Source organism: Silurus meridionalis, chromosome 18, assembly GCF_014805685.1.
Source record: "Silurus meridionalis isolate SWU-2019-XX chromosome 18, ASM1480568v1, whole genome shotgun sequence".
In the NCBI taxonomy this organism is placed as follows: domain Eukaryota; kingdom Metazoa; phylum Chordata; class Actinopteri; order Siluriformes; family Siluridae; genus Silurus; species Silurus meridionalis.
This window is the reverse complement of record NC_060901.1, coordinates 11,398,673-11,542,851: the sequence shown is the minus strand read 5'-3', so window position 1 is coordinate 11,542,851 and position 144,179 is coordinate 11,398,673. Positions and strand designations below refer to the sequence as shown.

At 37.7% G+C, this 144,179-nt stretch overlaps 3 protein-coding genes and 1 non-coding gene across 5 annotated transcripts in view; 3 read left to right on the top strand and 1 right to left on the bottom strand.

Annotated features, from left to right (window-relative positions):
* The first annotated feature begins 3,429 nt into the window (after positions 1-3,429).
* trnae-uuc lies at positions 3,430-3,501 on the top strand. Its single transcript has one exon. It is a non-coding gene; the product is annotated as a tRNA-Glu (tRNA).
* A 42,261-nt stretch (positions 3,502-45,762) lies between these two features.
* LOC124400789 (rho GTPase-activating protein 8-like) lies at positions 45,763-62,450 on the top strand. Its single transcript, XM_046872552.1, has 13 exons — positions 45,763-45,910; positions 49,706-49,780; positions 51,971-52,096; positions 52,992-53,079; positions 53,164-53,295; positions 53,536-53,622; positions 53,717-53,815; positions 54,768-54,878; positions 55,136-55,209; positions 55,426-55,503; positions 56,781-56,909; positions 57,394-57,497; positions 61,177-62,450. The coding sequence occupies exons 2-13, from the start codon at positions 49,741-49,743 to the stop codon at positions 61,372-61,374; spliced, it is 1,266 nt and encodes a 421-aa protein (XP_046728508.1). The 5' UTR covers positions 45,763-45,910; positions 49,706-49,740; the 3' UTR covers positions 61,375-62,450.
* A 753-nt stretch (positions 62,451-63,203) lies between these two features.
* On the bottom strand, positions 63,204-128,165 carry phf21b (PHD finger protein 21B). Its single transcript, XM_046872544.1, has 14 exons — positions 127,717-128,165; positions 126,772-126,837; positions 82,683-82,916; positions 74,280-74,372; positions 71,685-72,005; positions 70,737-70,871; positions 70,373-70,424; positions 70,203-70,276; positions 69,745-69,799; positions 69,033-69,055; positions 67,205-67,363; positions 67,026-67,092; positions 66,826-66,929; positions 63,204-65,612 (listed from the first exon to the last, which is right to left on the bottom strand). Exons 1-14 carry the CDS (start codon positions 127,768-127,770, stop codon positions 65,337-65,339), a joined length of 1,713 nt encoding a protein of 570 aa, XP_046728500.1. The 5' UTR covers positions 127,771-128,165; the 3' UTR covers positions 63,204-65,336.
* A 14,891-nt stretch (positions 128,166-143,056) lies between these two features.
* The window catches only part of nup50 (nucleoporin 50), an 8,209-nt gene continuing 7,086 nt past the window's right edge, over positions 143,057-144,179 (top strand). For both annotated transcript variants that reach the window (XM_046874233.1, XM_046874232.1), the window contains exons 1-2: positions 143,057-143,204; positions 143,661-143,736. In XM_046874233.1, coding sequence (XP_046730189.1) covers positions 143,668-143,736 — 69 coding nt within the window. In that variant the 5' untranslated portion in view covers positions 143,057-143,204; positions 143,661-143,667. The remainder of the gene's footprint in view (positions 143,205-143,660; positions 143,737-144,179) is intronic.

The window sequence follows — 144,179 nt, the reverse complement described above, 5'->3', positions numbered from 1 at the left end:
ATATTTATTTAAGGCATTTATCATGCCTTCTTTTCTCATTATAAAGGATGATCATTATCCTGCCTTTTGCATGTTTCTCCTTTAGAAAAGGCCTTTCATTGATGAGGTGGTCTTGTCAGTTCTTTTTAGGAGCCCACACTGTATGCTGACACCAACTGACAGAGGCACTGTGCTCCCCATGCAAGGTAGCCATTAATCCCTCTCATAGTTATTTTTTGCTATGTTCTGTGTTTATTGGTTTGTTGCTGGCTTGTCTTTGGGATTTTGGTACAGTACTAGTGGTTCTTTTAATACTCTGTCCTATGTTTTACATTATAAATTATAAAAACAACATACACAAACTTAATGTTCGAAATGTTTGATCTTTCCATAATTGTCTTGTGACTGTAGTGTGTAACCTTCTATTGAAGTTAGCATGAACTGTAATAATAATTAAAATAATGGTAGGAATCCTTGTTTCTCTGTACTGTGCAAATATATATAAAAATACACTTTTTCCAGCCATAGGTGTTTTTTCCCAAAACTATTACCATCACTTGAACTATGGGTCTTAATGTACAGTATATATAAATGTATAAATGTATATGTTGTAATTATTATGTATCTTAAGTACACATTGCAGATAAAATGCAATTGACAAAGTTTTTAAACGTTTTTATTTAAAGGTAAAGTGTAGTTGTAGTGAGTAGTAGTAGGTTAACATTTAAAAGATTTTTCTAAAATATTGACATAGGTTGCTGTGAAGGACACTTTATCTTTAAATTGGAACAATAAACATATCAATGAGATTCAATTGGTACCCCAATTTTGTAATCACCCTTTTGTAGTAACAGTAAAATATTACAATTATTTTCCATAAAATTAATTTTAAAAATGCATATAACACTGAGCAAATTCATATTAAACACACTAATTTTACAATATATGTAAATATTTTACAGCATATGCAAAAAAGGGGGTCTATAGTATGTTTTGCAATGTCTATAATGACTTTTTCACAATAAGAAAAAAAGATAAAACAATCTCTTGAATGTTTATGGGATTTAGTCCCATAACCATGGTAGTGATAGAAATATAGCAAATTCATGCTGATTCATGCACTGGCAGGTCGGATAAGGAACATGTGGTTTTTTCACATTTCCTGACCGAAACTAAGAAGCATTATATAGCATATATAAAGTTATTTTTCAGATAGCATGACAGAAATAAAAACACACATCATAAAAATAAGGACAGGCCAAGAGTTTCAATCTTCAGAATAAGGGGAAAGTGTGCTTTCCATGACTTTGACTATTGCCGGGTTGCCAGATGGTCAGTATTTGAATATTTCAGAAAGTGCTGATCGCCTTTAATTTTCACACAACAGTTTATAGGGTTTATACAGAATTGTGGTAAAACAAAAAAAGATTGGTTGTTCATCTTATTGATGAGAGGGGTCAGAGGAGGATGGCCAGGCTGGTTCACACTGATGGGAAGGCTATGGAAATTCAAATAACCACCATTACAAATGTGGCGAGCAGGAATGGATCTCAGAATGTCCAACATGCTAAACCTTTAGATGGATGAGTTACAACTGCAGACAAGACAAGCACACAAATCTAAAGCTACAATGGGAACAGGTCTAATAACATTTGGCAGTTGATTAATTTAAATGCTTGTGTCAACTGAAGCCTCACATACCAACATTCCAGTTAAAATTTACAAAATGGTATAAGGAAAGACTGTGACCTTGTAGTGGCTTCTCCATCATAAAATCCAGTGTTAATTCATATCTGTTATATAATTACTTACCAATAATCCTCTTAGACTATTGATGGAGAAAATTATGAGCACAATTAAACTCTAATTACTTGAGCAAAAAATGGGAGTGTAATGGGAATTGGTTCATAGTGTCTTCTTTGCACTCTAAAAAGAGGATGGCTCGATTCACTCCATATCTTACGGAGAAGGAGGTTCTGCATGATTTGCTCTCTCATTGGATTGCTTAAACACACCTAAACTCTTCAGCATCTCCATTTCACCGTGAAGATCTACTGCAAGTGCAATCAACACATCTCAACCTCATTCATCTTATCCAGGCTGTAGAAACATGTAAATGTATAAGTAATTATTAAAAATGTAATAAGCTCTCACTGTTTTTGTTTGCAGAATGTACATTATACAGTATGAAATATATAAAAGATTATTTTTAATATTTTTAGCATTGACATATGTTCACTTCATAGCACTTAATGTACATCATTCTTTTTGCCAATTTTATTGTTTTATTGAAAACATACATTAGTTTATAGGTTAAATGTTTTTTTCATATAAGAGTCTAACGTTGGCATTTGCTAGTAACAGTCCTGAATAATATGCCAGTAATAATTGTCTCCACTTCTTTTTGAGAAAAGTCACACTACATAAAACATCGTGTCATCTCAGGATGTTTAACAAGCCCACCACTTTATAAAATAGTTACAGCAGATAATATGTGAACAGAAATTATTTATGTGTGTTGGGTGAAAGATTGGAGATTGTCTAGACACAGAGACAGTCTGGCAAAATAACTGATGTTGTGGCAAGAAAAGAAAATCACCCTCTGCGTCTGTGGCTACCTGCTAAGTATGCACCTGTTAATATAGCTGTGTGTTTCTGGCATGCAAATGTGTAAATGGGGATTTAGTCTTGTTTGCAAATTCTCACACATAGTGATAAATGTAGAACATTTGGCCATTGTGCACCAAGAGGGTGATCCAGTAACAGCCAAGGAAATTTTTTTTCTCTTATATGATAAATATCTCTCCTTGGCTCCCCATTGCTTTGCATTGTTGCTTTGTCCTTCATTCATTTTCTTATGGAATCAGCGCTCTGCATCATGCTGGCAAAGATTTAATGAGGCATGGATGACGTCTATTCCTCGCATACTTGGTTGGTTGTTTTTACACTATGCAGTGAATGCTGGTACAAGCAGCCTGCAAATGTGTGTAATAAAAGATTATATTACATTTAGGCAATTCAAACATGTTTTTAGTCAACAAAAGGACAAGGAGCCAGATCTAATCAATAAAAATATTCTAGATATTTTAATACCGGGTGTCTGTCCAATTTTCTTTTACTAGTTACTAATCTCTATGGGGGGGGTTAGAACCAATCAATCAGAGATCTTTTTAAAACGTGGTTTTGAAAGTGAATTGCTGGTCAGGTCACTTAGCACAGCCATAAAGCTGCTAGAACTATAGGCACTTTTGCAGCACCTTGTGAAATAGGTATTATTAAGACAGGATCAGTTTTTATTAATAGATTTGCCACAAAGATTGCAAAATTCTGGATTTTGATTTAGATCCCTAATAAGGCAACAGAAAAGGGGAAAAATATTTGAGAGAACATAAGGTGTATATAATGTATATAATATAATATAATATAATGTATATAATAATAATATAAGGTTTCCTGGTGGTCTAGTGGTTAGGATGCGGCGCCTTCAACGCTGCGGCCCGGGTTCGATCCCCGGTCAGGGAACCAACCCCAGCCATTAGGGTTGCACAAGCCTTAGTGCCGGTCCCAAGCCCGGATAAATGGGGAGGGTTGCGTTAGGAAGGGTATCCAGCGTAAAAACGTGCCAAATCAAACCGCTGTGGCGACCCCTAATGGGAGAAGCTGAAAGAAAGTTTAATAATAATAATATAAAAAAACATATATATATATATATATATATATATATATATATATATATATATATATATATATATATATATATGTATATGCAGTAATGATCAATAAAAAAAAATAAGAATGTAAAACTCATAACTAAAGTGCGATTCATCTCACCCTATATTTGTAGCTAAACATCACCACCACCACCAGTTGTAAAAAAAAAAGTTTTAGATTGCAGACCTATGCCGTTTATTAATGATCAATATAAGTATATAAGTGACCTTTAGTGACCATTTATGAAATCTAGTTCTTTTTCATTTAGATGATTGAGAAGGAGCACATCCTTCTGAAAATGCAATATTCAGTGTAATAAATATGAATGAAGTGGATTCCAGTCTTGAAGTTAATAATAACCAAGCCCACCCTGATTCCAAAATAATTTATTTATTCATCTTCTTTCTGCTGTCTGACATGGTGGGGGTTGCGGTGCAATTTAAATGTAAAAAGATCACACAGGAAAAAAAACTACATTTGTATTGTTTTTAATGAAAGCGCTGGTTAATATCTCATACAGCTTTTCTGTTTCCCATGATTGCTATTCTTGATTGTTGTTATTTAAAACGTATGTAATATGGACAGTGCTGTCTTTCACTGCAAATGTGTGTGTTCCTCTGTCTATGCTTATTAGATTTATACCTATATTATAAGTCAGTATCTTATAGAATGAACCCTAATGGTTTCATAAAAACTGGAAATTAGGTACTTTTTAATTCATTAATAATGTTGTGCTGTTGCAGTATGCAAATTATTATGTATAGTGTCATTTCAGTTTCATTGTTACAGGTTATTTAATAAATCTGGCTTCAGAGTGAAATGCTTTTTTTTTTGTTATTCTCTACATAACATTTGACATTTCTCCCACACTGAAAGTTATAATAGCAATTAAAATGCAGCTCTCCAACAGGGAATTTTATTGGATTTTTGCGCACATTCACCACAAGTCAAAATCCTGTTACCATAAGAAGGTTTTTCAGATACAAGTATATCACTTTTTTTTGTTTTTCAGAAGTTCTTTGAGAACCTGACCAATGGAAATTTCCATGAAACCAAAATATTGTGCATCATGATTTCATTGTAACCTACACAAATGTCACTGGAACAGAAAAAAATAGCTTAAGGTCTTTATCCCAACATGTGTATATTTGCCAAGCTTTAATATAGAATCTAACTGCACATACAATATATAAAAAATAACAAGAACAGAGCTGATTTCACTTCTTTTCTACATTCTTCTCCACTGCCAAGAGACTTGACTCTGCTCTTGAAGCTGAATCCTGAGCTTTCTTTGCTTGGCTCACATTGAGAAATGTCTGTGCCTGAATCTGGCTGGTCAGCACTGAGGGACAGACTCAGACAGTCATGCAAATATTACTGGACAGCTGAACTGGCAACATTTCAAATTGCTAAATGTCAGAGAGAAGCTCATTTTGCAGCATAGGGAAAGAAAAGCACAGAAGTGTGTGTGTGTGTGTGTGTGTGTGTGTGTGTGTGTGTGTGTGTGTGTGTGTGTGTGGGTGGGGGGGTGTTTGGAGAGGTGCAGAAGTAAAGTAGGGAAAGACAAGACCTCTTGCCTAAAATCATTTTCTATCCACTTTCGAGACACAACAGTGGCAAATAATAAAGGCTGCCAAAATCATCTCAAGAGAGCGGATAGAGAGGGAGAGAGTACTCGCCTTTGTTTTTCACTTAACCTCTGTAATTCAACAGAGATTTCCTGGTCTTTTACACATCAAGCTTACTCTTGTACAAAGCTTGAGTATGTTACAGCAACATCATCCTTAAAGACCTTGGAATTCTTTAAGTAGTGGTTCATATGTCATAAAATCAAGCTGTTGTTTTGCACAGCTGTGGGTATCACACACATCATTATTAATCCACTGGCACCTGCATGGCTCTCTGAGATGACTGAAAATGGAGGTAATGATACGCCTGTTATTTTGCGGCAGACAGTCTTTAATTGCCAGTCAGCATTCATCTATTTTTTCTCTGACAGCCACAGATGACCTCTTCTGCAGCTAAATGGACATTTTCACCCTCAAACATCACTGCTGTTATTATAATGTCCTGTATGTCTACAGCATATACTGTAGGCATGTTCTTATTACCTCAGATTCTTATCTGAGTTTAGTGGGATGACAGGCATCACTGACCTGCATTTCTAAACATTAGTTTATTGCTTGCCACATAATAGTTTATGATAGACCTCTCCTTAAGACAACAGATCTGTGACCTCTCTATCCATCTGGAGTACATTCTATGAATGTGAGTCTAGATAACCAAAAAGCCATAAAGCCATTGGCGCAAGGTTTTGCGAATTGAATGCCAGCGGTCTTAGTTCATGTTATAAGTGAACTGGTGACAGTATCTGATAAGTCATTCAAACATCTCACACATGGTTTGGACAGCAACACAACACTGATGCAGGATTAGCAGTGTTTCTTCCTGTTTATTTGTCGTCGGGGTGTCGCTGAAATTAGGCAGCACTAAACGCTTCCATTTAGCAGATCTACTGGGGAACAGTCGGTGATGCTAAACTGGACCATGTCTATAGCTTTTGTAATAATTTGGTTTTGTTCGCTTTATTGATTCTGTCGTGGTACTGATCTTGAGTCAGGGGATGGGAGTCTCCACTATCAGTGCTGGGAGTTTTATGCTCTTGTCTTTATTGGACTCCAATCAATCAGTTCATTATTTAAATTTGTTACTTTCTACTTTATGTATGCTAAACCATATATGTTAATACTTATGATATTACAAAAAAGGTCCTGCCAAGTCTGATGTTTTGGTGACAGAAACTAAATAAAGGAAAGCTAGTAAGTGCATCTTCTGGAGAAAAGGTATCTAAGGGAATCATTTTCTACAAAATGAATGTCTTTTCACTCTCAACAAAAAGTCTGAGCATTGGTGGCAAACCAAAATTAAATGTGATTTTCCATAAGTGATAGGTGTAGTGCAGAGAGGACCAAATAACATATGTGATATATTGTAATAACACAACTATTGATGTGTAAGTTTTTTCACCCTAATAGATAATCAGAAAGTCACAGAGCAAAGCTCTTACAAGCACTGTTCAGTTCAGGTTCTGTAAAGCTTAGTCGTCTTTGGTTTTGCCATGATATCAGTGTCCCTCAGTCATGCCCCAGCAGTTTTCCATTTGCCCTCGTCCCCTCCTCTCTCCCACTGCTGTCACTGTGAAATATGTGTCTGCTCCCTCCTTTAGTCCCAAAGGGGAATGGAGGTGAACAGCCAGACAAGGCCAAAGACACTCAACCAAATGCTTTGGGCTATTTTTTCTAGTCATAAATGTGAGGGATGATGTTTTAAGAACCTACATGTATAGATGCATTTGAAAAACAACAATGACTCAATTACAACACAAACAAGAACCAATAAAACACTGAGAAATATCATAATGTATATGTTTTGGGGATGAATTTGACATGTCCCTCTCAGTGTGAAACTCCTTGCTGGAGGCAATTCAAGGAACATTGATCAACTCTGTGCAAAAGTGCTATGATGGCCTGCTTCTTGTCTAGTATTATTTATTGTTTAGTATTACGATTGTTGCTTTTAGCTTGATCTCATTCAACATCCAGATCTGTGTAATGCTGCTTTGTTGCTATGTCCAGTGTAAAAAGAAAATATAATAAAACGGAACTCAGTTCAGTTAAATTGTTAACATTGTTTCATTGTACTGTATACATTTTATACAACAGAAGACAGAGATTTTTCTGCATACTCTTGCAATTTTTTATAGGAAATTCTCAACTTACCATGGATTCACAATGTACGAAGATTCTTTTTCTGTTTTTTTTTAGGCAGCTGATTAAATGACTTCTCATTTCAGCATTCAATTAAGAAAAAAAAAAGAATAATATATACATATTATTGTTGCGGTCTGTTGTTTTTCATTTGATTCAAAACAGATCAGCTTACTAACTTACATATATGTAAGTTGATCTGTTCTGATTGAAACGAAAAACAACAGATAGAATATCTAGATAGAATATCTAAATACTAGAATATACAGTGTATATATACAGTGTATATACAGTGTATATATACAGTGTATATATATATATATATATATATATATATATATATATATATATATATATATATATATATATATATATGACTATGAAAATTGTAGATTCACACTGAAGGCATCAAAACTATGAACACGTGGAATTATATATGGAATTATATACATAACAAAAAAATGTGAAACAACTGAAAAATGTAATATTCTAGGTTTTTCAAAGTAGCCACCTTTTGCTTTGATTACTGCTTTGCACACTCTTGGCATTCTCTTGATGAGCTTCAAGAGGTAGTCACCTGAAATGGTCTTCCAACAGTCTTGAAGGAGTTCCCCGAGAGATGCTTGGCACTTGTTGGCCCTTTTGCCTTCACTCTGCGGTCCAGCTCACCCCTAAACCATCTCGATTGGGTTTAGGTCTGGTGACTGTGGAGGCCAGGTCATCTGGCGCACCACCCCATCACTGTCCTTCTTGGTCAAATAGCCCAATAACAAGCAACAAAAAAACATGAATATGGAACTGTTCATGAATATGGAAATTGTTTTATGACTTTACAATAAACATAAGACAAAGGTAAAATATCTTCCTGTGTTGTCTATAATTGGAAAGAACTAAATGGTTTGTGCTTAATGGCTTTTTTGGGCAAAAATACCAGCATGCACTGGTTGTAAAAAAAATAATAATAAAAACGGTAATGTTACCCGTGCCAAAACGATTCATCTACAAGTGCTGTTATTTTCTATAAAGCCCTAATAAGACCTATAAAACCTTGTAGTATTGCCTCGCATAAGGTGCCATTAAGACCATTAACATTTGAAGCAAACAAATTCTTTAAGATATAATTTCACACAAAGCTCAAGGGCAGATCATAATAATTTAATATATCTATATTGTTTCATTAATTCACAATAAGATAAAATACTGCTAAAGCAAAACTGCAAAGTCTTTGTGAACTTTGTTTGAAGAAAGGTGCCACCTACTGATGCTGCGTATTTCTCTTTTGAGTAAGTACGTTGTGCTTGTTGCCGGGATCCTGACTAACAAGCAAGGCACTCATACTTCCCCTGACTAGACTTGTATGTAATCTTTGTATACAGTCTAGATAAATAGTATAAATGATCCTGAGCAGAAACTCAACAGAAGTAATTTTTTAATAAAAATATACCTGCAAAAAGCAAATTGTCAGACTGGCTGGAAAATAACAGAGTTGTGGTTTTATACATACAATATATGAACCCTTCAGACTTTTATATAACTTTATATAACTTTGGACATTTACATAACATGAAGTTACATACAGTATATGGTATATATCAAATTTACAGGAAGAATTCAGAAACAAGTATGTGTGTGTGTGTGTGTGTGTGTGTGTGTGTGTGTGTGTGTGTGTGTGTGTGTGTGTGTGTGTGAGGGGCAGCACAATCTTTGGCTCCCATTCAAAATTAAGCTTAGCCTATTAATAATGTGTTGTTTTTCTAGCTTCAGCAGCTCTGTTTTGGAAGATGAAACTTTTTTTGCTGTGTTTAAAGTTGATTGATATTCAGCTTGTTTTAATTAGGAAAAGTTTTGCCTCATTTAATGTTACCCGGTTTTCATCAGTTTAGTGCAACTTCACATTATAAACATGTCTGTTAATTAAAATAAATTACTGTTTCCAGCACATTCATGATTTGTCATAAACTTTTACCAAAGCTTTAAAAGAGACCGTTCAAAAATGTGCAGAGTGAGTTGAGGAGATGAGTGTTAAGGGTTTTTCTCTAGAGCCCAGGAGAAAAAGCCCTCTGTTTTATTATATAAAGCAAAATTCTATATTGGTTTATTACTAGCATTAATTATGATTTGTTCATAATAAACTAGGTAACAACTGTAAAGTGAAACATGAATGTATTTATTAGAAATACTTTTTTGTTTTTTTGTTTTCTTTTCAAGTCAAGCCTTTATTGTCATTTCAACCATATACAGTGGGGTACACAGTGAAACGAAATAACATTTCCCCTGGACCAAAGGTGCCTAATCAAACAACATAAATTAACAAAAGGAACACAGAACTACACAGGACTATAAACTAACAACACAATGTGCAACATTTTCTGTAACATTTACTAAAAAAACAAAAGACAACATGAGAAAAAAAGAGAGTAGACATAGTAATTGTAAAAACCTGTAAACACAGTGACACAGTGAACTGTAATGCTGACCAGGAGAAGGTTGTGCACGTGGAAAGTCGGTATAAAAATAAAAAATAAATACTGTACATGTAAACATTTGGTTAGATGGAAACATTAGGTTCAACAATTGTGCAAACAGCAATTTTGTGCAAACAGAGTTTTGTTTAGTTTTTTGTTGATGAGTGTGTGTGTGTGTGTGTGTGTGTGTGTGTGTCAGTCCAGTACCTTCATGCTGAGGAGTTTGGTGGCTTGTGGAAAGAAAACAATTACACAGTCTGGATATGAGGGCCCAAATGCTTCTGTACGCAGGAGAGTAAAGAGTTATATGATATATAATGAATAATATTATTACTATAAAATAAAATGATTCGTTATTATTATTATTTATTTATTTATGTAAAGCTGATTCTGTTCTACAGAAATACATTAAAATGAAAAGTGTAAATTTAAACACTCTCTAAAAGCACCACAACACACTGACCTCCATTATTTTCACCACTATATCTCTTTATTACACTACAGCTTGCATGTGGTCAGGGAGCTCTTTAAGATTTTAGGGCCATTGACTCCTCTTCTGTCTGGGTGTCTTTTTTTTCACATTGCAAATGCTCTCATTATTATGTTGCAAAGAACGAGTGAAAGGCCAAACGCAACATGTTTTACAGCCATGTGGCTCATTGATTTTAGTGGCTGAGATTGGCAAGAAAGAATGACCTTGGCAGTGTACTAAACTGTTTGCTGAAGGCAGTGGTGATGGGGAGGGAATTTTAGTTGCCGAGCTGCACATAACGAGCTCATAATGAGAAGCAGGTGCCCATGAACCTGTGGCAGGAGGAAGGCATGTCACGGCTGGTATGAGCCATGAGCTGCTTTTGTATGAGGGAATCTATTTATGCCACAGAGCCACTCACTCATGGATCAACCTGCTGTGTGCAGAAAAACACATCATATAGACCACTGTGTGCTGCTATTGTTACTGTACTTGGCCCTGGGATGTCTTTTCATTCAGAGAGCAGAAGCACAAACTTCAAGCAGGACCAGTGCAGTTTCCAGCCCTTTGATATTTCAAAATTGATATTATTTGAATGAACACTGTGAATTTAACAAATGATTACTGGCTTTCGCAAATGAAAAATGTCATATTATGTAATAATTTTGCCTTCTAGAACGTAAAATCTGTAATTGTCACTGCATTGCAATTGCAAGAATTGGTGATCATCATGTACAGAGAATATATTTATTGATAGACCAGGGGGGAAGGGGTTAAAATTGCTGCCTCACAACTCCTCTGTCCCCAGTTCAGTCATGAGCTCAGATTACTGGTGTGGTCTGATGTGTTCTCTCCATGTTATCCAATATTTCAGACCCCAGATTCTATTACCATCCATAAACATGCTAGTGGGTGGCTTGCCTCCTCTATATTGCCCCTAGGTGAAAATGAGCATGTGAATGTGTTTATAGGGTGCCTTGTAATGAGCTGCCATTCACTATGACTCTAAACAGGATAAAGCAGTTATTGAACATGAGCATACAAATAGATAAATTGTAGTTTCCATTCATGTAAAAAGATTTAAAAAATGAACAGACCTTCTTAGTTACGCTCCGGATACCACTTTTACAACCACTGACTTTTACAACAAACGATGATTTTGGTTTAACTGCAAATGTACGGAACAGGATAATGTACAAACATTAAGTACCGTTAAATAAATTGTGCTTTTATGACCAGCCTAGTTGGAAGCATCCAAATCCAGTAATTAATATCTGCTACAATAAATTATTATTATTTTTTTTTTTTTTACAAGGGAGCATATTCATGCTTTGGCATAAACTTTCCAAAATCTGTAAATAAGACAGCATCCATAACATGCACAGAAATGAGAAAATTCAAATTCAGAGTCTCTCTCTGTCCTAATAAATAACTTTTGCTAATTGTTTTATTTTTTACTATTAATTATACTTTTCTTCATACTTATCTAGTTAATAACTGAAACCCATAAATATATTTCATATAAATACTTTTTAGATTATATATAATAATATTCTACCTCTTATTATTATTATTCTACTTCCTCCTCTTCTTATTCTTGCTATTATCTCATGTAAAGTTGCATTTATTCTATTGAAATACCTGAAACTATTTGTTCTATAGAAATACATGAACAGTAAAACCTGAATAATCATTTAATTTCAAACACATGAACCAGAATAATATACAAACAGCAAGAACGGTCAAATAAACAGTGCTTTTATGACTAGCCTTGCTGAAAGCATCCAAATCCAGTAATTAACAGTGTTTAATTAGTTACTTTGTCATTACTTTGCATGCTGTTTATCTTATTATGCATTTCCTCTTCAGATGCTTTCAATGTTTCTCAATTACATAAAAAGCCACTGTATACTGTATGATATCAGGGAATGTTTTTTGACCCATCTAATTAATGATGAACTTTAGTTTGATACTATCATTACAAATCATATAGGTAAATATATCCTGTTTTATATGATAATTAGATTTCATTGCTACAGTGCTTGCCATTATATTGTCTGAAAGACCTGTGTTGGCAAAGCAAAAATTTATCAGCATCTATACATGTCCAGTCATAAATGTCATCAGCAGTACATTTTAAATACAAGGTGAAGTTTTGCAGGAGTAATACACTCTTAGCAGGTTTTTTTTATATGTCAAGTCAATTACATTTATGTAAACCTATTCTTGTGGAGCTCTTATTACTGTAAGAATAATACTTCTGAAGTGCAAGCTTTATTTTTGGACTGTAATAGTATATATTTTTCTCTGTTGGTAAGAAGATCCTGCAGTGGAGAAATCTGGATATCTCAATGAAGAGCCAGTGAACATGGCAGTGTATCTTAAGCCCACAGAGTCCTGAAAGTCTCACTTCATGCTCTTAAAATCATCCGTCAGGCCTTCCTTGTTTGTTTCTCTAAGAACTTTTGTTTTGTGCTGAGTGCAGCTGCAGACGTAAATAACCTCCAAATTGATTAACTTCATAATGTAAATTTTATTTTACATACTGTATCTGTGCACCTAAGAAACTAGCTAAATTTATTTGTTCGATATTAAAAATGCAATGATTTCACACATATGAATGTATAGTATATGGATAAATGAAATGTTCCTTGACCTCTTGCATAATTTTTATTATGTTTCAAAAGATGAAAAATTTACCAGGCCACTATATTAATAGTTCCCTTTATAAAGCGAGGATTGTGTGTGATCCTGTGTCCCATGTGAACAATAGTTTGAGCAAGATATAATAAATGCCAAGCTGTATGAGAGATTATTGAAAAAAGCAGTCTGAAGACATCTATGAGGGCAAGTAACAGCTACAGCACAATTTGCCCAGTGTATTTGCTAACAGCTGCCCCTCCCACTCCTGCTGGATATTTTTAGGGTCTTTGGTGAGCTCTGCTGTGTTCCGAAACTTATTTATCATCATCAGATTTTCCAACCAGGTCTGAACCCACCAACCTTCCCTTCCATTCACCCTCTTCCAATGTGTGTTTTGGGCACTTCCCAGTTGCAGCTGGCAGCTTGACCTACACCTGTCACATCATGCGTGTGTTAATGATTTTGTGGTGTTTCCTGTTTGCTTCTGTGCTTTTATGTTTGTTTTTGTTGTTTTGCATTTACATGTACAGAGTGCCTTCAAGAGCAATACAAACACTATTAATTTGGTTAATTCTACAATAATTTGTTAAGATGTGTTGCCACCATGGGCATAAATCCCGGGGGGGGACAGGGGGGGCATGGGTGGAGAAGCCGTCCTTTTGTTTTTGTCATATTAGAAAAAACACAGTATAGAGCATTATTTTCTCTGTTTGTTTTATTACTTTATGTAAAAAGTGTGCTATAATTCCTCTCAAAAGAGTTTTGGCTAATAATAAGTTTGCAACCCAGTGAACCAGTGTTGATTTATTCTTTGATAGAGTCTTCAAAGCACTTTTGTACATCACTCTTGGTAAAGCCATCTGCTCTGCCATAAATGTAAAATCCGGTGTGACCACAGATCTTGCTGCACCAAGTTCACATTAATCGACAGTTTAACCTAACCTTAAATAACAAATGAAAATGTCCCACTAATACAGTATCAGTTACAGTATGAGATACTTTTGTAGTCCTTGATAATCATATAAAATATCTTTTTGAGTGCACTGTTTTTTTGTGACAAAACTTAATTTGCTAAATGTATTATTATAATTTATTGTTCAAAAGTTACAATCAGGCTAATGGGGCATGTAATAATCATGTGGTAAATCCAGCTTCACATTATTTTATTATTACATTTATTATTTATTTATTATTCACATTATTTTAATTATAAAACAACGACATACTCAACTAAATGATGTATAATGTATAATACATTTCGAGATAATATTATTGTATTATTTAATAGCAATGCACCATACAGAGATATGTATTTCAGATTAAACACAGGTTATATATATGTTATAGATAACATAGGGTTGAGCTATGCCCACCATAAATGCTTTATAAAAATGCAAATCTTTTGTATTTAATAACACAGCTCATAGACAGCATGGAGTAAATATGATTGGATTACGTGATTTTGTATCTATTTTGAAGTAAAAAGGGAAAAACAATTACTTCAGTACAATGCAAAAATTATTGTATATTGTAAATTGTATATAACTGTTGAATTATACTAAACAGAAATTCTACTACAATCGTTTTAAACAATAAAATACTATTTTCAGATGTGAAATCCAGGAAACGCATTGGAATTGGATGTATAAGAATATCAGTCATCAAAAATAGTCTTTTCCAAATTTAGATAATAACTAATAACTAATTTTGTAGGCTTGAGGAAATAAATGTGAAGTACATTTAGAATTTTCTGAATCAGTAAAATAAAAAAACTGGAGTTATATAAATAGAAATATCAAGTGTTTGTTGTTTGCGAACAAACAACAAACATATTGAAAATAGAAGTAGAGATTGGTCACATAGATAAAAAAAAAAAAAGACAATATGCAATGAATCAGGAATCATTTTATAATCATTTTGTTGAATCCTCAATCGAAATCCAATCTGTTTTTGCACAAACAGCTGCAGGTCACATGTTGCTTTTCAGGGCTCAACCAAATATTGTAGGCCAGAACAAAACATATATGGTTTAGCCATGACAAGTCCTCAATATACCAAATTACAGCTACACGAGACCCAAAGGGTGTATGCAATCTGGCTAGACACTAATCCATCATGGGAATGAATGCATTATTTGTTTACAGACACAGGTATTACATCTGTGTTTGTGTGGTTTGCCGACGTGTGACAACCCGTCAGCTAACATATTCCATTTAGATCACACCCCTGTGCATCTAAAACAGGTTCCTGGAAGTGCAGTTAGCACAGTTACATTCCACACTTGGATTTACAACCATGTCACTTCTGCTTAAAGCACAGCAAAGATATATGCCCCTTCTCCCCTGCTGGTATTACAAAGTAAACCCACTTGAAAAGCTATAAATGTTAGCCACGTGGCATTACTTACCTTCTGGTTGCCAACTGGGACTCCTTGTATGGCCTCTGTCCTGCTGACCCAAATCTAAAAATCAATATTGCAACTGAAGTTCTTTGAAATTTGACAGCTTCTGCTGGAGTTAATCATTTAAGTCTGACTCACAGGGGTCCTGTTTGGCACTCTTCCATTCACTAGATTAAAGAATCCCGGTGTCATTACTGCTGTTATAACAACAATGACATGTTACAGCAGTGAGTACCAACACATTAGATGTTTGTGTGGCCTTGCAAATCAGCCTGACAGTGTGTATAGTGTATTAAAATTAATAGGCACGAAGTTCCAGTTCCGAGCTTCAGTCTGCCTACTGAGCAAATCTCAATCTGTTCTGTGATGCTGGGGTAGTGCAGTGACAGGAATCAGAGCCATGTGTTCTCTCATCTCTCATACAAAACATACACACACACACACACACACACACACACACACACACACACACACACACACACACACACCACTTTAAATCAATTATCAGGACTCCCTGCTCTGACACAGTCTGTTGTCTGTATGCTATATCATTAGCTGCTAGGATCACACAGGGTGAATAACTGTGCTCTTGTTTTAAACACTCCCTCCCAACCTCTCAAACATGCTGTAAATGTGGATCCTGTAGTTAGAATTGAATGGAAAATCAGAGAATTCCTTTATTCTTTAATGTGCCAAATAGACTTACATTCTTCAAAGTCTTTAGCGTACAAAAAGGAATGCAAATCTTTTTTTTTTTATTTTAGGTTTTTAACAAAGCAAGTTTTCTTATAAAAGAATTAGTCCTGTTGAATGCTAAACACATAAAATATGCAATATGCAAATAAATTAAACAGCAGCAGGTGTTCGGTTAGCAGTTAATTACTAGGAGCAGTGCTACAGCAGGCTTACGACTATACAGAAGCTACACAGACAAGAATTGCATGGTCCCAATTATTGTCTGTTTGTATGGGTTGTCATGCTCTAACAGACAATTCTGCCCACAGGTTTGCTCTGATTTGCAGCTGTAAAGCAGAGAGTGAACAAGCGAGAAGGTCACAGTATACTTTGGGAGATTATCTGAACATGGTGACTGATCCAAAAGTAAGAAACATTTAGTCACAGTAGTACAGTACAGTACAGAACCCAGCCATTAGGGATGCACAAGCCAGTGCACTCTTAGTGCTGGTCCCAAGTCTAGATAAATGGGGAGAAATACAAAGAGACATAGTGGTGGAATGAGTAGGTGGAGAAAAGCATAAGGAATATATAAAGTGAAGTTGGACACTAAGGAAGGAGAAAAGGATTTATGCTGATTGGCCAGGCAGAGGGACCGAGCTGGGAAGGATGTGCTGCAAGTTAAAGCAATAAAGGATGGAGATGGAAATGTGTTAACTAGTGAGGAGAATGTGTTGAAAATAGATGAAGGGAGTATTTTGAGCAGCTGATGAACAAGGAAAATTAGAGATAGAGAAGGTTGAATGGTGTAGAGATGGTGAAGCAGGAAGTGGATAGGGTTAGTAAGGAGGAAGTGGGAGCAGTGATTAAAAGGATGAAGAGTGGAAAGTCAGTTGGACCAGATGACATACCGGTAGAAGCGTGGAGATGTTTAGGAGAGATGGCAGTGGATTTTTTAACAAGATTGTTTAACAGGATTTTGGAAGGTGAGAGGATGCCTGAGGAATGGAGAAGGAGTGTGCTGGTACCGATCTTTAAGAATAAGGGAGATGTGCAAACCTGCAGTAACTACAGGGGAATTAAGTTGATCAGTCACACCATGAAGTTATGGGAGAGAGTAGTGGAAGCCAGGCTAAGAGAAGAGGTCACATCTGGTTACATCTGTGAGCAACAGTATGGTTTTATGCTGAGAAAGAGCACTACGGACACATTATTTGCTTTGAGAATGTTGATGGAGAAGTATAGAGAAGGTCAAAAGGAGTTGCATTGTGTGTTTGTGGATTTAGAGAAAGTGTATGACAGGGTGCCAAGAGAGGAGTTGTGGTATTGTATGGGGAAGTCAAGTGTGTTAGAGAAGTATGTGAGGGTGGTGCAGGACATGTAATGGGACAGTGTGACAGCAGTGAAGTGTACAGTAGGAACGACAGACTGGTTCAAGGTGGAGGTTGGACTGCATCAAGGTTAGAGGACGTTGCTCGGCTTCTGACCTCCGCCGAGGGCGTCGCTCCGCTCCTGATCTCCACCGAGGGTGTTGCTCAGTCTCTGCACTCTGCCGAGGACGAGGATTTTTTTTTGTGAATTATTTTTTTCCTGGGGATTTAAAAATTAAGTAAAAATGTTGTGTTTTTGTGCAAATTCTACAGAAAAAAAGCTAAAGTTATGTTCTTCATTTAAAACTTAACAACAATTTTTTATATTTTTATCTCGATGTCCAGCATTTTTTTGTGAATGTAAATTTATGTCTATATTTTAACTTGTGTGTTTCATATGCTGCTTCTTTTTTACTTTTTGCATGTCTTATAATTATTTGCACAAGTCTTTTCACGCTGGTTTTTTTTTCTGACAGCAGAAAGAATACACATTATTAAAACAATCGGTATTTATTACTAATTAATATGAAAATAATTAAGTATTCATATTTATTTAGTTAAATGCTGTTCAAATGCTGGTTTAATGTTAATATTAATTTCTAGGTGAGAATTTAGTGTAACTACCATTACTGCACTGATGTATTATACATTTTGCTAATCAAAACTTCACAAGGAAACTAAATCAGACAGCTGTAGGAGAAATGAATAGGAAATCCTGTTTACTGCCATCACTTACGAAACATGTAGTTTCTATGACAACATCAGTAACTAGCTTGTCATCAGATTGGTGTGGGTGGGGGGTAATAGTCTAGTGGGGTCATTGGATGTCTGGCAGCCATCAGGATGATCTCCTTTCTGTCAAATACACTGCCAGAAATTATTTTAAATTTCAGTTTCTAACCTCTGAAGACATGCTACCATGTTCTTTTCCAGAACACAAAACTCTTTCAAACTGTTCTGTGTGTGTGTGTGTGTGTGTGTGTGTGTGTGTGTGTGTGTGTGTGTGTGTGTGTGTGTGTGTTGAGAACTTTCCTGTGCTTTCAGTTTTTCTTCAAATCACAACACATCCTAGCTTACAGACACAGGCAGAGAGAGAGAGAGAGAGAGAGAGAGAGAGAGAGAGAGAGAGAGAGAGAGAGAGAGAGAGTCAGTATTCCTCCAGCATGCCTCAGCAGCATCTGTGAGGGCACATCGGATACATATGACTTGGTGCTACATATGGCACTCATAATCAACATAGTGCACACCTTTAAATAAGCCATCATCAGCATAACATGAAAATTGTAAATGAACAAAAATTTCCAAATGCATTGTTTTCTTGCTTAAGGCAATAATGAAAAACTCTATTTAGCTGCATATATTTTTGTACATTTTCTGTATTATATAGCTCAGGGCTTTTTACTGAGTTTGACACAAGTGTGCAATAATAGCTTAATAAAATAAAATAAAGAGAGGGAGCACAATATGGTAATCTTAGAATGTATATATCTACAATACAAGATCATTTAATCACAGTATATACAAACTTGCCACATCAAAGTCTAACAGCTGTTTATTCAGCAAATAATGTACAAAGACAATGCAATTTTAAGCATCTATGCAGTAAGCACATGTACTGAAAAAAGTGCCATTTTTTGGAATTTAGCTAACTGTGTATTGAAGCTGCTTGTTCCTTTAATGCACAAAGACAAATCGATTAAGAAATGCATGATTCATTTGGAAATGAGTCACTAGGGTGAAAACCTGGTAGCGCTTGATATGCTTAGTCATCCTGCTTCAATTTCAATTGCAATATAATCTTCATTAAATCTTCATCATGCAATATATACATAGGGGTCACCGAAGAAAGCTTTTATGAAGATTTCTGTAGAATGAAGTCTGTGAATTAAATTTTTGCTACAGCGTTTGTGCGACATCAGATCCCTTGACTCAATTAATCCATTTGGTCTTGGTAAAGATTTTGTTCTAATTCAACTAATTTACTAAGTTTCTGACTTCTGTCCAGGTTTATTTTATTCAGGCATTCATGTGAAAATAGAAAACAATAAAAAATAGAAATGAAGGTTAGTTATTTTAACTTTTTAAACTGCTTGTTGTTTGTCAAAACAGTGGCATGATTCGACAAACTTAAAGGAATCTGAAAGAATCATTTAACTAGTTTCAGATCATGTCACTAAAAAAAGAAAATGAATACAAATTACTGTTGTTGATAATCAGTCTCCTAAAAGGGAAACATTATGCTTCTGTTTTTGGTAAATTTCTTAATTTAATGCTTCTTGTAGCTTCTTCTCTAGGATTATTCAGCTATTGACTGTGGTGTACATACTTAGAATAATGTCTTAAAATGACATTATTCTAATATTTCTATATAGCAGATCTTTACAGAACACAAACCAACTAAACTAAGTATTATTAGCTGTTGTACTGGTGACATGTTTCCATTTATATTCATTCTGATATCAGCACTTCACTGGTAAACATCTATAGCTATTTATAGCAGTGAATTCAACGTTATGTAATGTGCACTGCTGACACTTTTTCCAGTGTTTCTTATCCCAGTGGATCGGGTGTAGTGCTTCAATTTAAGTACGAATGTGAAAACATAATTACTTGATGTTAACAAAGGGCAAGGGCAAAAAAATGGAGAGGGCAAGAATTACGATGGCAACTAATGAAATCTCCAAATGTTGCCAAAGGTCCTTTATGGACAAGTAAATCATTCTGTACACAGGGACAGTGTTTAATTCATTGATTGTCCTTGACAATGGTGTATTTACTTCTGACGAGATAAGGGAAAGCCTGCCAGCATAAACACACACACACACACACACACACACACACACACACACACACACACACACACACACATGATCATACATTGGAATTAAATGCCCTCCAGGGCTGTCATGTCTAACCTTCCTGACTAGCCAGTGGGATTTGTCAGAGAACACGTATTTTATTGTTCATTTTTTATCTCTATATATAATCACACTGTATCACTGAAACATGGATATATGAAATATATCCAGCATGATTTATAAAGCCTTTGTCATGATGGACATCATTCTTATAATGCGTGTCACTCACATGCGATCAATTTGTCACACACAGTTAAGCTACTACCAGAGCATCTATTAGGCAGCAGGAGGATTGTACAAAATTCAACTGTTTAATATTGATGTTTTCTCTTTTCTATGTGATTTTCTTATTAATTCATGATAGGGTTCATATGGTCTAAATCAGGGGTCACCAACGAGGGGCACCAGGTAGCCCGCAAGGACCACATGAGTAGCCAGCGGGCCTTTTCTGAAAAAAAGCTGTTTCCTACTTTGTTAAATCATTGTTGATAATTATTATGAGAAATCAATAACATGATCAGTGTCTTCACATAGAAAAATATCATTCATTATTAATAATAACATATAATAAAAGGTAAATTTAGCAAATTTGTTATTTCAGATCAAACTGAAAACTGTGTGTATCAAACTGGTAGCCCTTCACATTAATCGGTACCCAAGAAGTAGCTCTCAGTTTAAAAAAGGTTGGTGACCCCTGGGATAAATCATATGGTATTAGTTAAAAAATTATTTTGAGGAACAGCCGAGGAAATGTCTGGTTTGGCCATAATTATATTCCGTAGAATATTTTATGATGCCAGTTGTAAAGGTCTCCAAAATTTTGTGAGTATATTTATTTCTTTTAAGCTTCCAAAAATTGTTTGACCAGATTGGTTTAGTACCATGCTAGTTAGTTAAATCTTTTATCTTACCGTAGCAGCTTAATAATGGATTGCAACCTGCAAATATTTCAATAAGTATCTATCAGTAACATGTTATACAGCGTAAAGGTACTCTGCATAGAGCTGGATTAAACCCAAGCTAATTTCAAATGGCATCTGTCATTGTAAAGCCTGCTTTTAATTTTGAGCTCAAATTGGATAAGTGATATAGATTTTCTCTTCATATAATGTTGTGACAATTTCTGAGCTGAATTACATTAGAACATTAATTTAACATGAAATAGTTATTCACTATGGAATAACAGTGTAGTGTGACAGTGATGAACAGACTAATAATAATTCATAATCATAATTATTCAATTATTGTGTCCAAGAAATGTTATTGTGTACATTTAAAAAAATGAATTTTACTGTGAATAAATAAGAGAAAAATTAATCTCTGTTGTTACAGTGTTGTGACTATCAACGTTAGAAAGTTCTGATTGTAATAGTGTCATACAGCATGTTTTCATGTTTTATGTTGATGTTTCCATCAAGTACATAATAAAGTTCTTTTGGAAATTCTAAGCTTTTTTAAGTTTAAGTATTAAACACTCATGTCAAGCTATGTGCTATTATTATCATTATATGAATCCCTAATATACTGTTATCCCTAATATACTGTTATCCCTAATATACTGTAATTAAATTGGATGACGTTCTATCAAAAGCTTTTAAGTAAGTTATACAGCACACGCTTATGTGTCAAACAATATGACACAGTCTCACAGCAGTTTGTGATATAGTTTATATATAGATATCTTTTAAATAAATATCTATTAATTAATTAATTATTTTATTAATTCATGTTTATGGACACGAATTTCCCTCTTTTTTTGTGTCACTCAGCACAACTGCCTCGGAGGATCATGGGTAATGCTGACAGAAATGCTAAAGGTAATTTTTTTTTTTTTTATCAAAGAATAAGGCAGAAAATATAATGTTCAGGTTAGGGTTATACTGCATTAAATGTGTATGTCTCTAATTAATGCAGCCTTCTATGCGGATAACCGGGTGAATATATTTACTGTATTTGGACTGGAAGGAACTACTGACGATGGTTTATAATAGCGAGTAGCTTACCGAATATAAAGCGATAAAAATAAGTATAAAGTTTACATTTGCTTAAATGTTGAGTAATAGTGCTTGACCATTAATCAATAACAAATTAGAAAAAACAATACCGCATCTGTGGTATCCATTGGCAGAAAGAAAACTCTGGCGGAGTCACAAAAAAATACTTCCTAATAACTTCCTATTAACATTATATAGAAAGTCGTCCTCAGTGACATGAAAACAAGGGAAATTCGTGTCTATGAACACGAATCAACAGAATACATTTTGTGACTATCAGAAAATGTCGTGAGACTGGGCTGAACAATAAATATGTAACCTGACTCTAATTGCTGCACTTTGGGATACATTTTATGGAGCTTTAATGAGTTGGCTTGGAGTGTTTAAAGTCGATTTATCTGTGTGAATGCTACCCTTAAGTGTAACCTTTCGTGCTGACAGAACCATTCGAAAACCACTTCAACAGCATCATTTTGTGTAATATCTCATCCAATGGTCCTTTCTTTGTCAGTCTTAGTAGCAATGTTAGTCATTTATTCAGGTGCCGTGTTGGAGGTGTCTAACTGATTTAGAATCCTAAAGGGTCATTCACTTGTCACTCTGGGAGAAGCCTTAAAGCTTTAATCTCACAGAAAAGACCCCAAATAGATTCTGAAGGCCTTTAATTAACAAATACAACCATGGATTTGTTTTTTCCCTTCTATAAATGCAGCCTTGAAAGATAATGTACAGCTTCTGATTTATGAGGTTTATAACATTGTTATAAGCTAGGTTATAATTTTTTTTAATTAAATGCTTTACATTTACTCATTTGGCAGACATTTTTATGCCTCACATCTTACAATTGAGACAAGCAGATTAGGGTCTTGGTTAAGTTTCTTAATCCCAGGATTTAATTTCACAATTTTCTGATCAGTAGCCCAAGTTTTTTTTAGATACATACATACATACATACATACATACATACATACATACATATACATACATACATACATACTGATTATTTCAGCTTGAAAACAGCACAGGAGGGTCAACCTACAGAAGTAATAACAAGGTAACTGATATAACTAAAACATTGTGCAAATGAAGTATAATAACATTTTGCTGTAATAAAATACTTTACATGGATTTCTTCATGGTCACCAGTCTGCTGGTCCTGGAAGAGCTTTTATTCTACACAGCTATTTATACCCATATATGCATTCTGATACCCAGCTATCAATGTCCAAATTCTAGAATGGCAGTAAACAAGAACATAAGATCCAATGTTTGTATCATTTACTGTTTTCATTCAATGATATGCATTAGCTTTTATTGACCCAATAATGAAATGGGTGAATCTTTAATTCAAGCAGGATAAAGGTCATAGGAGAAACTGCTGATGCTTCTCATATATCAGTGTAAGAGTTGACCTTTTATTATGAAAAGGATTTTATGCCTTTTTTAAATTCTTTAAACCAAAAGACTATATTTATTAAGCTGGAGGATGTCATGGCCAAATGTCAATTATGTGACTTGAGAAAGACACATAAAGAGCAACACCTTGTCTTATATAAGCAGCACATCTATGAAATTTAATTGTTGTAATATGTATATACGTCCCAAGTGGCATTGTTATCAAGTAAATGAGGCTTCAATATGAGTCGTGATTCTGACGAGACCCCAAAATGCTCACAGATGCAGGCAGACAGATTTATATGAGTGCCTTTGTGTCTGTTGACAGCAGTGACACAATGGTAAGCCTGCCAGGGCTCTCTTTCTGCTGCTAGCTTACAGTGATAAATAAACACTGTACAGACACAAATTAAACTCCCTGTCTCTCCTCACCCAGCTAGGTGGGAAGATTTTCCTTTGATGTCCTTCAGCGAGCCTAAACTGAGGAGCACAATGGCTTAAGAGCAAACAAATGTGCTAAGTAATAATTACATGACTAGGAAATATGACCACAATTTGTGTTGAGCTTACAGTAGTCTCATGAATTCATCTGTGTGTGTGTGTGTGTGTGTGTGTGTGTGTGTGTGTGTGTGTGTGTGTGTGTGTGTGTGTGTGTGTCAGCCTAGAAGACAGCCCAGGAGCAGTCTGGTTATAGTTTTTTTTATAATTTATTTTAGTCTAGTTTAGTCTAATCTGTAAAAATCTAGCCTCAGTTCAGTTCCTCACTGTTCAGTAACAAATTATAAATTGTATTTTAATCCATCATATATTTTATATAATATGGTACTGTAATATAGTATGGTTAAGAACTAAAATTACAATTGTAATAAAGATTCTATATCTTATTATGTTCATGTATCTATGAAAAATACCTCAAGCAGAGATTATTGAGGTTGGTCTAGAATTTAGCAACAGTAGGCAGTGAGGAAACTCTTACTCCTGTAGATTTTCGCATGCTTTTAAATTATGGAAGAAGCATTTTGCATGTCACTATAAGCATTCTTCCTTGAAATCAGCATTCTGCCATGAAGTAACTGCCTGCTGTTTCATATGTAAGCATCTAAGCAAAAATATACTCATTTGTTATTAAGTGACAGGAAAACAAAAGTGGGTGCTTGTAAAACCACAAATATGTGTGTCTGTTGTCAAAACTGTACATGTGTCCCAGCTCTTATCACTCACCCTGTTGAAAAGGTGTACAGCTTACTTTGGTACAAAAGCAGATATTTTGGGTGGCCAGGTTGGAGCCAGTTACATTATTGAGTTAGTAATCTAGAGTGTAGTAAGAAATACTGCTACTGTTTCTATCTGCCTGACAATCTGTCTGTGTATGACCCGAGTCGAAATGGCATGAAGGGCACACAAACATTTGTTTGTCAATAAACAAGCTGCAAAACAGTCATAGCTAACAACATTAGGCTAAATCTTGTATAGTATGCATTTACTTTGTAATAATGAACCAAGTGAACTGCAATGATATGCCTCTAAATACACCACAATGAACATTTGGTGCAGCTGGACAAGGGTGTCTGCTAAATGCTGCAAATGTAAATGTAAATGTAAATCTATAATATAAGGTTTTAACTGTTTATTGTAAATTGTTTCCAGAAAAGTCTATCACTTTCCTTCACAATTTTTTTTTTTTTGTCACTTAACTTTAACACTTTTACTTACTACATTCCAAAAGCAAATTCTTTACACTCTCTGTAGTCAGATATCTGTCAGGGATCTTATCAAAATTATAAAGATAGAAATACAGATCTGAGGGGAATTACTATTGTGGAGGGACTGTCATGGAGGATTTCTCTTTATGCAAGCAGATCAGATATGAAACTCACTGGACAAAATAAAGGACATATTCATTAAAATAATTATGAACAATGTATTTTCATTGCTTCTTCGTTCGCCCTTAATTATTACCTGGTCAGGCCTACGGTGGTTGAGTTGTTGATTAAGCCACACACACTTCAGAATTAAATAAAAATACAGATGTGAATACAGAGCACTTAACAGACAGACAAGGATAGATAGATAGATAGATAGATAGATAGATAGATAGATAGATAGATAGATAGATAGATAGATAGATAGATAGATAGATAGATAGATAGATAGATAGATAGATAGATAGATAGATAGATAGATAGATAGATAACTTTGTCACTGCATAGTACAGGTACACAGCAATGAAATGCACTTTAGCATCCACCAGTGCAAATAGTAGCAATTGTGACAATGAACAAGTGTAGATAAATATGTAAGTATATGTACAGCATGTAATATATATACAGTATGTGTGTGTGTGTGTGTGTGTGTGTATATATATATATATATATATATATATATATATATATATATATATATACATACAGTACAGACCAAAAGTTTGGACACACCTTTTCATTCAAAGAGTTTTCTTTATTTTCATGACTATGAAAATTGTAGATTCACACTGAAGGCATCAAAACTATGAATTAACACAAGTGGAATTATATTTGGAATTATATACATAAAAAAGTGTGAAACAACTAAAAAATGCCATATTCTAGGTTCTTCAAAGTAGCCACCTTCTGCTTTGATTACTGCTTTGCACACTCTTGGCATTTTTTTGATGAGCTTTAAGAGGTAGTCACCTGAAATGGTCTTCCAACAGTCTTGAAGGAGTTCTCCGAGAGATGCTTGGCACTTGTTGGCCCTCTTGCCTTCACTCTGCGGTCCAGCTCACCCCTAAACCATCTCGATTGGGTTCAGATCCGGTGACTGTGGAGGCCAGGTCATCTGGCGCACCACCCCATCAGTCTCCTTCTTGGTGAAATAGCCCTTGATGCCTTCAGTGTCAGTGTCAGTTTTCTTTATTTTCATGACTATGAAAATTGTAGAGTCACACTGAAGGCATCAAGGGCTATTTGACCAAGAAGGAGAGTGATGGGGTGCTGCGCCAGATGACCTGGCCTCCACAGTCACCGGACCTGAACCCAATCAAGATGGTTAAATAGTAAAAAGATATAAAGGCTATAACATACACATACATATAGATAAGATATTAGTGCTGATGTAAGCCACAATATGTGTAGCGAATGAGAGGTATATAAATTTCAAATATGTAATAAGTACATTGTATGTACAACTGTACAGACGTTATACACAGTGTTATACAGTGTTCTAATGGTGTATTGTAGTGTTTAGTAGGATGATGGTGCGCAGACATCTGCTGTGGTGAAGGTGATTAACAGCAGGTAGTCTAAAGTAGATACATAAATTAGCATTGTATTACAACCCATTACAATATTAGAAAAGTCATAATAGAAGTAATTTGAAGTAACTCCTATAAATATATAAATACTTAGAAAAAATGAAATCTAACATTCTTCATTATAATCTAGCCTTTGCTACAAATCATTTCTATTTTGTATTTTTCAAAACCGGTTGTATTGTCAGAGATAGTAATTAGTGTTTAGCTAAGCTGCAACGACCGACTACTAGCAAATTATTGAGTTTATACTTTCCTACTTGAGCAATGCATTTAAAGTTGTTATTTTATATTTATTGGCGTACTTTTTTTTCATTTGCTACACTTTTACAGAAATAAAGAACTTGACCATCTCTAAAATAAGATGTATGTTGCAGTGCATAATTGTGCAGAAGATTTATAAAGATGTATTGCTCCTCATCCCTGTCTGCATTCACTGCTGTTCATGTCTAAACACAAAGCTTCAAAAACCCACATTACTATACAGTATTAATACAAATAAATCTGACTCACAGGCATTCACATGGTATAATGGCTTTTGGGTGGTCTCACTGACTCCATGAATAAATGTGAATAAATATGAGGATCACATTCAGGACTAGAGCACTATTAATGCATGAGTTCCAGCATTGTATGAGGCTGTCTGTAAAACCGTTAACGTGAGTAAAGTGTTACGTGTTTAATATTCCCCTGCATTGTCTATGACAGAGAAAAAATACCGGAACTCACGTTTATCCTCCCACATGGTGCTCCTGTCTTATTATTTTATGCTGCCAGAGGCCGAGATTTTATACTAGATAGGTCCCACTGAGAAATGTCCATGCCTTATAGCTATGAGATAAAAAGAGAAGGGTGAGATTAAGCGATGGGAAATTCAAGGCTTACTTTGATATTTGCACACTATTTCCTCTGGGAAATTATAACCATAATGTTTTGTTTGAATCACTTCTGCCAGTCTCCTGTTAGTTTACATTTGTAACCATATGTGATCATATGTTTTGCTTAAATCAGAAATCTTTTCACTCAGTATACAGTAGTCATCCTACATATGACCTTTATTGCTGTTTAGCCACACTGTTAACGTGATAATAACATTTACAGTCAAATATATTCATACATGTTGAAAAAATCATTATGAATTCCCTCTTGACAATTCTTTTTCATGGCACATGGTCATGTTTTGAATAGGTAAAGAAAAATTCAACCTTGTAATAAAACATCACCTGTGAATTTCATTGATTTGGGAAGAATGTTTTTTTTTTTTATTACCATGTAAAAATGCAGTCTTTATAAACTAAGTGAATACCCCTAACAGCTAATGACAATGCTAAAAATAAAAATCAACTTAAAACAGTATTGATTAGCTATTATATAAGGTAAAATAGATTATTTTCAGCTGTTGTTGTACACTCCGATAAATCTCCTGTTTTTGTTTGCAGATCAATACGAGAATGGTGTCAGTGAAGCAGGTTGATAAAACAAGCGAGAGAGAGAAAGAGAGACACAGAGAGAGAGAGAGAGAGAGAGAGAGAGAGAGAGAGAGAGAGAGAGAGAGAGAGAGAGAGAGAGCGATATTACATTTCTTGACCTGGCTTTTAATTTGAGTGCATGTAGACCCACAGCTTGCAGTCTTTTTCATGCTACAATAAGCCAACAGCAGAATGTTGCATCTTCTCTGTAATAAGAGATCTGAGAAGCAGTATGATATGTTAGCATGCTATGTTTATAATCTAGTTTTGTGAGTGGATAATGACCAGGTTTGGAGTGGCCACTTGTTACAAATATTCAGTTCTAAACATTTACATTTCATGTATGTGTTTTATACTGTATATTTTTTTAATACATATTTCATTCAGCAGTTCATCTGGTTTGGGCTTGAAGGTCATCACGTAGCACATGATGCCCTTCAGCTTCTCTTATTCTCTGAAAACGCAGTGTTTATTGAAACTGATGGCCAGATTGCTATCAAACCAAACAATTTATTGCACATTTTTGTAACTGTTAGAGGCAAGTGTGCAAATCACAGCACCGTTTCAATCTTCCACCTCAGAGGTTTCAGTTTGACTTCCCATCTCCCCCACTGAGCACATTACCATTCTGCACTTACTGAAAAACACAAAAAGCATCCAGCATCAGGATTATGCCAAAGCCTGTAATGCCTGAGCAGCATGAAGAGGCAAACTGTTTCAATCCAGAAGGAAACATTTTTTGCTAATCACATAGCATAGTGCCAAGATTTTTGGTATGTCCTGGGGAGCTCATAGCATTCAGATATACCAGCGCTGGACAAAGTCAAACAGTAGAATTTTAATAGACTTTTTTTTCCCGACAGAATTATGAATTCTGTCTTGTGATTGTGGCAGTGAGAGAAAGGCTGTGGCAGTCAGATAAGCAGACATTCTATCTTGTGTGTTAAGATGCACACACAGCATGCATATGCACACACACTGAGTCAAACCATTTTTTCCAGGAAGACTAAGGCTTCAGCTCACACACATCGAGCTGCTATGGAAGCCAGCTTCCTTTGACCGCAAAGACTCAAAATTGCTAATGGTGCAGAAAAAAGGAAACCCACCTGTTTGCCTCTAAGATTTACAATTTGTCTATATATAAATCTCACTAAGCCAAAACACCTAGCTGTGTATAATACTGTACATGCACACCCAAGTGTGTATGTATTACACCCAGGTGTGTAAAACATACACACTAGGTGTCACAGAAAACCTAAAATCATGCTGGGAAGTGGACTGGCCATGCCAAATAGCCCTTAGTGTGTGCATAGTACCCTGCATTAAACCGGAGTCCCAGCCATGAGATGTCCACACTTTGTTCCTGGGATAGGGTCCGGAACCACATGAGGATAGTAATCACTAAAGATAAATTAATTAAATAATGAATTAATTAATTAATTAATGAATACACACTCCTATGGAAGGTATTTAAATCAGTTGATTAGACAATAGACATCAACTCAATTCACTCAAGTAAAAGTTTTATTTTAAAAAACAATCAATTTTTTTACTCTAGTTAATACAAAAAAGTGCACATTTTTTTTAATTTGCCGAAAGGTTTGAAAGAATTACTTGTATTCAAATTAGCAGCTTCGTCATTACAATTCCTGACTTTTTAGCTAATTACCTAAATGCTTGTTGTGCTGTAGTAGTAAATATATCCCTGTAAAAGGGGTTTTATTAATGATATGGCAACTAAAATCAGAAAATCCTCACCTAGACTCTCATGCTTTAGTGAGCATGCTAATTTCTCTGATGCTACCCAAATTAGCTTACATGCTATTAGTGATCAAATCTAGATTTTTATTTTGTTCCTTTTACTTCCCATTTATGGAGTTGATTTGCACTACAGCCAGGCTTATGCTTTAAACCAAACTCTATAACCAGCTGGACTTCAAAGTGTGTTCCTCATCCAGGCTGTGTGCTCACTCATACTGATTTTGTATTTATTAGGGAATAGTTTTCAGACACACAGACTGAGAGTGAACATGTTAAAGGGCAAAGCCAGAAAAGCCAACACCCAGTAAATAGCAAATAGGAAACAAACAGAAACCCATCATTTTGAGCCACGCTCATATGGAGGGTAAAATTGGCAATAATTAGAAATAATGAAACTTAATTGTTGCTTGTGGTTATTTTCGATGTGTTTCTATTCAGCATAAACAGCAGCACCTGTGACCACGACCTTTCTGACACGGAACGTGGTTTGATGAGCATTTCCAAAAACAAACCTGACTGGAAGAGATGAGAAAGCTGTTTGTTCACGAGCCTGGTAAACATACTGCCCAAGACTGAGACTACAGTCGCTTCAGTGTCCAGCCTTCTGTTTGCTTTTACTGTTTCAACTCATTTTTATAAGTACTCTTTAGGTTATTTTAGACAAGTAATGTTCACTGCTGAGCACTGTTTTCCTCCACTTCCCAGTGTTAATGCAGGTTGTCCTCACACTGAATCAACATGTCTTTGTTTGATAGTAGAGGTACTAAAACAATATGACCTGTGTTTTATTTTGTCAGTAACGTCCAATGCCGTAATGAGATCCCATAGCCATGGAGTCAAGCCATCAGGAAGAACAAATGTCAAGCTGTTCATTTTCTGCTTGTGTGCTAGGAATTAACTCAGCCCGTCTGTTTGTGTGTGTGTGTGTGTGTGTGTGTGTGTGTGTGTGTGTGTGTGTGTGTGTGTGTGTGTGTGTGTGTGTGTGTGTGCAGGAGTTTAGTAAATGAAGTTGATGATTTTAAAAACCAAGAAACTGCTGTGGCTTTGCAATAGGAAACGGAAATGCCATCAGTCCTGTATTGTTATTGATTAACAAATATTCAGTTCAGCTTAAAACACATCCACTTTTTTTGTGTCCTCTTACTCACATGAGTTTAGGCTCAAGTTGCAAAGCAATTTCTTCATCTTTGCCTTTTGAATGCACTCCTCTGCCATCCGGCAAAATCCCAAGGGATGCATCATTATTGAAGAGGGCTTTTCAAAATGCTTTCAAAGTCAAATGGGGTTGGATTTCTCTCCATTACAAACTTCAAACATGATGCATCCTTAATGTGAAGAAACAGTCCACCTGTGGGATTTACTATCAGTAAGAAACATTTGCTGAGGAGATACAGAGGCAGAACAACTTCATGAATGAAGAACCAGAAAGTTCAACAGATTCTTGTGCATTTGTGACACTGGCACATTGCAGTTTAGGGTTTCAATAAATTCTTCATAGTGAGATGTGAACTTGATTTTTCTAAGGACATCCATTAAATATTTAGACGAGTAATGCTATTTGACTTCACTTTAAGTAATGAGTTAAGTGGCATAGTTTAACCTTGCACACCTTTCTGGTTCACCTTACTCAGGCCCAGTCTACAAGTCTTGAACTCAGACAACTCATATGTTCACCTCTTTTACATTCACGCTGATGAATTTTTCCTGCGGGTACGTATTCACCCGAAAAAAATGAGGAGAGGTGTCCTTTTTGTGATAAGAAAAACGAATTACAATTTAAATAGGTGCCGTTTATTCAACGATGAGAGGAGGGAGGTAGCAGACATGACAGCTTTGCTCAGCCTCTATTGAAACACTGCACTTTCTTTTAAATAACAGTATATAACAATGTAGAACCATTCACTGCCTCTGCACCGTGACAGCATCAGATGAGAGCAGCATGCCAATAGGCTTAGCTATTCTGAAGATCACCTTCAGAAGGTTAAACAGTTGGCACAGCATACAGTACTTAATGTTTTTTTCAAAGATTTATAGGTTTAATTGATGTAGACTTTGTCTCCTTTGTCCTTTTCAAAAGAATTCTATAAAATTAATGGCAGACTTGTTATTGCATGGCTATGGTTTGTCTGTGAAAGAATTACTGTGATTCATTTAAAGAAATAAACCAGAACTTGAAACTGATCTAAACTGAAACTTAAAAAATTTTGTCAGTGTGTGTTAAAATGTCTAAAAATGTTATGCAAAAACTCTCTGGGGGCTTAATGAATTCCTAAGTATAAAGAATTTGTAAATTACACTCTAAATATGTTTCTTTCCAATTCAGTTCAACTTTAATGTCACTGTGCCAGTACAATACAAATGTAAACAATTTTCTCGCTCTTTTTCTGTGGCAGTAGTAAATGTAAAATACTAAAGGCAGTCCAAGGCAGTGCAAACAGTGCAAGACAATAGGCACTGCAATCTGCAATTTTTAAGACAGTTATAGCTTACAGAGCAGCACATGGCTTGGGTTCAGAATACCTTTGTTCTTACGTATTGTAACAGACCTAGAGGAGAATGACTCCAGATCATTCCAAGGCTCATTGAAAAATAGCACTTAATCCCTTTTTTCATTGCCATATTTTTGTTCTGCGGGTGTTTACACAGCTTGAGCTCAGCAGAGCCAGAAACATTGAAAGTTACAAATGAATTCACACAGTGATTCTGAACCATGCAATGACCCTGAATTTACCTGAAGGCAACTCAAACAGCTGCCTGATGTTGTACAGGAAAAACTGTTTTTAAGTTCTTCTATTTCTATGCTTATAATTTTTCTAGGTTTTATCTTTAGTTTTGATTCATCTTTGGTCTTTGGTCCAGTTCTTACAAAGACCAAAGACGCTCATAGTTTGGCTGTTAGAGTGAAGGGACAATAACTAAAGCTGTACAGTAAGCAGCATTTGTTCTCGTGGAGACACAGTAGGTCAGATGAAGGGTTTATTTGGTTAAGTCCTAGAACAAAACAAACCCACATCTGGTTTTAGAGTCAAAAAGTAAAAGCTGGATATAGAAGGTAGAGGTAGAACAATAATCTTCTAAATCTAAATCAAGTGGACATGGTGGGAAAGACTGGACCATCTGAACCTCAGATGGTAAAAACTTTTGTTTCATCACTATAGCCACCTACAATATGTATTAAATTCTTCTGAACCTAAACCAGTGGTTTGGTGAAGATTCCTTATGCTCCCTCTGTTTAGCAAGAGCAACAACAAAACACATCCCTACTGGAAACAAAATGTGTTCATCTTCAGGGAATTTTATATGCAGGTATAACCAGGTCTTCTGGCAACCAGCAATCATTCAAAATGGAAGGGGAAATACCATAAATGTCCTCCCCACTGACCTCACGCTAATCATACACCAGGGCCTTTAAAACAGCAGGACAACTTTTAAAGTACCAATCTTTAAAAAGGGAATCAATCCTACAGGTCTTCCAGATTAAGCAATACAAAGAGTTTGGAACACAAGTGACTTTGACTCATTAACCACCAGGGTGTTGAAAGCAATGAAAGGACAGGCTCAAAATAATGACATCCACAGGGCTACAAGGTGAACTTCAAGCAGCAGGAAGTGTAAGCGCAGAAGACAGGGAAGAGACCTTGGATGCCAGGTATCAGTTTTTATTTATTTTTTATTTTTTTTGGTTAAATTGTGGGTCTAAAAACTGAAGAAGGATGCCAAGCTGACGATCCCAATAAAGTGAAGACCCCCACAATGAACAAGCAAGTGTTGTAACAATTGGGCGAATTTGAACCAGCCAGTCATATAAGATCAACCTGATCTTATCCTTTTTTTGATTCAAGGTACTGAATATAAAATACGGTTGGAAATACAGTACATCAAATAAATATTAAATAATTACAGCACAAAATGTGAATTACAAAAAATATATTTAATTCAGATGGTTTAAACATTTATATGGATTAAAAAACTAATCTATGTAAAAATGTATATCATGGTATAAATGCAACTGTTTAATGCTCAGGTGGCATACATTTAAATAGTTTTATTGTCGTTATTATTATTATTATTATTATTATTATTATTAATAATAATAATAATAATAATAATAATAATAATAATAATAATAGTAGTAGTCTACATATAGTTCCCTCTAGAAATGCTAGATTCTAAAGTTTGTATTTGGTTTTAATGAGAAATGAGCTGTTTGTTTGCTTGTTTTTTGTTTGTTTGTTTGTTCATGGTTTGTTGTATTTTAAAATCCCAATCACACAGTTCCTATTTTTGTTTTCTACCTGCCACTGACATTTTTTTTTTTATTTATTTCCTTGGTTTTATTTTAAACAAATTAGTAGTTAAATTTGAACCACTATGACCCTCGGCAGACCAAACTAATGAAAACTGTACATGCAATGAATTTTAATGAATGTGGTCAAGCTTCATGTTTGTGTCTTTTTATCTTAGTCCTGAAGCACACTTCTAAATTCTGCCAGATGCCTTCAAAAAATCACAATTATAAACCAAAAAGTGTGCCTCTTAATTGTATTTTTTAGAACACATTATCTGGGCTTGCTGAATCATGTTCAGTTAGATGCCTGATATGCATGAGCACAGACCTGTTAGCATAGAACTTTGTACCCAGCCTTAAACAGTCTGTGAAGTGTAATGCATGGTGGTGTGCCATTTATCATAGAAGGTATTAGTGGAAGGCAAACGCATCAGCAACATTATGTTATCACATGCCTCATAAAGGTTCTCCTTGAGGTTTTCACCACCTAGGTGCCACTGTGACCATCAATGAGCTCAGCACGATTTTTTCCATGGGCTTAATTTTATCAGTGTGCCAAGGTCACATTTGTTGTGTCACTGCGATGATGGATTGTCCCAATTTATGTGCTTACAATCTATTCCTAGTTCAGAAAACAAAACATTTATTCGATGTCAAATTCATGCAGACCAAGAAAAATAGAGTTGTTTGAGCATGTTTATTTGTGGCAGTAAGAGATAAAATGGAAATTAGTACCAGGGCAACAAGCTTCCACTGCAAGCTGTTGAATGTCATTAGGACCTTCAGAAACGCAGGAAAAATCGATTACAGGCTTCTAATGCATGAAGGCTGGAGACGCAGTGCAGGACGTGCCTCTACAGAGTGCTTCAAATTGGTTGGCTGAGGCCAAAAAGGGCACTTGTTTGAGTTTTAGCAACAATAATTGCTTCCAGCAGAGGTCAGTGCTCACTTCAGAATACAAATAGATGTGGGTGAGTTATCATTGGTGTGACCATTCAGCATGGGCAGGAGCTCATGTGACTAAAGTTGCATTCAGTCCAGGATTTGCCGTGCGCCTGATTTTCACAAAGCAACAAAGGATCAGGTGTGGCTCAGGAGGGTTTAGTCTGGATCCACAATCAAAAAAACAAATGACACATGATGTGTGTACCTCCCTAAAGTGTGTGGAAACAATAACAGAATCGTAGAACATTCTGAACATCATTATGTGACTGGCACAAGTCATTGACAGTGGCATGATCCAAGAATTCATTTTAAGGAGGGATTAAATTATGCGCTAAATAAAATCACTGTGTTGTCTGTACATTTATAAAATTAAAAACAGACTCTGCCTTTCCGGAGTCATTTCTGTAGGCCTGTGCGATATGACAACACAATATTGATAACATGAGAATATCACCAGAAAAGTGGTCGTGTCATGTCAAATAAAACGTGTCAATTAAACAAACGTTTTAGCATATATATAAGCAAAGCCATATTTATTCATTTTGCAGCCACTTGCTGAGCAAACCCCGTTATCATGTATGTATTTGCCTATTATAATAATATAGTTTTGAGATATCGCTCATCCTAACATAGTAAGACAAATAGCCAGTATAACATAGACACTCATGCACAATACCAACAGCACACTTTTTAGGAAGGACATTAACATGTGCAGCTAGCTCATGAGTCCAGCAAAGAGGTGGTCTGCTGCAATGTTGACATCTACTGGCTGCTATGATCTATTACAGGCTCTTTTTCAACACACGTACACACTAAAACACACAACCTCACTCTTTACCTCTCGCCCAAACGTGTGGAGGGGGCTCGGCTGTGTCACTAGGCAGAATGCTTTGGTAATGACTGCATCCTTTCCATTCACAAAGGACAAAAAAAACACACCTGCCATACCAGTCAAATAGCGCTGGGTAATTCAGGATGTCATTTAATAATGAAACGTGTAAATGCACACTTTGGCTTTGTCCCAATCTCCTCAACTCCCACCACCTATCCCCCTCCTCTCACTGGTAATACTCCAGATCTATTTATAGCTGCATTCTATTTATAGGAGAAATTGATACCCAATGGTGGTGTGGAAGTGTGACAATACGGAATGAACACCAAGTTGTTTCAGTGCATAAACAATATTTGGCCTATATGAATTGTTTTACTTGATACTTGGCGGTTAATTTATCTGGTATAATATTCTTCGATTGACCATGCAGTTTCTTCACCTTTCCCTAAAGCATGCTGTTTGGTGGATTGGCTACTAAATTACACTAACTGTGAGTGAGTGAGTGAGTGAGTGAGTGAGTGAGTGAGTGAGTGAGTGAGTGAGTGAGTGGTGAGTGAGTGAGTGAGTGAGTGAGTGAGTGAGTGAGTGAGTGAGTGAGTGAGTGAGTGAGTGAGTGAGTGGATGTGTGTGTGTTGTGATGGACTGGCATCTCTTTCAAGGTGTGTTCCACCTCATACTCAGTGTTCCTGGAATTGTCAGCAGATCCACCACCACTGGGACCACAATAAACTGGTTAAGATGAGTGAATAGTACAAATGAATGAATGAATGAATGAATGAATGAATGAATGTTATCACCATTTTTGTTGCTGAAAATTGGAGGATCTTCACTGTTCATATAAATCACACTTACTTTACAAATTAGTATAGGTATATAAGTATAATCTCTCAGACCCACGTCAAGACGCAAAAAACATATTATATATAATATCATAAAATTAAAAATTCAATAAAAGTAATTCAAGCAGGCCTAATATCAATACCTGTAGAAACTGACAAGCCCCTATGATAAGTTATCAGTATGTGAAATCAATGAATATACTTTTGTTCTCAGTGCATGGACTTCCCAGGTTTATCTCCTTGACTTTTTGTTTAATTTTTCCAATTTCCTCTTTTTTTTAAATATGTGGGTTATTTATAGTCAGCCATGTCACTGTGCCTGAGAGATCGGTGTCTTATTCGCACGGCAGTTCTCACGGTGTCTAGAAGCAAATGTGCCTGCTTTATGTCTATGATTAGAAACAAATTCTTCACCACTGAGATAGGTCACATGACTCTATTTGAATTAATAACCCAGATTAAAGCCCCAACAAGATCACTTCACAGAGAGTGCTGAGATAATCCATCTGAAGAGAATTCATCATAGTAAGAAAAAAATAGCTTTTTATGACTTATGGACCTTTCAATGTCTTTTTTATATATATATATAATTTATTTATTACTTTTTTTGCTTTTGCTTTAATGGAACGTACCACTTTGCTAAAGGTTTTCCTTCGACAATTATTTTTGTTGTCTTGTAAATTTGAAATAAAATTTAAATTAAATCTTTCCGATTTTGTGTATTATTTTTAATGAAATGAATTCTGTTGTAACCAGTGCTGTGTGAAAGCACTCTTTTATTGCTTGGTTGATTTAGAAATGTTTCTACTTTGACTATAGAAAAGGTGACTGTTTTTAGAATGACTACTCAGAGAAAACCTATGCCACAATTGTAATCATCCAGCAATTCGGGGAAAATCCTACAGCCTTTTCCATTATAAAGATAAGCAGAGCTTAGTATGATGATTGCAGAAGGAAAGAAACTATTGCTTAGGTGTCTGGTGCATGAAGGAGCGGGTTGGGGACAGAAATCCTTGATGATGCGTTTCACCCTCCATAGGCAACATCTGTGATGTCTGTGATGCAGAATATGTTGACATCCTACACATTATACCTGTTAATAATATATTTACGTACCACATAGTGTATATACAACTATATATATATATATATATATATATATATATATATATATATATATATATATATATATATATATATATATATATATATGTATATATATATATATATATATATATATTTGTTTATATTTGTATGTATATATATATATATATATACAGTGGTGTGAAAAAGTGATTTCTAATTTTATTTGCATGTTTATCAAACTTTAATGTTTCAGATCGTCTAATAACTAATTTAAATATTATTAAAAGATAACACAAGTGAACACAACATGCAGTTTTGAAATGAAGGTTTTTATTATTGAGGGAAAGCAAAATCTAAAACTACATATCCCTGTGTGAAAAAGTGTTTGCCCCCTGTTAAAACTGTGGTTTATCACACCTGAGTTCGATTTCTCTAGCCACACCCAGGCCTGATTACTGCCACACCTGTTCACAATCAAGAAATCTCTTAAATAGGACCTGCCTGACAAAGTGAAGTAGACCAAAATATCCTCAAAAGCTAGACATCATGCTGAGATCCAAAGAAATTTAGAAACAAATGAAAAAGAAAGTAATTGAGATCTAACAGTCTGGAAAAGGTTATAAAGCCATTTCTAAAGCTTTGGGACTCCAGCGAACCACAGCGAGAACCATTAGTCACAAATGGCAAAAACATGGAACAGTGGAGAACCTTTCCAGGAGTGACCGGCCGACCAGAATTACCCCAAGAGGTCACAAAAGACCCCACAACAACATCCAAAGAACTGCAGACCTCACTTGCCTCAGTTAAGGTCAGTGTTCATGACTCCACCATAAGAAAGAGACTGGCCAAAACTGGTCTGCATGGCAGAGTTCCAAGACAAAAACCGAGTTTTGTCAGAAAACATCTTGATGATCCCCAAGACTTTTGGGAAAATACTCTTTGGACTGACGAGACAAAAGTTGAAGTTTTGGAAGGTGTGTGTCCCATTACGTCTGGCATAAAAGTAACACCGCATTTCAGAAAAAAACATCATACCAACAGTAAAATATGGTGGTGGTAGTGTGATGGTCTGGGGCTGTTTTGATGTCTCCGGACCTGGAAGACTTGCTGTGATAAATAGAACCATGAATTCTGCTGTTTACCAAAAAATCCTGAAGGAGAATGTCTGGCCATCTGTTCGTGACCTCAAGCTGAAGCGAACTTGGGTTCTGCAGCAGGACAATGATCCAAAATACACCAGCAAGTCCACCTCTGAATGAATGGCTGAAGAAAAACAAAATGAAGACTTTGGAGTGGCCTAGTCAAAGTCCTGACCTGAATCCTATTAAGATGCCTTAAAAGGCGGTTCGTGCTCGAAAACCTTCCAATGTGACTGAATTACAACAATTCTGCATAGATAAGTGGAACAAAATTCCTCCACAGCGCTGTAACAGACTCATTGCAACTTATCGCAAACGTTTGATTACATTTGTTGGGGCAAACACTTTCACACAGGGCCGTGTAGTTTTGGATTTTGTTTTCCCCCAATAATAAAAACCTTCATTTAAAACTGCATGTTGTGTTCACTTGTGTTATCTTTTAATAATATTATATAAATTAGTTTGATGCTCTTAAAGTTAAAGTGTGACAAACATGCAAAAAAATAAGAAATCACTTTCCAACACTTTTTCACACCACTGTGAATATATAAATATTTATTTATTTATTACATTTTGTTTGTGATCCCTAATCATTCCTAATCCATATTGGTAACTCATTATTTTTTAATGCTTTTGTTTTGTTTTTTTTAACTTGCCAAACCATTTAATTTCTCCTGCATTTGTTCCAAACAAGCAATTTCACAGTGCAGTGGAGTGGCGTGAGAGTGATTGGGTGCTCACAGCAGTAAATCCCTACTCGTTATGCCTTTCCAGTTATTTGATACCCTAGATGACAAATCACTGACATGCATTTGGAACAGTCTGCTGTTTTCTCTCCAGCTTACTGTTTCAACAGATGATACTGTTACCTATGAATCAATGCAAAGCACACAACCCTATTTTTACCCCTGAAAGGAAACAACTTTCATGTTTGGATTTTGATAGTGCCACAAGTCTACCATCCTACTATTTAAAATGCTTTACGGATGAGAGCTATTTTCAGGAGTCCTGACCTCCAGGTTTTTGGCTTTGGTATATGAATCTTCAACCTTTTGCTGTTTTAAAATACATGCACTGTTAAAAGTTTATGGGAACCGATGGTGGTGTCTCACCGATATCCTCACACATGATTAGTGTGCTGTTCTCTGTTATGAAAATTAGCAAAAGGAATCAGATGTATTACTGAGGTGTGAAGGAGGTTGTTGTTCATGTATTAATAATGGATTTTAGTAATATGAAGAATAATAGCTTTGGGCACAATGCCTTTGCATATATCAGCTATTATTAATCTCAATTCCCTGATTGAGAATAATATTATGCAAATTTCATTTAAAAGTGTGCACATTTTGCTAAAAAGATCTTTTGAAATTTGCAATTTAAACTAATTCACTAACACCTTTAATGTTTTTTATAAAGCAATGACCAGAAACCATAAGCAAATGTGTTTTCTAGAGTAGACTGCTTGTGTTTTCTGTACAGGAAACAGGAAGTAGCTTCATTGTACTGATGTATGTTGGTCCACATTGGTGGTCCATTTTGTTTATTTCCATATTGTTTAAAGAGCCTGGAATGCCAGAATGTGAGGAAAACTGCCAAATATCACTGAACCCTGCTTTCAAAATAATTGGTGGAGTTGCAAAAAAAAAGAGACTCTTAGATAATGTTTCTTTGTTAATATACTTATATTCTCCTTCTGTTTATATCATGACCTGAGTAAAAACCCTGGCTTAATGTCTGATCCTTACTCTAGACCAAAAGTAGCAAGGCCTATTAGAGCAGAAGCTGCTGCACTCCCACCATGATTGTGTTGCCTCTCACAATAATTCATCTCTGGATTATTGCATTTGGAACAGGGATCACTGCGTGACTCCAGCGGCATTTTCTAGAAGGTGCGTTTCCCTTGGTACCCTTTCCAATCATTCCTTTCCCTCCCCAACCCTTTTCAGGCAGCTAACGACTGGTTAAGAGCCAGAAGTGGATTAGCAGCACCAACACTGCCAAGTTTTAGTGTGGGTGTTCTGTGAGCTCTTCTTTATTTGTGGTGGGCAGGAACATTGCTCTGTTTGTTTTATTAATGTTGCCCTTGCAGAATTAGACAATTTACTTGATCTTACTTCTTCTGTCGTTGCTGCATGTATGTTCCCTTAGTATTCATTTTACTAGAACTGAAGGTTTATACATGGCTCTCTCTTACAGAGCCTTGCAAAAGTACTGCTTTGAAACTGTTTTATTTTTGCATTTTCTTTTATACAGTGGTTACAGTAAGGTGTGTACTTGTTCATTTGATTTGCACAATGTCTAACATTTCAGGGTAAAACATTTTATTATGGTAATAAGATTACTGAATTTTTCTTAATTACGCGTTTGGCATTCACAAATTTTTCAGATTTTCACTACAAATCATATGGATTGGTGTTTTTCAGTCATATAGATTGAGGCCATTGTGACACATTTAGACTCTTAAATCTAGATTTGAATCACTCGCATAGCTTTGGCTGAATGCCTAGAGTTGTTTTAAGGAGGAATGTATCACAAAAGTGTTGTTACTTGCATGCTGAAAAGGTTTTCTTCTTATTTTGCCATGTATTTGGCTTCATGCATCTTGATCCTAACTCTGACTAGTTTCCATGTCAGTGCTTAAAAGCACCTCTATAGCATGAAACTACCACCACCATTTTTCCCTATGTTGTCATGGTGATGAGCACTGTTGGATTTCTGCCAAACATAGTACTTTGTGCCAAGGTCAAGTTTTGTTTTGGTCTCATCAGACTGGAGAATCTTTTCCCACATGTTAGCAAAGTCTCCAACATGTCTTTTGTCAAACTCTAAAAGGGATTTCTAATGGCTTTTTTTTTATAATAAAACTTCTCCCAGCTCTGTAAAGTGTCCAGGCTACAGCTATGGACCTGGGAACACTTTCTTCATCTGACTTTTTTCAGCCTCGTCAGAGTTTCCACAGAATTCTTTCTTGCTTCTATTTTTATTTGAATTGATTTTTTCTTTCACTGAATGATTTTGACCTTACATTTTCAATCACTAAACTTCTATATATATATTCTATATATCTACAACATATATTTACATTTTCATCTTATAAATTTACACTAAATAGTATATTTTATTGTAAATATTCTTTCTAAATTTGACCAGATGTAATATTAAGAATAAGACCTAATACATACCACTGTAAACTATCTACTTCTAAGTACACCAGCAGGTTACTTTGATTTTATTAGTTTTTTCTTTTTGCACTTTTACTTACCTATGAATTATTAGTAAATGCAAGACTGTGCTCTTTTCTATTTGAATCTGTTTATCAAGTTTAGAAAAAAATAGAAAAACTAGTACTTTTACCACCTCTACTAAATCAAAATGCATATTTCACAGTTATCTGGAACGTCTTTACATATGTGCACTATAATTATTATTATTGTATCAGTAGTATATTTAATTAGTTGCTATTGGACCAGCAACTGAATGTAAAACATCAACACTGAATGCAGCTTGCAATTTCACCACAAGATGTCACACTTTCCACACTTCTCAGTGATTCGCAATTTCAAATTCATCTATTTGTTTCTGGTTATTTGTTATGAGGCTTCAGTAGTTGCCTGGTGACTCAACATTAGTTTTACAAAGCTTTTTGAAAAGATTCTATTCTTTCCAATGTGAACTCACCTACCAACCTGTAAGCAACTTAGAAAGACATTTACATCCTTCACAAATGCAAAATATGTTTGTTCATATCATTAAAGTGCTCAGTGTAATATTCAGGTGTGTTCTACTACTTAATTTTATTTTATATAAAGTGCTTGCTCTGCCTTTATCATAAGCTTTCTCTCCATCTATACACATTCTTTATATCCTGCAATCATTTTCTGTCCTTCATCATTATCAGGTTTAGCTGGGCATAGGGCTGGTATTTAGGCTGAGAAAAGGTTAAAGACCACACATGAGAAACCGGATGCAAAGATTTGATTGACACTTGCAGCCAATTAGCAGCCATAGCCAAGGCAAGACTGTCTAGAAAATCAAAGCAGCATTTCTATGAGGTCAAACTCAGAGGTGGAGAAGCATAAAAACTGACAGTTCATTTATTTTCCTTCTGGATTAATGTAGTCATAGCTTATAGGAGCCTATCAAACTAGTGGTGTTAATGTTTAAAAATAACTTATTATTAATAGTTTTAATTGTTTGCTCTAGAATTAAATTTGACAAAAAAATATAATAAACATTTGCATTTATGACACCCTTAACCAGATCTTTACAACTGAGCAGTTCTTTGCTTATTGGCCCAGCAGTAGCAGCTTGGTGGTTGTGGGAATTAAACTCATGACCTTCCAATCAGAAGCAATGCCCTGTTACCACTTCCCTTAAATCAATAACAAAACAGATAATTGAAAATAATAAACAGATTGATATACTATAATAATATCATTATTATCATTGTGAGATATCAAACAATGGATTTTTGCTAGTGTAACTTCTAAGTCCGAGAAAGAAAAATGGTTTAGATCATTGGTATGTCTGTGAATGAACTTTACATAACACATACAGCATAGTGCTTCCCTTCACAATTAGGCCCATTATGTGGGCAGTAATATTGCGTTCTCTGTGATATTTGCTATTTAAAGGAGTCCAGGAGAATGCTGAGGATGGGGCCACCAGGAAGGAGGAAAAGAGGAAGACCAAGGAGGAGGTTTATGGCTGTGGTGAGGGAAGACATGCAGGTAGTTGGTGTGAAAGAGGCAGATATAGAGGACAGAGGGGTATGGAGACGGATGATCCGCTGTGGCGACCCCTAATGGGAGCAGCCGAAAGAAAAAGAAGAAGAAAGGACTCCTGCAGCTTTTATTTACTTAACTTTCCAACAGCAAAACACATTAAGTCCCTATTAGTTAATTACATAACCCTTGTTTTGTGATATTAAGGTTAAGATTTAACTAATTAAAGTTAGCAAAGTTAAATCCTGCTGAAATATTCAGCTTGTTCTGTCCAGCTACCAGCTACTTACACACATCATCTTCTTTACCCTTGCTTTTCTAAATGTACTACTGTTGTGTTGCTTCCTTTAAATGAATAATTTTCCATTAATATTGCATTAGTACGACTAATTTTGTTGCACTCTGAGAAACACTGTTTAGCTTTTCTCAAGGATCTCATAAGGTGCATCTGGTGTGTTTAGAAACAGTGATGGACAGTAAGGATAATTAGTAATTTTTTACTGTACTTAAGTTTTCACGTATCTGTACGTTTACTTTAACTTCACTACATTTCAAAGTCTAATATCTTACTTTTTACTACATTTTGTGAAATCAGTTGTTCTGTTCTTAACTTGTTTTGATTGGTGGTATAAAGTTTACATCCAGTCGAATGTTTACATGTACAGTATTTATTTTTGTTTGTATATGGACAGTCTTTTTTTGTTTTTACAAACTACTGTACTGTTACATTTTTTCCCGTCACTTTTTTGCACGAAATGTGGCACATGTGCACTTTGTGTTGTTAGTTTACATGTATGTACTTTTGTGTTCCTTGTGTTCCTTTATGTTGTTTGCTGTAACACCTTGGTCCTGGGGAAAAGTTCTTTCGTTTCACTGTGTGCTGCACTGTATATAGTTGAAATGACAATAAAAGCCCAATTGACTTGACTTTAGCACAAACATACATGTCAGCGTCAGTTCAGAAGCAAGCAAAACATTTTGAAAGTACTAAACGATGGAAGAAACTTCCAACTCTAACTTGCTTCAACACCGTGGCCTTATTCGTGCGATTTTTTTAAGTAGTTGAGTTGATTATGCAAGAGTCTTGTGACGAAAATAATAATAGGAACATTATAGCTATCAAAAATAATAGTACTTTGGATACTTACATATATATTTTTTTTACTTTGACTAAAGTGAACGTTTAAAGCGAGCACTTTTACTGGAGTAATATTTTATCTAGTGTATCTCTACTTTAACTCAACAACATGGTTTGTATACTTCGTCCACCACTGTTTAGAAAGGACACTCCCAGGGCCTGGGTGTAATCAGTGGGAGTGGGTCTTTTCCCAGTATGACCAGCTCGGCCTGTTTCAGGAGCTGGTAACTGGTCTGACCAAGTTGGATTGTGTTTATTTTTTTATCTGAGAAGTGACTGCTCAAACTAATCATCTAATGTCAAGGTTTTCATGGGACGTCTTTGGTGTCAGAAAGACCTGTGGCAGTGGGTGCTTTCCATAACACTCCTATTTCACTTCCGGGTGTGAAACAATCCATGTTTGTGTTGTGTTTTTTTTAAGCAGGCAGTTTATAGTTTCGCTGTACTACAGTGTACAGCGGGGGGAAAACTCATACTCCCTCTGCTGGCGAACAGTTTTCACACCTTCGGTCGTGAATGAGGTTTTGCACCATAACTTCCCTCCAGCATTTCGAGGAACGCGGGGAGTTAATCTGAAAGCGCTCGAGTGAGCAACAGCGCATGCGCAGTGCTAAGCTACTCTTGGGAAGTCGTGTTTCTGATACGCCACGCACCTGATACAACGCTGACGGTAGAAAAACGAAACTTTTCTTGTATTTATTTATTTTTACTTGACCTGAAACACTTTTCACACGTGTATTTTAAATGTGTTAGTGACAAAAAGTATAAAATAAAGTTAGAAAGTGGCTCGACGCCTTTCAATGCATTGTTCCTCAGGTGTTTCAGCTGAACCTCTTCACTCCATACAGTACAGGTTTCTCAGTTAAAAACTTACTCGAGCTGGATTCCCATATGTATCATTTGTTTTTCACCTTCTTGTAAATGAATTTGTCAAATTGTGTAGTTGTTTTGCTGTGTGTAAACACCGTAAACTTGTCGAATAAATACATAAATAAGTGAATGAATGGAGATGGAGTCATTACTGCTCCTTCTTACCTGTAACATTACCTGTCATTATTTTCACATTCAGCTGAAACATGTAGCTCTTACAGTTGATTATTAGTTAAATAAAGTTTAAAAAAGGAAATATCCTGCACGTGTACAGTTCATTTGCATGTAAAAAAACAACAACAATTGAATAAAGACATTTAGCTTTTCAGTGAGTCATATTTTGTAAACATTATGCTTTGTGTCAGGAAATTCAATTCATTTTTATTTTGTTTAGCGCGTTTAACAGTTTTAAGCTTTACAGTGATCTAAAAAAAGGTATAAAGTTGTTTAAAAGATTGTGGAAGTTTAGTGTGTTTAAGTTTGTCCCTTATAATTGAAAAGTTTATGCCTAATGAGAGAGCCAGCAGTTACTATAATCGAGGAAAAGCTCGAAGAGGAAGAAAGAACCCTTGAGAGAAACCAGACTCAAAACCATCCTCATCTGGGTGGCACCGAATGTCCATTCATTACATTTCCAGCGATTTTGTTGAGTTGAACTGTTCAGTAATAGGCACTGAAATGCACAACTGTTCACGCAAAATGCAGTCCTAAGCCATTAAAGTTGACTTGATATAATAACAGTCCAAATCCATTCTCAAAGTTCTTGCATTGCTCAGAATCTTCATGAATCTAAAAGAGGTTACACGTTGCCTGATTCAACACTAATTTTGTAAACAATTTTAGTTCCACTGTAACTATTTCAGCCGTCCTTATCACGTTTTACAGCCATGCTGTTATTTTGTCGCACCCTGCCCAATCGAAATTCCCCATCATACAGGAACCCGTCATCTTAAATGAATCCGTCAGGGATTTTTTTATAGCGACAGCTCATGCTTCCTGAAAGTTCTGTAAAAAGGATGATGGAAAGGACAGTGAATGTTGTTCTCATGTACATGTTTGTAGGTCTGATGAGAATATGAATGTGGAATAGGGTTTCATATCTTTAAAACAAATTCTCCCAGTAGGTGATTTATGAACAACCTGTAGGGATGTTCTGCAGAAGAACATTAGTAATTATGCTCAGCTTCTTGCTGTAGTTAGAAAGACTGATGTTTGAGTTGCTACCGCCTGAATTCATATATATTTATATTTCTGCATAGAGATTCTGAGGTTAATTTGGCAGTCACTGCTGTTTAATAGGGGAGAAAAGTGAACTATTTTATACAAATGATACAAGTCTGATTTTTCTTTGAGCAGTGACAGTGTTGGTTAGGATTATTAGCATGAAAGCTGAAACTTTGGACGCTGATCTGAGCACAATGGAGAGATGAACTCTGAATCTTCATGTAAGAAATGTGCACTGAAAACATCTAATGATTTTAATTTAACGCCCAACCAAATCTGTTTTTGCAATCACACACAGTAGTTTTTTTTTTGTTTAATTCATTCATCCATTCATTTAATTTTTTTTTTGTTTAGTGCTTGCTCCAGCAGTTTCTTTTTTTTTCTTTTTTTTACAAAAGCTAGGCAGCCAGCAGTGTGTCCTTTATATTCTGTAAAAGAGTGTCAGACACATCCCGACAGCATATACTTTTATTAGTATTACTTCTAAGGTCAAATGCAAGATTAAAATGTGCACACTGATGCAAAGTAGGCTATGAGGCTATTTGCAATTCAAAATGTGTATCACCTCCATATAGGGAAAATCTTACTGGGGCTTTCAGTTCACAAAATTTGTGACTCGAATAGCCTATCATGAACACAGCAAACATGCTGAGAGCAACATTCCAGGCATTAGGTCATGCCTAATATTTACTCATGACCTCTGCGTTTTTGTGATCTTATTACTTGATTTTTTTGTTAAAGGGAAAGAAACTAAAAAAGGGGGAAAAACAAAAAAATGTCTGCAGTTCCTCTTTCCCTGTTAATTGCATAATGTCAACTATTTTGAGCTTAGTTTCTAGTTAGTTTATAAACCCGATTCCAAAAAAGTTGGGAATTTGTGAATAAAAACAGAATGCAATGATGTGGAAGATTCAAATTTCAATAATTCATTCAGAATACAACAGATGTTTTTGTTTTCCTTTTTGGAAAAAAAAATGTAATTTTTATTGCTGAAATTGCATACAAGAATATCTGTGAAAGTTGAACCCATTTAGTGCATTCAATTGCCACATTACTTCAAAATACAAATATATAAATAAAAATATCAAAATAAAAAAACCCGCACTGTACGGTGTTTTCTTTTTTAATAATAATAATAATAATAATAATACATTTTCTGAAATAAACCTGTTTAGCGTTTGGTGTTTAGCTATAAATAATACCATGGGGGCAGTTATTGTGAAGCAGCTTTTGTTATATGGTTCTTGTGTATACAGTTCTTTCCATAAGAATTTTGGAGGTCTGGCCAATTATTTTACTTTTTTGCTAAAAAAAAAACTGCAGACATTTTGGTTTGAGATCAAAAGAAACATTTTATTTATTTATTTATTTATTTATTGTTTTATTTATATGTGCAACTTACACCACATTTGTTTTAACCAATACATTTTTGAAGTGATCAGATGACAGAAACACTGACAGGTGTTTCTTGTTGCCCCGTGGTGACGTAACAGATTGATTTTGTAAATGATAAGTAGAACATTTACTTTTAATTAGACCTAAGGGTTTTATCATTGAGGGCTGTACTTGTTATAAAACAATAGGAAGACAAAAGAGCCGCAAGAGAAAAGATAATAAATCTGAGTTATTGCACAAGCAATGTGTTCCTGAAACAGAAAGAAACACTGGTGTGCTATCAATCAGACAAAGAATAGACTGGCAAAAATAATAAAAATAAAAGAAATTGCAGTGGGAGAACTATGAAGAAAACTTATAACAGGCAGTGATGTCACCAACAACCTCCACTAGACAGAAGTGACGGTATCATAAAAATATCCCAAATGCAAATACCAATTTTGGATGATATAATATAACATTTTTGTTTAGGGAATAATACTGGAGTGTGTGTTTGGTGGCGGTTTGGGGGCAGTTGGTATATGCAGTGTAAATCCTGAAGTAATCTAAATATTAATATTAAATAAAAAATAAGTGTCCATGTTTACTTGTGTGTGTGTGCAACTGAAGTAGGCGACTCGGTCAAATACATCACAAGAACTCATTCTATTTCTCCATCTGATGAGGACTGATTAGCATCTACAAAGTGCTTTGCTTAAATGAATGCAAATTAAATAAATTCCACTCGCTGTTAATAAAGTATTATAAGAGCACTTATTTTTTCAGCCGGTGCCTGTTTTCCAGCAGAAATTATCCTTTATTTTGTGTGTTAATGTTTGAGTGCATGCATGAGCTTGAGGAGAGAAAATGAATTATTATTCTGCCATGTCTCCCAGCAGGGTTTTTAATGAGTAATTTTAGAAACTGTGTTTATTTTGTCAGATCAAAAGCAGACTTTGGGTCACTGCCAAAAAGTAAATCATTGTTCTGTTTGCAGAATGTGACTGAGTTCAGCTGAAATAGGTCTTTACCATGATCTCAGCAAACGACTTGGAACAGTTGGCCGAGATAGGTGAGTCCTTATTTATTTTTGTAGTTTTTACCAGTTACAATACAATAACAGTGACACATGAGCTGAAAATAACTAACTGTCAAATACAACCTTCTGACCTCAGGCCTTTAATTAACCAATATAGTCAAACCCCAACCTATGACCACTCGACACGGCATTTAGAAGATACGACGGTCACCTCCAACAAAATAAAATAAAAATTAGATAGATAGATAGATAGATAGATAGATAGATAGATAGATAGATAGATAGATAGATAGATAGATAGATAGATAGATATTTTTTTTCTTTATTTGTACTATGTAAAAAAAGAAAATAAATAAAAAAATACGCAATATAGCGTAGTCACTCTTCTCAACTTACGACCTGATGGACTTATGACCGTTTTTTCGGTCACTATCTACGTCATACGTTGGGGTCTACCTGTACATCACAAACAAATGGCAGAAGGAATGGGACCTGCACAAAAACAGTAAATTGTTTGAAATAAGCCCCAGTACTCAATGAAATGTTTCTTATAGTTTTAAATGGAGGTGCTGTCTTGGCCACTCGAAGGCTTACTCATAGGTTTCTACTGAGAGGTGAAGTTCCTTCCTCATGTCTCTCATGTCAAGTTCCCTTGACAATTAAGCACATCTTGTTGGACTGTAACTTTTACGATACGGCTCGGAAACAATTTTACTCATGTATACGAGGGATCTTTCACAATGTATCACCGGAATGTGTTTTACGGTTTTTGTCTCATGTGAAGCTGGAATTTCTTATATAGTAATTTAAATGTAATGAATTTGATGATTACCCATGTCTGCCATGTTTATAGCGCTGAAGCTAACATGATTTTTAAAGCAAAATAAACAAACAGTGACAATTACAATGAATAAAGATGCTTAGTTATAAAATATTAGGACACTATCTGGAATACACTGCCATCACAATTTCTCTGTGCTTTTATGAGTCTTTAGAATTGTAATCTACGAAGACATTACGATTCTGAAGTGTGTCGTTAGATAATAACCTTTAAGCTTAGAGGTATTCATTTTTCTGTCTACAAAGCATCCCTGATGTTTGGTATCGGTAAACTCTCTGTGATCTCGCTGTGATCTTACTCAGATGTTTGGAAAGGAATTAGTAATCCAAGATGATAGCAGCAACTCTCACTCCTGCCTGAGTCAGTTGTTTACTTACTGCTAAGGAAGGAAGTAGGGCCATGTGAAAGACCCAAGAGTAAGCAGGCCAATTTCTCAGAAACGACATGCTGAATTAGGAATGCACCTTCATGCTGAGTGTTATTTTTCATCTTGTTTAAGGAACAGGTCACTTCTCTGAAAATATGGTGACCTTCAAAATCTTGTGTGTATAGAGGGGACAGAGGTGAACTGATAATGAAACACATAGTGACATTGTGTACACATAGTGTTGTAGCTTTGAGTCACTATGTTCATTCAGCAAGCCGTAATGTTCCTACACATTAACACACACCGATCTTTTTAGTAAAATTTATATTCTTAAGCCTTAATAAGTGGGAATAAATAATTCTTATTTTGTTGAATGGAAAGGCTTTTTTTTCTCTCCTAAAGAGGGCGCTGTAGGAAAATGTAATGTCGTGTATGTGATATTTTTTTTTTTTTTTTTTTTTGTTGAACAAAAGAATTGTTTTTGTGGTGTCTAGCTTTAACAGGTAATGGAAGAAGTGTTACTCTATCTTCTCTCTCATACAGTAAAGTCAGAGCATAGTCAGATAATCAGAAATGTCAGTGATGTGATTCCACCTTATCTCACAAGCCACAGACCACCACTGGTCATTTCCTTTTTCTCAAAAAAACCAAAAAAAAAAAAAAACCCTGAAATTGTATTTATAGCCTGTTTCCTGCCCCTGTTTCCATCAGTAAGTAAATACTGATTCACTACACAGATAATGGCAACTGTCTAGGCTCTGAAACTTAAAACAAAACATTGGACTCTTTGTAAATAAACAAAATGTAAAAAGAGCATAAACGTTTTTACCTCATGTGCATAATCTTTTTCAGGAATGTCGTATTTTATTTATGTATATTTGTTTGTAATTTTGCCACAGATATTACGGAACATTAAGCGATAATATATCATATATATAATAATATCCGATGCTGTCTGTCACAAGCTATCCCTAATGGAGTTTTTGTTTGTTTGTTTGTTTTGTTAAAATTTTAGAGCTGCAGAAGGAAGAGGAAAATCAGGGGCAATTATGCCCTTTAACGCCATCCAGTGGAAATGCTTGTCAAGACACATCACATCCCTATTATGATGTTGCGAGGCACGGAATCCTCCAAGTTACCGGTGACTGGATTTGCTTATGCTCATTTTAATTGCACTCTCTCATCATGCACATTTCTTTCACACATCATGAGCATCTCTGCTCACGTTTCCTTTAATGATCGAGGTCAAGACTTTCCTGCCTTAGTATGCAACACTGTGTCATCTTAGTGCATAAAATGTGTCTGTGATGGATTTTTAAAGAGGTTTGACTAAACTAATTGGGTTTACTCAGCATTTAAATGCACCAGACAACACATTTCATGTTTTATTATGCATATGTTTCCCCTGTAGTTCTAGCAAATCGCTATTAACTATTTATTTTCTAACCATACAGTCTTTGTTGATTTCTCATGATTGGTTCATGAAGAATGGAATACTAGGATACTTACACATCTAAACTTGTGTTCTGTATAAATTTAATGCAGTTTACTCTTTAGGTCTTTAATGCTTGTCTTGTCTAGATTGTGTTTTACCAGGTTTTAATATTAACATTTGTTTACACTTTGGTCAAGTGCAAATTTTAATGTAGTCAGTTTTAAATTGAATTGCAAGTGTAGATGAGCGAATAAACCTTGAAATCTAATTTCTTCTTTTTCATTTGCAGTTAATTTGGATGGAAAAAGAATTTTAGCATTTTATTTTTGTTTTTAGCTTTCTAAAGATCACCAAAACCTTACTATTGATTGACCATTTGCCATATATATATATATATATATATATATAATTTTTTTTTTTTTTCTTAAATCTGATTAAGCTAAAATAATTACTGAAAATGTAATTGTATTTTAATTCAAAAGCAGAATTGCTTCGTTCCTGGTGATGGCGCTTAAACATTTCCATTTCCATTCTGTTTTATCTTAGAGTGTCATTATTAACAGGAACCTCTGGAATAATATTGTGTGCATGTGTCTTTTAGGTGATGATAATTATGGCAGAAAACTGATCATTTTCAGTAGTTGCTGCATGCCTCCGTCACATCAGCTCAATCACCATCGATTACTGGAGTGAGTATTCTCTTTATAATCTTTTCTTTCTCTATTGAAATTGATGTCATTATTTTGTAAGGTGTTAATTTGACTCTTTTTCAGGTATATGAAGTATACGTTGGACCAGTATGTTGAGAGTGACTACACTGTAGTTTACTTTCATTACGGTTTACGCAGCATCAACAAACCCTCTCTGAGCTGGCTCCGAAGCGCCTACCGGGAATTCGACAGAAAGTGAGCAACTTAAATGCTTTCACACACCCATCTGATTAACCAGTCCCTAGTGGTCTTTCGTTTTTAATGAACAGTCAACCAGCTTCACAGAACATGTTCAAGCCCCGAGTTTTGTAACTGAATTACCATAATGGGGAAAATTAGAGCAAATTTGGTGGTGTTTCTGTCTTGAGAGGTTTAAATGGTGTTTTTCCTTCTTTCTCCTTTGGTTTTCTTTATTTTCATCTGCATCTATTTCAGGTATAAGAAGAATCTTAAAGCCCTCTATGTTGTCCACCCCACAAACTTTATTCGGATCCTATGGAATGTATTTAAACCCCTTATAAGGTAGACACAGATTTTCCTATATATATCATGCTTGTATAATTCTATATATCGGTGTTATTTATTTATTTATTTTACTTTTTTTTTTTTCACCCAGCCATAAGTTTGGCAAGAAGCTAACCTATGTGAACTATCTGGCAGAACTTAAAGAACATGTCAACTATGAGCAGCTCATCATCCCACATGCTGTATTGAGGTCAGAAGCAAAATGTTAATCAGACGAAAATATAAAAACGCTGTACTTTATGTGAAAGTGCACAATGTAATACCTTTTTTAAACACCACCTTTGTTGAAACGGTGACATTTAAAGACAAAAATGTGGAATCTCTTGTGTGAACTCGGAGCACTCTGCAGATCGAACATTTTTTCCTGCTAACATTTACATTTACTCAGCCTAACAAGGAAAAGAACAAGCAGATCCCAGACCTGACTGTGAATATAATGAATATTTATCCGATCAGACTCGGAGGGTTGCTGCTGTACCTCTGGAAAAAAATACTACATTGAATTAGATCTTTTTTTACCACCTGTTTGCAGTGTTTAATGGTGAATATGGTTGAAAAATTGGGGAGATTTTTATTTGTTAGCCAGTAGTAATTAGTTTGTATCTATAAATGAATATGTAGCTTTGAAGTGGTTATGATGTTTAGCACATCATCTTGGGTTAGAATAACCCACGCTGCAGAACAAGGTTTAGTGTAGCAAGGGTAATGTGAATGTTGCATTCTGATCTTAACTTTAGCATCATCCACTGAGAATGTGTCTGCCACGTCTGATGAACCTCTGATATTCTCTAAATGACAAGCCATGCTTTTACTAACACTGAGCAAATAATTACCGAAAACATGTAAATGTTTTGCTAGTTTTGGCAGCAGAATCTTGTGCAGACTTGCTAGATTTTTAAAGGAACGTTTTTATCACCTTAAATACTGTTAATAATATCAGAAATGCAACAGAAAAGGGAGAGTGAATTTCTCTACTTGGGCAGATGTTTAGTCAATCAGGATTTTCAATACTACAGATACTTCAATAATATTCAATACTATTTGGTTTATTATAATGTAAGAAACTATTGGATTCAAAGGTTTATATCAATGCTTTGCCAAGTATCAATGTCGTGAGAATTTACTATCCATTAACTGTTCAGGCATGATGATGAGCTCTGTGCTGCTCAGAAAGGAGGACCAGCTCTACCTGCGAAGGCTCCACCCCCTAGGCCTCCTCTGCCCACCCAGCAGTTTGGTGTGAGCTTACAGTAGTGAGTAGATTTATCAGAGATTTGTGGCAAACATTAATATTTAATCGGTGATTAGTTATATTGACTCAGTGATGATAAATAAAAAGGGACTAAAAGTCTTTCTTTAAAACCAGTTATTTGCTTATTGTTATATTTCTTTATTTGCTATATCTCTGGGTTAGAGGCAAACATTTGTTTTTATATATATATATATATATATATATATATATATATATATATATATTTTTTTTTTTTTTTTTTTTTTTTTTTTTTTTTAGTATTCGAGAGAGAAACAATGGTGTAATGATTCCTCCTGTGATGTCTCAGACTGTATCCTACCTCAAACAGAAAGGTAAGATCAGAAATTAGAACAGTTAGAAGTTTGTGTACTGGATGGACATCATTTGCTATACTGCATGTTCACATCAGTATTCTGACAGCTATGTTTCCCATAGAAACCATACACAAAGAAAATTATAAAATATTTCTAATATATTAATATAGGAATATTTTAAAGTTTTCAAACATTTCAAGTTCACCCTCTGTCTCTTCTCTCCATCTCCCCCAGGACTAAAAACAGAAGGGATCTTCCGAAGGTCAGTCAGAGTGCAGCTCATCAAGGACATCCAGAAACTCTATAACCAGGGTAAGCGCTCTCTCTCTCTCTCTCTCTCTCTCTCTCTCTCTCTCTCCATTTCTCTCCCATCGCCTGGATAAGAAGATCAATAGGGCTCAGTCTCCTCTGACGATTCTTGATAGCATCACAGGCAGCACGTCGCCTGCAGAACTCTCCATTAAGATAGTGTCCGTTTCGACTTTCCACTTCATTAACTCCTCCAATTACCTGTGGAGATCCAACACAATATTCTGCTCATACCCTTTTTAGTTTTGAGGTTATGATTATACATCTTATTGAGGCAATTTATGTTTAATACTAATAGTAGGCAATTCTGAGGCTTTAACTAAATGTTTAGTTGTTACAAAGATCTAAAAATCTTTCGTTTTGTTTTTAATTTTGTAATTATTTTTCCAGAGGAGAATTTCATCAGTCAGCAGGCGTATTTCTAATGTTTACAGCTTTACTCATTTAACTATTTCATTTAAACAAATACATTTGTTAAAGCATATCTCTTTACAAAAAAGCTGACTTAGCACAATGTTACTATTCTTACTGTAATGCAGTGTTTATAAACTGTAGTCTTTGTTTAAGAAAAAAGGAAAGGAATACATTTTTTAATTTCTATATTAAAACATTTTACATATATTTAGATTCAAATATGTATAATGTGATCAGGGATGGTTTTAGTTTCTTGTTATACTGTACAGATAGCATAAGGCATATCACAAAACAGTCAGGTTTTACTTTTGGATCCTAAAGACAAAAGTGCACCCTTGTTTTTTCACTCGCCATTTTCCTGCAATATTTTCGATCAATCAAAAATTCTAATAGTGCACTCAACATTCCACAAATGCATTGCGGCTATACACTGCTTTTACACAAACTTATGGCAGAGAAGCTACTGTGTATGAGATAACAAACTCAGTGGCCCTAACAGAGTTACTGGTGAGATCCTGAAGCTTTGGAAGCTAATGTTGTTGACAGACTAAAGGACTAAAGCACTGCTTCTTCACTCTCTAGGTAGAACAATTTTACTGTATTGCTACATAGTTTAAAAGTTGGATAAATGTGTATACAGTTACAGTTAGGTTTCAAATGTTAATTAATTAAACATCTTTTTGTCAGTACATTAAAGCGATCCAAAATTGTCAGTAATATAAATGCAAATGCTTTGGAGGGGGAAATGAGGTTTAAAAATGCTGCACTTTTTTATTTTTATTTTTAAACAGGGTAAGTCCATTGTACAATACTTTATGGATTGTCTCCCTTCCTCCTCACTCTTTTCTCTTTCTGTTTTGCCCCAGGCAAGCCGGTTAGCTTTGAGCAGTACTCTGATGTTCATGTCCCTGCTGTGATCTTGAAGACGTTTCTTCGGGAGCTGCCAGAGCCTCTGTTCACCTTCACATTATATAACCAGATACAAGATCTTACCAGTAAGTTTATAAAACTAGGATTTATTCTGACTCACTGCACTACATTTATCCTCCAATTAAAAAATATAATAAAATACAGGAGAGATGTGTGATAGAGGAAATTACATCTGTGCCACATGTTACCTGTTTGATTCAGAAATAGTTCTTTTTTAAATTCTAGATAAAGGACTGACTCTGTGTTCAATCGTCAGTAAGACTCAAACTGCTTGAGTTCTTTTAAAGGCTAGTCAGTTTTTCTTTTTATTAATAATTAATTGGTCACTCATCTCACTAAATAGCAGATCTACAAGATGTGGCAAAGACAAGTAAATGGAATTCAGTGAGATAAGTAACTTTATAACTTCTGGAGGTAATGGCAATAGTCCAGGATTACTTTGCACTGCTAGAAATAAGGTCTTTGGTGTATTGTGACTTGTGAAATTATATACGGATATTTCAATGGGAATGTCTGGCTTTTTTAAAATAAGGCACTGTTTTTTCACAGAGGTGGAGAGCAGTTTGCGGGTTTCAAGGTGCAAGAAAATAATGGAGTCACTTCCTGAGTACAACTTCATCGTTGTCAAGTACCTCATCTGTTTTCTATATATGGTAAGAGGATAAACCTTTTTTCTGGTTCCACATAACCAATTATAACCAATGACCAATTATTTAGCGCTATTCATATAATTATAGTGCTTTTCACAATGGACATTGTCTTAAAGCAGCTTTACAGAAATAAGAATTAAGGTAAACGATGTGTATTTATCCCTGATGAGCAGCCATGGTGACTGTGGCAAGGAAAAACTCCCTTAGATGTTATGAGGAAGAAACACTGAGAGGAACCAGACTCAAAAGGGGAACCCATCCTCATCTGGGTGAAATCAAGAGTGTGATTATAGTCTTTAAACAGTACAGAACACTGGAGAGTGAGAACTGACATGAGCACTGAAATGTAAGATTATGATTAATGTCCTTTCTACAGTCTTATACAGTCATTTGAAATAATGGAACCAGGAGCTACTGAGCAACTCATAAAATAGCTTAATATCTGAGATTATCATAGATCCAGCACCAGCTTCTCCATGCCAGAGCCTTTAACACTCAAAGAGTTCCAATATCCAAACTCCACATGAAGTGAAATCCGATTGGCACTGGTACGTATCTAGATGGTTCGGGATGTTTGCGTGTTGGCATCTACTTCTTTAAAGGTCCACAATCTTCATGAGGTGGGACGTGACTGGAGCTGGCACAATCTCAGGATGGGTAAAGAAAGGGAAGCAGTGGAGAGAATTAGCATAGCTGCTGTTCATAATATTAGCAAGCACAAGTTGATATTGTGTATGTGATCAGATGTACTGAAGCACAAGGTTATGATATGTAATGTGTGTTATGTGTAGGCCTTGCAAAAGAGATACATTTTTTTAATCTGCACTTAAACTGGAAGAGTGTGTCTGAGCCCCGAAAACTGTCAGGAAGACTATTCCAAAGTTTAGGAGCTAAATGTGAGAGTGCTCTACTGCCTTTAGTGGACTTTGCTATTCTGGGAACTACTAAAAGTCCGGAGTTTTGAGATCTCAAGGAGCGTGACGGATTGTAGCATGTTAAAAGACTGGATAGATACATAGGAGCCAAACCATTTAGGTCTTTGTAAGTAAGTAACAAAAGTTTTTAGTCGATTTGCAACTTAACAGGTAGCCAGTGTAGGGATGATAAGATTGGAGTTATATGGTCATATTTTCTCGACCTTGTGAGAACTCTGGCTGCTGCGTTCTGGACAAACTGTAGCTTGTTTATTAATGATGCAGGACAAACACCTAGTAATGCATTACAATAGTACAGTCTGGAGGTCATGAATGCATGGACGAGATTCTTAGCATTAGATATAGACATGTTTCTTAGCTTAGCAATATTTCTAAGGTGGAAGAAGGCTGTTTTTGTAATATGGTTGATATAATTTTCAGAAGACAAGTTGCTGTCTAAAATATCTCCCAGGTCTTTTACTGTTGAACTAGTATTTACAGTACATGCTTCTAAACGCAGGTGAAAATGCTGGAGCTTTTGTGCACTGGTTTTATCAAAATGTAATAATAGAAATGTATAAGTCATCCAATCTTTTAATTCTCTAACACCCTCAGTTTAACCAGCCAGTTGAGTGGTATTGTCTGGTTTTGATTAGATATATAGCTGGATATCATCAGCATAGCAGTGGACGCTAATCCCATGCCTTTTACAATTTTCCCAAAGGAAGCATGTATATTGTGAAAAGCAGGGGTCCTAGAACTAAACCTTGTGGCACCCCATAGTTTAATTGCATTGACCTAGATAGTTCTCCATTTAAATTAGACAGGTAGGATTTAAACAAGCTTAATGCCTGTCCCTGAATACCAATGTAATTCTGTAAACAATCAAAGAGAAAGTCATGATCTATAGTGTTGAATGCAGCATTAAGATCTAGTAAAAATAACAGAGATGTAGCTTCGGTCTAAAGCTTAAAGCAGTGTAATTGTAAAGCTTTAGGTGAGATCGGATCAGCAGATGCTGTCAGAGGTTGGACCTCCAAAATTAGTTTTTCTAATACGTTAAATTTTTCCGGTGAAGAAATTCATAAAGTCCTCACTACTAAACTGTGATTGAAAACATTGTTGTTAATTTAGCCACTGAACTGAAAAGGAACCTGGGGTTGTTTTGTTGTTTTGTATGAGTTTAGTGCATGTCTATAGCTGAGCATACTGTCTTTATATGCAGACAATCAATATATTAATAGAACATGCGGATCATGAATACGGATGATCCGCTGTGGCGACCCCTAATGGGAGAAGCCGAAAGAAACGTAGAATGTCATTTAAACCTGTACTGATTATTACAAGCGGAATCAATAAAGGCATTCCGCATGATCCTTGCAATGAGATTTTTGTGTAAGAAAAGGTTAGAGGTTACGTTACAGAGTTAATCTGTTTAAATGAATTGTAAGGCTGGATAGGCGTCAAATGATTCATTTGAGGAAGGTAATAGACTGGCTGAAGTATAATGCAGCATGCAGGGTATTAATCTTCCTGTCATTTGTTTAAAAATCATACTTGATGGCATTTCGCTGAGAGAGAAATACATTAAAAAGCATATACTTTTATTTATTTATTTATTTATTTATTTTTCTATGGGGCTCATAGGTTTTATATAGACACTCTGCACACAATCCTAAACAGTACTATAAGAATCTGCAATCCGAATAAATCCATTTAGCTTTGCGAAAATATCTGCATGTAAACATAGTTTGTGTTATAGGCTTACCGAAAGTTCAGCAGAAACCTTAACTGAGGTACATGTAACACGCATTTACAGGATGTGTGGGTATTAAACAATTAATACCAGGGGAGACTGTATAAATGACTTCCTATCAGGACTAGGGTTGGGAATCTATTCCTCAGATTAATCAATCTGTGGTAAAAAAAAACAAAAAAAAAACAAAAAAAAAGTTCACACATTCCTGGTACTCCTGGTATGCACAAGTCGTCATCATCATCCTTAATTCATATGGACAGATCTGCAGTTCAGTGAGGTTGAGGAGACCTCCCCCAACCCCCACCACCTGTACAGCAAAACAGAGTAGTCTTCTTGCAGACATTCCCTGGGGAATCGTTACTCACCATGATATGCAAATGTTTAATCAGAGGGAACGGAGCATAATTACGTACGATGAATCTGTGCACATCTCTGGACCTTTAACATACAAACCACCCAAATGGTCCAGGTGCTCCAGCCGTCTGAGCTGCTATAAATAGATCGAAAAAATACATTATAAACATTGTATGGAGTAGTCTTTAACTACCAGTGTCTGTTTAAAGATGTTTTAGTGCACAATCCTAAAGCTGTATGTAATTTTCTAATCAGCTGCATGTAGTATGTAATTACTCTGCATTAAAGTTTTATATAATCAGGCACGCTAGACTTCCAGGATTATATATATATTTTTTATATTATTAATATATAAAAGTGGGTTTCAACCGGATATGACCATGTTAAAACCAAATCTGATTGTGTGCGTAGTGACACTGCTGACCTGTCTTTTTTCTTTTTTGTCTTTTTTCCCCCAGATATTATATGATTGTGATTTTTCTGCGATACAGTTACAATCTGTGTTTCTTCATCTAATATTTTCTGAGGAGGTCACGCCATGACTTATCCTCATCTCCTACCGGTCACATTTGCTCACGTGATATGAATTTGCCGATAAAGTGCCCAGTGAACTCAGTTTTGTATATATTGTTAGTCATTACTTTTCTCTCTGTAGGTGTCTCAGGAGAGCATCTTTAATAAGATGAGCTCCTCTAACCTGGCGTGCGTGTTTGGGGTGAACCTGGCGTGGCCTCGTAATGGTGGCGTGTCTCTGAGTGCCATCACACCGCTCAACATATTCACAGAGCTTCTCATCGAGCACTACAATGCCATCTTTAGCTCCCACTGCCCTCCACAGCAGGTACTGCCCTGACTGCTCCACACACTCCACAGTGCCTCACACACTTTCACTACAGCTCACAGCACGAAGCCTAACACCTGACCTAGTTGTTATTGCTTGTGCCACTGGAATGATGTATCAATTCTCAGAGACCTGTGGAGTTCTGGTGCAAAAAAAAAAAGTGTACCCTCTGTACTGTCCTGTGGACTAAACACTAAGACTGCACATTGCGTATACTGCACAACAATAACACTAAAACACACAGAAGGTGTTTTGTTATGGTGAATGGATTTACTTAGTCAGGTTTTAGCAAACACAGTTGAAGACATGCTTTTAGTGGCACTACGAATGTTATTTTAACGCCATTCACATCAATAGCTCAATAATTTAAATAGCTTTAATCATCCCATCTTAAAATGTGCCTTTTAACATGCACACACATCTGTAGGCTCAAACACAGGCACACCCACTCCGACTGTGTAAACACAAATCAAAGCGAATTTCCGCCTAAATTACAACAGCACTCGAGGTTGCCATGGCAACCGTTCACTAGAGGTGGCAGAGATCATCTCGAAGGCCTGAATCGTAACCGCATTGAGCTGTTATGGAATTCCACTAATGAGTTATATAGACCTGCTGCATGTGACCTGATGCCAGATGATCACTGTACAACAACTAGCTGCTCAGTACTGATCTTTATTCCTCATCCTTCAATGGCTAGTTCATTTCACGAACACCCTTTTGCTTATCATACATATTAAGGGTAAAAAAGCAATATGTTTGTATTGAGGTCAAAAAATTATTTAACCCAACCCCTGATGCTAGAACACCATTATCGAGGTATATAGCAGTCAGATTGTAATGTTTGTCAATAGGTTATTAAAATAATTTGTATGTAGGGTTTGTTACAGTTTAGTGCAGTTCAAAATGGACTTGCTAATCTGAATATATGTGTCTGGTTTTATACCGAATTTATACACCTGTACTGTTCTGTGAATGGTCACTGTTTCTGATAATGTGAATTTCACCTTGGTGATAATGTGTTAAAACTATTTTTAATAGATAACATTTTAAAATGAAAACTTAATAAAGTTTCTCACATCATCTTATATTGTTTTTTTTTTCTTAATGTGAAAAGGGCAGAAACATATCCGAGATCTGCTTTATAATATGTAAATGCACTATATAATCACAAGCTCGCACAACAGGCTCATACAACACACTTAACAAGACTTCAATTTTCCATGTTTATTATTGATTCAGTTTTCAATAAGAACTTGGTACAAAAAAGTGTGACTACTCTTTACCATTTACCAACTTCCATCGATCAACTTCGAATGCATCATAAAGAAGAAAAAAACTACATTGGCATATGTAAGACAAACACTTTCCTATACATACTATCCACTGGACAGTCCCCTTCCATAATGACAAAGAAAAACACACTACTCTGACAGTCCGAAGACATCCATCTAACAGTAGCCTTGTTGCCTTCTCGATATCCGTTTTATTTTTGCTACCTTTTTCCTCATAGCATACAAACACTTCACACATTGCAAGCTAAATGCATAATTGGCAAACAATAAAAAATTGTCATGTTCTTTTTGTCTCTTTTCTTTCTCACGTTCATTGATAAAAGAATATAAAAAAGTTTCATCTTGTTCAACGTAGTGTCGAGTGTATTAAAATAGATTTGTATAAGCACGGCACAGTTTGTCCCGGAGAAGATTCTGGAATATGGGGGAAGGTGGACTGCAGAGGAGGTGGGGACATGTCTCGTATGACGCATGAAGGGCAGAAGAACACACTCACTATGAGCTTTGATATGGGCATATTGACTTTTTATCCTTTTTAAAAAAAAAAAAAAAAAAAAAAAAAAACAAACAAAAAAAAACTTTCCTGTTTGCATCGTGGTTTGATTTGAATCTATACTGTAGCGTTTGCAGTTTCCTGTGAGCTAATCCCTTAAGGTCGGAGATATCTTTGTGGCGTGGGTGTTGTAATGGGCCAGTGGGTGATATGCATGGAATTTCTTACATTTGACTCTGGATGGTGCACATGGGTCCGACTCGATTTGAGAAATGTACAATAATTTACAGACCATGTGAGTAATCTATGATATGCACTTAAATAATATTTCCACATCTATAAATCCCATACCTGTGAAGCCCTTGTGTCATGATAATTCGATGATATCGGATATTTCGTGTCGAGTTGTTTGTCTTTTTAAAATCTGCTATGGTTATTTCGCAATCTTTGATCAGGGTGATTCCAGCAGAGCTGAACGCAGTTCGAGACCCAAAGTGACCTGCACTGTTTTATTTCTGGAAACAAAGTCCTCTGCTTCACTGGACCGTGATCAGGCTCAGACCCTGCTGACTTGGGTTTGAACGCTGATAAGTAGCTAAAGACATAAGAAGAAAAGGCAGATCAGCTTTTCTTCTGCAGTTGGTTGAGAAGCAGCCCTGCCTCACAGGCCAGGTCAACTGCGCACCTTGAGAAATCCTTTAGAAGAACAGGAAGACAAACTAGCAAAGGTGACGCACAAAAATTGTCCTTTCTTTAAAAAAAAAAAAGAAAAAAAAAAAAAAACATTCCAGGTAAGTTTTCTCATTTGACTGTGATGTATTTAATAAACCTTGGCGTAATCTAATCTTGTTCTTGAGGCAGTGTTCATTTAGATCATCTCACAGGTTAAATAACCAAGAAAATTAAATAACCAAAACAGACACAATACCAGCCAGATGTGTCCTTGCAATAATATGTGAAATTGTACATAATGTCAGTGTGGCGATTAGGAAATAAGGCATCATTAAAGCAAAAACTAGGAATACAAACAATACAGATAATAAATACAATGGTGAAAGATGGGAACTCTCCCAGCTTTAAAATGTAAGGTGGGTTTTTTTTGGCATATCTTATATACTGGAGAAAGAAAAGAACGGCTATGACGACATTTGCACACACTCGTTGGAACTTGAATGGCCCTTCCTAATGTCAACATTTGCTGTCAGTACAACAGAAAGACACATCATTGATGAAGCTCTGTTTGGAGTAACAATACAGAAGGGAAAAAAAAAAATCTGAAAGACCTGTTATAACAATACAACATATGTACAACAATCCCCTCTCTCCAATACTTCAATTCACAATTATGAACAGGCATCCGCATGAAAATACTAAATTCTCCACTAAAAATGCTAAATTTTGTAGTCATCTTAAATACTTTGTTCCTTTATCTCAACTCTATTAATACTGAAAAAAGTTCTCTCTTTTTTTTGTTTTGTTTTTGTTTTGTTTTTGTTTGTTTGAAGGCTCGTATGCTCTCAAGTACATACACAACGAAAACCTCTCTCCCGTCTCCTGTTCACCTGAATTATTATGGCAAATGTTGTTCTTAGGAGAATGAGAATAATTTCTTTTCCTACTCGGATAGATCACTGTACAGTTCTCTCTGTCTCTTAAGTCTTGTTTAACTACCGCTACTCTAAAGTTCTCTTTCACTATATGTTGAACAAGTATCCCCTCCCGCCCCTTTAAAAAAAGAAAATTGTAATTTAAAAAGAAAGGCTTTAGCCGCATAAAATACTTCATTTTCCGTATTCATGACGGCAAGGTTATCTGCTCATTTGTCATAAATACATTAAGGCCAAGAACATTTAGTAAATTGAAAACAAGTATAAAAACAAAAACAAAAAAAATCTCTTAAGCACTGTAGGTGTTGGGTTTAAAAAATACTCATGAATTGACTTAAGAATATACTGTAATTAGTATTGATTTTTTTTTTTTTCCTTTATATTTTTTGATATCTTTTTTCCTTAAGACAATACAGCTCTTAGGGGGAACCCACATTGGCCAGATTTCAATCTCCGGCTTCGATTGTGAGTATATTTCATTAAGCTCAGGAAGAGCTGTGTGGTAAAAAGAAAAGCACAAATGTTATGTATAAAGTGTTCTTTTTGTTGTTTTGTTTTGTTTTTTTGCCTGTGATGGACTCAGTTGTTGCCCTGGGAATGCAGCACACTCTTGTGCAGCAGTGTGGAGGGCCCTGCAGGGGGTGCTGTGGAGCTGCTCGTGCTGCTGGTGGAGCTTGGTTTGATCCAGGGCAGAGAGAGCAACGCTGCTCCTCCTGAAGTGGTGGTGGTGGCTGTCATGGTGACCTGGATCATGTGATCACGCTGGATGAGGCGGATTAGGGCTCGCAGACGCTCCAGAGACGCCTGAGTCTCTCTTTGCTGACTCAGCAGACGTTCCTTCACGTCTCTGCATTTCTATAGGGACACATTTCTGCAGGTTAGTCTTCTAGCACTTAATCACAGCGTATTCAACACTTGTCCAAATATGTGCCTGCACACATTTTATTTTATTATCTTCTGGCTGCGATGTCGAAACACCTCAGTATACAATCCCCCGTGTGGCTGCTATGACGTGTCCACAACCCCATCCAATCCCATCAATCACGCGTTTAATTACCGATTTAGTTCTAATGATGCACTGTTCACATATATACCAATAACAATACAACTTACAGTATGTACAGCAATCCTCTCTCTCTAGTATTCACAATTATGAACAGGCATTCATTCACAAAACGAGCACTACATCAAAAATGTTTTTTGTTTTTTTATTGTTTACGCCATAAATCCTCCTCCCACACACTTTAAAACACGCACAGAAAACATTTGCGAGAACATAGCCACATGAATTGTGCCTAAATTCGTAGAAATACAGTTTATAGTGAGTACATGTACATGTACAGTATGAACATTTTACTTCATTTTATAGTTAATAATGATATTTTTATTAATACATTTTATTGTTTCAACATAAAACTCTATAAAAACTATTCCCTATAAGTTTTTTTGGTCTATCGTGCTATCCGGGAGAGACCGGGAAAATCAGCAAAACAAATTACTTATGTGGCAAATGCAATTCTGGCAATAAACCGGGGGTCCGAGATTTGAACCGCGGTAAAGTGGGGGATTACTGTACTTTAAAATGTGTTATTTGTGTTCAAAGCAAGCAACACAATTTAATTAAACACTAGTAGTGATGCACTGTTCAAATTTGAACAGTTCCTTATAATACTTGCATGATGTATCTTAAGGTGGTAAGTTATAATACTTATACATATATATATATATGTGTGTGTGTGTGTGAAGCATAAAGCCAGAAATTCTCTAGTCTATGGTTATTACACATCCTATTCAAATACAGTCATATTAAATGTTGGAATGACACATGATGTTTTGTATTAAAGGAAAAATAAATCAAACAGGATCTTGGGATGCCAGTACCACCCCCAAAGTCTTTTATTCACAACTTGCCAATGCTTCAAGCTTTAATTAAAGTTGTGGTGTCTACAGTATCAGACAGTTCATTCCTTCTACTATGAATGTTATAAAAGGCAAAAACATTTTCTTTGCTTCTGTATCAGAGTAAAATATGCTCATCAGTATTTAAGTAAAACAACATGAACTGTACCAAGAGTGATTTGTTGAGTCTCTGGTCTTCTTCTTTCAGGTGTGTGCACTCTTTCTTCAGCTCATTATTCCTTCTCATCAGTCTTCTCTTCTCCTCCTCTCTCACTACAGACATGCACATACAGACACGCGTTACACGTGCTCTGCTACAAACCGATGCTGTGTATGAAGATTGTTTAATAATCGTCTAGAGGTTCCTACCTGTTTTGTGTGTAACATAAGACTGGACAAAATTGTGTGGCCAAGACAAGTTTTCTTTATTTAGAACCTTCATAAGAGGAGAAAAAAAAAAACCCTTTAAATTTATGCACAGTGCTTTTAGACATCATTAGTTGCTTTAATGATCAATGTTTATATGTTGAATATTCTGAGTGACTGACCTTCTTCTGGCACTTAGGGCACATCCACATGCCCTTGGGTGGGGATTTGACTGGAGGGTGTAAGCAGTCCAGGTGGTAAGCACGAGTGCAGCTATGGCACTGCTGAAGGTTTCCTTCCTCTTTGCACACAGCACAGTGGTCATCATGCTCCAGCTCCTCCTGCAGCAGCCATGTACAAAACACACATCACACTTCACAGCCCTGTTATCATCATCCTGCTCTGTACATCTGCATTCTCTCAGTGTACTGGCAGAAAAGTAACAGCGGTAAGGGCTGATTTTTAAGATAAGCAAGGCACAATATTATCCTGACATGCTGCTTTGATTGATTCTTTTAATCTGGGCTCTAGATGGGAACTGTTTCTGCACGTCGCATCTAACAGCTCTGTCAGATACACACTGTTCCTCATTTAAAAGCTTTACTTGGATCTGTCAAAGGCAATCAGATTGCTTATTAAACGAAATGGTGTTAGTGTAGTTTTTTTGGGCAACGGCCCATAATATACATCTGAGGACTGCATACGAATTAATTTCACCATTCCAACGATAATAATCAAAATCAATAAGTCTGTAATGGTAAATGGTTTATATACTGTGCAGCTGAAATGTGATGATATACTAGTGTCGTTTTTCAACATTTTCATTAATATTTATCTTCAACTCCATCAGCAGCACAACATCAGTACTACAAATTTTGACGATCTGAACATAATGGATTTTATATGGATCCTGGTAGTGTATGAATGTTTCCCAAATACTATTATCAAAAATGATAAGGAAATAAATACAAACTTTAAGATATTTTACAGAAAATTAAGATAATGACCAACTCCTTACGTTTCATGCTGGTATTTTATTAGGAAAAACTGCTCATTCGTGCACCAAACAACCGATTTTGTGGCAGCAGTGTAATGCATAAAAAGCATGCAGATACACTGATCAGGCATAACATTATGACCACCTGCCTAATATTGTGTTGGTCCCCGAACAGTTCTGACCTGTCAAGCATTAACTTCTTCAGCAAATTGAGCTACAGGAGCTCATCTGTTGGATCGGACCACACGGGCCAGCCTTCGCTCTTCACCTGCATCAATGAGCCTTGGCCGCCCATGACCCTGTGGCTGGTTTACCACTGTTCCTTTCTTGGAGTACTTTTGATAGATACTGACCACTGCAGATCAGGAACAGCCCACAAGAGCTGCAGTTTTGGAGATGCTCTGACCCAGTCACAATCTGGCCCTCGTCAAATACTTACGCGTGCCCATTTTCCCTGCTTCTAACACGTCAACTTTAATGACACAATGTTCACTTGCTGCCTAAAATACTTCCCCTACTAACAGGTGACATGATGAAGAGATAATCAGTGTTATGCACTCACCGGTAATAATGATATGCCTGATCGATGTACATGTTTAACGTCAGAATGGTCTGAATATTGCACTGGTTTCTACTCATTGCTGTCCACTCTTTGTTAGCCGAAAAAATAGAATTTGAGGTGACAAAGGGCTTGTTCAAATTGGACAGTTTAAGATTGGAAAAATGTTGCCTGATGAGATCACGTTCCCTCCCTATTCTGATGTTTGACTCATGTGGACAGTTGGTTTAGTTTTTTTTTTAAGGAGAAACTGTATTGTTGTTGCTATATCTATATATGTCCATATAAATACACATCCTCATTAATATTTACATACTTAACATTTGTAAATGATAAAACCTGGTAGTATTGCATCTCTCATGTATACAGTATTATTTATATGAAGCCTTTTCAGGAACAATAAACAACAGGTTACAGATCAAGACAAACTTCCACATACAGAATCTCTACATACCTTCCAACACAGATCCTCAGAGTCTGGCGTGTGAATAGGAAGCAGAGAATAAGTTAGTAGCTTGCAGAGTGAAAAGACAGGGTTATTCATGGGTTAGATTACAATTATAGCCATGCAACAAAGCTGAGCACACAGAAATCAAGCTTGAGGCGCTTCTTTTTATAGCACTGTCTCTATTGGTTTGTAACAACAGAGCATGTTTTAGAGTTTCCTGGGTACAGAAGCCTATTCTCCTGCCTGCTCAAAAGAGCTTTCAGTGGAGAACCTTCAGTGACCCTGTAATTAGGTGTGGATTTAAAGTAACGGATCTAATGTGTATAGCGATGTGTCATTATGGCGTATTCTGTTTGTGCTGGTGGCAATGCAAACACTTTCATGCTCTCCATGCAATAAGGACAGCGTACGTGTGTGAAAGAGAGAGAGAGCGCGCGAGAGATTGCATTTGGAAACACTGATCAAAAGCACGAACAACGTATTTGATACGTGACCATAATGGCACTGTAGACCTTGCACTTACATGCTTTTTGCGTCTTTGATATTCACAATGCATTGCATGAGCTTAGATCCTATTTGTATAGCTCGCTAACATGTTATTCTTGTTTTGTGTGTGCGCGCGCGTGTGGTAACACAGTGCATGATTGTGCCTCTTCAGATGTAATTTTGTGAGCTCTACCACAGCTGTTGTGTTGATGGGAAGAGAAATGAGTTTTACCTCTGGCTGATAGGAAGAGGGGGTTGTTCAGGTAATTTGATGCAAGCCTTTTGCGCTGGAAAGCAGAAATAGAGAACCGGTTTTATGGCGCTCATAAAAAAAAGAAAATGTATTTAAAATGCAGAATACATTCGAAGAAAACAGGACTCGCTTGTTTATTATTCAAATGTTCTCAAATAGAGGACATATGTGCGATCAACTGTGAACCTTAGTAAAGGACATACAGAACAACCTAATGGAGCAATAAACAGAAGAGCATGTCCTTAAATCCCTTGCTGATGTTTTTGCTAAGTGATCTGTGCCCGATTGGCTTCATTACTTGCTAGCATTTATGCTTGGTTTATTTTTCCTTGTTGCCCATTTTTAAAGCGACTAAATACTAAAACCATTTTTCCCCTCACAGACATTTTCGCCATTAAAACATAAAGGTGTGTGGTGCAGCTGATTTTGAGAGCTACCTCTGGATCAAACAGGCTGTATGCAGGGTTAGCTGTACTTCTTCTCTTCCTCTCCTGTCTTTTGGTCTGGATTTCTGCCATAAGGGAAAAAAATATACACCTGCTATTGTGGCAGCTTATAACAGGATCCAGTTCGATTCAGGAAACAGGATCTGCGTGGGGAAACTCACCTTCCAAGTGCTCTGTGGTGACTAGGCCGAGCGATACCATGAACGCAATTTTCTGAAGAAAGAGGAATTGTTAGGAACCGAAGGATCATGGGAACAACGCCTCATAGCTAGTAGCAAATCAGAATTCTAGATACGCATCATGATTTGTGTTCAAAAACATACAGATTTTCAGCTTAAATATGTTACTACATAGACGGTACGCTTCTTCAAGGCTCCCCAGGACACAATGAGAATCCGATTGTGTAAATATGACTTCAGACAAGTATATCCTTGAGGTGTCTATGGTTATTTCTTGATACCGAACATTTCTATTTGTCTGTCAGTCCTTGTTACAGATGTAGTGGACTATATACAGTGAGCATACCTCTGGGTCTTCCTCCTTTTTATTGAGCTTGTGTGGGGGGGAGGGGGCAGGACTGGGCTCCTGAGAGGGGATCTTAGCCTGGGGGCCTGGAGAACCCTGAGAGCTGCTCGGGATCTGTGGCTGGATTATTATTACCTAGAAAACAGATTTCCAAACCTCATTGTGAAGAAAGCTTGACTGACGACAATATAAGAATAACAATACGAAACGTAGTGTAACAGAACATACTACAATATAGTTAAATCGTTTCTTTCTTTTTTTTTTTTTTAAATCAAGCTACAAATTCATAGCAAGACAAACCTGTGGAGCGAAATACGAGTGGAGAATCTGTTATTAAGCCTTGCTGATCTTTACTATATAATCAATGAATGATGTCACTGCCTTGTCTATAGGTGGTAAGAGAAAAAATTTAGCCTGTGAGAGTTGAATATGAGCAGTGGTCACAGGGACCACCGCTCTCCCTAAACGACAACGTAATGAGCCTCACAAATCTTCCCTGTGTCAGCCGAAAGCCATTTTTCATCCCGTCCTGAGATTAATTACTGCTGCAAAACTCAAACGTAGGGATGAGACCCTACTCTGAGACACTTCAGGATTAAAAAAAAATAATGACTTCATGTACCCAGGATGGTTTTGTACAATGAGGGAAAGGTTTTCCAAAAGCATTACAATGTACAGATCAAGTGTTCAGAATCAACACTGCAGCATTCTACTATTGAATACTGTTCTGTATAATGGTGTATTTCTAATCCATTGTGATCAATGGCACTATGATTGTATCTGTGTTCGTCTTGTCCGATGTCTGCTTTGTTATTACACTGACCGACTGTTTTCAAATCATTCGAAAGAAGAACAATTGGAAGAACAATTCAGCTTTTGGATTAAATGTCTAAAAGCTTTCATCGGAGCTGTAAACAGTGCTGATAGCCGATCAGGCTACTGTCTGACCTTGCTGTCTGGGCTGAAGATCAGCGGTTGCACTTTCACTGCCTCGCTCATGGCTGCCATTCCGTTTGCTGCAGGCGAGGTGGCGGATATGATGGCGTACGCGACACCGGGGCTGGCTGTGGAGACACTGGGCATGGGCAGGGGAGGTGGCGTGATTTCACTCTGGCCGCTGGACATCCTGTCTGAGCTGAAGGTACCGAGTCCCTGGCTTTTGGGGCTGACCACAGCAGTACCGCGTGACAGACTCAGTGGCTGGTTGGACTGCTGCTCCTGGCACGGGCTGTGGGGAAGGCTGTCCGGAATCAGAGTCTTTGGCCTAACCTGTGTTTGACAGGGATTATAGGATGAGTCACTGCCCTGTTAGAAATTTTCATGTGAAAGCGAACAGACTGACATAATTCGCACAAGATTTAGGGAAAGAAACAAAATGTCCACATTTTCTTCTTTTGCACCATTGCACAACTGACACATTAAATCTTGACTAGTATCTCATCCATATCCATCCCTTTCTGTCTTATTTTACTGCCTGTTGTTTATTTTTATTTTGAATACTATATGCACATTCTCTTTATTACTGTGTCTATTATATTCTACTGACTTTTCCTTGTGATTTTTTTTTTTTTATATACTTACAGCTTATAATTTTATACTTGATATTTTTGTTCTATAAAAGCAATGTCGTACTCTGTAAGAAAGCGTATGTGACAAATTTGATTTGATTTGAAAATGTGTATTTCAATTGACCTACTGATATAAATCAGCAATGCAATCTAGATATCAAAATGTGATCGCTTTCAAACGGTTCAGTCAGGAAATAAGCATAAAAATCCCTACATTATTTTTGACTGTGGAAGTTAATGGCCTGGCAGTGTAGTGTGTTCTTGGGCTTGTGCTGCCCCCCTGTGGTCCTTCTGCTACATGCACAAACAAGCTTCGTTTGTGGCCTTATCAAACATCATTATCTACATTGATCCATTAAGAAGACCAATGGAAACAAATGAGCTCAAACTGAGCCGGGATTAATTGCGCCCAAAGGCTGAATGGAAGGTTGAGCATGGCTGCGAGGGCTTAGTCCGAAAGATTTATTAGCCATGTGATTTATCAGATAATCTCTGACATTTTGTCCTCTACTTTAATGGACAATAATCTGTATTTGAGGGCTGAGCTCTGGTGTAAACCCACTACTAAGATGGTATGATCTCTTTTATGTCCTTTTTTTTCTCTAAATACAGTATTTCTTTCCGATGCCATTCACATTTCAGGACTGAAGTGGCACAAATCTACTCCTGAAATGTTTTATTTGATCTTTTCAAATCGGATTTCAGCATGTAGCCCTAGACCGAATACACACTTTGATACTTAACCATGTGACTGCAATAAGGACGGGTCAGATCTGAGCTCATGTTTCACTGTGCATACACAGAGCACCGCTGGCTCCACACCCACACATTTCACAGCACAGAAGTGCCAGTAATAACTGCAGAAAAACTGCAACAGCTCTGCATCTGGCATTTCTTTGCTTTTTTGCCCTAATCATCAACAGCTGACAAGCTGTCAGCTGACTTTAAGAACACCTCATACTCACCCCATACTCAATGTGTCATTTCAGGACTGAATTTTGTTTCTGAATAATGCCATATGGATCACTAACAAACAAAAAACTGATTTGGGTACTGTAGCTCAATTTCTAATTACTTCTCTACAAATCATTCTTTTTGTTTCTGTAGCAAGAAGTAACTTTTTTCTATCATATCTAATTCCTAGTTTTAGAAAATATTATTTTTACGCATTAGAAAGCTAGACCTTAATGTATTTCAAATTGAATTGAAAATAAATGTCATTGTTCAAATTCTGTTCGAATTTTTTTTAAATATTTGTTGGCAAAAATTCAACTGAGAAAAGAATTGCTTATCATTAATAGCATGCACAGTTTTTTTTATTTGAGGTTTGATTACTTTTTTCAGTCCATAAGAAACCTTTTTTGCTTTTACTGCAAATAAATAAAATGTATAGTTTTCTATTAAAAAGTAATTACTGGGGGCAAATCATTACATTTAAATACAAGCTGGTTAAAAAAAGGTGATTCATGGCTGTGATTCTTGATAAAGCAATACACTGAATGTCATTAATATTCCACACTGTGGTAGTCAGTGTAAAATCACAGTGCCTTTAAGAGTAAGTAGTGTAGAGTGTTTCAGCCGGCAAACGCACCGTCATCATCGGCTTTAATCAAAGCAACAGAACAGAACGAAATCTGACTTGAGTGAAAACGGCTGAACGCAGAAAGGCTGTGGGTGGACCTGAAAATAAATGTTACAGGAACACTCAGGTGGTACAGTGTGTCCTTTTTGGTTTTTATTTTTGTGCTAAAATTTGTGCATGTAGTTTATAAAGTGGGCATTTTAAAACGAAGCGTAATTACAGCAGCGTCTCAGGAGGTTTGGCTGAGGATGACCTTGCGTTATGATTTCAGGAGTAGTGTGTCAGACATTGGATGAGGTCTGTTTTTGTGTGACACCTGAGACCTAAGGAACAATAGGATTTTGTGTGTGTGTGTGTGTGTGTGTGTGTGTGTGCGTGCAGTGTGTGCATTACCTGAGGTAGCACAGTGGGCGAATGCCCTGCCAGCCGATGCAGAGAGCTGACCTGAGGCACCTTGATGGGCACTGCCGTGAGTGTTCCCAGCATCTGTGTTGAGGGAGAGATGTGCTTTCTGTAGTTTCTTAATAACACACTGATGCTTTGAGTACTTGTGTTAAAGGTTGACAGGAAGTGACTGACTATTTCTAAACATGCTGTTCGACCAGAAGCCTCTTTTTTAAGGACTATACTTTGTTCTATCGAAATTCATTTCACCCAATATGTACAGTCTCAGAATCAGACTCCTTTCATTATGTTTGTTGTGCACTTCCAAAGAGGTGGAGGGTCCGGGTCAATGCAAATAAGTACTAAGAGCAGAAAACCTGAATGTATTTTTTAAACTCTCTGCCATGGAGGATGCTTAAAACCACACGCCCACTTGTGTTCCGTGCTTCAGGAAGTGCTCTCCCCAGAGAAACGCTACTGAAATGAATGTGGAGCACAGCGACACAGGAAACAAGACTCGAGTTCATTATTCTGCTGTATTCAAAAGACTACACACACACACACACACACACACACACACACACACTACACACACTGGCCCAGCACTCTAGGACTTTGCTATTCATAGTTGGTTTCTTTCTTTTGCTGATTATGGATTTTTATAGCATATTAGAGTATGTAAAAGAGTATAAAAAAATATAATGGTAAGATTTCGCTTTGCCGTTTACTCAGAGGTTGATGCTGAAAGAAAAGTGGTGACGTTATTCTCACAGATTTAACTGTTTTGTTGCAAAGACGGTGAAGAATGTAAGATTTTCTGTAACGTTTTGGTGAAGCTCTTCTCGCCTTCTCAAAACTGTCAATAACAATAGTCTTATCTGAGGTAAAACTCTGGTCTATGTTGCAACTCAGGTTTCAGCAAGAAAAAGATGATGAGAACCACCATCCATTGAGTCAGGATAAGGAATAAGGTCTACCTGCCTGTCAAGAATGCTGCTTGTCAAAATAGAAAGTTTCCATTCCAGCTAAGTCAACACTGATTTTTTTTATTTTATTTTTGGTTTCAAAACAACCGGCTTGAGCTCGTCTCTCGCTCAGACATTTCATCCATGGAATATCAAGCATTTGACATAGATTTGAGAGAGATTTAAAAGCTTGAAGGTGGCAATCCGACTGGCTCTGCACACTTCCTTGTGCCAGACTAACATCTCTCTTATAGTTTTCATCATATTAGAGCAGCAAACAGGTTTAAGAAAACTCATAGTGAGATGGCCCAGCATAGGACCAAAGTACAAACAGACAAAAGCTCATTGTTGGGTTTTTTGCGAGTTCTCTTGTAAAAGATGGCAGTTTTGCGACTCGGTCACTGCATTTTCGTGCCGTGGAAGAAATGTTTCACTGAAGATCATCTGTATTGAATTCTCAAACGATGTTTCCCGCATTATTTTACATTGAAACCTTGTACGTTTCAGCATGTGGAAGGTTTCGTTAGTGCTGACACAGCATTCTCTCACAGGAGATTTCTCTTGCCTGGTGACTAATGATCTTCAGTGAGGGAAATGAGATTGTACATTGTACACTGCAGCGTGGCAGAAAGAGGGAGAGAGGAGAAATGAGAGAAATGGGGGAGTGCACAAACAGCCCCTAACCTTAAGACAATAATGGTGTAACTGTGTATTAATGAATTATGGAAACTGCATAATCCTTTTACTTTAGATTTCTTAGTTGTCACCTTGCATAATGTAAGATTTAAGGCTAAATACTTCTTCACAAATGGAAAAGGATCTTCAATTTTGATGCAACCATTCCAAATAAGCCTTTTATATATCCCCACCAACATCTGTGTGTTCTATCTATATATATATCAGTGTATCACTAAAACGTGCTATATAAGAAAGCTACCACTTGGTCAGCTTCTGCTTACAGAGAATGCACTTAAGAACATGGTGGCGCAGCATGTTTTGTTCCGAAACAGCATCGCATTTCAGCATGAAGCTTTCTCCATGTTTGTGTTAATTCCTCCTCCTGCCAGTTTAAACAATGCTGGTGGACAGGAGCTGATTAGCAGATTAGTGGAGACAACAAACCGCCAATGCGAGCTGTAAAACACGACACTGCACTGGGTCTTAAGACGAGCCAGTAGACATGGTGCAAACACACAAACAGAGACGTTAAGGGAAAGGCAGATACGAGGTGCAGAAGCCTTTCAGAAATTCATTTTGTTTGACCAGTACGGATGTACGTTGTGGTCGGCGCAAACATGGCACATTTAGTGGTAACGTTTGAATATGGAGTTGTCGAAGAAGCTAGATTCGTTTGTATATCAAAAAATCGTACAAAGCACTAAGACCTTGAGAGCATTTAAAACGATGTGTACGGTTCTCTTGTTGGCATGTATGAATGGCTTTTTGACAAGGACATCACAATGAAATATTGGGAGCAGAATTATGTTTGACCAGTAAATCTGCCCTTCAAGGTCAGCCTTTCATGTGCAGACAGAAATACTGCTTTCACAGCTCAGCACACTACTACAATCTCACTCGCACTCATCGTTTACTTCCAAACCTAATCTAGCGACTTAAAATATGAAATGCGAATTAGGGCCCGGTTGCTTTTCGGAATTTTTTTTCAGTCTGTGATTACGGAATTCTAGTCCTTTTGAAAAACCTATATTTGGAAATGGATGATGAATATTCATCTGGTTTTCTTTTAAGATGCACCCTCAAGATTACAGCTTTGTTTAAAATGCAAGGCTTGGCAAAGCTCCTGTATTGCTTCGAGCACAGGCAGCTTTGCACTTTCTGTTTCTGTCTCCTCAACAAAGAGAACAAATCAGAAAAGTTAGAGCGGCCCTGCATTTAAAAACATAATCATTCACTCTCCTGTTGTAAAAAAAAAAAAAGAAAAGAAAAGAAAAAACTTCCATTGTGCCAGAGAAAGCCTAGAGAAAGTGGGGGGAGGGGGTTAAAGGCCTGTTCCCATGGTAACGGGCAGGATGAAAATTCTCCCTGGGTGAGGGCGTTCATTTCCGTAATTGTTGCCCCCTGCTCCCTAAAACCTAAGCATCCTTTTCCGAGGCCTCCTCTTGAGTAAGAATATCATAACCTTGAAGCTGCTTTAGTCCTGTTTCTTTTTAGAATAGTAATAAGTAAAAAGCTGTGGAGCTGCTGAGGCATTCCTGAGAGCTGTGTGTGTGTGTGTGTGTGTTCCTGCCCCATGCCCCTCTTTAAAGTGTCTTTAATCTAAGTAAAGATGTTTGTGTGTGATATCCAGACGGGGCATAAAATATACGTCTGGATCGTTTCAATGCTGGTATGTGGGATTTTTGTGAAACCCATCCAGCACTGAGCCCTGATGCTTCATCCACTGGACCCAATTTTACAGGCTATTTTAAAGAAGCGAGATAAAGAAAGAGGAAAGGATAGGATAAGAAGGAGAGTTTAAGTGTTTCTTTCAGCTCTCCCTGTCCCTTGTCTCCTCCTTCTTGGCTGTCAAGAGGGGGAAATGAGAAACGTTTAGCCTTATTTATTTATTTTTTTTTATGTTTTTTCCCTCTTCCGTGCTGAATTGAGGAACCTTTTCAGTAGGCATGCATTAAGCTTTCAGACGCTGACATTTTAGTCTGGCCTTCTGCGTTTTCTTACTTAGCCCAAAATACACAGTGTAGCTTTAGCCTTTCGTGGTGTACGAACGCTCTTCAAAATGTTCCAACCGAGAATCCGAGATGTGCAAAGACATTACTTTTTTAGGTTAGATACATTTTTTAAAGCATTCGCTTTGTGTAGTCTGCAGTTTATACGCACCGTGTTAAGCGGCAGCTCGATCCTACGCTCTATATTACACAACTGGGTCAGCTAGTGATGCTGGGAGTTATGAGCATAAGAAATATTGAGACTGATCCAGAGGACGGTGGTTTGTTTCGGCGTGAAAAAGAGGAAACCGAGCTCTGAGTCGAAGACACCTGTTTGTCTCCTGTATCTCTGCCATGTTGTCTCATGTTTTCATCACAAGCTCTAAGAAATATGGACGCAGCAGGGAATCAGAAAGGAGAAAAAATTGGAGAGTGAGTGAGATGGATCAGAGTGCACACTTTACCAGACACGTTTAACCCGGCGTTCTCTCGTTTCACTCGCAGGATGAAAGACTATCTCGTCACAGATCCACTACTCAGATCACTATTCACATTTTAGAGCAAATACATGACCGGCTAACATAAAAAAAAAAAAATCTAGTTCTTAATGGGTGGAATGCAAATTGAAATTGCTGAAAGTTAAACAAAAAACTTCAGACAATAAACTAAATGATGGTACTATGACCCCCATCCTTAGGCTATCAGCATTCAAATGAAATAATACTAGCATCATCCTGTTTGGGCCAGTTCTTTATATTGCATTTGCTATGAAGACACCAAAAATACACAGTATTAAGTAGATCATCTCGGTATCTCAGTCAGCTACACGATCTCCTTCCTACATGTTTGTTTCTACATGTTTCTTTCCCTAAAAATCAATTTTTACAACAATCTTCTCTTAGCAGCAGTTTAATGATTCTGCTGCTAGGTCTGTTGGGTACAATAGCACTGATGGCCACTTGGGGGAGATGTGAACGGCCAAAACACGATTCTCCACTAAAGCCTGCATCTTAACCCCTCCCCATCTTTAAAAGCTGTGTTTAAATGGTAATCACACTGAAGGATGGAAGTTGCTTGAACTGGAGTCAGGATGCAATGTACAGCCTGTTTCTCGGAGTAAATGATTCATTTCATGTTCCATGATCACACAAAATGCACAATGTGAGGGAAAATAAAATGACTACCTGTTATAGTGCATGACTCAAGGCTGAGCATGATCTCAATGCAGCGGTCATCGTCCTAAAGAAAAAGCAGGCATCACAGGGCATGCATGCCATTTGTGCCCATGTAGTCACTGGACAAATCAATCAGCTGTAGACTGGTGGTGCGAGTGACTACTAGTGGGGAAAACAGGCACATATGTGGGCATGGTGCCCATTTCTTTCACTTACTGCAAGGCCAGCAGTTTGTGTAGCACCGAAAAAAGCCTTTAGCCTTTTAGTCACTGCCTGCTTGGTAACTCCTGCAGGAATCCTCAGGTACCTTCCACCACATACACGTCCACAGTGAGAAAAGAAATCTCACGAAAGCCTGCTTAATATGCATGTGTACATATGTGAAAGGGGTCTAATTGAGCAGCAGTGTGGTACTTTTACTGTCAGTGTAATTAAAACTATTCAGCGAAGTGCAGGAAAGGCAGTGCCAATGACATCCAATTTAAATGCCATGTGTCGTGCTTGTGTGCACCAGGCTTGCATTAGCATTCAAAGCTCGACTTCAGTGGCTAAACCTTTTTCGTTAACATTTTGTAACCATCAACTACAGTTACCTGTTTGGCTCAATTGGGATCCACTGTAGCTTTATTCTCAGTCTAATTATTAGCAGTCTGTTCAGATGCGTATCGCACCACAGCTGTGCTGACAATCCACTGCTTTAGCTGATCTTGCCACCTGCCAATGACTGTCGCATAGTTTTCTGAAACTTCGAGTGCATGTTTCATTTTTGGCGGATTATTTTGCTTCCCTTTATTTAGGTTCCCTGGTGGTCTAGTGGTTAGGATGCGGCGCTCTACCCTGCTGCGGCCCGGGTTCGATCCCCGGTCAGGGAGCCAACCCCAGCCATTAGGGTTGCACAAGCCTTAGTGCCGGTCCCAAGCCCGGATAAATGGGGAGGGTTGCGTTAGGAAGGGCATCCGGCGTAAAAAACGTGCCAAATCAAACATGTGGATGATCCGCTGTGGCGACCCCTAGTGGGAGAAGCCGAAAGAAAGTTTTTATTTTGCGTCCCTTTATTTAATAAGTAAATTACTAGATCTATAGCTGGCTATTTTGTAGTCGTCAACTTGAGATCATATCATCTCTGATTTTGTATACATTACTGTGGGAACATATTCAGGCTATTGTCAGCAGTGTGCAGAATCAGATCATGTATGTCTCATATACACCAACCAAGCATAACATTATGCCTAATATTGTTTTGGTCCTCTTTTGTTGCCAAACAGTTCTGACCTGTTGAGCATTAACACTTCTTTAGCAATTTGAGCTACCGGAGCTCATCTGTTGGATCGGACCATGCGGGCCAGCCTTCGCTGATGAGCCGACCATGAACCTGTCGTCGGTTCACCACTGTTCCTTGATTGGAGCACTTTTGGTAGATACTGCATCCCACAAGAGCTGCAGTGTTGGAGATGCTCTGACCCAGTCGTCTAGACATCACAATTTGGCTCTTTGTTAAACCCCCACTCGTTCACTTGCAGGTGCTATGATGAAGAGATAATCAGTGTTATTCACTTCACCTGTCATAATGTTATTATGTAATAATATCATGCCTGCTCGGTGTATATAGTGTTGTAATGCAATTGCATCGTATTTATTTGTTTCATATGGATTTGTGCATCAAAATCCGAAAAAAAAAAAATACAGATTAAAAAGATCCAAAAATCTTTTCACAGAACTGCTCGAGTTTGTTTACAGGCTGCTATTTTGACAGATGTCGCTGTGCATGTTCTTGTTTCAGTGCTGACCTGAATCAGCCTGCTGTCACCACAAAGCAGCTCCCGAGTCCCATACGAATTTTCCAAAACACTTGTGCACAGAAACAATGCTCCTAATGTGTGCATTCATGCAGTGTCTCACTCCATTCACTTGCAACTCATTATTGATCTCCAAATTAAAAAACCAGGTGGGCTGGACCCCCAAACCATCCACCATCACCACTCCAAAAACTAGCCTGGCATTAGCGTTGATGTGATGTGCTTTTCATGTGAAATTGCATGACTGACCCAGACTCACTAACTAGCTCAGCCTCCCAGAAACTGGGAAAGGAAAAGTTCACAGCTGCAGTGTGCTTTCTCACTAAACACCACAACCACAAAGAGCTGTAAAACCATTCTGCTGTCTGACCCTGCTCCCTGCTCTCTTTCACTCCATCTGACATTTCTAAAGGGGGAAGGGACGGCCAAGAGACTTGGACAGGAAGAAGTGAAGGCACAGGGTAGAGGAAGGAGTGATTATTCAGATGAATACCTCCCAGGAAGGGGATAACACACTGAGGAAATACTGCTCTGATTTTGTCTCCTGGAAATAATCTTCATCATTTTAACCAGGTCCATGGAATGCACACTGAAAAAGAAATAATATTCTAACCCATTACAGATTTGCCATCTGTTACTGCTCCCTTTGTTAGGATTTTCAATTACTGGCATAGTATGGTGTCTTCAGGTTGACTGAGTTTTCCTTAAGAGCCACGAATTAGTCAGATTTTATGAACATGTGATTTTCGTTGTTTCTTTACTTACACATCCCGATATGACGTGAGCACGAGTATGTCTTGAAATAGCTTCACGGAGTGAGGTGCAATTTTTTCGAAAGGTGTGGTGTCTCTCTCACTGTGGTTGAGTACAGTTTGAAATTGTGCTTATAAAACACTCTTTAAATGACTAGAGACGAGACAGCTCCTAGTATTTCCAAAATCAATTGACAGACCGTCCCTGCAAGTTCCTACAGTCTAAGCGCAGAGCTATAGAAGTAAAAGCCAGCTATATAATTGATGAAGTTACGATCTATAAATATAATCGATGGTGTTTTGTTTTTGGCTGTGGGGCTAGGCTAAACTGAACTCTTTTCTATGGTCTGATTTAGATCCCCCTGTTATTTTTATGTTAAAAATAACTAATGTACTGTATATCATTATTATAAAAGCTTGCGCTTCACAGTGGAGAGAATGGGCTCCCCCTGCTGAGTCTTGGATCCTCTAAAGATTTCTTCCTTCGTAGCTCCATTTTTAAAACGTTTTTTCTATTCTATTCTAGGTCTGGTTTTTCAAAAGGTCATACATTAGCTTATGAGAAGCTGTCCTGCATCATCCCACTTTAAGTGCAACTGCTTATTTTAACAAACATACACATTAGAAATTCATCTGACAGTGAACATAATTCTGATTGGGTTGATGACTGGTTTTGACGTGCATGATCAGCACAGAAAGTACACATGAACGTCACACACCATAATACCTGTGATATTTTTAATAATAAAAAAAACAAAGGCAGAGAGTTGGCTAGATGACTGAAAGAATGATGCTTGTGTCAGCATCAGAATTGGCAAATACACAATTCCGAGATATCAATACTTTATATTTTAACAAAAGTTTGTTTAAAAAGTTAAACTATTTATATATATTCTAGGTAGTTTTATAAATTAGACACTACACTGCCTTTTCAAATATCTCCAGTATAATAAAAACGTTATAGATCTTTCTATTATATTGGTTACATCACTCAAGTTTTATTTCCTCATCATAGAGCCCCATCTGTGAACTCTCTGTAACTTGGGTGCGGGGGTTACCTGTGAGTGGCACAGCTCCCCTGGCCTGTGCGTTCGGTTGGCCGTTTGCAGGTTGATGGGGGACGTCTGCAGCGCGTCCGAGTTTGCCGCCTTTTGTCCGTTAATGTGTGCGGTCACCATGGAAACAGGTGCCTTGGCTGGCACCACAGAGATGGCGATGCTCTGGCTGGGGGGTTTGATGAGGGAGATCGGCTTGGCCGGCGTCCCCACAGGACAACTTCTTACAGCTAGCTTCTGTCACACAAAAAAAAGAAAGAGGGGTGGAGTGAGAAAGGTTGTGAAAGAAAGCAAAACAGAAACCCCCTAATTTCCTGTATCTGCAACACAACCAAAGGTGGATATAGGAAGCAAAGGTTAGAGATGAAAATCTACTTTTCGAAATCTTAGTGCTTCAGCTGACATTCTTCAGAAAGCTTGCATCCACTGTAGCACTTACGCTGCCTTTTTGTGAGTTTACAAAACTGGACCCTTTCCATACATTTATGTACCGTTTCATAAACAGGATGAAGAATCAAACCAGTAAATGTTGAACTATTACATAAAATACTCGTGTGAAGCCTAATAGTTCCTGCGTCTACCAGCTGGATATTTGGGACTTCGAACATTTGAAATGTACATTCTGGCCTATTTTAATTTGTTTACACAATCATTTCAACACTTTCATCTGCGTGCTCTGAAAACCAGAGAATGAAACAGCACATGCTGCCCTTTGCTTTTGTCCTTGAAAACAAAACCAGCACAAACTACATGTGTAGTCTATTGCTGCCCTGAAAGCTCACTTGTCTCACAAGCTACAGATCGGTCCTAATCGTGTCCTTCTCTCCTCCGTATCTCTTTCTTTGCTCGCTCCGTCTTTCACTCCACCCACTACTCTAAAGGAACAAAAAAACAAAAAAAAACAATCCAAAGCAGAGATAAGTACAGTTCACACTCCCACCACTGATAGAAAGGACACACTAAATATTTTATATTCCATTCCATTGGCCATGTCTTTCTCTTTTCGCCTTTTATCGTTTTCTATGAACTGTGTGGACGGGGTGGGGGTGTTAGAGGGCTTTAATATTTTGCCATTGCAACATAGAAGGCCGTTTAACTTGCTCTTCTGCGTCCTTTTTGTTTGGAAAGCCAAAAATAATAAACTAAGATAAAATATATGAACATTGTTGTATGTCCTTCAAGTGCTACCTCTCCTTCTGTTGCTAATAATACTCACTGGCTGAGCTACAAACATGAGAGCGCTTCAGTAATGATCAGGAGGTCACGTTAGGTGTAATGATATTCCTTGGTACATGCACAATCCAACTAGACTCCTAGTGTTATTTTTAATGTGTCGCTCCTTTACAGATATATCATGTTTCTTGTGCACTATTCTGCACCATATTACATCAGGCTCTGAGGCTGGGCTGGGAAAATACTCTGTTTGCATTGAAGCGGAGCAAAAATAAATAAACAAATAGACCAAATTGATTAGTTACAGCTTGCATTTTCGCGATTTATTTATTTATTTTTTTACAGACTGTCTGTGCAGCAGGGAGGCAATGCTCAATGCCTTCACAGCTTGGTGGACTCACAATTACCTAGGCTGAGTGCAGAGGGTCTTGTATTCACACACACACACACACACACACACACACAGACAGCCCCATTCAATGATAGAAAATAGCAGAATGCTTGAGATTCTTTTAGAAGCCTCTGCTTCCCCCCCTGCATGCCTAATCAGGAAAGCGGCTTCTGTTGTGTCTTATAGAGGGGGATCAGGCAGTCAGGGCGGCCCGGTGAGCTCTGAATTTATGGGATCAGGGAACTCAGGCTGTAGAAAAGAGATGGGGGGTGGAGGGGTGTGATGGGAGCCTGGAGGTGATGAGGGATAGTGATAGTGATAGTGATGGTGTTGGAGGCATTATAAAGAGCCGAACAGAGCTTCAGATCTCGGAGGAAACTAAATTCTTGCTTTGTGCCAGAATCCACACTAATCGGCGTGCCCTATAAGAAGAAAAGAGAAAATGTAGAAGTAACACGCCAGGGTGCTCCCTCTTTCCGCAGCTCATTCTACCTCTCATTCCGCCATTCGCTGTTCCATGCTGTTAAAAAGTAAATGCAATGCAAGCAGTGTGTTCGTGGCAGTTTTCTCGGAAAAACCTGTTAGTTATGATCCTAATTGTGCGCAATGCTATTTTTAACTGCTTATGTATTTCTCTGCATTCAGTAACAACCGTCGCTGTTCTTTTTTTTCTAGATGACAAAAGGATTGTGAATTAAATAAAAAAATAAATAAAAGAACATAGCTAAAGGTTCGCCAGACTGAAAAATCCTAAATAAAATGTTTTTATATCGATATACATGGACTGATTCTAGAATCTTGGATGTTCATCTCTGATTCTAGAAACTATTCATACGGAGATGGCGAACTCTTGACAGACATGAGCAGTCATTTTCATGCTTCTCTTTAATACAGTACCCAGCTGTGAGCTTGATTTATACACACTCTCCACCTCTTTGCGCCTTCTAAGTCTGTGCACTGAAGGAGATCTTGCCCTATAATCCTATCACTTTGAATAACAGAATCGACTCCCCTCGTTCTCCTATAACTCAAGTCAGGGGATTTTTTTTTTCTCATTCCTTTTTGCTTTTTTTGCCTTTTGCTACATCTTATTGAGCACTGATGCACTAGAATCTATGATTTCCATAAAGGCCAGCTTTATTTCCTTACACACTGTGCTTGTTTGTAGATGCATTGAAATCGCTAACCACTGACTGTAAATAAACCCAGATTCAGGGCAAGTATGAATGAAGTTAGAAAGAAGAAAACGTTTTTGAGCGAGGTCTATTAAAAACGCTAAATGCCCCAACATGTCCCATGAGCACACAAAGCCTGCTGTTTGCTGAAATACGGTGTGAATGAAAGGCTTACTTGCGTTCTGTTATTTATTAATGCCCTCACAATGTGTGTGGTAGTCACCATTGTTTCAGGGAATCAATGTAATCCACAGGCAACCTCAGCACCAGCTTGCATCTGGCCTGATGTGTCTGTTTGTTTATCCCAGAGCATCTCTGATTGCCTCAAAGGTCACCCTGTTGAGTTCCCTTGCATCTAATTGTATACACTCTTGTGAACTCGTATACTAAACAAAAAAGTAATAAAATATGGAAATGTCTGCAGAAACAAAAATACTAATCACAAAACACAATCCTTAGCAGGAGAATGTGAAAACCCAGAGCAGCTTGATTATATTGAGGTGGGGGAGGCCGTCTTTTGACTGTTTACCTTTCACACTATGTGCACTTCGCTGTCCTGCTGCACTCCGGCTACAGACGAGCTGCCAAGCCACACCGTTCCACTTTATCCAGGATCAGAGGCGTGTTTACGAAAAGAAGACTTAATTGGTCATATTATGCCATTAGGAGCCCTTCAGTGTGAATTCTAAAGCTGAAAGAGGCCCCAGTTAATGTATACAAAGTGTGAAGTGCAACACCAGGCTATAACAATAATGCCTCCGAGGCTATAATTGCCCCACCGAGCTGTCAGCTTTAAAAGTTGATGCAAAACAACAAGTAAATTGCTGTCTTTCAAGGGGAAACAAATGGCAAGGGTAGATTCTAAGTCAAACATGTCATCGTGACTCGTGCCGTTATTATACTGACGTGGTCCGACAAATAAATCAATCAATCATTTATGCTTGAAATAATTGCACGATACAGCTGGGGTCCTTTAGAGAATAAGCTGGATTAATACATATCCACAAAGAGAACAATAACATACAAAAAAATGACTTTTTTTTTCCCCAGTAGTGTGTGTGCCGGTGTAGCACTTCTTCACAAACCCACCGTATAAAAGAACTACTTCCCAGCATGAATGTGGCAGTTGGACCCAATCAAAATGCACACCGCAGGCAGGTGTTGTTATGGTGATCACTGTAAGGAACAGGCAGTCAGAGTGTGTGTGTGTGTGTGTGTGTGTGTGTGTGTGTGTGTGTGTGTGTGAGAGAGAGAGTGTGTGGGGGAAAGGGGAAGAAAGGGTGACTGTCATTTTCTCTCATAACCCTGTCATTTCGATGTGTAGTTGCAGGACACCAAGGAAGTGAGATGGGTGGTGATGGATGCCTCTTATTATGAACGAGCTTATGCTAAATTCGGTAACAGCGGCTAGGAGTGGCGCCTAAAGGAATCATTTTCTGCCAGCCACTATTTCTTTCGATTCACGACATAAATCAGCCTTCCTCTGTGTTGCCTTTCATCAACGGTCATGATGTTGGCTTTTCATTTCGGCTTCTAATCGTTAACAGACCGTGTTGATTTTTTTAACGGAACGGGAAAAATCTCTTCGGTCAGCCCGATCTCATGCGAGCGCTCGTGCTTGTGCTAACTTCTCTTCTTTGAGCGCCTGATGATTCATTTCACGTAATCCCTGACTCCCATCAGAAGGCGTCCAAAAGCCTGAATATCAGCATTTGCTTGCCATTGAACTCTGGACTGAAATGTTCCTTTAAAAAAGGGTAACATTCCTGATCCTTTGGCCACTCAAAAGTTAGTGGTGACACTGACAGCATATGTGACGGCTTGGTAAGGCAGTTCACAGTGTCTTGAGCAGAGGTGTGTGTGTGTATAGAATAACTAAACAAGCGAGACCATTTTTGAAAGTAAAAATAGACACACGGCAACACTTGAGCGCAATCTCATAAAGAAAAATAGTGAAATAACAATAATAACTATAACAGTAACGAGTCATTTGGAGCAGTCAGCATGTTGTGTGTTTGATTATTTAAAAAAAATGAACCCCTGTTTGACATCCATCAATGTAGTACTGCAAACTAATGTACTATTCAATTATTCAGGTATTTAAATAAACTTAATGAAGTAAATATAGAGTCAAACTCTCTTATTCTCTCTTTCATATAGATATAATGCAAGGGTGACTGAAATGATCCTTGTGGAGGAGGGGGACTACCACATACAACATATACTTTAGAGCACAGTAAAATTCTTGCTACATATTTCCCAGCTTGACAGGGGGTCAGCCATAAACCAGTGCCCCTGGAGCAGAGATGGTTAAGGGCCAAGAGTCACAGCTTGGCAGTGCTGGAACTTGAACCCCTGACCTTCATATCAGTAATCCAGTGCCTTAACCATTGAGCTACCACACGTGTGTAGGACCCGTGGCACCAATACATGACCACAATAGGGATGACACTTTATCAGCAAAGCTTCAACATGTCAGTCAAATAGCACAGAATGCTAGGACAGCATGCAATGCATAGCCAGTTTGTCTTTGGTGGAAACTATTTCTACCGAAAGCACTCGAAAGCAAGGCCTTGGATTAAGACGATTCCATAAGGGAGAAAGATAATCCAGGGGTATATGTATGTGTGTGGGGGGTTTTGTGGCAGAGCCTTCTGAACAGCTACCAGGATCCTTATGCCAAACTCTGGGCTTGAGGCCAACCTCCCATACACCCTGTTGTCTGGATGCCTGGGTATCTTATGCTGGAAATCAATCAACACATGATATAATGTAGCCATAAGCAAAAAAGAATAAAAAATAGTAGGGCATTAGGAGTATTTCTGCGCTGCCTTTAACAACTGAAAAGACCACGTGTATGAATAAACCCTAACAAAAGAAGGGTACTGTATTTAGACCTGGCATTTGACAGACGCCATATTTCCAGGAAACCTTGTCCCAAGTAGGGTGCAGCTGAAACTGCGTGCGTAACAACAAGCATGCCCATCTGGTGCAGGAATAAACCTGACAAGAAACCTTGTATCCCAAAATCCATTTGCTGAGCTCACATCTTTTTCCACTCGAGTAATAATGCATCTTTAATCAACCTTATATTAAAAACATTTAAAGAACCACTGACTGAATTGGGGAGAATGTTGCTTTAATGTTTACATCTCATTAGAAGTGTTAACACTGGTGTAGAGGGTTTTTATGTTGTTCTTATTATTATTATTATCATCATCACTGCTGCTATGGTAACAATCAGCACTCGGTCTGAAACCACCTAAACACATATAAAGCTGCACTGGCCCTGAAAATAAGAGACAACAGCAGCCTATCTTGAGCATTACGAGTCAATAAAAGACTGATTATAATTATTATAGTTTCTTTGCCATTGTTTAGAAACACATCACACAGATCCTTTATTACAGTGCTTCAGATATAGCAAATGCCACCGCCGTCCAGTGAAGCTTCTGACGTGGACGTCTGTGGTAAAAAGCTAAATTAAATCCTGACTGCTGATTTCTTTCTACAGAAAACAATTTGATAGTGTGGCCGCTGCCCGTCACGCCATCTGTAGACAATAAATCCATTTAAATGCAAATTATACATGCCTGAGGTCTAATTTTCCTTTTTCTCGCTATGAACTCATTGGAATGCGCCGCATTAACGAGTGAGAAAAAGGTGTTTTGTTGTTTGGCAGCAGAACTTTCTGCACAGTCAAAATTATTATGCGGTTTTGTTTCATTGTGAGTTAATTCATTGCATGTTTTTTTTTTTTGGCAGGACAATTCTCAAAAGTAAAAAAAAAACGGCTTTTCTCTGTCTGCCACAAAGCTAGAATAGTTTGTTTTGATGAGCATGGCTCTCTCTCACTCTCTCTCTCACAGTATTGTCTCTTCTCAAGAGACAATACTATAGAAATAAAAACTGGATATACTTTAGAGTAATCAATGTGCAGCCTTTAAAGCAGTACAGATTTACTGTCCTCTATAAATAACTCAACATACTGCCATTATTGTCTAAATAACTGGCAACAAAAGTGAACAAAACTGGGTGTAAAGTGTCAATATTTTGTGTGAGCACCATTGTTATGGAGCACTGCCTCAATCCTCCTGGGCATGGAATTCTCTAGAGCTGCACAGGTTGTTGCTGGGATCCTCTTCCACTCCTACCATCACCACCGCCATGTTTGACTGAAGGCAAGACACAATTTTCTTGGTACTTCTCACCAGGACCACCACACATGCTGGACACCATCTGAGCCAAACAAGTTTATCTTAGTCTCATCAGAGCACAGGACATGGTTCCAGTAAATCATGCAGGACAGGTTGTCTTCAGCAAACTGTTTGTGGTCTTTCTTGTGAGCTATCTTCAGAAGAGGCTTCCAATTTCCTATTGGGATGAATAAATTACCTATCTATCACCTTCTGGGAAGGACTACGGCCATGCAGTGCATGGAGTATGATCCGAGCACTGTCAAGCGGACCTTCGACCTCTACAACCTCTAAAGTGATGCTGGCAGCACACATGCGTCTGTTTTTTAAAACCTGCTTCTGCACTTGAAGCACAGCATGAGAACTTCATTTTTATTTGTATAGCGCTTTTAACAATGAGCATTCTCAAAGCAGATTTACACAGATCATGTGGTGATAAAGGATGAATAAGATGTTCTTTATAAGTGTAAGTTTGCCCCTGATGAGCAAACCGGTGGCGACTGTGGCAAGAGAAAATCTCTACTTTGATGGACTCTTGTGAGGTCTGTTCCGAGTGGAACCCGTCTTGAAAAACCTCTGTATGACCCTGACTGCTGTACTGTAACTCAGTTTCATTGTGTTACAGATCTTCTTAAAGCCTCTGCATCTTTGTGAAGAGCAACAATTCTATTTCTCAAATCCTCAGAGAGTCTTTACCATGAGGTGCCATGTTGATCATCCAGTGATCAGTATGAGAGAATTGTACTCAAAACACCAAATTTAAATTTTCTAATTTTAACTGCTTTAATACAAGATATACAAATGTATGGTCCTGTCAAGCAGAAAAAAACATGAACATAATGAATTGGACATGTGGATTTGCACGGTTACACGACATCCAGCTGTTAGCACTTAAGGTGTACTCACTTTTGTTGGCAGTTATTTAGACAATAATGGCTGTATATTGAGTTATTTTTTAGAGGACAGTTAATCTATACTGCTGCACAATCACCACTCTAAAATATATCCAAGATTCATTTCTATAGTATTGTCCCTTGAAAGGAAACACTAAAATGTTGCTGAAGTGTGAGGGGTACACTCACTTTTGTGAAATACTGTCTGTGTGTGTGTATATATATACACACACACACACACACACACACTCACACACACACATATATATGACCCATGGCCCACATTAAAGCAAGAATAGCTGATGGAGTAATCCGCACATTTAAGGATGAATAGTTTCTAGTTATTTTCAGGAAATCTGCAGGGAGTTTTTAAATGAGATTACTTGCTTTTTGTCCCATTAATTTCCATGCAAAAGTCCATTATGTTCCAAAGCAAGTCATGAAAGAAAAAAAATGTTGGAAATGGAAACTTTCATTACTTTTGGGCGTTATTTAACAAGCAGCAGATAATTCAATTTGTTTTTGGGTGTTGTTTAAGGAACTTTTTTTATTATAGGTTTTTTTTTTTTTGCGGTGGTTGTTTGATTGAATGTTTTTTCAATGTCGCTAAAAGCATGAGGAACAGCAAGCCTAGCCTCAGAATTTTCGTCCGGCATCGTTAGCAATAATTGCCATTCAAATATATATTTGTCTGCTTATAAGTCTGTATAAGCGAACAAATCGATGTGTGTATGTCGCTGATTCAGACATGGGGAGTAGGGAATAGAAATGTACCCTGTTGTGGCACATATTCTCATCGCAGACACTAGTTTCTCAGACTAGAATGATTCAATCTCATGCCTCTAATTCCCCTTCACTTCTCAGACTGAGATACTCCCCTCTGCTTATTACAGTCAAATCGTCACATCTCATATCTGTCAAGCGCAGACGCTTCCATCAGGCGTGCGTGGGTGTGCGGAGAATGCAAACCATTACTAAAGCATTTCAAATATAAATAACAAATGTCAATGGGACTAAATTAAAATTTCAACAGTCCATTAAGCCTTCATGTATTTTAGCAAACGACTAATAAGCAATAAAATCGGGCCTCGTTTTAAACCAGTGGCCTCGTATAAGAGCACGGAATGCTATAATACTGTTGTGCTTAACTGCTGCTTATATTTCCCAGAGAACTTAATGCATGTTCGCTGTATGATAGCCAGTGTAGTCACTGTAAAGCCTCCCCTCCCGCTTAGTCAGAGCTTCATTACAAGAGACCCCGCCTGCTTCCTGTCATCTTCCATTATCTTCAAGGAGAGGAGAGACCACAAAACCAGGAAGTACCACAGTGCACCAGGTGCTGCAAATCCCATGACACACTCAGACTCTCTAAAAAAAAAAATTAACTACTTTTAATCCTTTACAGTGCTTTATATTATAAATAATCACAGTATAGTGTTATTTTTCGAAGGGGAAATGATGCTCAGATGTATTAATGCTGTATTAATTTCAAAATCCAGAACTGTTTGTACCCTGGTGGGCAGTAGTCATGGTGAGTGATCAAAATGAAGTGTAACATTAATATAATATTCTAGAGTTAATTTTATATATATATATGAGCTGAGCTCAAACTATCTAAGACAATGCTAAAAAAAAATCTAATAATAGTTTATAGAGCTAAAACTCAAAAGTATCCCTGTACTGTGATATAATGAACCACATCCTTGTACTGTGATGTTGATGATCCACATATGTTCTACAACGGTATTACTGTGATCTATGGTCGGGTGGAGGAACGACCCTACTGAGTCAGTGTGTACTTGTGGTACCAACAGAAACAACACAAAATGTAGGATCATGGTTTTGTTACCACAGAGGGATGTACAGCATCAGCACTTACATATACAAAAGTGCATGATAAGACAAATCAGTGCAAATCAAAGCAAACGTGATACCGCAGGCATTAAGCTTGTTATATGTTAAAAAGTTGAACGAGTGCAATAAAGACGTCAGCGATCCTGCAACAAATTCATACTGTATCTACACTGAAGGGTGGAGCGTTCCAAATAAACTGAGCTGGTCCCTGTGGACCTGTGGATGTGAGGAGCCTGAAAACGACAACTCGTGCCTATGAAAACATAATCAGGGCCGCACTTAGCTCAGCTTCAGAACAACCCGGTGGAGGTCAGCACCCTCCGTAGCATTGTAAATTGCATCTGGCCAAGCCAGGGTCCACAGAAGTCCACTAATGCATGCAAATAAGGTCTGAAGGGCCCTTGGTGCCATTAAACATTCAGCAGCTCAACCTGATGCATTTTACATTCTTTCCTTTCTCGCGCGACACTACACTTTCGCTTTATCCTCCAGCTGCTCGTCGGGGGCCCGAAAATCAAACGCAGAGAAAAGAAATTGGAAGGAGAAGTATTTGGAAGCTTTGTCACATTAATGATTGACAGCAGGATTGTTCTGCTGCTGTACTCTGAGCTCTGCATGTGACTGCCAGTATCGACTTAAAGTTCTAGCAGCCGAGGCACATTCAACTCATATTTCCCTGAGCTCCTACTCCTTCGTGCTCTCTCTCTCTCTCTCTTCTATCATTCTCTCTTTGCTGGTATATTAAATGTAGCCTTCAGGCAGATATGAAGTGAAAGTGTGGATGGAGTCTGACTGGATTTTAGTCTTTTAGTGTCATGATATTTGGTGTACTAGCTAGTCTAATACAACTGCAACGTGTCAAGTTCTCTTACAACAGGACATTATATTAAGCAGCTACGGTCCTTTTAAAAAAAATGTTTTTTCAAACTTGTATCATCATCGCAGCAGAAATAAATAGCTGCTCCTGTTATCAGCACAGCCAGTAAAATAAACAGGAATGCTTCTGTTGCAGTGACTGTGCACCGGAGCTTTTATTATCAAGCTGCAATAGGAGTGACTCTGAAAGGAACGATATGGAATCTGCAGCCTCTGACATAATGAGGACATTTATTTGCTCACCTCCATCCTCGGCCGGCCCGGCCCGGGGAGACTGCAGCCCGCTGGAGCCTATTGACTCACCATGGCAACAATCAGCGACCACAGAAAGGTCAAATTCTCTATATGAAGTGAACGGCAGGAGCGGAGCTAAAGAGCAGTATAGACACTGAACATTCATAGTGTTGAATCCTAAAGTGGGAAAAGAAGAGAAATGGCACAGGCTTTGTGAAACAGGTTATTAGATTTGGAATTAATTAATTAATTCCAGGTTTATCTGCCATTACAGTTTCACAAAAGTTCCATCACACCATCTCTCTTTTTTCATAGGTTCCACTATTCTTCGTTTTCATTTCCAGCGCAATGCCTGATCCATGTGTTATGTGTGGAAGCAGTGCTTTTAATACGAGCCATGAGGCCTGAGGCTTTTGGGATGAATCTGCAGGCCCGAAAGCACTGTAATAATGCCCAGCATGGTCCAGGCAAATGCCACTATTAACTTGTTTGTTCAGCAAAGACGAAGGGCATCTGCTGAGAATTACGCTAGCTCAATGCCTGACCCTGTCTCAGTGAAATGAGAACATTTTGTCATTCTAAAAGCTTTTATTATTCTCTGAATTCATATGACTCGCGGTAGCAAATGATACATCTAATTTTACAGCACCCTCAGGATGCAGTGATCAATACTCACAACTGTCATTTCCACACACTAAGATGAAACTAGTTTTGTTTTGTTTTTTTACAATATGTGATTATTTAAAGCAAAGCAGCAGTCCATCTTTCAGATGTACACGGGGTAAAAGACTTTTTGCCTGCTGCTGAACTACTAAACTTATCCATTGTTCAGAAAAAGAGCATGTCAGAGCGTGACTTTCTCGAAAGCAGTTAAATAGTTCCACCAGAGTCTTTTACTGCCGTGTTGTACTGCGCGGATCGCCTGCCTCTATCCACTCTATATCGCTGTTATGGCTCCTGTGGGAGCAGGGCCTCGAAGGCATGGGGGACTGGAAGGACAGGAGAGTTGGTGGAGAAAGAGAGAACGAGAGAGAGAGAGAGAGAGAGAGAGAGAAAGGGAGGGCATGAGAGGGAAATGGGACAGCTGGCACACTCTGATAGGAGGGGGAGGGGAGTTGAGGGGGTTGCCTGTGCAAGCAGCAGGCTTTGGGACGCGAGAGAAAGGGAGAGAGAGAGGGAGGGAGGAAGGGAGGGAGAGATCGCTTTTTTGTGGTGGAGAGAGGCCAGCAGATGGACTCCTCCAAACAATAGAGCAGGGACAGATGCAGCTACAAAGATGCAGCCACACAGAGGCGAGTGCGGCCCTTGTACTCGAGTGTACCAGCACCCAGCGGGACATGATGGCGGTGCTGCAACTTCACACAGACAGCCTTTATTTCTCTGAAAGAGGCATTATTTCTTTAAGAGAGGCGAGAAGGAGGAGCTACTGTGCAACAGGGCACCAGAAAGAAACAAACAAAAGAGCACGGGTTGTAACTTTCTTATGCCACCCCTAGAGCCCTCATTTATTAACAAAGCCCTACGGACAGCCGGTAAATCCCCAACTAGCTCTTAATCCTGCGCTCCAGCCATCATCTGTCATGAATAAACAACCAGATCAGCAGGCAGTTTGAATTACCTCTACGCATTAGACAGTTTCAGCATCACTACAGCAGTGGTCAATCTACTTAGGGTCTCTGAAGGTTGTTTTTTTTCCTTTTCTTTTAAACATGTCTCAAGACAGACTCTGGTATTCTATTCAAGCAGTCCATTTACTTTTAAGCAATAAAAAACAATGTCCCATGTCAGAGTCATAAAAGGCATTTTATTCAATACATTTGAAAACTTCCTATGTAAACCCTGAGGTTAGTGGAGACAAAGGGATCGCAATGCCTCTGTTCCTTGCGCCCGAGGCAGCGAGTTGGTGCCTCCTTTCATTGTAATAGGACAGGTCTGACGAGGGGGGGGGCCAAAACCAGCAGCAACCATTAAACGAATGACGTTACAGCTACGCTGCTACTGAATGTGCCTGAAGCTCGTCATTCAGGGAAATTGGGAAACTGTAGTGTGGACATGCTAAAATTTTACTTATTATTTTTTCTTCGACAAATAGAGTCCTCCAGAGTTGCTGTAACATGTCTCATTATACAGTGACATTTAGAGTCAAAAATCATCACAATCAATATGGAAAAGTCTTGATGCCATATGGCTGTCACAGAAAACTAAATAATCCAGAGTCTGAATCAACACCATCCAGGGTAAACTTTTATTCCTAATTGATTAGTCTGAATCAAATCGGAATTAATACTTTTTTTATTTCGTTTTATTACGTTTGATACGTTTGTTTGCTGTAATTAGGTTTCACACTGCTCACATTGAAACAAGGCAAAAGTGTGGAGCACTAAAAAAACAAAAATTTAAACTCTTTATACATTAGTTGAAATACATCAGCGATACAAAATCAAACAAGCTTCCACCAAATACACAGGGAAATGATTTGTTTCCTCTTTGTTTGTTTGTCAGACAAAATATACAGGACACATGGCATTTCTGAAGCGGTACAGTTCAGTGCCTCACGGCTCAGTTTAGTAGCTCACATTTAAAGGAAACGCTGGCAAACTCAAAATATAACAGGTTTGATCCTCCTGTAGTTAGGTTGGTTCAGAATCGAATCACTTTTTTATTGTGCTAGAGTTCGCTTAGAGTCACACTGAAACCAATTTGCTCATGAGAGTTCATTTGTTCCCCACCCGAGTACAATTCACTGTGTTCAAACCTGCCCAAACAAACCACAGCAAAAAAAGAGAAAAGACATCAGGGTACCATTTTTTACACAGCACGATCAGAACTAAATATATTTCATTGTATGTGTGTGTGTGTATATATATATATATATATATATATATATATATATATATATATATATATATATATATATATATAATGTGCATGTGTGTGTGTGTGTGTGTGTGTGTGTGTGTGTGTGTGTGTGTGTATGACAGGCCGAGTGTGCGGCTCCATGCATTCAACGTTTAATGAGTCTGAGTTGCATTTGGAGAAGAAAAATTGCCAAATAATAATAATCTGGAAGATCTGAGGTAAGACCATATTACATGGTGCTCCAATTGGACACTTTTTTTTAAATTAAACACAAGACCCTTCTGCAGCCCAACATTGTGGCCTTTCTTTTTCTTCTCCTCCTTTCTCTGTTATATCAATAGAAATCTAATAGCACCCATATTAGATGCTCATTCTTTTTTTTTTTTTTTTTGTATTACAGCCTTCACTATGAATTTCAGTCAGTAAATGAAGCACACCTGAGCCGGTTGATTGTTGCCCAGCTTTTCCCATGTTTGTGCTGGATTCTTCAACAGCACCTGCAATTTTTTTTTTGGGTGCTGGCAACGGCTCAGCGCAACACATTCATTCGGGGTGCTGGCAGAGGAGGTAGTGACATAGTCTTCCTTTTCTCATCTAGTCTTCTTGTTATTAATGTCTGATGGTGAGTTGCTGCGTAGTCACTCGCCATCTAGAGCGTGACGGCGGCTTTCAATATCAGAGCATTGAACAGAGCCCATCAGCAAATATTGACACGGAGGATTTGAATGTTCATTTCGTTCCTGGCAGAACATGCGTGATGTGCTTGGATCTGCCGGAGAGATGGCATGCTAGATATGGGACGGTGTCTGAATCTTCGCTGTCTTGCAGGGGCTTGCCAGGAGCACGGAGAGGTTATTGGTGTCGCAACGTGTGGCTGCAGAAGGAATACGCGCCCGCGTGAACACGCTCCAGGAAAATCATTATTCTGCTGTCTCACTTGCTCCAGTTGAAACGTGTCCTTCAATAGTGCTTCTGTCAGATCTGGTTCAGCTGGTGGAAAAGCAAAGCCACAATGCCTATATTCCACTCAGATTTTTTTTTTTTTATATACATTTTCATACAGTCTCTCACCTCTGGGACTAACTTATTTTTTTCCTCAGTCCATTTAATAGAACCATGACCTTGACACTGGGTTAAAGTTTTATGTTGCGCTTCATATTCGAGCCTGTACACTTCTGTAAACACTTTGTTTTTACTACATTAATGGGATCTTAGTAACATTTTCTGAGTGACTATGACTGGCGCCTATCTTACAGCAAACACACCTCCATCCGGTGTACTGTATTTTTCAGTATTTAAACCAGGAAACATGGACCAACCTTTACTCCCAAACCCACTTTACCATCCCTCATCGACATGCTCTTCTCTCGCTTAACAGGAGGCCTGGAGTGCACATAAAAAACAACTGGAATCTTTGCGTGAGCCATTATTGTTCATCCGCGATCGCTTCGAATTAGATCTCCAAATCAATAGGATGATTCAATATTTAATTTGCTCATAGCAGGTGACGATTCAGTGCCAGGCATGGCCACCTCTTTCTCAGTAACAAATAGGCACGTTGAAGAACAAGAGCCTTCGTGTTGCAGCCTGCCCGGGACAAGGTGAATGGACACTCAATACAAACCAAGGGGGCCAGAGAAGCTCCCACAAAGACCATTAATTGTTGTCAGACAACAGGAATAGAGGAAATCGACATGGGGAAGAATGGGAGGGGCGAGAAGGAGAGAGAGAGAGGAAAACTCATCGACACCGCAACAAGACGGGCCCTGAGCTTCAGTGAACTACAGCCATCGCACTTCTCTGCATGCACTAGCACGCTCCAGAGAATCGTTTAACAACTTCACTTTGTGCCTTCAGATGACTCTCTCTATTTATCGTCCTCCTTAGCTGTGCCTAATGATGCCTTTGGGAGGAAACAAAGAAAGGTGTTTCACACTTCAGACGGTCATTACGCTGCTCACAAAGGATCTCAATAATGCAACAGCTACGCTTTCTAGCACATTTGAGTTTAAACTGACAAAGTAACAAACCTGCCGAGAGATTGTGTGTGCAAGAGGACTATAAGAGCAAGGCGATGCCTGTTTAGACGTTTCGCAGGCACTATGGCATCATTCACAGCACACAGGTTGTGTTCTGGGTAATGACATCGTTCGAACCCTACATGGAGGACATTAGATCTGAAGATGTAGCTCATTCTACCGATATAGTAGTGAGATCTGTGCTTATAACCAGGCTTAGATTTCTGGAAACGATATGCCAAGCTTCCTGAAGTTGACAACCTGTATTTAAGCTGTAGACTTTTCTGGACTGCCACATATACACAACCGGAGTTCTTTATATGGTTATGGTCTTACACACACACACACACACACACACACACACACACAAAACATTAGTTGCTTCTCTTACAATTCATAGAGCACCCACCACTACTGAGCTCCAAAAAACCTCATTATGCCATCATGTTGTTAAAAGGTTGTCACACTGGGACGCTGAGATAAATCTAAAAAAAAGAGGATTCTGGCTGACACTGCGCTGTCTGTCGTCTGTAGACAACAACACAAAATGCAAATATATCCATTTACAGGACAACCTGTAATAGGAAACAAGATTTTTTTTTCAAAAATCGACCTCAGTTACACACACTGATTCACTGCAACAATTATGCACCAATCAGGAAGCATGCACTTTGTTTTAATTAGGCATTTCCCTCCAGTATTACTTTTAAAATCCTTGGGTTATGTAGGGGAAATTCTCAAGGCTGGATATATAAACCTGCCACCAAACAAGAATGGAGACTAACTCGTACCACATAATGAATTGTAGCTCCTGCTGAAATTACACTGACACGTAATGAATTGAAGACCTAATGAATTGCCTTTTTCCCCCCCACAGTTCCTTTATCATACTTTTTTTAAAGCGGCACAGGAGCCATTTAAGTGTGTAACGTTTTCCTGGTCTGCATAAACGCTTTCCCGTCATGCCCAATCTGACTGAGGCAGACTGGTAACTGGTTTTAGATCCTTGCGGCGTAATCGTCCAGAATCGGCTTTGCTGCTGGAAAGTTCCATTTAAATCTTAGCTTCATAACGGAGGAGGTGTTTACCTTCCCCTTGTTTAAGCTCGTCCTCTCTCTCTTGCTTTCTCACTCTCCTCCTGTTTTATGTCTATCATTATAGTCTGACATTTGTCATATTTACAATATATCTGCTCACGAACCGTGCTTTCTCTCACGCGCTTGTCTTTACGGCAATATTTATACCTGTTGCTGTTGTAATCTCATGCCTATATACACATGCCAGTATCCTGGGAGTCATGTGAGGAAAAATTGGAAAACGAATATATTGTCACTTGACTCGGGCCTAATGGAATGTGTGTATATTCGTTGTCGGTTTGAGAGTGTGTGTGTGTGTGTGTGTGTGTGTGTGTGTGTGTGTGTGTGTGTGAGAGAGAGCGAGAGAGAAGGAGAGAGTGCGGAGGAGGAAAAAAGATGGATAAATACGACAGGCTTCATTTTGTATGCATTGCTTTCCTCACTAGGGAAATTTATAAGCTGAAATTCTGATAGTTTCCAAATCAGTTAGATTGGAAACAGAGACCTGCAGTATCAGAGGGATCACTCTCCTGTAAAGCTGCAGAGTCTTTCAGCAATGGTGCTGTCTACATCCTTTTTGAACATACAGCACCCTCCCGAGTTCAGCTGCACCTGTATTGATTGCTACCTGCATTAGCACATATGATTGTTCGCAGTCACTTCGACAGACTATCGACGGACTGGATTGCGCAATTACACCGTGCCGGAGCGGTCACCGAGGACGTACGCGCTGTCGCGCTCGCTGCACTTATTCATTCTGTTGTCTCATCACATTGCGCTCTGACTCAGATAACGTCTAACACACCAAAGCTCCTGGAGAGCTGTGCAAAGGCTTGAGGATGTGCCGAGTTGTAAACGCGCCTTGAAATTCAGTATTACTGAGGTCGGATTTGACTCCTTATACCCCTGTAGCATGGACTGTGAAATATCCCTTCTAACGTTTTCAAAGCAAAAGCGTTCATTTGTTGTGTAGGATTGAATTCAACTATAAAGATTTGTACTAGTGTGGTGTACCTCAGTGACATACCTATAGCGATGGAGCTTCTATTTTCTCTAAAGTGTACTGATTAAATGGGAAAAAACACAGGTACTCAACTTATAGCTAAGAGCTAATAAGATAATGGTCTTTCATAACCAAAATGGTTTTTTTGTGAAGGACAAACGTGATGTGCAACTCGCGCTAGCCTGCTCGTTTCAAATCATTTACACTAGTGTTCGAATGATATGCTTTAAAAATGAAATCGCAAACGGGTTAAGCAAACATTAATTTCTCCTCTCACCGATGCAAATAAGGCTTCTGCTCCCTCAAGGCCTAAGGAATAAACAGACAGATTGTTTTCCTCCGTTTTTTCTTTTTCATCTTGTCTCGAAAAACTTCCAACTTGTCTGCGCTGTAAAGCTCAGCTGTTTGTCTGCGCTCTTAAAGCGATCGCACAGGCCGCTGTCTGCAGGGAACACATTTGTAACGTTTGGTAAAATGTGCCAGGGCTTTTTCCTGATGAAACTCAACACATGTCTCGGGGGATCCCCTGTCTTCCTGCTTGGGAAACTTTTCCAGAGTCTCATACGAAGCAAAAAAAAAAAAAAAAAACCACACAGTACATCTCCCTGGCTTGTCGTAAATCGTGTCAGCGAGCCGAGCAGTGCTGCCTCGGGTGAGACGTTATTAGAAAAACTGTAGGCTTGATGCGACATGGGTGAAATATGAAAAGGCACCAGGAAGCACACAGTTGTCCCCCTGCGACAGCCGTTCTGCATGCTACCTAACACAGCCACAGCCTCTAGCATGCCCCGACATGCTCCTCGCCAATTAGTGAGTGCAGGAAACTGTGAAAACCCGACCATAGGTGCCTTATTACTGCTCTAATATTCTCTTAGCGTAGGAAACTTGCGGCTGTTTATTTATACGCCGATTAAATCTGCATGCGCATCCTATAATTCTCATTTCGAACAGTGAATTCTTTTTAATTCCCTCTCAAGAAAATCCATTTTCAACCGCTGCTTGCTTCCACCGCAACTTGTTTTGATCTTTCCAGATGAACTACCGCGGTCCTGTCACTCTTCGCTGTTAGGCCTCTGGGTGACTGTGCATATTCTGAGCACCTCTATTTTCATCTTCCCATGGGAGCAGACGAGACGCCTGTCTCCAGGTTCATGCATCCCACTTCATCTCTAGCCATTTGCACCAGGCCTAAATTGCCATTTCATTAAGGGAGAGAAAATGGAATTTTTTCTCCTTTTTTTGTGTGTGTGTGTGTGTGTGTGTGTGTGTGTGTGTGCGTAAGGTTTTGCTTGTTATGACAGCCTGGATAACAAATCACAAAAGCAATATCTGCTCGTCGTCTGCCGTCCGCTCAAATACTGTCTGTGTAATCAATGTGGAGAGATGAAGAAACCTTTCTCTGAGGAGTGACGTCTATTAAAATAGCGTGAAGACCCGCACTGTAGCCCCTTCGCCTGTCGGTTCAACATGGCGCACTGTCAGGGAGGCCTGTATTAAAAGCGCACCTTTTTTTTTCAACCGCACCATTTTTAAAATTCATTTCCGAGCACAAAATGCGCACTCCTTCAATTTTCCTAGTGCATTTGCTAACATCTATTTCCAGTGGAATGATTTTTTTTTTTACCAAAAACCCAAAAAAAAATCAATCTCACTCCAAATTTGATTTATCTCCGGAGAAACACATTTGGAAAGCATCATACCAGGGTTTCTCAACACGTCCTCTCGATGCCACGTGTCATTATAAATGAGAAATAAATTCACAGCATGTGAGTGGATTTCTACTCCACACCTTAAACACCAGTCTGTCAGGACGATAACAAGTATGGAATTGTCCTTTTTTTGCTTTTACTCTTTTTTTTTTTTTATCTCTTTTTGAAACATCATCTGTGTAAATGTAAAAGATTGAAACATTTTCTACAGACTTCGTTTTCTTTATTCAATACTTTCCTTTATGACAAGTTAAAGCTCGAGTGCTCCTTCTTTTGGGAATACTCGCTATGTGATTGTATATTGCAGACAGCCTTCATGTCACTGGCTTCACCCCCTCTTTCATTCTCATTTCATCTGGGTCACTGAGGGCTGCCTGACTCCTCCTGGGTAAAGGAGAGTCCTGATATTCCACTCCACTCACAGCATGAAGACTAACCTCCATCTCTGCTCGCAGCTACCCCTGGAATGGGGGTGTTCTGGAAAGGTGGGGTATTTATAATTCGGGTGTAATGAGTTGGTTGATAATGCCTGCTGCCTGGAGTAATTGTTCCAGTATACAGGAAATAATCATTTTTTTATTTATCTTAAAAAATAAACTCTTGTTTTTTTTTCCTTTTGAGCAAAAGGAAAGGCTGGAATATCATTACAGTTTGAGGAAAAAAAAAAAAAGAAAGCACAGCTCGAAAGAGTCTTGCTATAATTGTGTATTGCTTTTAATCTAGTTAACATTTTAAAGAACTTGGGGTCATGTTGTCCTTGGAGACAGAGATACTGATAATAACAGCGTAGAACAGAATTATACTCTTTTTCTTTCCCCATAGCAACCCATGGAACTATCCCTAAATAATCAACTCCAAATTATAGCTTTAGACCTATAAGATCACATTTGTTTTCATGTTTCTGTCTTATGCAGATGTGGACAAATTGTAAGCCTGTACAGGTGATCAGGCTACCGGTTTTTAATCAGCCTGTGGATTTATCAGTCACCTGCGTTTTATTCGAACTTTCACAATTTGTTATATGTTTATACCTGGTGGCATGAAGCAGCTCCAAATTCCAAACTGCTGCACTACATACATGATGGCACGACGTAAACTGGTTTTACTTAACGGATTAATCGGCTCACACAGTTACCGGAAAGTAACACGCCTTTTGGAATCAGGAAAACAAAAGAATCTACAAACGCTCACCAGATTTAGTATAAAAAAAGCAGCATTTTATAAGGTACAGGAAAATCGCGCTCATAGCCGAATAGCCAAACGCTTGCTGCTTATTTGGCGAGGACACAAGTATGATATTGTACATCTAAATTATTATCAGGAGATTCATCCATTCCAAGCACACTCATTTTTCTCAGTATTTATTTAAGCCCTTGTCCAGGTTGCCAAGTTTTCCCGTTAAATTTTGGTAACACTTTTTGCGTCGATAATCAGATTCCTGGGCAACCGAAATGCAGCAAAGGCAACTACATAAGAGTATTTTCCCCTGGTGGACTAACTAATTAATTCTATTCACCGCAATGGAGTTCAACATCCTAATTTATCTAAAGATGAGAATTAATACAAATGTGACCAGTGCATTAAAACCGAATCGTCTATAAGTCTCTGGGCAATATAATGTTTTAAGTTTCAAGCTTATTTCTCTAGCGCTTTTCACAATAGGCCTTGTCTCGACAGAATTTAAGATGTTAATATAAGTGCATTATGCGTATTTATCCCAGATGAGCGAACCTGTGGGCGACTGTGGCAAGGCGAAACTCTCTTAGATCGTATGAGGAAGAAACCTTGAGAGGAACCAGACTCAAAAGGGGAACCCATCCTCGTTTAGGCGATACTAAAATGCCGATCTACATAAATAAACTAATTCCTTTAATAAAATTGTGATAGAAAATGTCCATTCCAGAAATTCCTAACTGTTCGTGGCTTGTGAAAGCGTAAGCGTAAGAACAAATCCATATGGTAAGTGCGAGGCACGTATCATCATCATGCAGGCGCTGTTAGCCTCGGCTCTGTCACAGTGACAAATACGGAGGGTCTCCATCTTTGGGACGCGATGCAGCGAGTTCATTCACATGATGAATGCTTTCAACTTTATTTAGACGTGTTTGGCTGCCTCCTGTTTTCCCTCGCCTGCTTGTTTTTGTGTGTTTGGAGACTCCTTGCCTGCTCAGCCAGGTCAGACAATGAAAACAATAGCCAATTAAAATGATACGGCACTTTCCACAGGAGCTAAGCAAGGTGGGAACAATGCCCGCGGAGCAAAGCCAGACAAATGGATCATCAAGATTAGAGATACTAATATAGCTAATGTGGTTTAAAACAAGAGTCTGAATAAAGCACAGGGTAGCACTGTTTAATAAGAGCCAATTAAATAAAAAATGATTATATAAAATACGGGCAGTACCATCAGTGCCTAATGGTTTTAGTACGCTCGACTAGTGCGTGCTCTTAAGCATATATGAACTAAATTAGAACATTAGCCACAAGCAAAGATTTTTCCATAAGCACTATATTTACACACACTGTGTTCGTTTTTTTTAATGAACCAATTAAAGTGTGTTTGTGCTAAAACGAATAAGGCTGCTTTAATTCAACTTTCATTTCTGTAAATGCACTGAATACAGGGTCCTCCACATTTATTTGCTTTCATCATGAAAATAAGGGGGGAAATGCGTACAAAACAATAACGCATACAATAAGTGGGATTTTGAGCTCAAGGATACATGGACATTGTATGGTTCTATTTGGAAAGAAAATACCAGCCCTGAGTCTCTTCCTGTTATGAAAAATGTTGTGTCGTAGAATATCTTGGTGCTCCATAGTGAACAATTAATGTTTCTTTGTCCTGTTTGTGCAAATGGACTTCATTTCGGTTCAGGACATTTAGACCACATCTCATTGTACTGCTGCTTTCCTCGGACCAGATACCTAAACTAAGGAAGTGTGAAGCAGCACACATTTATCTCTTTCTCTGAGGCGATACTGGGAGCCTGTTTGTTTTTTTAATTGCTTTTTTTTTTTGCCATCTCTTTCCATCTTTGTTTACATTCACGGTGCTTTTGATAAGTAAAGCAATAATGGAAATTTAATTTGAGTGCATTTACATGGTAAAATGTCAACGTCTGAAAAGTTATCTTTCCCGAAACTAATGAAATCGTCCTGAATATGTAAAAGAAGGAAATAATAAACTGATAAACGCAGCACGACGTGATATTCCAGTTGTTTAAATACATATATAAATATTAAGAAATATGATGACACTTTATGAGATATAATTTTGTGGATCTGAAGTTTATAAAACAGTCTGTTGGTCTACTAATGAACCTGACCAGGATAAAGCACCTACTAAAGATGAATAAATTAATAAATTTCACATATGTATTATAAATTGTATATTATATATACCGTAATTTCTAGACTATAAAGCGCACCCATATATAAGCCGCACCCACAGAATTTTACAAATATTTTTATTTTGAACATAAATAAGCCGCACCTGTCTATAAGCCGCACTGAAACTAATGAACTTTACACAGGCTTTAACAAAAGACAGTGTCTGTTACATGGTGTAACGTGTGAAATATGTTGCGCTTCCTTTAGGAGCATAGCGGTATTTTGGGAATACCCTGGCACTGCATTTTTCCGCTATTACTGCGTGTGTGTAAGACTGAGGATTATGTCATTATTATTTTCTGATGCTCATTTCTAAGTTTCTTTGACTGACCCATAACGCTGTTGCCAAGAAAAATAAAAAAGCACGCGTTTTGGAAACCTGTCTGTGTTTATATGATTTCTGTTGCAACTGGAGTTAGCGAGTTTTAAAAAAAAGTTTTTTCTCCCGATGCCCTGCAGCTCAGAACACAGGTGAGGTGCGTTTTTTCGTTTCCGTTCGGAAATTTCATTGGTCTAAATGTTATGGGGTTCAGTTTTTGGCTTGAAGTTTGTGAAACCGGGAAAAACCCAGGAAAAAGCCGCGGGGTTCAAAACATGCACAGTATGTTTCAATTTTAACGTCAAAGAGTGGTTTGCTTACAAAAACCGCTTCAGTAGCTTAGAAGATCAACGAGATGTCACAACTTCAGGAGTGGCGATAAAAAATTTTTTAAAAAAAAGGAAGTGGGAGTTTATCTGGCCCAAATTCACCTATTAGTAGTTTCTTCCTACTGTTGTGACTAATAATTTTAGCAATTTAATTCTTAAATTTTTTTAATTGATGACTTTAGACACTTGAATCCTTGGCAACAGGTCAATATTCATCAGATTTTTTTTTACAGTATATATTATAGTAGGTATGAGTCTACAGGTCATCGACAAGATGACGGTAACATGATCTGTACGTGATGTCTATAATATAAATCAGATTTGTTTTCAGAAATCCTTTTTATTAGAAGCTGAAATCAAATGACACATTTTACACATTGCAAATTACACATTATTACACATTTAGTAAAATACAAGTCATGAACAGTATATGCAGGCTGACGGCGCTGCTTCTCACTTTGCTCTGTGGCAATGTGCAGCCCACATGTAACACGGCGCCACGTGTCAGAAGGCTACTCAATAAGCAGGAGCTTTTGGATTTACTTGCCGGTTAGTTGTGTATCTATACACATGTAATTCAAATGAATGCTAATGCCAGGCCCTAAACATCTGCATGCTGCCACTGCTTTGCTGTGAACAGCAAATCTCTTCATTCTAGCACATGCGCTCCGCTTGTTTTTTTTTTTCCAGGGCCTGCTGTACGGTTCCTCGCATGAAACAGAGGGAGCGTGTGCATAATTTTAAAAGCTGTTTTGAATTTGACCTCCATCTTGACGCTGAGATGCTACTTGTAGTCATAATCAGCTAGTCACCTCTGCCAGGGAAAACAATGATTCTCTATGTAAAGTAATGAGTCATATTATTCAGGTGTTTGTGCTGTTCTGACCTTGTTCTGAGCATTACTTTTGGATTAGAAAAAAAAGCTCTCGTACATCCTGTAGCGATGGTACAAATGACTAATACTTACGTGCACGGCAATTTTCATTCATTTTTGTTTTTCCGTTCTATTCTTGTAATTGAAAATTGTGATTAGCTCGTTTTGCGCTTTAGTAGCTATATGTGTATTCTAACTATGTCCAGAAACATGTTTGGAGATATATATACATATCTGTGTGTGTGTGTGTGTGTGTGTGTGTGTGTGTGTGTGTGTGTGTGTGTGTGTGTAAAGAAAAGGCATACTTTGCATTGAATTGTGCTATTTTTTGCCTTCGAATATGTAATTATTATGGACATTTAAACATAATCAGCTAATACAAATATTCTGCACAATCAGTGCAAACATCTAAAAATAGCAATGTTTTTGGAGAATGCTTTCGAAATGATGAAACACCTTCATTCATTAAGCCATTCTTCTTCAATATCTGGTCAGGAGCCCATGCCGGGAATACCGGAAGTGAGCTGGGAATACGCAGTAGATAGGATGTTAACCTGTCACAGTCACAGACAGTAACCGGAGCTCAGGAGACCTTGGTGCTGTATGGCAGCAACATTGCACCAGCCTGCTGCCCTAAATCTTAATGTAGGATATAAAAATAATTGCTGAATTCTAAATCAAAATCCAGAAGAATCCTGAGGGCCCTATTTCAAACATCACGGTTGACCTGGAAGAGACCTCTGCACAATGTGAACTACCTATAATGAATTGGTAAATAATTACTACAAAGTGCTGCTCTGAGTTTATACGGTATTTTGAATAAGCAAATAAAATGCTTGCCTTCCTGCCTGTTTAAACCTGGCTCGAAATGCAAGCACACAAAAGTAGCCTTGCTGCATAAAGCCAACGTATTAAATGTTGCAGTTGACCAAGACAAGGACATCGGCACAGTGCCGCACCAACAGTGAGTTTCTTGTGAGGACGGATGTATATGCGTGTCATTTTTTGTTCTGTTTACTTCTTCATTCTTTCATCTTTCTCTTCTCTTCTTTTTCACTCGCTGTCAGTGTGGGCACAGTAAAAAATACCTTTCACCCATCACTCACAGTGACCTTGTCAGGAAAAACAAATTAAAGGGCCGTTCATTATGAAGTGGGACGCTTTGTTAGTGCCCGTGTGCCTGAGCGACGAGGCAAGGACGGCCTCTCTCACTTCATCTTTCTCTAAACTCAACCCCCTTTCACCATCCTTAAGGTATCTTCAGCAGAAGAGCAAATTAAGCACATATATGCACAATCTTTTTACAAACAGTATTATTTCTGAGCATATCACATCATAATATCGCAGTTACATCATCAACAAATCCAATTCCCGAAATGTTCCTAGTCTTGTCCGGTGGACTTCCGTGAAAAGGATAGTACAGGGTTTCCGCAGGTTTCACCCAGTCAAATGACTTTTTAGGACCAATAGGAATGAAATTTAAGACCTATATCATGACACAAATGCAACTGACCTTAACCAAGTCCTTTTTTGAAGCCTAGAATCTCTGAACTTGAACTTCCCTAAAGATGAAAAATCCAAGAGAGAAATCCGGGCCGAAAACAGAAAGCTGATTGGCTGTCGCATGTTGGTCTTATTTATAGTCATAATACAAAGGATTATATTTGGAATTGCGAAAGAAAACTTCAAAACCAGTGAAAACAAACAAAAAAAACATTCCAAAGTTCTACATTTCAATGAGCATTTAGCTCTAATGGCATTAATGGATATCGGAAAATGTAGACATGTTCAAAATGATTTTAGATTTTAAATATTTTTTTTCTTTTGAAAGGCCTAAAATTTTGATTTTTTAATTATGGACTTTTTGAGACTTTTTGAGACTCAGCGGAAACCCTGATAGTAGCATTTAAGCATTAAGCATCGATACATTTAAGCACGTCGTCCTCATGCCAGTAAGTAATGGTTGTAGTAAAATATGTTTAAGCTGCTACATAACCACTCTTTTCTCCTGTCAATCACAAAGACACTATCGTTTTTCCAATAATCTAAAAATAGTATTCGTTTATCCTCGTCATGACTTGTCTTACTTTTTTTTTTGTATAGATATAAACCTTGTGAGGGTAGGAAAGTGTCAGAAGAGCAGACTTTCCTTTTTCTTAAAGACGAAGAGTTGATCACACCAAGAGGACTGCTGGGACTATTGATTAGATCAGGTGAGTGGGTGTGCCTGTATGTTAAATTCTGTCTGATTACGATGCCTTTCAGAACTAATCAGAACCTTAATCTCGGTTTGGAAATCCAGAGCACAGACGCAGTTGGCTGCGTAAGACAAACAAAAAAGGGGAATGCTCAAGTCCACGGAGAGCAATGCAGCCAGCACTAATGAAAACTATCACTTTCCCTTTCAGTTTCTGACAAGCCCTTTGCTCTCTTCCTGTAAATCTGGATGAAGCGTTATTGCAATACAGAAATGAATAACTCAAGATGGTCATCTCTCATGCATTTTTAATCCAAAATTATTCACTGCTGATGGGTGATTTAAGGGGGCTATTTACGTTTTTCTCCTGTTCGGTCTCACCAATATCACTCAATGAGTGCACAACTACTGTAAATGTACGACTATATAATCTGTTCACGTTATAAATACAGAAATACAGCGTAATCATGCTCGCTGAGTGTGCACTGTTTTATGAACTGCTGTCAGGTTTTGAAATGTACTTGTCAAGTTTTCAAAAGCTAGTGAGATTCGAGACTGGAGGTGCAGCCGTGTGGATTCGAGGGGTTTTAAATAACTATTCCAAGTTCTTGTTTTTTTCTTGAGCTTGTCTCCTCTGACGCTCTTCATCCCGGCCCTCCATGTCAGGCCACATTCCTATCGTGGAGCAATACTAACACCTGAGTGCACTCACACAAAACTCCTTATGTAAAACATCCTTGACAATAGCCCATGGCAGTCTGGATCTGTTGGAAAATAAATAAATAAATACAAGCTTCCAAACAAAACATCTGCAAACCCTGTAACACTAAACCAAGACTGGTTCCTGATTTATTTGCTTTTTTTGGAATGGTGTCATCGAAGTGCTGTATGTTGATAACACATGATACATTGTGCTGTTCAGATTTATTTAAGAGTTTCATCCATTTTGGGTCGTCTAATTGGGTGCTGTTAGTGTGTCAAAATGATTTAATGCACAAAGGTCACCTTCCAGTGCACCGAAATCCTCTGTGTAATATGGACAGGCTCGAAAACAATACATTTTATACTGTAAAGAAAGAAAGAAAAAAAGCAGCCAAGATGTTAAAGCTCAGCAAAAGTACACCAGAGAGTGGCAGTTTATTTACAGTCTTTCTTTTTTCTCTCTCTCTCTTTCTTTCTCTCTCTGAGGTTAAAGCCGAACCATAGCATGCCTATTAATAGCACGGCTGCCTCCTCTCCCGTTCTAGGAGACTACATACGAACCATGCCATCTTCTGGCTGCTAAGCTGCAGCGTGGAAACAGAAAGCAGGTCTGGTATCCAAGCAGCATAAGTGCGCCCTATCGCGCCAGGTCACGGTCCACACGCTCCAAACACCTCTCCAGCTAAACAGGTGCGCACTCGAGCGGTTTCACTTTAACACCTCATACCGCATTCGTTTTGGCATCTATAAAAACATCTGTGTTTCTATTAAAACTCAAAGAGATGCGAGAGGCGTAAATCCTTGCATTCACTAAAGACTAGAGAAAGTCATTGGAATATCATGCGTTTCGTCAGAATGTAAGTTTTTTCCCGTACCAGGAAAGTGTGAGGAGAGTCCATGGGACGATCCCAATGAAATTGCAGCTGTTGTCCCACCTGCATCACGGATCTTCCCCCTCGTTTTTACAATCCCTCCTACAAACACGGGCCTGGCTGATTGTCTCCTCCTCTTACGTACACTGTTTGATAAGCAGTCTATTTACATCCGATGTGTTTCCATCTAATCTTAGAAATGCTTCATTCAAAATTCTCCTTCCGCATTGCCTTTACTGCCACCAGCATGCGATTCACAGAAGCCGAGTGGGGTCACATTAACTCGGATGTGAACAATGATAGAAAAAGAAAGGAACATGTATTCTGAGAATAGGGATTCATGGAATCACGATCACATCTAACATGCTGTTAATGAGTCATATAGAGAAATAATGAGCTAAAGTCCCGAATTCGCACTTGCGCGCCGAGCGATCGGTGTGTTTACAACAGAAGTACCTCGTCAGTCCGGAACATTGTTATAAGATTAATTGTGTTTGAGTGCCGCTATAGAATTAGACTGTGATTTGATTATCCTTGTAGATTTAGAGAAAGAGCATGCTAATAAGCTGCAGTCCTCCTGGCCATTAAACTTTTACCTAGTGACATTTCGAAATGGCAAATGGTATGTGCATATCAAACTGTTCCTCAAAGTAATAATCAACCTTGTGTGTTTTGCCTAAAAATCTTCCATCTTATTGGCTTCTCTGACTTAATCTCGTCTCCGTGAAGGACAAAGAAAGTAGTTTTTGTTTTTCATTTTGTGTTTCTTTCAAAGCTCGTCCTCGTTTACGTTTTGGAGCTCGGCTTTGTGGGAAAGGGCGAGATGTTCAGTCTGAGGTTCTCTCTGCACTTTGTTATTATTGGCTCCTCTTGCGCCTCATTACTTCATCCTGGCGAATGCACACCAGGTGTCTAAGCATAAGTCTACAAATATATATATATATATATATATATATATATATATATATATATATATATATATACGATGAAGGCTTCAAAGAAGTTTACAGTTCTATCAGTGTTCTATAGTGAAGAACCGTTAGAGCGTCCTTTTCCAACCTAAACATCAAAGTTCAGATTTCTGCAATAGGACAAAGATGTTTGTGGCTTTGATGTGCCCTATGAAGTCAAGTGTAGTGCTGACTGATGGTGGGTGTGGTCCAATCTTTCTGGAGGCTTCTCAATCTTACTATGAAATCTACATCAAAGGAATACTGCCTTCATGCTGGCCATGAGATTTCTGTGGATTGTTTCAGGAACGGTAGAAGCAAATGTATTCGAGTCTCGTTAGGAAATCTTTGTCAGACAAATCCCACTGATTATTCTTTCAGATAGAACTGATTAGCTGGATTATTTGCCTATATATATATATATATATATATATATATATATATATATATATATATATATATATATATATATATATATATAAAAATGCCAAAGAGAAATCTATTTAAAAAATCTTTTTTTTCCAGCATCTCAATGAACTGTTACTACAGAACCCATAACTCTTTTCTAACTTGTTCCACACTTCTGCAAAGATACATCAGCATGCCTAGTCACTGGGATTTGCATTTCAAGCAGTGATTTGTTCACAAGTCAAACTTAAAATAAAGATCGATATCGACCGCCTCCTAAAACGAATCGTTGGATCCAAAACTCGTTTTGCTTGCCGAGGTGAACCATTTTCGGTGAGCTTTCAATTTCAGAGCCTGGGATTAGTGACTCGACTCTTTTTTTGGACCGACGTAGAGTACAACTGATGTAAACGGAAAGAGAATTGTGCTGTGACTTGATTGTGAAACAACCCAAGATTACAGAAACGCATACATATTGCCTGCAGCAGGGTCAAGATTTAGTTTTTATAATTATATATACTGTACGTAAGTAAGTATCGTAGAATGAAATATATAATTAGTAGCTGCCCGATTTAAATAGTTTTGTTAATTGCATGCGCAGTTTGTGACACGGCGTGCTTCATAACGTAAACCAGAGCAATACGATTCCCAACTACTTTTTTACTAATAAAGTTCTTTCCGATTTATCATTGCGATTTTAACGAACACCAGGGAAAACCGTATTTGTTACCGTTGGTATAATACACATTAAATAAGGTATTTTAAATCCAGGTTAAATGTGGTGATGGAGCTAATCACAGTAAACAGACCTGAGATTAATGTACAATATTCCAGCCAAATCGAAAGCCAAAGCTGCTAAATTCAATTGATCCATTCACAGAACATTGTCACTGTATGGTTTGCTATGTGCCCTCTAACAGCTGTGCAGATGTCCTATGCTGATAGATGTTCTGTACGTGTCACTGGCAGTGATAATTGTGTGACGCCTTATCACATCCTGCCCAGAAATAAATGCCATTACGTAAGCGTATCAAGTGTGGTGAAAAATATACGTTGCCACACAAACTGACTCCTTTCCCATTTATTCGAAGCCTTTCTGTAGTCTTTCCTGTGCCGTTTTTTTTTCAGAGTGTTTATGACACTGTAGCTTCGATTAGGATGGATTTGAAAAGATTCAATTTTGGCGCAAAAGTAGAAACGAATTATCTGCATTAAAGCAGCGATGCCTTGAGCGATGGAAGAGATTGGGGAGCAAAATCAGATGGCGAAGGGATGCCAGGATTAGATGAACAGAGGCGCAGTCCTGACAGCTCATCAGAGCTTAACAGAGACCTGATCCCCACCAACACCTCCTTCAGGCCATAAAATTCATAGATCCCACATCAAAATCATTAGACTACCAGAAATCCTTAACCAAAAATGCCACATGCTAAACGTCCACATTCATCAAGTTACCCCAATGTGGCAACGTCATGCCTGTTCATGAAATATAACATTAGAGCAATCATCATGGTTCAAATCTGGCTGCTATTCACCCACTGGCAACCTGTTGCCATTTATTTTTCCATTGACTGAACATGTTTTGCATGCTTCCTGAACCCAGGCACTATGGGAGGCAGCTCTATTTGGCACTGGCTGTTGTGATGTAACAGCCTGGCAAGACAGGATGTTGTTTTGGCCACAACCAGGAACTCTTTGTCTCCACCATGGTATACATCAGGATATAAATAATCGGAGCATCATGGGATGTGCTTGTCGTCCTGTGTCCGCTTTACATGCTTTGCCACGGTTTCATCTTGGTGATGTTTCATTTGGCGCTCTTGGCAAAGCGGGACGATTCCCCCTGGACGTCTCGGTAAACAAGGCCACTGTTGTGCTGGTGATGTTTTGAAATCTCTGCTTTCCATCAAGGACAGGTTTTCATTGTTGAAGGGTTTAACACTTAGTGCTTTCATTTGGCTTCATAATGAACTATTGTATTATAACTATTCGCATAGTTGTTATAAGATATAATGTATACTAGGTAGTGTTGCAAGGCGAGTTGCATCATAGTAAAGCTTATGATGACCATAAATAGCCCATAGATGCAGCTTACAGAGTTAGTGCCCAGCTCTAGTTCCATTCAGATATTTCTGTCTTCCAGGGAATCATATTTCTGGTTAATATCCACATTTAAGTGTTGGTTTAAAATGCACAGATTTATAACTCTGAAGAGTAAATACTTCGAAGCTTATTATGTAGACCGGACAGTGTAGGACTGCAGTGCAGTTTAGCACAGAGAGACTGAGGAAGACTGGATAAATGATTGAGTTGCAGGTTGTTACAGTGAACTAAATGACCACAGTAAGAGAGACTTGAATCTGAGGAAAGATGCTGGAATGATACCCTTGAGCTTATCGCATTGCTACCCAGTAAACCCTCTCAGCAATAGTTTCCTCGGAACAACCACGGCATTCCACACTAAGCGAGTGTTGTACAGGTGAAACCAGCTCTTTTGGAGGAAAAAAAAAGACCTCAGAGATCAAAGCAAAAGGTATTATGTAGCTTTAGGGGACTATATGCAGTGGTTAAAAGCCAAGTGTGGAATTACGATGCTTTTGAAGGAAATGCAGTGTTTTCCTGCTGTACCATTCTGCACCTTTTCATATCTACTCCAAGATGAGACGGCAGGTACGGCTGACCTAATATTTGTACTTGTGTCTGAGAAAAACATCTTGCAAAAAAAAAAAAATAGTAATAAAAAGCACCAGCAAGTCCAATCAATTATTTTAAGGGAGCTTTGAAGTCGCTCTCCAGTTAAGCACATACAGGATGCTACTTTCTGTTCTCAGCCTTTGTACGACAAGTAAAATAAAGTCTTAGAAGTTCATGCAAATGAGATGTGCGCCTGGTACATGACAAACTCCCCAAACTCTCTTAACTAACATAATTCCATGCAGTCGACATGCAGATCAGAATCAACTACAAAGCTGAAATCCTATTTGATCGAAACATTAAAAACATGATGGGATCAAATGTCTGTTATCACAACATAAACACTGTCCCAAATGTAGACCCTTATTAAAGAAATATTGCGATACACCATTACCCTGAGGGAGATCTCTGTCTATTGCTCTCTTATATCTCATTTGGTAAATGAAAAAAAAAAAATAAACAAAAATTTAAATACACATTTCACTCTTCTGGTAATGTCTGTACAGCAGAGCAAATCTATTGTTTGTGGCTGAGGAAAAAAAATCCTTGACAACCACTTCCTCACCCACACACTTCGAGAGGGAGGAAGTACAGAGAGAGAGGGAGAGAGAAAGAGTGTAACAAACAACCCTAGCTAAGAGACTGGCAGTAAATAAAAGTACACTTGAATGGCATTAAAGCACTCCACTCTCTCACACGTGGTTAAAGTAGGCCTAATTTACTTCAGAGAGGCGACAACTGTGATCCACTGACCAAATCATTTGTTGCAGAACGTATATTTGACAACATCAGATTTTCCTGACTCGGAACAAAAGAACATTTTTGGACTTGTAACATCTTACTTCATATTCCTTTAACACCAGCGTCAGTCAAGATCTCATAGGTCAGGATCCAAGCAGAAGTGCTGATTAAGAAATTTCAGTCAGCCTGATCCCGAAACACATTACTTCGTTCAGCATTAAGATATTAAGAGCAAACAGGCACTGATTCTTGTAATTACTGCATCGGGGGTTTCTCTCTTCTGCCGTAACTGTTTTTTTTTTTTTTTTTTCCCTGAATGTCTTTCGTCTGCCTCGTTTCCAAAGTCTCTGCAGATCATGATATTCGAGCAAAGCGTGGCCGTTCCACTCATGATTATTTTTCAATTCAATTGTGCAAGAAATGGATTCCTACCCTTCTGGGTCCTCAGAGAGAAAGAGAAGGAGAGAGAGAGGGGGAGATGGAGAGAGAGAGAAAAAAAAAAAAGAGGATCCCTTTTGGGAGTGAAGCGAAAGAGAAAGAGAGAGAGAGAGAGAGAGGGAATAGCCGACAGACAGATGAAGTCATCTTTGAAAGTGTTGGCCTGCTCTAATAAAGTAATCCTATAGGTCAACTAACGTGATCTAATCTTGTTACCTTCTTACTCTCCGCCCAGCAAAGAAAGCCACCGTCATACAGGGGCTCAAACAATAGAGTGTTGATTCAGGCGTTGGCCTCGAATCAATTTTCGATTTCAGATGGTTCACAGAGCTACAAAATTACCCCCCATTTCACTCTGATGAAAGCTTTTGTGCTTCTCTGTGTCGGCTAAATTAAAGAAGGAAAACATGACCGTCTCATGGCGAAAAGTACGAGAAACTGAATCAGATTAGCATCCCTAAACTTGTCTTTGTGGTCTCAATGAATGGACAGTTCTGTGTGTTATAAAGTCGTTGGCACATTCCTTTCACACATGATAACGTTGGGTCGGCTCTGATGGCTCTTGTCATGGTGTTGCACTACAGATGAAAGGCATGTCCGATTCAGCACAATCTGCTGAGCTCAGGACAGCTCCAGTCCGACATCAGCAGGAGAAGTAGGGTACCAGCACAGCCAACTTTGCCTGGAGATCCAGTCTAATTTAATCATATTTGTGGTGCTTCTAACAGAGCCCTTTAATTAAACAACGTACAGAGCCCCATTCTCTTCCTGTGACAGCTTTGTGAGAGCTTCTTCCATCCCATTTAAGATAGATTCAAATGCTAGTCAAAGAAGAAAGGGAAAACAATGAATAGCTAATCAGAGAGAAAAGTCATCCTTAGATAAATAAGTCAAACCTGGTGACGGTCTGAAAGTCTTGTTCTGTGTTGTGTTTTAAAGAAGCCGGTGTTCCTCTGAATGATTTTCCCTCATTACTGTCAACACAATCTCAGGAACAAATAAGGAATTGCAAGAGAACAGAGTCAGAGTGATGAGGAAGCGAGAGCTCTCCGTTTGATGATAAAATGTGTTGGCGTGCTGACGGTGCGAGAGCGCTCGGTGCTCATGTCGGAGGCTAATCTGCTGACCGCAGGCATCCTGTTGGTCTCTCCCGGTCAGTGGGCTGCAGGAGCACTGGGTTATCAGCTCACTGAGAGGCACCAAAAATACGATCAAGGAGAAGTCAATATGGTCGCCGTAATCCGACCGCTGTGGCCTTTGCTGGCAGGTGATCAGAGCAGGCGCTGATTCTCATCTAAAAACAACACAGATTTAAGTGCTCAGGCACTGCTTTTGGGAACGGCACAGGAGATGAGTCTTGTCTTTGAAATGCTTTTGTGTGTGTGCGCGTGTTTGCTTGCTTGCTTTCGCCGCTGCTGGGTTGCAAAGTTTGGGATTTACACCAAGGCCTGTGTGTTCCTGCTCAGAGCCTGATAAAGCTATCGTTATGCAAGCTTCCTCGCTGCTAGACCTCCTTTACTCCAGACCATATGTGCATACAGGAGCGGTCTGTGCTGGCAAGAAATGTGCTAATACTACACAAAGCCTTGAAAAGTAAAATGGTATTCATCGATTCAGCTGAACTCAGTCATTCTGCTGATGGCATGGTAAATTGGAAGAGAGAACGGCAGAACGGAGTTTATGCTATTGAAAATAACTAAAAGAGGGACCGACTTGCTTTTGTGTGTGTGTGTGTGTGTGGCACCCGCTGTGAGAGAATTCGTTGCTACGAGACTCGGGGTAAGAAAAAGAGGCTCGAGTAAGTTCATTAAAGCCAGGCTTCTGAATGAGCCTGTTCTCCATGGAGTATCTGGCCACCAATCTTTTGTTCCCGTCAGCCTTGGTAATTACTATAATATGTTAACCCGTTCAACCATAACACCTTAACAGACTCTTAGAAGTGGTTGACTTTAGTCCAGGGATCTATATTGCTCTACACTGCACCAAATCAGCATTTCTGAATTTGGCAATCATTTAAGTGCAGCACAGAGACTGTAAGTGTTTCACTCCACAGCAACTCCAGTTTAGCTCTCTGGTGAATGGGTCACGGGGGAACATGTGAACTTTCAGCTTAAGATCAGCCTGCTGTTGCTATAGGATACTGCTACTTCATTAAATGTGGAGGATCTTTTATTGGAATATCAATTTTGCCAATAGAATTGATCACGTGCGCTCAGAAATTCACGCAAGTGCGTACGATGTCATTTTCTTAAAGAACAAAACCTGTTGAAAAATGTCCGTTAAAATTAGGTGCATCTGTTAAATTCTTCCCCAGATGACTGCTGCGAGAGCACTAGCCTACTTTTCCTTGTTTACTCAAGCTTCGGTGTTCCGCTCGAAATGAAAGACAAATATAAAGTAGAAGCTACTCCGGGACAAATTTGAAATCATTACGGCAATTTCCAAAGCCTTTTAAATATAAACCAAAAACCAAAAAGATCTTTTTTTTTCCCTCTGGAGAATAGTTTTCCAGGCTAAAGTGAGTGCAGGCATATCTGAAATGTGTAAAGAGTGTGTTTACTTGTGTGATCGATAATGTTAGATTTTTTTTTTTAAAGATTACGCCAATCGCACGGACTTCAACATTTCATGATGTGCAGATTGAAGCAATCTACTGCTTCGACATTAGACTTTTATCAAGATCGTACTGTAGCGTGAGACGCCGCTGTTACGTCTACACGCTAACATATGTATGATTTTTGCCTCACGAGCACGAGGAAGTTGAAATCATATTGGATTTGGATGCGACGTTGTAAATAACAAGCAATCCGTGGATGTCTCGTCTCTGCCAGCGACAGCTGTTCTTTCTAGATGGTTTGTTTTGCACTAATGCTCAGCTTTAGTCGATTTTTAATATACCTCTGTACATCCCTGTACTTGCATTCTGCTGAACACACTTCTCTAAGACTTTCCTTTCCTTTTTTTTTTTTTATTTCCAGCATGACAGAAGATACATAAAATCTAGGCCAAGCCCAAACCATCTTAATATTAAAAGCGTTAGCCTCGGCGTCTCCCTGGTTCCTGTGCCATGAACTCCGCGTAAGTACTTCTTGCTGTGCTTCGGTGTGTTACATGTGTCCCTACTGGGAGAACGAGTGTCAGAAGTCTAAACTGCATAAATGTCCTCTCGGTTGCAAAATGTCCTCTCAGTTGCGATTTGGAGCGCAGCCCTACACCAAACAGCCATTTTCAGCTCCAACCTATTAAAGCATTAGAGAGCAAATGTTTTCTAAATGACATATTGTGATGGTAATGCGATCGCAGTGCCACGTTAAACGTTAGTTAAAGTCCTCTTAAGCGCTGATATTCTCCGTGCGTGAATTTGTGTGACTGTTAAAACTTTATAAATGAACTATAAAGGCGAACGCTTTATAGTCCTATTAGCCAAACAGGATGCTCGCAATAAACATTAGCTTTGACAAGCGAACAATATCACTGGCAGCACCTGAGAAACTGTCTGTGTTTTTCGTTTTAAAACCAATAAATTGCCTGATATAGTGGATCCACAAATGTCATTGAACAAGGGAGGCACTAAGCAACACTTTATCAAGTATTACAGATTACATTGAACACACCTCCGGACCTGCCCCAAGCACACACACAGGCCATTGCCATCGTTGAACATCATTAACTTTCGCCTAGAAATTAAGTTTCCAATCAGACTTCCTTTTGTTTCCGAATCGGAAATTTATTATGCAAAACAACAAAAAAAAACCCAACATGGTCCATGAAGGTTAAAATGACTTCAAATACGCAGTCGTAAGCGTGCACGAATCTACCGGAATATAATTGTTTTTCGAACAAAGCTTGATATTGTGAATTTCAATTGCAGAAACCCAACCAATACATGAGAAGTAACGGTAATGAAAAGTTATCGGGTGGAACAGAGCTGAAGCGCAGAGCTAGCGAACAACCTGGGAGTTCAATTTTAATCTGGTTGTTGTTTATTTCCAGCAATTGATAGCTTTAAGCCATTAGAGCTTGTCATCTATGTTTCTTGTCTTTGTCTTAAAGCCCCGTCCTCAGGTATTGATGATGATTAATGTTCGACTGCAAGTTGCAGAAACAAGGAGCTGCGGAGAAGCAAATTCACAGACCGTGTCCATTCGGATACACGTGGCTTTCCATAGAACATGTGAGGTTATAGTACTAATAAAAAGTGCCGCTTCCTCAGGCCTAATCATGTCCTATGATGGAAAAAGAAGTACGGATTATAGAGCTGGGACTAAACCCATCACCAGCCACTCTTACTCGTGGCTGTATGCCTTCTTTAATCCTGTTTATGAAAGAAAGTAACAAGGTGATAACATTTGCAATCTGCAGTACAGGTTAACTCCGGGCCCACGCCGCAGCCGATTTGATTTAACGGCAGAGTGCCATGATTTTTAAATGGTATCTTAACAAATATACATTACTGAATGCATGGATTGTTTGGACAGAGAGAAAAAAAAGGGGGGAAAAAGGGAGAAAGAGCGTTTAGGCTGGCACGGCAGGAGATGTGGGTTAATTCACTGTAGCCTTTCTCTCCCTCTATTGGCTCGCTAGCAAAGCCACATCAGCACTTTTAATGTGACTCTTTGGAAATGCCTGCTGCACAATAATAACCAGGCGCTTGGCAGCTCGGAGGGGAAAAGAAGAGAGCAGATTTGTCGTCATTAGAAAAAGAACACTGCGCTAAGAACAGGTGCCTCAGCTTTGTACCACGCAGCATGTGAAGGAAGGACATAGTCGGACAGAAACACAACACCACCCTTCTTTCCATCCAGCGTCCGAGCCTCCCCTTCTCTTTTTACTTTCTCTTCCTTGTTGGCTTCGCCAGGAGAAGTAATGCAAAGCGCTCACGTGGCTCTCTTAATTATGCTCATGAACTGTTTCGCATGGTCTTCCCAGCTGAGTGATTAAGGAAAATGGCAGACAAAAGATGGGATTGGCATGGCCGGGAGTGCTTGGGAACAAAAAGCACTCGGATATATAGACCTGAGAGTTCAGGAAGAGCCATCCACCATCCACCACACTACATCTCTCAGGGTGACATTTGAATGCCCTTTACTGGTTCATGCCTCCCTCAGCACGGATTCGAACTCGTATCTAAATCCCAGAGCCTAGCACAAACATACGTCTGAAATTAAACCGGGTCTGAGCGTGCACAAAACCTCGCTTGTCTTTTGGTTAGAATCTTGAACATTCATGTACTTGATAAAAACCCTCCTTTGATGTTCAAGGCATCTTACTAACCTTTGAAAGAAAAAAAAAGAGCTAAAGATGTGGACACGGCGCAACACACATTCACGCATGTTTACCGGCTTTGGAGTTTTCTAGCGTGCGCACTCGTATGATGAATCATGCATTGCTTCAGCTTTCTTTTTGCCTCAGAGTCCGAAACACAAAGAAAGACCGTCGGCCAAACAGTAATTAAGCCGCAGTTCATAGCATTAGATGCAGATTCTCTGCGTTCGGGTTCAAAACATGATCCTGTGAGAATGATGCTGTGGCTCTTATATCCTTGCTCCAGAAAAACCTCTGACATGGTTCAAATCGGTAAAAATATACAAATACCTTTTAATGAGGTGTTTAAGGCTCGAAACACTAAAAGTTCATCGCATGCTGACATTTTGTGAACCCCAGAGTTATTTTATTACATAGTGTCTACAGACAGTGGACCACTTCCACCCATAATTCCATTACACCACTTGTGGACACACAAGGATGGAGTTTAAAGGGCACTTCTTCTTTTTTTTTTTTTTTACTGCGAGTCTCTATGACTTCTACACCATCCAATTATCTCGCCAAATTTACACTGACAGATCAGAAAAGCAAAACAAGCGAGTAAATGCCTATAACAATTCTTCGCAGTACATTTCAAATGCAGTTATACCTATTTGTACAAACGAGAAGCAGAAAAGTAAACTTTGTTTCAAACACCCCCTCGATTCAGAGAGACGCGCCGGTGTTTGCCGACGCTGCCTGATTTCTGTAACCTTTCACCCAGCCCAAGCTGCCACTCACACACAGCATCTGGAAGGGACTCTCAGCTCCCAGAGGACTAAGGACCATATTATTCACCAGCCTCATTCCAATCTGCCCCTCCCCAAACACTAAACTGAAAGCAGCCTTCAAAAAGCCTCTTTTTTTGAATTTGAAAGAGTTGAACAAGAGGTGAAATTTTTGTAATTGTCTTATTCTGCAGTCGAAGTTAAAATAATGGCCCAAGCCTGACACCTTTACAATGCACAATAAGATACACTGCTGGCAAAAATTACTCTATATACTTATATTGCATATAAAATAACTTATTTCAGCAACGATATGATGACTATGGGTATCTGAACACTTCTAATAATCCCACTCGATTGATTTGGAGGCTGAAACCCTCAGTTACGACCTCATAAGTTAACAAGGTATTGTGCAAAATGGCTACAATCAGCCATATGTGATTGCTGTAGTCTGGATTTGGCAACCAAGTAGTCGCTAGAATTCAGCCCTGTTCACCTGCAGACCCAGATCTGACCAAAATCTGTCAAAGCAGCCAATCATGTGCTTGCATGGACCAGGCCCCCTACCACTGAGATAATACGATCTGCACAAATGACTCCTGACAGGATGCTGAATTGCTTTTATAAAAAAAATAATAATAATAAAACATATTCGCCAACTGCTGTTTGTGCATTTCAATGGATGTACATCTCTATGATATTAAGACCTTTATATATATGTATATATATATATATGTATATATATATATATATATATATAAAAACACACACATACATACACCACACATTCCATATATTCATAGCTTATATATACATATAACTCCATGAGAAAGAAACTCTCCTGTTTGACATCACACTCTAACTTGCGATTAGAAATCAATCCTTCTACAACTGTACACTATAAAGTAAAAGTTGTGTTGAAAGTATGTTCAATAAAAGTGCTTTTTATTTAACAGCCCTTTACTTTCTATCTATACCCTCACACACATTCCCTGTTTGCTTTGTTCGCTCTGCAGCAGAGGCTCAGCAAATACTATCCGAAAAAAAAAACAAGGCAAACAGAGAACCTTTCAGAAGCAAGACTGCCATATGAGCAGCCGTCCTCGCATTACTAAGTAAAGACTTTTTATACAATCCAACACCTGTAATTAACTAAAGTTACGCTGCCTTCGCTTCTGAAATACGGTAATCAAAAACACAACAGGGACCCCCGTTGCAGCTTCACCGCCAAACTTTGTAGTCCAAAGAAGAAGAAAAAAAAAAACAAGAGTGAAGACGTGAATGAAATCCATCTGAGTTTAACACTGTTGGGAACTTTACTTCTCTGATGCAACAAACTGCAAGCATTACATATTTTAACCTTCGTGTTCTGTTCGGTATTTAATCGAGCTGGTTCCTGTTGCTCCGGGCTACTTTCTTATGTCTTAGTGCAATCGGACTGTAACATTTATATCAACTTATCTCCATGTCAGTGGTGATCAGTATATGCAGGCCTAATAGGATGGCAGGTGTGTGTTGCACAGGTGAAAGTATAAATAATAGGTAGAGGAAACAGGAACTTTTTGGTTCTGAATTACAAATAAATGTGGTGTTTTGGGCTGAGGTGAAGAAACTGAATTAATATCCCTGACTCTTGACTTTTTACTAACTCTCTGTAACTCCATTTCTGAACAAAAAATGACAATAAAGCACATTTTTTTGATAGGTTGCCAAAATATACACTTTTTTTACCCTCACACAGGAAAGCATGTCTACCACTTAATCTTGATCAGGGTCAAAGACTCTAACAATTAATATGTATGAATTATTATTTAATCAGCAAATGATTTCAAGGTTTTAAAAGTAGAATTTAATTTTTTAAAAGTAATGCTACGTCTATATCCCTCTATATATAGCAGTTCTTTTCCTTCAGTTAACAAACTGGAACATTTGCATGCACATGTACGAACATATGCACGCACACACACACACACACACACACACACACACACACACACACACACACACACTGTATTAGTGGTTATTTAGAGAATCAGCCTTTTTTTCTGCTGACTGCATTTCATTTCGGGAGTGAATCTGAAATTAAAGGCTACCTGCTGTATGTAGAATACTTATGCTCTCAAACTGTTTAGATAAGCACCACTGTATTTCAAGGTGAATTATTTAATAGCATTAAGTAGTAATAGTGTTCTTTTATAATACTATACAACATACGCAAGTACAGAATATAATAGTCAACAAGTTACACAATGCATATTTATATTTCATGTCTATTTTTTACTGGTTGTTTCTTCAATTTTGATACGTGGCCTGCAAGACTAGAGCCACTACATCGCTCTGTATTTAAACAAGGCTAGTTAACTTTTATATATATATATATATATATATATATATATATATATATATATATATATATAAGCACATTCAAAAACCACTTTGACACTGAAGTGCTGTACTGAGGTCTCATAAAAGGCCAATAAATAAAAATAATGTTGGAGTAGTAATAATAATAAAATACAAATGATTAAGAAGTGGGAAAAACATCAGAAATATTGACTTATTTAAACATTTATACCAAATGAAAGTGAGAAGAAAATTCTCCCTGACACCCAATGGGGAAGAAACGTTGAGAGGAATCACACCCATCTTAAGTAACACGATTATTATAAAAATCCCTTTTCTAACAATATAATATGCAGCTAATGTGTGCAAACGTGTAACCAGGAACTTCTAAATTACTTATTCAGTTGTACCATTTAGTGGTTAATGTAGTTTAGTTTTGTTTTAAAACTACATGATGACTTTATTTTGTATATATTTACAGCATGTGCCTTTTCTACAATGTTCACCATTATTCTTATACTATTTTTAACAACATATTTGCTTGACATGTTCCCTTTGGTTTCTAACTTTGCAGACACCCTATGGATATAGAAAACCCTGAAAATACTAATCATATTAATACTAATATGGCAGATAAAAAGCACCTGTTCTGAAGAAAAAAGTCCCTTGAATGTAAAATGTCCCATGACCTTGAGAAAAATAACACGTATATGATTGTTACAACTACAAGGGAGGTTTGATATTTACTCTCCATGCTCCATAGGCATAAAAAGCCCATTTTCTAACTGTTCTTAGAGACGATTTGGGGCTGATAATGGACTGCATACATGCTAGCGTACTAAATAGTGTGTCAAAACAGTACAGCACAATACCACGGACACACTATTCAGGGTGCCAGTATGCACTTTTTAGAACGTAGCCATAGTAACACTCCATAGTCAAAAACAACTTCCTTCCTGTGTTGTAAAAAATGGGAGAGCCGATAAAAGCTCTCGCGCTGTGCTGACTCGCCTTTTCTCTCCATCCCTCTCCCTCTGTCTCCCTCTATTTCTTCTGTGCCCTTCCCCCTCCTCTTCCTCCTCCTCCAAAAACAGCATCAAAGCCATCAAAATGGTAATGTTGGGTATGAATGAGACCCCCATCCCCCCACACAGCCAAACTCTATGCTGCAGACTTTTTTTTTTTTGCTCCATGTTAGGAAGAAAACCAACACCACCACCACCCCCCTCTTCTCTCACAAAATGGAAGCTTCCACTATTAAACTGAAGCTGGAGATGAAAAAACAGTAGGGAACACAACCACCAAAAAACAAAAACACCACACAAATGATTAAACACCAAACACACACGAAAGCCAGGTTTGGAATCATAATGATGACGGTGTGTGTGTGCGAAACGTGTGTGTATGTTAAATGTAACAGAACGGATTGAAGGGGGGGGGGACGATGCGCTGTTCCAAGTGCTGAAAAACTGCATTCCGGAGGAAACGCGATCGATTAAACTTAGTGGGAAAGAAAACCTTTCACACATCTAAACACACACACCATGAAACAAATGCGATTCGAGCTTTGGGGTTTTATTTTTTAAACTTGCAGCCTGTTCAGGACACACGAGATTAACTTTATACAAGGAAGGAAGAAGGACCGGGACTTGTCTGTAAGCGCTATCATGGCATCTGTCCGTGGTGCTGAAACAGACATTGGTGCTGAAACAGACAGCGCTCCTGCCCTGCTTTTAAAGCTACTCTGAGCACATCCACTTCCCTATCCGTTATAAAATATGCAATAAAACAGCTCAAAGTGAATAAACCCAGTGTTAATCTTTAGTTAATAATATAACTAAATGCGCTCTCTGCTTCGGGATTGTTTAAAAAAAAAAAAAAAAAAAGTGAAAGTCGAGCTCGAATCAGACGCCACCACGTCGTCATGTGACCAAGGAGGAGAAATAATAAGCTTAGCAATATGTATAAATATAAAGTGCACAATAAGTAGATTGAGGTTGTCTAAACTAGATAGTTGATCCATTTCAATGATTATTTAGACTTTCTGAAGAGATATGTTAAAAAAATTGGGTTAACACTTGAAAAAGCGCCCTTTCCAGCAAGCTACCCATCGACCTGATCAAAATGGACGCGGAATTTCACATTTCACGCACTTAAAGTAACCCAGGCACATTTCTGTCCTGATCCCAACACCGCAACCAAGTCACTTATTTCTTCACAACAAAAATAATTATAATAAGGGCGTTCGTGTGAACCGAATAAACAACTAGAAGCCTGAGCACGGTCTCGAGATGAAGAAACAGCGCTGAACAACTATGGAGGAAATATGTTTTATTTTCTTACTTGTTTTTCGCTTAGGGCTGTTACTCTGCTCTGCCTTTCGTGAAGTTGTTTCTTAAGCTCTCCGTCCTACAAATTGAACAGAATGACATAAAATGTAAGTAGGGGGAGGTGGCCAAAAAAAAGCAAGTGGAACAAAAAAAGTTAAATTTTTATTATTATTATATTATTATTATATTATTAGTGTCGGATTTTTCAGCAAAGTGTCTGGAAGAGGCAGAGAAGAAAAAAACAGCTCAAAGCCTTTCAACTTTTAAGCAAACTGTGAACACACACAGGGCGAGATTTTGAGGGCGATAAAGTTTAACTCACACACACACACACGGGCGCGCGCGCGCGCTCCCCTGCCTGCTCTTTATACACACAACGACGACTCAAAGCTATGCTGATATATATAAATATGGACGTTTAGATTTACCTGCGGATCTCGCTTCATCTGTGCAACTAGTCTCAGGAGGAAAAAAAAAAGAAATGAAAGATGGTCAAAGCGAATAAAAAAATGTTAGGGAAAAAAGTGTGTGTTGAAGTTACAGTGTGTCCGTCCGGGAGGAACAAAGCCGAGCCGACAGCCGCGGCTCACACAAGCGACTCTCGCGCCTCATAAATATTCAAGTCTCGTGCTGATCTGGCTACACACACACACACACACACACGCAAGCAAAACACCGCATTATATTAGATTAAGAGCAAGCCTTAAAGGCAACTACTACAAACGAGTGACCAAGATAAGTGTGTTGAAAAGTGCACGAACAAACATCAAGTCAAAGTACACGCTATGGCGACACCAGAGCCCGTGAAGTGTGATGTTATTTTGTTGCACAAAATGTAACCGTGCACTCGCTCAATAGTGAGGAATGTGTTACTCGGGGAGAGGGTGGATGAACTAACACACACCATACACACACCATACACACACATATGTACACACACACTGCGATGTTTCAGTACCTGATGACATTGGATTTCCACTTTCAGCGCCTCTTGAAGGCCTTGTAGTTCCATGTTCCGACTTTCAAATCACTTTTCTTCCACTTTCGATGCGTTGAGAAGTTCCGTACACCGAGCTGTGGGGTTCTTTTTGGTGTTAAAAAAGCCACATGAGCGATGGGCAAGAAGAAACTCCTGTCTCTGCCCAAAGCAAGTTCTCTCTTCTTCTTCTTTACTGGGCAACAAGACTCATCGCTCACTTCCCAGCCACTACACAAAGTGGTCCAAACGCGGCGCAGACACGGCGCCTCCCGCTCACAAATACTCCACTAGCGACAGCTTGAAGACGCTTGAGCTCGGTTTCGTCGGCCCGTTTTTTCTTTCGCTTATTTCGAATAGAAATCAGGGGGACTAGATTTTTGGCCGAGTCCGCGGCTGGATTTCACTTTGCCCGAGGAAAAAAAGTTGCGCTTCGGTTGTCAATGCTAATTCGGAAGTTCCCGGATGGAGCAGTGAAAGAAGAGCGGAACTCTCGCCCTCCTCCTCCTCCTCCTGCTCCTCCTCTTGTCACACACAAGCACGTTTGTTTCACAAATCCTTGGAAATATCTTTCATTGCTGTAATTATTAACGCACTAAATTCGTGTTATGAACCCTTAGACTCGTTAAGTTGATTAGTTTTGTTTGCTCTACCCAGCCATGGCTTGTGTGAGTGTATTACTTGGGGACCACCCAAATGTCCCCACAAGGTCAAAACTGTCAAATATTACTATCTTTGTGGGGACATAAAGCCATTCACCCCTCTACCCCCACCTAAGAACATGCATGCTTTCCAGTTATGTTCAGGTGAACCACAGAAAATAAATATAATGCTCCCAGAGAACTTTATAGGAACCTATATTTTTTTTCCCCTGCATCTTTATTGTAGTCTAGACTTAAAGTTTTTGTGCCTTTCAAAGCCTGAGCTAAAATGTATTTTTTATACTTAGATATATTTTCTTTCACAAACTTTCTGTTCAGTGTTACATCTACACCACCTTACCTTGTGCATTTTGATTTAGATTTTAGGCCCATCTGCTTAAGTAGCATTATCATTCCACCAGTTAATACACGTCAAGCGAAAGTGGTCTGAGTGAATAAGCCAGGCATCAGGCATCAATATTGGGCAGTAAATGACACACAATGGCCTTTTTGAGCAAGATTAGGCTTGTAGGAGCCCCCCCTTTCTTTCTGTCTCTACAGCCCACTGTCCTTGGGGCTGTTCATCACTTTTGTCCTCAGTGTTCCCCACCTCCAACCTAAATAAACACCACCCCCTGCTTCAATTATTAAGATGCAAATATATGCACCAGTGTGCTTTAACTTTACCAGCACTCAGTTACATCACAAATCTGGTGGATGAACACTATTTATACAATCACACGTAATCACTACAACCTTCCTATTTGTTTTTTTTTTCTGTGTAGTGTTCTTACATCTGGATCATGTCTCAGGTTTAAATACTTATAGATAAGTACTGGGACTGGGTTATATTGGCTATACTGTCATGGGCTACATGAATCACACTGAAATATGTAAAGTGATATAAATATGTTTCGAAGCATTAGATGGATAGATAAGCAGCAGCGAGTTTACAGACATACAAAATACATGCATTATAATGTATAATTTAATTGAGTATTGAGTAATAAGTATGAACACCTTCATGACAAATAGCAAAAAAGTGTGGAACGATATCATACAACAGCATTATTGTTAATAATAATACCACAATATAATAATAATAAAAGCCACATATCAAAGCCCTTTTTTTTTCCATCCTTTAGAAGAAAGTTTTGACTCCATTGCAAAAAAAAGAATAATAATAAATATATATATATATATATATATATATATATATATATATATATATATATATATATATATTTTTTTTTTTTCTTTTTTCTTTTTTTTTTTTTTTTTTTTGTATGAACAGCATTCTATCCTCCTACATAGTGTATCAGAACAGTAAATTCATAAACAGATTGTGTAAAGTTATGAATTAATTGTTCTGATACACTATGTAGGAGGATAGAATGCGGTTTTTACACTCCTGTCTCACTCCTCCTAATTCCGCCTTTCACCCTCCTCCGGTCGGGGTGGTCGAGTGCGCAAGCCAATCAGGAGTTGCGCTAAAGGCATGACGCCTGGAGACCGAAGCTGATGAGAACCAATCAGCTGCTCAGGATCGGGCAGGCCAAAGAGGAACTTGATACGAAGCTGCTGTAACCTCAGCAATTGTGTTTTCTAACAAAAGCCCCAGAGTTGAAGAGACACCTGCTGTAATTAACAGCATTTCATTTAAAAACAAAGGAACACGGGAAGTCTCCATTCACACTGCTTTCTCTAGAATTATTACACAAACCAGATGTGGAAATGTAAACCTGAACATTTAAATATAAATAATATAATATATTCGTTTCTCAAAATGTATATTTATAAATCCCTTAAACTGTGCACAAAAATACACATTTAATAAAGATTTATTTTATGAACACAATCTAGTCATTAAAATCTAGGGTTATTATTTAAATGCCTGAATATTATTATAATGTGACATATTACTTTGTTTTATCCTTTTGCTCGTGACAACTGGAACATTACTTAAAACTGAGAACCGTGGTGTTGGAGCACTATGTTCTAAACCTTTTATAGTGAGGGCCTCTTAACTCTAAAACTCTGACACCTCAGTACAGATATATTCTAGAAAATATAGACAGGATATTTAACTGTTAAAAAAAAGTGTTAATTTATAACAAGAGAGCTCCTGTTGTGAGGTATATATGTATATAAAACTGAACTAATTTTAATAAAAAAAAATGTGAGATCAATGCAGCACATTTCTGTTTGACCATTTTTATAAAAACAATTTTTTTAATAAATATTGAAAAAAGGCTAAATAAAAAATGTTCAATGCAACACACACACATGTATTTACAATGTCCTTTCTTTACTGATATCTTTTAAAAAACTTCACCGACAACTAATTTTTAATCACAAAACATTTGTTTTACTGATGCACCAAGTCTCAAATCAGGCACCATAATCCGCCATGATGCACACATCCGGCAATTAAAACCATCCGTGTGGAAACATAGCAAAAGTTCCATTTGGTGGAACTGATGATTTATGTAATTTAAAACACCAATATTACTTTAAAACATTTACAAGAATATTTTTACAAGGTCCCCCCTCATCTCAAAATGTAAACAGTCTTATCTGTTTGAGCAACTGGCTCTATGTTATTTTTTCCATGTGTTTAATAGACACATTGGGACACATGGTTCTTTATGCTCTATGTTAAGGTTGGTTTCAGTAATAATAAAGGTAAGATTTGCATGTTCAGAAGAAGTGAGCTGCTCTGTCATGCAAAAATGTACACAGGCTTGTGTAAATGTCTCAGTGAAAAAAGTAATGGGAACCTGGTATTTTTATGTTCTTCTTTTTTTCATATGCACATGCAGAATTTTGAACAGTATAGCAGATGTTTGGAACTGACTGGTGGAAGTTTGTTGTCAGTGTGAGACAGACTTTCACCCTCATCCTACACAAGGAGACGTGCGTTTCTGTTGCTGCTACTTTCATTTCACGGCTCAACAGTGAATCTCTTGAGCTGCTCTCAGCAGATGAGCAGCTTTTTTATTGCAACATGCCTACAGTAAGGCCATTATCTCTGGGGGGATCACAGCCAAAAAGTTGACTTCTTCTGCTATATTATCTCACCATATTCAGTAAGGCCATTATCTCATGGGGGATTAAACCAAATGATTTGATTTCCATATGCTATATTATTGTATATCATGCCTTTATGATAGAAAAGGAGCATTCATGTAATTTCATTTCTGGTCTGCAAAAGAGTTAAAACTCAAATCAGGTGACCAATATCATGGTGGGTCGTTGTTTAAACCCGGAATGATATATTAAGCAGAAATTTAATCAGCCTTCCGTTGTGGGGTATGTCCTGATATGGCCATAAATCAAATTAATTTGCTTCCTAGTTCAGTCAAAATTGTAACACCTTCTTCTTCTTTTTTTTAAATCAGCAAGTTTTCAGATGATTTAACATATGTAGGCTGAACATTTGGGAGCATTTTTGTCTAGAAGACTAAAAAATATCTAATACATGAAATGAAATAATCCCAAGAAATTTCACAATGTCAAAACCCCACACATGTAAAGTCTTACTGTTCTGAATAGCAGACACTTGGGATTTAAATGTATAATATTGACCTATGAAACAAATGCTGTTTTGTTCAAGGCTTTTTATTCAAACACACCAAATAATTAGATCTATATTGTGTAAGGTTCAAGAATTCACCTTTTTATTCATACAACAATATAACCTATACTGGAGTAATGCAATGTAAGTCTATTACCTCAGGGACACACTGACCTTCAAAAGCCTGGTCTTTGACTGGCCTTGTAATCAGGACATTTCTAAAAGATACCAATTACATTTGCCATTTTAAAAAGTAAAATATATACAAAGTCTTTCTCGCCCTTCACTTGTAAACGCAAATCCTTGTGATTACATTTTATATCTTCTCGCTGTTTAGCAATAACACCAGACTTGTAATCGATATCTCTTTTCCCTATTCAATCACAATATATTACAAAGTCACCAATCTCAGCATTGTTAAGATTATCGATGCAACCAGTTTCCTACTACCTAGGGATTAGTACATAGATTTTACTGTAGTAGACTTTAGTATAACATAAGTTTTGTAGGATGTAGAGACTGCTGCCTCTTCTGTTTACAGGCCTTTCCTCTGAGTCTAATGGCTGATTGAGCGAATAACACTGTTTCCTGGAATAGAGCAGTCTCTGTCACTTGTGCTCTGCTGTTACTGTACGCATCATCCATGGCGAGCGTGGCTGAGGCGCCCTGGGCTGTGCTTAGCGTACATTATAATCTGCCAAGCTTTCTGCTTCCTCCAGGCTGCTGGATGAGTAAGCATGTCAGCAAGCCAAGTGGAAAACAGCAGAGACAAAAAAAGAAAGGAAGAGAGAGAGAGAGAGAGAGAGAGAGAGAGAGAGAGAGAGAGAGAGAGAGATAGGATGCAAGGTGTGAGGAAGAGAGGCATAGGGACCCACTTTAAACCCAGCCATTCGTTCACTTTTAAAAAAGGTTGGCATGAAACATGCTTTTATAAATAGAAAGACAAATCAGCATGATTTGGTGAAGTGTTAACAGCAGGCATCCTTCTAACCAGACCATCATTCGCACCGGCTTTTGATATGACTTGAACATGCTGGAACACCAAACAGAGAACACAGCAAAACACAAACTTATCAGTCCACAAGAATTGAGTAAAAACTACATAGGAAGTGAAAATTTTGGTGAAAAATTGTAGCTGAAGCTGGCTATTTTGAAAGCAAGTCTTCCTCCAGAGGCCAGACCCAAGACAAATTCATACTGGGACTCATTTATCAGTTTGTAATAAAAAAATAAGATTTGTAAATTATCTACCAGAGCATTAAACAAGAAATGTTATATCTAAATGAGTAGGTGCAATCAGTGATTAGGATTTTAATCAGCTGACAAAAAAAAGAAAGTGATTAGCTATTAACTAAGTATCTATTAACTTGCACAAAACAGTTATTTTCAAGACAATGTCAAAAATCCAAAATGTGGATCCAAGGTGGATCATGTTCCATGATGAATTATACAATGCATGATTAAAAAGTAAGAATAATACAATACATTACCACCACCTGCAGCACTACACACATGCATTCTGCACATGGGTATAAAAGCCATTTTTATTAGGTAAATAAATTCCCTGTACAGATAACAAACTCATTAATAGATCACCAAAGTGAATAATGAATTGCTGAGCAAAAACTGATCAATGAGAACAATAGAGAATCGTCCCCAGCACTTGAGTTGACCACTTATAAAACACGTATAATATTTATGATATATAATACTTATAATATGTATAACAATATTGTGCTACTGTACAACAATAATACATTTATATCATCATATATAATACTTATAATAAATTTGCTATTCATTTAAGTTTGGTTAAGTATGGGGTGGGGCTTAGTGATTAGTTTGTTTGAGTTATGTCTTCAGATTTGGGTGTTTGAGATCCAACTCCAAACTGTGCTTTGGGGGTTTCCTCCAGGTCTTCCAGTTTCCTTTTCCAGTCTTAAAACATGCACTGTAGATCAATAGGCTTTGTCGAATTGTCCTTAGTGTGTGTGTGTGTGTGTGTGTGTGTGTGTGTGTGTGTGTGTGTGTGTGTGTGTGTGTGTGTGATCCTATGTAGGATAGGAGGTATTGAAACGGATGGATAGATGAATGAAAAGAGCTTCTGGGCTACCAAACCCAGGCAAGTCCACTCGGGATATTATTATCATGCATTTGTTTATGCCTTTTTGGACATTTGAGAAGAGGAAAATGTCACTAATTAAAGTAAATGGCTTTCTGATTTCAAAACTGCTGACCCCACCTTTAGGGCACAGAAGAAAATGGCATGAAATACATTAAAGTTACTTTCAGCAAAGCTAAGTTTTATAACCATGCCCGTTTTTTTTTACTCTTTTTTATCTCTCTAACCATGATGTACAATTGGATTTGCAAAGAGGCAACATGAAAGGATTTTTTTGTGGTGCTCCCTCTTATGTGTAGGTGGGGGAAAAAAAGTTAAATAAAAATTTAACTCAGTTACTAAGATTACTGTCAAACCCGGTTTATATGACACACTTGGATTAATTGTTCGAGATCTAAATAGGTTTAGAGACCACATCTAAAGTATCAATTTTTCCCTGTCTGCAAAATCTTAACCAAGCTCCTGGCATGCTGTATGTCTGCAAATGTTTATGGTCATGCACTTACTGTAATAAATGGAGATAAGTGGAGTACTGAGCCTCACAGCCAAATGATTATAAAATGTAGCCTTAGTAGTAATCTTAACTCAAGATACAAAGAGTGGCTTTAATTTGCAGCAGGACATTTCACTGGCTTGACTAACCATTTAATAAAAATATATGCAGAAAAAAAGCCACTCTGTTTTGTGGTCAAGATGCAGTAAATACAAAAAGCTGTGGATTAACCCTGTGTGCAGTTCGCAAATAAGATCACTTCAGATAGTAATCGCAGTGCCGTGTATCCTATAACTAGAGGTGCTCAATCACCAAAGTGGTGCTCTGTCATTTTTAGTTGCATCGGTGAATAAAAGCATTGGCATGGAAGATTGCAAGAAGCCCGAGGTACATAAGCCAAGCACGCCTCACTCTGCGTTAATGAAAATACATTGCACTACTTTCAATATCAATAGGCACTCAGAGCTGACTGTAAACATTACTAACATGAAGATGTAAAGTCAGTATCACAAGGTCACGTGATGTGTAAATTTGGGGTTCCTTTGGGATGAGCTTTCTATCACTGGGTGCTTTATTACTTGGTCAGAAAGGCATTTCAGCCAGTAACTTCAATTCAGATGAATGTTACATACCACTCAAATTGATCATTTTCACCTTCTAGCTTTCCCTCCTACACTGTAAGAAACAAACTGTATTGTTGCTGTAACTGTAACTGTTTAGAACCTGCATTGTGTATGTTTTTCCCAGAAAATGCATGCATGAGTAACGTTTAGGGTGATCAGTAGTCCATAAGTTAAAATTTGTACCTTATATTTTTGAACGGAAAAAAAACCCATGAAAAGATATGACACGATTTGATCCCTTTATTTGCACTTCACAAAAGCAAACACTATCTGCCCTTAATCACATACATGAGCTAATGTCTGTGATTGTCCTTAGACTGTAACTGACGAAGGAGAGAGTGACACTCAGCAAAAACACAGCCAATTGTGGTGTCTAAGATTCCATGCTTTGCAGGCTGTAGCACTGTCATTATTTAAACTTGCAGTCTCCTGATGATAGAGTAAGTAAACTGCGTGTTTATCTTCTTTCGGATCAATCGGATCATTAGAATCATTCAAAACTACCTCGAAAACAAAGGTGAAATCAAATCTGAATGCCGATGCTGCTCGCGCTTCTGTTCATTTTCAGCTTTTGCTTAGCTGGAAATGGTGCCACTGCTTTATCCCCCGCTCACACAAAGGAGTGAATTAATTCCTTATCATGAAGATGAACTCTCTGCTCGGCACAGTTGCATGATTACCATTTTGCCTACTCAAGTGGAAGAACAAACAAACACTCGTTTATAGGCCATCAGGCTCGTGAGGCATTAGTCATCAGTAGATGAGAAGGATGTTCAGGGAACAGGCAACACTCCAGGGAACTGCTGTCAAATTCAGATCTCAGATCAAGTTTAGTGAATTCCAGAGGAAGAAATATTCCTGGAATTGGAAAAAAAATAAAATCCCAGTACTGTACATTTTGCTAAATGGTGCATTTATGTCTAAGTACTATATTAGTAATCTCAGTCTAACTGCTGTGCATGTAGTCATAATATTAAAAACAGACCTTGTAAGTGGGTCATGCATTTTGCTACAAGATGTAAGCGAATTTAACTGCAGAAACAGACATGAAACTGGTGAACGCAAAAACTTCACAAATTCTCTCTAGCCCCTTCTTCACATTAGTCATGTCAGAATATACATGATTGCACACAAATATGTACGAATATATTATTTCTTCACACCATGCATATCTGCTATCCCCAATAGTCTAATTCAATTTAACATTAGATAATTGCTATTTTACCATTTAAATAATTTCATAAATTCGTTACAGCAACAGCCCTGACATTAGTGCAAAGTTGAGCTTGTTCTCTGTTTCTATAGTAACAGCTTATACAGGGACTCGTATGGTTCGCTTCACATAAACAGATCGCGAAATGAAAGTGATTATTGATTTGATGATGCTTGGAAAATTAAAAAATGTCTGTAAGAATCTGCTTATGTGGAAGGTGTGCCAGGACGTCAGAGGACAGTTTCTAAAACAGGAAACTTGGATTTTGCAGTTTTGTCTTATTAATGTCCAGAAGGAGAGCAAAGAGAGTCTGTTTACACAAGTACAATCAACTCAAATTCAATGCATTTCTGTAGCGCTTTTCACGAAGGACATTGTCTCAAAGCAGCTTTACAGAATGTAAGATTTATAGAACAAAAAATTTAAATATATGAACATACACACACACACACACACGCACACACACACACACACACACACACACACACACACACACACACACACACATATATATATATATATATATATATATATATATATATATATATATATATATATATATATATTGTGCTTTACATGCATCTGCACTATTTTATTTATTTATATTTATTTATGTGTATCTATATATACCTTACTGTACATTCTGTATATCTGTGTATATATACACACACATATATATATATATCCCTGATGAGCAAGCCTGGCATGACTGTGGCAAGGAAAAACTCCCTTAGATGTTATGATGAAGAAACCTTGAGAGGAACCAGACTCAAAAGGGGAACCCCATTTGGGTGATATCAAGAGTGTGATTATAAACCATTAAAACATTACAAACACTGGAGAGTGAGAACTATCATGAGCACCCGAGTGTATGATTATGAGTAATCTCCTTTCTACAGTCTTATACAAGTGACAACAGGAACTGCTTACTTTGTTGTGTGTATTACATGATGTTCTGTACTCGATAAAAAATTGTATCTTTGCTGTGGTGTAGGAGAAATAAAACATTTCAAAATATTGTTGTACATGCTCTGCAGATGCTGACTGCTATTTAGCTTGCATGGGATCAACTTTCAATCAAGATTAGCATTAGCATCAGCTTTGCATGCTGGCTTAGCCATGTGAATCAAATGTTGGCATTCTCTAACGTCCCTACATAACACTCTCCAAAAATGTTCATGTATTATAAAGAAAATACAAATGTTTTGAATTCGGGAGTACTTTGAATTACTTTTTACACTTTTTTTCCAATCTAATGCACAAATATAATTTATTATTAAAAAATATTTGCAATATTTTCAAACAACAGATCTTAGTTTTTTTTTTTTTTTTCATTATCCTTCTGGCTTAAAAATACTCTGCTTCCTCAGTCAGAACACAGTTGCTCAGAGATTTACTCAATGAGCAGTTTTGATAGGGTTGGTTAGGAAAGTTTGATATCTTCCCATTGCAATTCTCTTTGTGTACAGTAGAGGGCTCTGGTAATGACAAATAGTTCCTTTAAAACTTAAAAGTATAGTACCTCATTATATATATAATCAGAGATGGCAAAAGTACAAACATCATTCACTCATGTAGAAGTGTTTTAAAAGACTCTGGTAAAAATCTGAAGTATTGACTACACTTTTCACTCAAGTTAAAGTAAAGAGGTATGGGCTCTGACATGTACTCCCTCTGTCTCATCCACGTTAACCCCATACTCCTTGTTGCCTTCTGCCTGCTCATTGTGAGCTTCATGAACTAGCCTTTATCTGTGATGTGTGCTGTAATGATACACAAGTGGTAGATTAAAAAAGCCGCTTAATGACAAAAAATAGGTTGATGGGCTCAAAACGGTGGGCAATGAGAAGTAACAATATTGATCATGTCACCAAATAGATTATAACTAAATTAACGAGTCTGGTTTAAAAATGTCAGAAGTAGAAAGTACAGATTTTTGTGTACAAAACTTAAAAGTAAAATGATTTCCAAAAAAAAAAGAAATAGTGAAGTAATTGTGAAAGTAAGTAAAAGTGAAGAAACCTCTACTTAAGTACAGTAATAAAGTATTATGTCAAGAAGCTTTTATTGTCATTTCAACAATATATAGCTATATATAATATAATATATAACACAGTACACAGTGAAATAACAAGTAACATTGAAACAAAATCTTTCATCTGTTTTTAGTGACTTTAATTCCTTTTATTGAGTAAACTCATGGACTTGTACCAGCCTGTGAAATAGCTTCAACACAATATTTTGCCACCAGGACATGAAGAAAAAGAATCATTACCTCCCATAATTCCAATAGTTTCAGATTAAAAACTCATACACTGTTATCTAACATATTTTTCACATTAGTGAAGTGACCATAATCACTCAGCTGGTACTTGTGTGTGTCAGAGGAAATCCAGACGAATAAAGCTGATTTATTGCAGCCCTTTTACTACCAAAAGCAGCCACTAGAAGGCATTTGACTGATTTTCTTTTGTTTTTGACTGACTGCATTAGTGCATTTAAAAAAAAACATGCTGTCTACACAGCCATCCCAACCCTGACTAATCAAGTCTCTCTATACTCATGGATGAAACAATAGTACACTATGAAACAAACCTATCACAAAATCAGAGCTTTCCATTTTTATTTTTCCATTTCTATTAATTGTACAACTGTCATCTTTTCTATTTGTGTTAAAATCATCCAGTCATTGTTCTAAAATGTCATTCAATTAACATAGAAAACATTAAATATTCACAAAGGAAATAAATTTAATGCCAATTCACCCACATGGTGTTCGAATGAAGCAAGTACCATTTTGAAAAACAAAAAAGGAAAAGAAAAAGTCACTTGGGGAAAAAAAAGAAAGAAGTAAACTATTGTTTTTGTAATAGAACTTAAAACTGACAGAAATTAAATATTTGCAGGTAACCAGCAACAAGTCATCAACAAAAATAAATGAAAATATGAGCAAAAAAGTATAAAAAAGTAGCTTTCTGTCTCACACATCTGACTCAGACTGAACAGTGTGTGATATATGGAGCTATAAAAGTCATCATCATATACATTAGCAGTATATCATCAGTGTACAGTATACAGTAACTGGATATCATGGTAATATTATTATTATAAATATCATAACGTCGAATATTTGGCTATTTATGAGACTCATTTAAAAGAAGAAACGTTAAACACATTTATGTTTTACTGCTATAAATGAAACTTTTTTCAATAAATGTGTATAGCCTTGCACTGTTATGACACTATGAAGCAACAGGGATTGGTCTAATTTTCTTTTTCTTTGTGGCGTCCATACATCTTTAAACTTATTAATAAGCATAACCCAGCCTATATTACTACACAAGCGTCTGGTTTCCATTCTGTATATTATACTACAAATTATAACAGACTGTTTCATTTTTAATGAAAATGATTGCACTTCGTATTAGTTGCCTTATGAAAGAGCTTCATAGATCATCCGAGATCACGGAGGCTACACATTCTCGAATACCCTTCAAATATTAACCGAAAGAAATAACCATATTTATATAATGTTTTTAATATGAATACTTAATAAAGCTTAATATAACAAACCGAAACGTTTGCAGGGCCGTGCCAAAGTGCACGCAGACAGATAACGTACATTCTGCTTCATTAAGAACGGCCAATTAAATTTCCTCTTAATTTGTCCATTCACTCCTGTAATTACTCCATATGACAGTTAACTAATTGTGCATAATTAGGGTTTCACTTATCTGTGGTGCCTGATTGACATTTAAGCATGTCTTGTGAGCAGATCTGCAATTAGAAATGCAGGCAGAAAAATTATAATCATGGCTTCGTGATTTAATTAGAAGAAAAAAAAAAAGAACAAGGATTAACACGTTGTTTCGGATTCAAGTGAAGGCGAAGCGGTGCTACTACGGGTACAGAGGAGTTCAAAATGATTACATTTTCAGTCATAAGAGGAGCTGACATGGTTGGTTGTTTGAACTAGACTAGCCAAACAAATTAGCCTGTTCAAACAGCGGTGAAGTCACTGATGTAACTGTGAACAGTCATCAATAGCATCAGTAAGGCTGAATGACTCTGTATAGAACCTCTGTAATGGAATTCGGGCCAAAAATCTGAAATCAATCTCCTTACATGTAAAGAATGTTACGGCTGTGACCCATGTGTAATTGTGTGTAAGCCCAAAGACTCTCCATTAGAACGAGTCTAAACCCTCTCCTTGTTATTTTTTCTTTTATCATCCTCCTATTCTTAATAATTATTCCGTGGTCCAGCTGTGTCGTCCTCGTCGTGAATTAGACGAGGCCTCCATTTTGCCACTTTGTTGAAAGAGTCTCCATTTTGCTCATCAGCTCTCTTTTATACACCTCAGTGGCCGTTGCTGTGATCCGCTGCTGTATACACAATGGGAGAACTCACTCGGGTGAATACCACTTACATCAGCAAAAGTGACATTTATAAAGAATTGTAGTGGTTTTAAAATACGGTTAAGGCATAATGAGATGTGTCTCTCAGAGATGATAGTGTTCTGCACACAGCTCAATTATGATCATATTCAACATGATCATGGGAAAAATAGAAATTATGTGGCTCAATTTTTTTCTTTGTAATAATTGTTTTGAATACAAAAGAAATCATTTCAATCGACAGAACACAGCTTTTTTCCTCTTGGTGTACTCTAATGTGCAAAGTCACATTCAATGTTTGTTAATCTTATTGCAAGTATAGGCAAAAAAAGACATCCATATATTTTAGATGTGATCATGTCTTGTGATAATAGAACTATTGTGAAAAATAATGTCAATGTGCTTTTTGAAAAACCAAAAATGAATATAGAAAATAATGTAATCCAACATGTGAAGTATCTTAAACATGCCATTATTCACATGTAATATTCAAGTGATTATTCTGAAAGGGAAGTACGTAATAACACTATCACAGCACATAAATATATTATTTATAAATTATAGCTTATAAATTAGGTTGTTATGTATTGCATTAAAGCAAAATATATAACCATCAGATAACGTGAAAAGCCGCTTTGGCTTCATTCTTTCTTATTGTGCTCAATTATGTTGAATTGATGCTAAAAACATTGAGTTTGCAATTACAGTTAGTATATAACTGTAATGTAGAGTTCATCTATTCTAAGGAAAGACACACACACACACAACCTTCACTGTATAATGTTGCTATTAATCAGTATTTATGCTGTGATTTTTACCACAGTTGATCACTTCAAATGTTAACATCCTTTCAGTTTTATTGGAAAATAAAACACTCATACTTTCCTCTGTCTTTTGTCTTTTACAGAATACTTGATCCCTCTGTGCACGTTCCTGGCCAGCTGGTCAGACTTTTCCTGTGGTCGACCACGGCCTGGAGCTCACTTCCTACTTTCTACAGCACCTGTTCCTGAGTTGGCACCACAACAAGGGATCCTGAACGTTTGGAACACAGCCATTTGTTATTCAGCATAGTGTTTTTTTTTTCAATGAGATCCCCAAAAGTGAAGCTTCACAATCAGGCTAGAAGATTGAGTCCACGAGGGTTTGCTTTTCAATGTGTTTAATTCTGCACATACTGTATTCAATTGAAGCAGATGCATGTTGGGGTGGAATGATTTTTAAACCATTTTGCTTGTAAAATGATAAAGTCTTAAATCTTTTTTAGAGAGAAGTGTTCCCATTCAAGTCTGTTTGTATATAAAACTTTTTCAAATACCCCTGGTCTAAAAGGTAACTGATGGCACAGCATATGCCATTCCAAAGTCAAACGTACATACTAAACATAAAAACATTCAGTGTAGTACATTAAAACTGGGTGTAAAAAAAAAAGCCAGTGTGTTATCATTATTTTAGAATATTATTGGGAACTGAAATGGAAATTGCAAATGTAATGAATAAGATAATATTGGGATAATTTATAAATAATTTTTTTAATACAATGTGATTTACTGTGGTTGAACACATTATTTGATGATAACACATGAAAAACTAGAGATGTATTAGTTCAGACAGGATGTCACATATACCTTATACTCACACTGTATATACAGACACCATAGAGGCCCTTTTTATATATTTTAAAAACCTGTGAAAATTAAAATGTATCTATTTTATTAGTCCTTTCTTTACACATGTTTTGAACAAACATCGATTATGATTATTGCTTATAAATAAACACAATTTGAAACAAATTTGTTTTCGGCCTGAATATAAATCTAAGTTATTTAATATTGAATGCATTTAAAGTTGATCTTGAGAAGAGATTTGATTTGAGGATGTTTGATAAATGGAATAAATGTTTTCTGTGAAAATTACAATGTATTTTTTTTTCTTATTTTTACAGATTTTTCTTTCAACAAACACAATATGATGGCAATAAACATTACTGGAAAATAAAGTCTTTTTTGTTGTTGTTAATCTACGTTATTTAATATTTAATACTATTTCCAGTGACAGTAGCTGATAATCGGCTTTATTTGTAAACAAATAAATAAATAAATAAAATCAAGCAAACAAACAAACTAACAAATAATACAATAAATAAATAAAAATCTGACGCCTTTTTGAATGTAGTCTTACCCAGGAGTGCTGGGAACTACATCTCCCAACCTCAGCTCGACTTATTTGCGCATGCGTACTATTTCAGCACGACGCGCGAATATCCCGTTTTTCTAAAATGGCGGCGTGTGCTCAGGGAAACTGCCGGTTGTTCTTCTAAAGACCTGCAACAGCACAACTTAGTCGCCCGGTTCAAAACTACGGGATAGTTTCTTAATATTTTTGTGACTTGTCGAAGAAAAAGGTGTGTACACGTCTATATGTTTCATGTTCACGGATAAACTCATTTTACTTCTCCGTGAGGCTGATAGTGTTGTACCGTGACGCTAGCTAACAGTTAGCATACTAGTCACGCGATTAAACACGATGACTGGGTTATTTTATTTCCACCATAAATGACCACAGATAGTGTAGATGTCAAACACAGCACGGGTAGAGGAGAACCGGACATTTATCTATGTAAATAGTGAATAATCCCCACAAGCCGGGCGGGCAGGTTAGCTTGGCTAGCTAGCATGCTAAAGCGGCGGCAAGGTAGCTGTAATGTGGAGTAGATGTGACGTCCGGATTCTATGTGACGTCTCATTCAATTGCATATACTCTTTAAATTACAAGTGGTTTCCCCAGATTGATTTATTATAGCTTGTGGAAACAAGCTAACTTGACACACTTTCTTTGTGTTTAATATATCTTCGAAAAGATCTATAATGGCGAAGCGGATTGCTGAAAAAGAGCTGACAGACCGAAACTGGGATCAGGAGGATGAAGGAGAAGAGGTAAGAGCACAGAATTATGAGACATGTGGAGAAGTTTTAGTGCTCCTCTGGAACACATGAAAAAGATTTTGCGTCAGTTCTGGAAATTTCTCAAAGTGGATTTTCATATATGGTGCAGTATTTGGAAAAGCACTGTAACGTAAAAGAAAGAACGATGGATGGATGGATGGATAGATGGATAGATAGATAGATAGATAGATAGATAGAAAGATACTGTATCCCAATGGGAAATAAAATCACACACAGCTTAATTTTTATATTAACTGCCATTCCCCACTGTAGCTTTCATTTTTATTTTAAGATAAGATAAGATAAACCTTTATTCGTCCCACAGTGGGGAAATTTCTATGTTACAGCAGCAAGACAAAGAAATAAAAATAGATGCAAATATATATAAAAAAGAAGAATATACAAAAAAATAAAAAACAGAAATAAAAATAAAT

Coding starts and splice junctions, on each gene's coding strand:
- phf21b (XM_046872544.1), bottom strand. CDS start 127,770: ATGGAACTACAAGGCCTTCAAGAGGCGCTGAAAGTGGAAATCCAATGT. Junction 74,373..82,682: donor GGGAGCTGTGCCACTCACAG/GTAACCCCCGCA, acceptor CCCTCAACACAG/ATGCTGGGAACACTCACGGC. Junction 69,800..70,202: donor ACAGCCTGTTTGATCCAGAG/GTAGCTCTCAAA, acceptor TCTGCTTTCCAG/CGCAAAAGGCTTGCATCAAA.
- LOC124400789 (XM_046872552.1), top strand. CDS start 49,741: ATGATCTCAGCAAACGACTTGGAACAGTTGGCCGAGATAG. Junction 49,781..51,970: donor GGAACAGTTGGCCGAGATAG/GTGAGTCCTTAT, acceptor TTAAAATTTTAG/AGCTGCAGAAGGAAGAGGAA. Junction 56,910..57,393: donor CCAGATACAAGATCTTACCA/GTAAGTTTATAA, acceptor GTTTTTTCACAG/AGGTGGAGAGCAGTTTGCGG.